The 128,899-nt window shown below is 38.0% G+C and overlaps 3 protein-coding genes across 6 annotated transcripts in view; 1 reads left to right on the top strand and 2 right to left on the bottom strand.

The window, feature by feature from the left end:
- TWNK (twinkle mtDNA helicase) overlaps positions 1-116 on the bottom strand; it is a 5,210-nt gene extending 5,094 nt beyond the window's left edge. The window contains 1 exon segment of the mRNA XM_026704672.2: positions 1-116. This exon segment is cut by the window's left edge and continues 1,175 nt beyond it. Within this exon segment, the coding sequence (XP_026560457.2) occupies positions 1-26 (26 nt within the window). The 5' untranslated portion in view covers positions 27-116.
- A 781-nt stretch (positions 117-897) lies between these two features.
- Positions 898-3,641, top strand: MRPL43 (mitochondrial ribosomal protein L43). Its single transcript, XM_026704673.2, has 3 exons — positions 898-1,053; positions 2,416-2,522; positions 3,186-3,641. The coding sequence occupies exons 1-3, from the start codon at positions 923-925 to the stop codon at positions 3,410-3,412; spliced, it is 465 nt and encodes a 154-aa protein (XP_026560458.1). The 5' UTR covers positions 898-922; the 3' UTR covers positions 3,413-3,641.
- Positions 3,642-7,649: 4,008 nt separating this feature from the next.
- SEMA4G (semaphorin 4G) lies at positions 7,650-119,428 on the bottom strand. 4 transcript variants are annotated; one of them, XM_026704675.2, is made up of 16 exons: positions 119,287-119,428; positions 63,470-63,633; positions 60,860-61,104; positions 34,615-34,772; positions 32,695-32,757; positions 32,478-32,576; positions 22,547-22,640; positions 21,004-21,117; positions 20,555-20,721; positions 20,206-20,375; positions 17,100-17,244; positions 16,404-16,626; positions 15,633-15,748; positions 11,385-11,539; positions 9,478-9,539; positions 7,650-8,777 (listed from the first exon to the last, which is right to left on the bottom strand). In XM_026704675.2, the coding sequence occupies exons 3-16, from the start codon at positions 60,978-60,980 to the stop codon at positions 7,930-7,932; spliced, it is 2,535 nt and encodes an 844-aa protein (XP_026560460.1). In that variant the 5' UTR covers positions 60,981-61,104; positions 63,470-63,633; positions 119,287-119,428; the 3' UTR covers positions 7,650-7,929. The 4 variants fall into 4 exon arrangements, with proteins under 4 accessions (XP_026560460.1, XP_026560461.1, XP_026560462.1 ...); XM_026704676.2 differs by having other exon boundaries at positions 63,470-63,630; positions 119,287-119,412; XM_026704677.2 differs by lacking the exon at positions 119,287-119,428 and adding an exon at positions 118,829-118,966.
- Positions 119,429-128,899: the final 9,471 nt, after the last annotated feature.

The following is a 128,899-nucleotide window of genomic DNA, read 5'->3' as shown; positions in this document are numbered from 1 at the left end:
AGGAGCCGCGACGTCACCGAGAACATTGTTGTCTACCTCCTCTCAGCAACCTCACAGGCTCTACGACCCTGCAGTAACGTTTCCTAAACTGGCCCGCGGGGAAGCACCTCTTCTTCTCCTCCCGAAGAAAAGCTCCCCCCGCCCCCTGCCTTTCCTACACTGCAAGACCCTCCCATGCCGCTGCCCTCCTCCTTCCAGCTTGCGGGGGAGCTGCACCCCCCATCCCGATTCCCGCCGCCCTCCGACCGAGGCTGCCTACAAAACCTCCCCTCCGGCCGCAACCTGACCGCACAGCTCGGCTCCCGCCTCTGGCTCCGGATCAGGGCATCGGCTCCCCACGTGCAGCAGTTGCATAAAGCGCGCCACGACCTTCCTTCAAAACCATCACTTCCGAGGCGGCTGCGCGAGAGGAACCAACCCGGATACAAACACCGGCCTGGCGGAACACACGGACTTCCCCCCATAGAGATAAATAACAAGAAAACGAAGCTTTCGGGCCCACAAGGCAGAAATTCGAGGGCGGCAGCCACGTGGGGAAGCTGTTGGTATCTGGCCATTTTTGCAGCTTTACGAAGACCGTCGTAACCTAACCTCAACCGTACATCCCAGCCCTTCCTGGAGATTTCTGTTGGTTGCATCACGCAAACTGGGTCTACGTTGCAATTTTTAAACAGATGCTGGCGCCCCAGTGGTTTGCCCCCTCCTCTCTTGCGAAGATAAACCGGAGGCAACTCCCGCGACGGAAAAGCCTGGAGTTTCTCTACGTTTCTTGCGAGTCACAGAAAAAGTGGGAGGGGGGCTTTAAAAGCAAAAGCATTCCACGGGCAGAGAGAGAGTGCACGCTAGAGCGGCGTCGACCCCTTGTTGCTGCCTGCTTCACTTCCGGTTCCGAGTTCCGGTGCGGGTCGCGTTGCCAACGACGATGACCGGCCGGGGGACCCCGAGCCGCTTCTTGGCCAGCGTCCTGCGGAACGGCGTAGGCCGCTACGTGTGTCAGCTGCAGCGCATCACCCTGACGGTCAGCCAGCACATGCCCAACTCGCTGGGCGCCAGGTGGGGAGACAGAGGCGTTGCAGCGGGCGGGCCCGTGTCTCTGCAGGTTTCGGGACCGTCCGAATTCATTGTTAAGCAGCGCAGGTGTTAAAAGCGAGACAAGGCAGATGATCAGGGGGCTCATATGAACAACGGTTGCAGGACTTGGGTATGTCTAAATCTAGTGAAAAGAAGGACTACGGGTGATAAGAGAGCAAGCACTGCTCCAATGTTTGAGCGGTTGCCACAAAGAAGGAGGGGCCCGATCTGTTCTTCACAGCAACAGAAGGCAGAACAAGAAGCAATGGGTCAGGGGTCCCCAAACCTGGCAACTTGAAGACTTGTGGACTTCAACTCCCAGAATTCCTCAACCAGCTCTGCTGGCTGAGGAATTCTGGGAGTTGAAGTCCACAAGTCTTCAAGATGCCAAGTTTGGAGACCTCTGCAATGGATGGAAACTGTCCAAGGAGAAAAGCAACCTAGAACTTAAGGAGAATTTTTCCTGACAGAACAACTTCAATCAGTGGAACAACTTGCCTCCAGAAGTTGTGGGTGCTTCCTCACTGAAGGTTTTTAAGAAGAGATGAGACCACCATTTGTTTGAAATGGTCTCGGGTTTCTTCCTTGAGCAGCTGGTGGGACTAGAAGACTTCCAAGGTCCCTTCCAACTCCATTATTTGCTTCTTCCTTCCTCCTTCCCGATGCTTTGACATTGACTCCTAGCTTCTTAGGAACAAGAAGGGGAAGCCTTGGCCTCCCTCCTGTGCCACAACAGCTGAGCCACGACTCCAGTTAATAGTATAAGCATTTCATATTGCAGCTCTTGCTTTTCTCCAATTTTTTTTTATTTAATGTTACCATCCAAAGTAATATCTTTGATCCCAAGGATGTATTAGAACTGGACAATATTTCTATATCCTCGACTCAATCTAAGCTATTTTCAGACAGCAATTAAAGGTACTTTCTGTAAAAGCAGAATTGAACAATTGTGGTTAAAATTCACAAATAAAGGCTAGACAGTCTAATATCCAGTAGATTATTTGCCCTGTTAAGTCTGTATGGGTTTGTGGAATGCTTACTCCCAACATAGGCACCCGGTACATGTTTTTTAACAAAATGAAGATATTTATATAATTTGGTTCATTTCCATGAGTTGTATAATATCACTGGCATCGAATGCAAAACATTTGGAAATGCCTACCTCCACCTATTTTGGAAAAGAAGTGCTGGGCTCGGTGGACTTTTGTCCTAAGAGGGTTCTTCAATCAAAATAATTTTATAGAAAAGTTCCATGTCCAAGTAGACTTCATTGATTCAGCAATGTAATCCCTCACTTGATTTAAGTGTATTTTTTAAACACCTCAATGCAAATATTTTTTGTAGAGAATATGTTGAAGAAAAGATAGTGGATTTTGCAAGGCAGAACCCTGGGATTGTGGTTTATGTAAACCCAAAGAAATGCAGGATCCCCACATTGGTTGCTGAATACTGTGAGTATGGAATGTAGTACTGAATAAAACCAAATAGAGAATAATCTGTTTTTTTAAACTGCCATTAACCAAGAAATCTGCTCCTAAGACTGAAAAGTCTTTTAGGAAATGTACTTAGCTGTCTCTTAAAACATAGTCAGGATGGTTTTCTTATTTAGCCAGATCACAGTTGGTGTGATCTAATTGTTTTAGTGAAAATTTGAGTGTTATGTTAAGCCAGTGTGGACAGAAAGATTATAAATATGGAAAACAAAATGAATCAATCATGAGTGTCCTTTTAACAAGGTTATATAAGCACAGGGACCTTCATTTTCTTGCAAAACAGCAGTCAAACTTGCTGTCTCTCTATAACTAACTAACCTATCTATAACTATCCCCAATGTGAGTTTCCAGATGTATTGAGGTTGGAACTCCCAGTATTCTAAGACAGCAGATATTTTGACTCTGCAAGGAAGCAATATTGTGAGTTGTATTCTCACTGTCTGTGAAGAGCGTCCTGATAGAATAAGTAGAAATGTCTGTATCTTCATTGGAAATCCTGAACAAGCTAGTTTGCTTCATTAAAATGTAAAATTACAGAGATTGAGGAATTTGAAACCCCAGCTAATCCAGACAAATGTGACTTCTAAGATGGAACAAGTTTTAAACATTTTTTCTTTCTAGTGAATGGAAATGTGAAGGAGGAGCCGTTAACCAGCAAGACTGCAGAAGAGATTGCAGATATTGTCCAAAAAATGGCCAACCAGTCTGGCCTAGAAATCATTCGTATCCGAAAACCTTTCCACACAGATAACCCCAGTATCCAAGGCCAGTGGCATCCTTTCACAAATAAGCCCAGCGTGCTCAATGTGCAAACCATAGGAGCCAGACTCCAGTCATTGGAAAAATAAAGCTATGCTATATGGCCTGTGACATTTATGAATGTGATATCTCTTGCACACAGGAAATATTTGCTACCTACGAAAGTGGGTACTGACTTGTGGGAAAGTGGGAAATGACTGACTTGTGGTTGCGAACTCTACTATTGGGTGGTTCTAGGCCTGTCTGGTTATGCCAGTAGCCTTCTTCCCATTGTACTTTGCAGTCTAATTCTTACTGAAAATAAAGGATGAAACTTAATTTACTCTGGCTCATCATTTCTTTAGACCAGACATGGGAAGCTTGCAGTCTTTCCTCCCTACATAAATTTTAAAACAATTAGTTTTAAAATACAGTGAAGCTTATTGTGAAGGGTTCGTGGTTCTAAAGAAGGAAATCATCCTGTTTTGAACACACTTTTCCTGGTTTCTTAGGTTGAAGCATGTCTTTTTATTAACTCCAGTTAACAGACCAACTGTGTCCTTTCCTGAAGAAAGTGACTGTAGTGTAAACACCATTAACTCCTAGGCTTGGTTTATGTAACACACTATACACGGGGCTGTCTTTTTGCATGGTTTAGAAAATAGTATCCAAAGCCTGGAAAGTCTAAAAAGATTCAAGGAATATTTGGGCTAAAAATTTTGCACTACCAATTTGTTTCCAGGTGAAATACACAGTGCTGCTTAGTAATTTTAAAACCAAATATAATTTGGACTAGGCTATTTGAAAGAAGGCTTGTGCAAAACATTTTGTACAGAAGCCTAAATAGACTTCACATGGGAAGAGGAGGGGTCATTGTGAGATGCAGTACATTTATATATGTATATCCCTTTTATATTTTTAGAAATAACTAAATGTTGTGATTGGAAGGATCGGTCCTGTTGGGAGTTTTGACTCTGATGACTGTTAGATCGTGGATTGATGTCAGAACCAGGAAACGTTAATCTGAAGGGCAAGCCAGTTAATTAGCACGTTGCCTTAATGGGTATAAAAGGACACAGCTGAGCTGGTGCCTTTCGCCAGAAACAAAATGACTATTTGAGTGAGGACGTTACAGCAAAGAGCTCTGAGGTTGAGGATTTATTGCCAGGACTGGTTTGCCGGACAGAGTAAAGATTTATGCTGTGGTTTCTGCCAGCCGTTATCTTGTAAGACTTCTTTCCGTTTGATTTAATTGTGAAACGGCTGCTTTATGTTTGTTCGTTTGAATTTCCAAGAGGAGACATAACAACTAAAGGTGATGAACATAACTAACATTCCTCCTCCCTTTTTCCTCCACACCACCCTGTGAAGTGGGTTGGGCTGAGTGATTGGCCCAGTCGCTCAACTGGCTTTCAGGGCTAAAGTGCAACTGAACTTGCACATTTGTGAGGGTTCAATATATATTTGCTTCAATATACTATATATCTTGTTGCAATTTATCTCCAATTTGAGTATAATAATCAGTTGGTGAAACAAATTTGCATTATATGTTGGCCTCAATTTATTCAGATTATATAGTGAATTTTCAATAGAAAAATTTTCCTTTAAGAAATTCCTCATTTTCAATATGTTTGCTAAGGAAAATATTAGAATGGGGTTTATGTTGGTCTATTTTTTTTTCTTAAAGGCTATCATATTATCAAATCTAAGCAGTTAAAACATTTTTATTAAAAAGTTTGAAAAATATCAGTGTAATTACAGAAACATGAAATGTACAGACTCATGTTTAATACATCTTCTAAGATGCCAGGTAACCCGTCATTTCTCTACCAGATCAAGTGATGGTCTGCTGTTGGCCCCAAATTATTGTGGCAAGCAGGATTGTGAATAATTCCAAAAGGATTTCTTGAAATGCTTATTGAGTAAATGCAGATTTCCCCCACCTCACCCCTTTTTATAAGGGGACAAAAAAATCCTCACTATCCACAGAGAACCTGAATAGATTATGGGTTGGAGAGAGGTGAACTTAAGGCTGCAGATAGAAGAATGAAAAAGTAATGAGGGTGTAGTGTGTATTAAAGTCATCAAAATACCAAAATGCTTACATAAATCTATGGCACAGTACCTTAAAATGCAATACAGAGCTGTGTGGGCTTATTTTGAAAGAATTATTGTCCGTTTGACAATATTTTTGAAGTTCTTGAAGAGAATTCAGAAGTCCGCTCATACAAGAAAGGAAGAAAGAAGAAAGGAGGTTTTTGTTTTTGTTTTTTTGTAAAAGAAAGATAGCAATACTTCCTGGTTAAGTTGCAGGATGGTGAAATATTCATTGCAGCTGCAACAGAAGTGAAAATATTTTGAAGCTTGCCATTTCTCCAACATGGAAACTACACTAAAAAACAGCAACTTTTGCTGTCAGCGTTTTGGATATGCTAAGATCTTGAAGCTGATTGTTAAGGTTTCATTCAGATGGTCTTTAACAAAGTTGCAGTACAAAAATATATTTGCATGGCCTTTAGCTGTGCACATTATCATTAACATAACAGAAAAGTTTAATATGGTCCACAAATACCTTAAGCAATTTTTGAGTGATCTAAACAAAACAAGTGCTATTAATGAGTTTCTTAGAGGTATTTTAAATATAGCTGGAGCAAGTAAATTACATCATATATTAAGTTGAAATGCTATGCAAAAAAGTATCAGATTTCCTAATGTTAAAGACCATCAAAAACAGGATTTTCATAATGCTCATATTGATGTTTTAGAAATTCTAACAATACTAAGGGCCCATGCACTACAATATTAAGGGCCCATGCCTATATACCATTAATTCCAGTGATCTAGAATGAGATTATTTCCAATTCAGATTAGATTTGATCAAAATTGAAAATAAAATGCTCCTTTCTACCATTGAATACACTTTTTCATTAGCAAATTCTTGTTTTCTCATTCCATAATGTAGATCCTTACTCATGTTAGAACAAACACAGCTCTAGATGACTTTTGGATAGTTTTCAGAAAGTCTTTCACATCCCTCCAGATGTGTTCAAATACAACCTCATATTTACAGCAAGTACACGGAATGGTTTCTTGAGGCTTACAGCCAATACATTTACATCGTACCATGTTGTGGTGTCTTAGGAACTCAAGATGGCTGGAGTATTGTGAAGACCCTTTGCTGTAGCACTTGATGTTTATTTCTTTGGCAAACATTTTATTGCAGTTGTTAATTCGTTGTCCCGTTGAGAATGAGATGGGTGGTACCTTAAATGTGATCAATCAATAAATAATAATCTTTTGTCAGTCTGGTGTAATTTTTTTTTACCATTTCACTGATGAGGATTTTGTAAACCACTTTGCATCTTCATCAAGCAGAGCAACATATTAACCCAAGGAGGTAAATAAAATAAACTTTGGTGTTCTCCTGCTCTATATTAGGCATAAGCAGCTTTATCTTATGAAGTTTGGCAGATGTCAACTCTTTCTCTCACTATACTAAATCCAATCGAGAAAATATTCTGTGTAGTAGTATGGCCTAATACCAAGATCTGAGCATCTATTCTTGCACCCGACTACATTCAAAATTTACACATTTTTCTATGCATGAGATCTATTATCAGAGAAAAAGAAACACAACACTTGGAAGAAAATGAAAGAGAGTTCATATAGATAAGTAAAAAAGTACTGTAACTCAAATTTATCTGGGTAGCTCTGAGACAAAATGATTGTTCATTTTTGACCTTTTATGCTGTCCCCGCAAGGTGGCATTCAAAACTTGTCAGTTACCTTTAATGGGCATAAGGTTTGTTTTAATGTACTTCATGGGCATTAAAATTTAAATGCCAGGGTTTGCAGCATAATTCACTAGTTGCTATTGGCTGGGAGCACCCTACAGTCCTAGACGTAGCTGAATTACCACACTCAGTACCTCTCTCCTGGCCTTGTTGGCTAGTCTACTGAGAGAAAGATCAGAGATGAGCTATCCATTCACTATGCTGACTCTGGTCAACAACTATGAATATAAACTCTGTGTGTAAAATAGAGATCAACAATAATGCCTAAAGTTATTCACGGTAAATCACATTTAAGGGGGATTCATCAATCACCATTCATGATCGCAATTTACCTTAAAAAAAATCAAATGCAATTCTCACATATTTAAAAAAGAAATACATAAATGTACTTTGACTGTAAATTGTGGTTTAGAGGGTTTTATCAAAGTTTAGCTATCAACTTCTTAAAATCATAGTTAAGCCTTCGTTTCTTATTTATGACCCGTAGCTGGCAGGATTCAGAGATGCCTCATGATGGAAGGAAGTAGGAGACAAACCAGACAAACCCAACACATCTCTGCGGCCCCCGTTTATTGATCAGCCTTTTATATAAATATAATTCCCATTTAAACAGATTTCTTTGTTTACAGCAATTGAAAAACAAAACGATCAACAGCAGCAACAACAAAAAAGACAACAGTAAAATAAAAGAAATGAGTGCGGAGTCTGTGGCGGCTCCGGAGGGCCACTCCGGAGGTAGTTGCTGAGTCCTAACACTGGTTCTTTTGTCCTTCAGAGGCGGAACTGTGCAGTGGCAAGAGAGAATAGTTCAGCACATAGACCCTCTCTCCCCCTTAAACAGAGCTCTCATCCAGTTTTTCTACCAACTGGGTATGTTTCCGCTTCTCCAGAATTTTGCTCAGTTCCTCAGTGAAAGAGTTGTACAGCGGTGAAGTACAGGGCTCCTCGTTCTGTCGCAGGAGCATGTAGCTGTTGCCATTCATTTTGCGCAGCATGTTGGGTAATGTTGAAATGCCATTGGTGAACTCAGCAGGGAGAGGGGGAGGGGGAGGGGGAAGGGCCAGAGGTGTCACTTTGGGTGACAGTGACAAGGTAGGGGCTTCTCCGGGGATGATCTGAAGGCAGCCATCCGGATAGGTGCTCAGCTCCTCTTCATCCTGCCTTCCTTTGCTCAGGCAATTTGAAGAAACAGTCTGCAGTTCTACACTTGATGGTTGGGGACCCCCTAGCTGATATTTGCCTCTATGCCTGTGCAAACAGCAGACATAGAAAAGCACAACAATGAGCACAAAGCATAATCCACTCAGGACTGTGATGATCACGATGTAGATAAAGTTCACGTTCCCAGCATCATTTCTGGCCAAATGCCAAGATGCGAGGGTTGGACTGCTGGGCGGTTGTGGCCCCAGTTCTTTGGACAGCACAGTTAGACCATAGGTGGCTACCAAGGTATGCAGGCCATTCTCCTCAGCGTAGCATTGGTATTCTCCACTATAATCAAGCTGTGTGTCTGTCACCAACAATCCATCTACGCCTAATCGGAAGTGTCCTTGCTCATCCTCAGCAAGCACTTTGGTGCCATTCACCATCCAAATCGCCCGTGCCAAGTTGGATGTCTGTTCACAAGGCAAGAGCACATCACCACCATGCAGTACTGTCCGGTTCTTCTGCACGAGCACAGCTGTAAGAGACACAATAACAGACAAGAGCTCTCACACTACACAACTTCGGTTGTAATAATTCAGTGTCAGCACCCAGTATCACTTTAATAGTAGGGAAGAGGGGTTTGGGACTCTCAATCTGAAGGAAGTAGGATTCCAAGAATGAAAACTTCAAAACTCTGAAAATATGGTTTAAAAACCAATTAACCAAGTGCCCTGCCTTTTTATGAAAGAAAAGACAATCTGGGAACAGAATTTGCAGAGATCCAGATATTTATGCTCAGGTCAAGAATTATCACAACTGCTTCATCCAAAAGCTCTTCCCATTGGCTGCGTCCTTCTATGCCCACGAGTCTCAGCTACTTGCCATTTCTATATTCTCCTATCCCATCACTGAACTTGCTTGCAGGATCCAGGAAATTATTTTCGAAACCAGAAGAAACTCATAAAGCTACGAATTATATGCAGATTGCCTTAACATGTAGCTATAATTTGTGCATGGATAATTGGGCTTTTTGTGTTTATTTTGTTATTGCACAAAAATTATACTGGTTATATTTGATTATCTAGTAACACTAAGTCTGCAAAAGGAGAAGAAAAGGAATCTGCTACTCTCTCTGTCCAAAAGAATTAGGAAGCAGTTGATCTCTTCTGCATAATCATTCTCTCAACTACTAAGGAGGAGAGGGGACCAAGGAGGGAAGGCACTGACAAACTTACCCTGCACAGAATCGTTCCAGCAGCCCATGTTGCCATGCAACACATCCTGAATCAGCAGAGATCTGGAGAAAATAAGCAGGACTCTGATCAGTTAGGAAGCACAGCAGCTAGAAGATTCTTAATCTCTGCAATATTCAGCAAACTTCATATAAAATTTCTTTGGCATATATGCAGATTCTTTAATACATACTTACATAAATATTCATTTGCTCAGCACTTCAATATGTATAATAAGAAAACTGTAGTTCTTACCAACATTTCTTATTTCAACTCACAGTGTAATTTGCAAGTCACTCAACAGAGACCTAAATACTCAGACACCACATAATAACAGCATAAAATGAAGAACTCTTATGAGTTTAGATGAAGCTAAGCTTTTGTACACGAGATACTGATTCTCAGGAATGCATTATTTGGGGAGACCTAAACCGATGCTAAAGTTTCACAGTATTTTTTGTAAAGAAATAGATGAGATATTTATTTAAAGAAATAAAGATATTTATATAAATCTGTTTAATTATGTTTAATGAATTGCCTTGCATTTTGGAGCTGTTAACTTTTGTAAGCTTTTAATATGCTTGTATTAAAAAATACAGAAATATTCTATAGCTGACATTGGGCTGGTATGCTCCAGGTTCCACTGATTAAACAATGCCCCTTATCAGAGTCCAGAAGAGTATCTTTTCTGTGGTAACATCTGGCCTCTAGAATGAGGTTCTCCCTCATTCCATACACCCAGCAAGTTCAAACTCCCATCCTATTGGTTTTTCAAAGTGGCTTTAAGGCCTGGCCTTTTGCCCAGATCTTTGGAGAAGACAACTAATGCTCCTTTCTGTTCTCCTCTGGGTCTGTTTTCTTTGCCACTGTTGTTCTTTAGTCTTGTGCAGTTTTTGCAGTGTTTTTGTATTGTTTGTATAAATTACTCAGAGTCACTGGGAGATGGGCAGCCTATAAATTTAATTAATACACCATCAAACAAAAACATTTACCTATCTCAGGTCCTTGGAAAGAACTTGATAGGTGCATAAAAATGCCAAATCAGTCTGAATATCTGACTGATTGTGTGATGAACCATAATAATAAATATGCTTTTGCTTTTTTTCAACTATGGCCTTCACTATTGTTGCTTGAAAACTACAACTGACTCTCAATATGATAAACCTAAGCCAGGTTTTAATAAATATCAAAGCAAGAGAATCCTACTGGATGCCCTCTTTTGAATGAAATGGACAGAAAAGGCATACTTCAGACCAGGGGTGGGATTCTACCAGTTTGCACCTATTCGCAAGAACCAGTTGTTAACATTCTAAGCAGTTCGGAGAACCGGTTGTTAGAAGAAATTACTGGTCTAATCCTGTAAAGAAGGCAGGAAGGAAACATTCTGGTGTTGCTTACAGAAACTGTCTCTCCATTAACCCTTATTACATTCTTGGCAGGACTAGACTTCCTATCTCAGGAACATCTCTGGAGTTTTTTTTCTTCCTTTGCTGGTACTTTGCTTGTGTGGAGTGACCATTCAAAGTTACAATGGCACTGAAAAAAGTGACTTATGACCATTTTTCACACGACTGATGCAGCATCCCCACAGTCATGAGAGGCCAAGCGAGGAGATGCGTGCCTCAATGTGAGTGATACTGGGTTGGCCACACCCAGCCAATAACATGATCACCAAGCCATGTCCACCCAGTCACATGACCACCAAGCCATGCCCACCAACTAAGCCACACCCACAGAACCGGTTGTTAAAAATTTTGAATCCCACCTCTGCTTCAGACCTAATGTGACTCTACTGATCTAACAAATAGGGTGTTTGCAGAAGCTGCACCTTTAAAAAAATAACCTGATCTCAGTTAAGAGATAGGAAGCCTGAACCCATATTTTCTTCTTCACAATCAGTATTTTCATACCTGTCCAGAACATCAGCTATATCTTGGCAGCTCTTGCCATCCCAGGCACAATATGGATCCCGGGCCAGGATGCAACTGAAGCAGGAGATGTATTGTGAACAAGTGGATAGTGGTAACTGCAAGACGCCACTCTGGGCTCCAACGTATAAACTCCTCTGCAAAAGAAACATGCTTAGTACCGATTCCATATACTATTCTTGATGCATGAATCTGTCATGTTTTCCTCATGCCTACCCTAAGGCAGGGTATTGATGTTGCCAAATCACAGATGAATGGCAGTTCAAGGTGCAGCTTTCCAAGGCCTGACTCAAGACATGGAAGAGTGGAAATGTTAAAACATGGACAGGACTCTTCACTGAAACCTTCACTGACACTCACTAGGATAACACAGAGAGGGCTTCCTGATGGAGCTTCTGTCATGCCAGACTCATTCACAAAAATGTACAAGGGGTTCTCTTTCCCGCCCCCCAATGCTCCAGCCTGTTTTTATTTCCACAAAACATTGTTTAAATGTTTAATGTTTAATTAGTTCAGTTAAAGAATCAGAAGCTGTTTTTTTCACCAGCTTGGTTGAGGTAGCACGTTTAAGTTTTTAATGAGCTAATTCAATAATCAGATTAAGCATGTGAATGGAAATCAACAGCTGCCCAACCATTTTTTTGTTCCCGGACTAGAACTACAATCGGGAACCACCCTTAATATCCTGACCATTTCTTCTTCCCATCTAGGTAGATAAAGGAATGGAGATGCATAGCAATTATTAGGTGATGGCAAGAGGAAACAGTAAAAGAAAACAAAGTGTGACCCTGTTTCTACAATACAAAGAGTCTACTTAGTCACTGACTTAGCTCTTTCTTACTGGCGCTTTTGGAAATAGTGATGCTATTTGAACTAAAAGTATCTACAGTATTTGGTGACAAAATACCTGCCGGAAAATCATCAGTTTTCCATCAGTCCTTGCAGCGGGAGAATTCTAGCATTGCTTTGCTATCTAACATGCCCTTCCCATCAGTCATGCAGAAGGCATTAGGTATAATTGGGTTGCTGAAATTTATCACTGTCTGACATAAAGTATTATGTGCTGCCAGGCCTTGGCAGTGGCACTATAATGGAGAGGCTTACTTTTTCAGCCACTCTTTCCTCTTCAGATCATGTCCCTGGAGAACCAGGGAAGCCAAACCGGGCAACTAACTTTTTTGTATATTCCCATGGTACAGCTGGGTGGAATTAGTTTTTGCAAGTTTTGGTTGGTTTGGTGATATATTTACCTCCCCTCCCTCAGATCAGGGGTTTCAAACTCAAGTCATCACAGCAGCGTCACATGATGTATCGGGACTTCCCCCCCCCCTTTCGCTAAACAGGACAGGGGTGTGGCCAGCACATGACGCATCCAGCTTGCGGGCCGGGAGTTTGTCAGCCCTGTCTTAGATGAATCAGTCAACTGACCCTTTGTTGTTTCCATAAGAAACATCCATGAATCTAGTTAAACATGTGGAAGCAAAACTACAGGACTGTGTTTATATTATACATAAGGCAAGCATTTTTGGTCTTAGCATATGATACAAAGTCAGCCTCTATGGATATTGTGTCATGTGAACCCATGCAATATGGGTTAATGAAATAAATCAAGGTTATTCTTGTGTAGGTGTGCTGCATGAACAAATGTAATGAACATTATCTACCAACAGTTGGTAAAAAGGTTCTTACTCTGATCTCTCTAACTACTTTATCCTTCTCTTTCATCAACAGAATACTTTTATCTCAGAATAATATTTTGTGTTTCTGCTGAGGAGGATTATGATCCAAAAAAGGTACTCTTTGTTGTCTTGGCTGCAACATCAAGAGTTTTCCACCAGATGGAAGCAATGAAACAGAACAAAATGTTGGCATTATCCATGCAGCCGTTTATTCCACATTTATTTATTATTTATTCAACATGGATCAAGAGTATTATTCTATCAACTCCCCATCCTAAGAAGAAGTGGGTCTCCAATAGCAACCTTCATATCAAACATCCAGGAACACATATTTTCTCCTTAATAGGAGACTGTGGGGGTGGGGTGGGGGACCAGTCTCCCTCCTTGCATCCTACTTGCATTTTCATTCTAGTAAGTAAAAAGATTACTAGTTAAATATTGTTTCTCAAAGTGATATGAGCAAAAGACACATGAGCAGGTCAATTAAAACTATAAATATTCTGTTGAAACTAATACCGTAGTAAGAGGGCACCGTGGGTATATCATACTTGGGCTGAAAAACTCCAAAGGAGCACTAGATCAGGGGTCTCCAACCGTGGCAACTTTAAGCCTGGTGGACTTCAACTTCAGCAAAGCTGGCTGGGGAATTCTGGGAGTTGAAGTCCACCAGGCTTAAAGTTGCCAAGGTTGGAGACCCCTGCACTAGATGATAGCAAAGACACAGAGAAAATTATGTTTCTTTGCTGCCATCTTCTTTCCCCTGGATTTTTGCAGCCCAGCTATGTTATGCTTACAAAAGTAATAACTAAAATTTTAACACAGCCTGTCCCATATCCTCCAGATGCAATGTACTCTTTATGCCCATGCTGAATGAAGATGAAGAATAATCCAGTTCATGGAGAAAGAACCAGAATGAAGAAAGCTATTACACAGATTAAACATTATTCCCTCCTGCAGCTTCTCACCATAAATATTTGGCCATAAATCAATTGTAGCATTTAGAGCAGGGGTGGGAAATCATGGCCCTTTTATGGCTGGTTCAGGAATTTTGGGAGCTGAAGTCCATAAGTCATAAAAGGGCCATAATTTCCTGCCCCTAATCTAGAATAAACTTGCAATAAAGCTGAAACAGAATCAGCACTTTTTTTGCCTGATAGGAACAGAGAAATGTTATGTGTTGACTTCCTAACTCAGGGGTGTCAAACTCCTGGATCTGGCCTGCAGGGCTGCCTGGGAAACAGCAAAGGACTGGCCCATGGTGCCTCTGCCAGGGAAAACAGAGCTCGGGAGGCCTGCGGCCAGCCCTCCTGAGCTGTTTCTATGGCAGAGGTTTGCAAAAGGCCATCACAGCCTAAAATGGAGCATGCAAGGGCCGTGGGTTCTCCCAAGCTCCATTTTTGTGGCAGATGGTTGCAGGAAGCCACTGCAGCCAAAGATGGAGCTTGGGAGCCAGATTTTGCTGGCAGAGCACTTGGGCCACCACTGGAGTGACATTGAGCTGGCCACGGCCATCCTGGCCCCCTAAGGACAAACACAACCCTGATGCGGCCCTCAATGAAATCGAGTTTGACACCTTTCTCCTAAGTAATACCCCTGTGTTGACTTCCTTTCCAACAATTATTAAAGCATCTAATGAAAATGTCAAGTAAAACAACAACAACAACCAGGTTTGAAAGATTTAGGGGACATTTGAGACCATGCAAAGTGGGAAGCAAATATCCTCACAAAGGAACTAGAATAGCAAGCTCCAAACAGTTGTCAAAGGACAGCCATATGATTAGTTCTTGGACAAGTGATAGTTACTAATAGAAAGGACAAATAAATAGCTTCAAGGCATGTTTTTTAACCTAGGAGTGGAGAACCACCACTAATAAAACCTTCATCCACACCATGTTTCCACTACTATAGTTGTATTTTTATTCCTTTATTCCTCTATTTTATGGTAGGCAAGAATTGAGGACAGCCTACTTTTGTTTCAAGCTTCAACAATATATTTTAATGCTAGTGGCAGACAGAAAATAAATCTGGATGCTAGGTGATTGGTTTTTATTTCTCAGTTATATAATGATAACAACATGGTGCTTTGTTTCATGCCTGAATTACAAAGGAAGTTCAAGGTTACTATGAGTGGACTGCTGGAAGGAATTCAATTAAGAAGCTCCTTTTTAAAATTCAGTACGTTTTGCTTTAGGGTCTAATTTCTGGGTCTTGGAATTCATTTAATAACAAAAAGCAAGCTAAACACATTTTTAAAAAATAAATTCAAAGTGTAATAAAATAAAGCATGTTAGAAAATAGTTCTTAACAATGAAAAGGTAAATATCTCTATCAATTATTTTTCTTCCAGCCTGTTGTGGACATGGAGACCAGCTAAAGAGAAACTAGGCAAAAATTGGTGATAAATTCAGATTGTCTTGGTTTGAGTCTTAAATTTGGATACAACTATTCAAATTAATGTGCTATTTTTGTAATGCACGTCTTTTCACTGGGAGAAGTGTAATTTAAAGAGCTGTACTTAACGGTATCGGGGAAGGTCTACAACTGCTTATACCTGTTGCTTGGAAATGACGATGTTCTCTACAGGTTGGGCTTTCTTGAAGGCCTGCATCTCCTCTGTGATATGGATCATGGAGCCAATGACGACAGCCTTGTGAATCCATCCATTACCTATTCAGAGGTAGTTAATTATTTAAAGAAGCAACAAGAATATCTTGGCATTGAAATTCTAAAAATTGAAGACTTCATTTATAGCCACCACTACAAATCAAAGATTTGCCTGGTCCACCCATTCCGACTACTGAGAATTATATTTCTGAATTAAGGGCATTCTAAATATTACCCAGAACTGTGCGTCCATAATGTCACCTATACCTTTCTAGAACAAAATTCCCATTCCTCTTTATGGGTTAAATCTGTGTCTCTTCTTAATCAAGAAGTATTAAGTTTAAGACATAGGGAAAACTTATCTGAGCAGGGGAAGTTGAAAACCAAAAAAAGGGGTGAATTCTTTGTTTGCGGGGAAGGGTGGATGAGCTCCCTCCAGAAGCAGAGGGAGGTACACTATAAAGTGCTATAAAGAAAAATACCGTATTTGTGTGTCAACCATAACTGAATGACACTGATACAGCTTAGTTTTAGGGAAGCCAAGTTCTATGTTATAAAGAATATAGAGGTTTGGAAAATTTATAAGAAAAAAAGCAAATTATGATTAGTCTTCCTTGCATATAGTTAAGAAAGGAGCTAACAATTTAAAGTCTCTTGAGTTGTTAGAGTGCACACAAACATACATACATGCATGCATGATGAATTTAACTGCAATTACCTGTTCCCAAAAAGAGGATGTCATACATATGCCCATCCAGGGCTTGGACTCTGTCTACTGCAACTTGGGTGTAGACCACATTTTTCTTTATTAGCAGAGGGACTCTGTCTGTAGGTTTCACCTTTTCATACATCAGTGGATGAAGCTTGATAAAATCCAGCACACCATTGGGCAGATCCTGGGAGGAGTTGTAGCCTCTTCTGCGAGCACGATTGGTAATGCACTGCAAAGAGTAAACAGCTATAATTGGCCTCACCAGATCAAAAGCTTGATGTTCCTTTCTTTAACTTCGTTCCTTCCAGATATGTTTTAGTTCAGTTCTCATCATTATCAATTAGAAATGTTGGGAGCATAATCCAAAACAACCAGAGGAATTAAGTTTTCAAAGGTTACATAAAGAGCTAAAGCATACAAATTAAAGCCTTCTGATGGACTTGCACACTTTTAAACTGCAGCAAAGATTTAAATGTATTCCCATATAATATCCCAATATACTCCACCTACCCCTTTGGATCATTTACTTACAGTTTCTTTTAAAAAAAGGCATAACTCCTCTGTAAAATATCACAGGGAGTTCCCATATCTACAGTATTTCACCCTGGATCTTTGGATCTCTTATGACAAGGGAGTACATGTAACTCCTGTATAGTTCATCTGGATAAAGATGAAGATGAGATACAGATGAATATAACTCACTGATCCTGGCCGTGGCTCTGGTACATTCCCAGTGTACTGGAACCACTTGTGGGAGGAATCTTGGTATTCCATGTATGGCCCTTCAAAAGCTTCACGCAACGCTGAGATGTTGTATCGGCAAACAGCAGACATCTCTATGCTCCTCCTGGAAAATATAGGAATATGGTGGGAAAGCCAAAATTCAAGGATCTAACCATCGGTCACAAACCAGGAGAAGGTAAATTTAATTTTTGTGAAGGATTACATTCCCTTAGGACTGACATGCAATCTTTTTGCAATCAAACAATTGGTCTTCATTTTTATATTTGTTCAGCTTCCAAGAAATTGTCATCAGCGTGGCAGTGAGATACAACGATACACTGAGGTTTTGAGGCAACTTGTCTGGCAGGAAGATGTCAGTAATCTGAAAATTTATCAACAGCACCAAACACAATCAGGCAACTGCCAGGGTCTTAAAATACCAACAAGAGTTTGTTACTACACTTTTGACAGCACTAAAACTCCCATGGTGTTTTTGACATAGGTTATCTTTTTACAATAGGCCAGATCACGGCTTACTTAACAATATTTAATAACCCAATGGACTTTCATACAACATGCTGAACTATATAAATAGTGATTTACAAACCACTATCACTAGTTGTTAATCTATCATTAGTTGTTGCTTTGATCACATCCAGCTACAATGTTACTATTTTAATATCGTATAACTTATAGCAAGATTCATTTTGCCAACCTGCCAGGAAGTAATTCATCATAGGGTCTCTGAAGCTTGCCATTGGTCTTGGTATGCTACCTTGATCTTAGGAATGTCTGGTTTTAGAACTAGATTGTACACCAAGTTCTTTAAGTGTACCATTCTTTGGAGCTGGCTCAGTCTCTTTCATGTAGCTAGTCTTTTCACTTAATAACTGAATCTGATGGCTTCTTGTCATAATCTAGGACAGGGATAGGGAAACTTGGCTCTTTTATCACTTATGGACTTCAACTCCCAGAATTCCTGAGTGAACCACAAAAGGTTCCCCGTCCCTGGCCTACTGGTTTTTCAGTTGTGAGGGAAATCAATTTTTGACTTGAATGGGACTGTTTAATATACAAATGTAGGACATATAAAGAATAAAGAATATAAAGAATATGTCCTACATTTATATATTTTAGAGTCCTATTCAAGTCAAAAATTGATTTCCCTCACAACTGAAAAACCAGTAGGCCAGGGACGGGGAACCTTTTATGGCTCACTCAGGAATTCTGGGAGTTGAAGTGCATAAGTGATAAAAGAGCCAAGTTTCCCTAACCCTGATCTAGGACATTATAAAGAATCTAAAGTTTCGACATTCCTCATCATGCTCTGAAGAACAAAGATACCATTTCTTCATATTCAAGTTGATCAATTTTTTGCTACCACTTCTTGGGTCAAAAGAATGAAACACATAGAGAAGTGGCAGTGAATCCAGTAGGCAGTGGGTGGAATAGAAGCCCATTAGTCTCCGCTAAGACCTAACTCTCATGAAAGGCAAGGGAACAGGGAAGGTGCACTAGCAGAGGATGGTGAAACCTTGGAATCTTAACATGGGAGTATCAGGCTCATTTCACCCAGCTATCTCTATCACACTGTAGGTAATTAGTTTCATTCACAAAACTCATAAATATGAACAGGAGTGTGATAACCACCTTTCACTCTTGCTCTCTAGAGGTAGAATTCTGCTTGCTGCCTGAAATTATGGAAGTAGCAAGCAATCGTTTCCAAATTCCTTGGGCCATCCTGATTTTTTAAACAGCAAATTTCACAATTCAATTGTACCGATTAATGGGGTGGGGGTGGGGGAACACAACTGAAGGTGCATAAGATTGATATGATTTATTTTTGACGATAAAAGGAAGTCTTAAACATTTGAAAGGATTACAGAAAAAACATCCTGTACATTCCAAATGCTTCTTTGAGATCAATGGCATGGGCTGATCATTAATAAATACATTTGATAATGCAGTCCCTTCACAATGGGGATTTAGCTTCGTAGGTGGCATTTGCTATAAATGCAGACTTCAAAGCTGACAAATAGTACAAAAGCACAAAGGTGCTAATTAACTGAGGAGAACTTGTAAAAATTCACAGTATCATTAAGAGAAACATGCAAAAAGCTGGCCTTGGCTTAGTTCAAAAATAAGAAGAAAAAGAAAGATGCAGCTATAGTAGTTACAGCCCATATGGTAAACTGCAGTCTTTGTCCCCCGATTGCAACAAAGGGATCTTGCCAAAATATTGGTGCGATTTTCTTTCCAATCACTATTGCCTTCTGCACATGTAGCTAGTATTAATCTATACCACAGCTAGTCACTCAGAAGAATTTCTTTCATAAAACGCCCACAGCAATTCTGGCTGGTTGTTGTACCAATTACAAACCAAAATATTTATAAGGACAGATGACTGTACTGGTAATTACAACCAACTCTATCCACCAACAACTGTTCATGGAATGAGGACTGTGTATAGTTAAAGAATCTGCTTGTCTTGGCCAATATAAAATGCCTAGGCCCTAGGGCGACCAGTGCTAGAAGAAGAAGGATCCTGCTGCTTTTTAAGAAAAGAAGGTTCAAGAAGTATCTGAAAGCAAAAGAAGTTCGCTCAAGAGCTCCTGAAAAGATTAGGAATTCAATTGCCAATTTTCCCCCTATCAACATCAGATTATTTTCTCAGTAGTTTAATGAATTTGTGAATAGTAAAATACATACAGCATATACTGTATCTATAATTCTTTCAAAAGTGGGCTGAGTCTGTATCTGTTGGCTTGGAACTTAGACTTAATTACTTTATACCAGTTTGTGCAAATATTTCCTAGAACATTCAGGCATATATGATCGACTTTTCTCGCTGGAGAACTTCTCTATATTATTTGCTATATGGTAAAGAATGCCAAGTTCTCCAGCACAATAGGTAGATTAAAATTGACCCAATAGTCAGCGTCCCATGGCATTTCCTATTTAGTTTCTGTCCTGTTCATCGTATTGCATCTCCCACATTCTCAACATTCCAAATTTTCCCCAACCCTTTAAATTATTTGATCCCAAAATTATACAGAATTCAACATTATAAAAATGCTTGGCTCACCATTGGGCTGATAAGATGAATGTTGCATAGAAAACAGTGCTCGTCCAGTTACCACCATCCAAACTGGCAACATCTTTCAGTACTTCATAGTAAGGGATGTAGCATTCTAGCTTTGCTTTCATAAAAGATGTCCATTTTCTCTGGAGAATCTTCTTGCCACCCAGATCATTCTAGAAAAAAGAGAGCCAGGTTAAACAAATCCTTTCCTCAGCTTAAATGTTTTTGACCAAATTATGGGGGTGACCAGAGGTGTCCATAGCCTCTATTTCATTTGCATAGTAGCCTGAACCAACCCTCTAATTGCATTCATTAGTGCAAGTATATATTCACAACAGACCATTTATTTTACCTTACACACTCGAGCTACTCGAGCTACTCGGGGCACCTGGGCCTTCTCAAATACTGATGTGCTCTCCTCTCCAGCACGTTCAGTGAAGAAATAGTAGATTTTGTCGTCATCTCCTACAGAGCTCCTTGTGCTCTCCCTGACCAACATAGAAGCCACAAACTCTGCATCTGCAAGAGAAGGAGAAAGGTTAGCATGGTCTTTCAAAGAAAAGTGTCTAAGGCTGCTGTGCTTACACAGGGCAGGTCCACAGTCATGAGCCTCAAGGTCTTTAAGGAAGTGAGGCAGGGTTTGTCTCTTCATACCTTGAATTTTCCAGAAGACAGCTCAAGTGACTGTCTGTCATTTTCTGGGGAATGGAAGTAGGCTATGATTCAGGCATACAAAGGCTAATTCACATAAATGCAAGATTGCTTTTACTATCCAGGAGGGTGAGGAATGAGAGGACGTACCATTCAGCCAATGCAAGGGGGATTCCTCAGTCCTCAGAACCCGCTGGTGCCAGTTGCGTCGGATGTCTGGTAGGCTGCGGAATTCATAGCGTGTTGCTGTATATAAACTGCCATCTTGGAAACAAATGCAGCAAAAGCAATAAGGACATGCTGATCCCAATATATGTGTTCGTTACAGTATATGATTGACCTTTTTTAAAAATAAACTCTCCTCTACTTTTTCCAGATCTGTTAGAAGAACCACTGGGGTATGCCAAAGACATGACAGTTTTAATATGGTTAGACACAGAAGGATTTTTCAAGAAATAACCCAAGCTTTACTCGCCCATGACATATGTATAATAAACAAGCAAGAAAATATATGTATACCTTGCCTCCCTCCAAGCAAGTTTGATCCATTTTCAAATTACTAAGAACATTTAAAAACAGAGGAACAATAACCAATCCCCCTCTACCCCAAGAATAAACATAGCACAAATGACAATACTGGGAACAAATTTTAAAAAGGGGTTTCAATCACCCTCGCCAAAGGGGGGTATTCTGTCCTTTGATACTATTCTATCCTTTGATTCAACTGTTGAATATAAAGACAGATAGACAACTCTACAAATTCTTCCATACAAAGCTTCTTTTATTGGATTATATTAGGTATCCTCAAGGTAACTCACAGTTATGTCGAGATGCTTCTAATGTCCAATTCTTTGCATAGTTGAAATCATAGTGTAAAATGACAGTAATCTTTCCCCTATTTCATCCCATAGTAGTAGAGCCAAGGAGACACGCCAGCATGAGGTTGGGGTCCGAGCAAGAGTGAAGAAACCTCCCTCAACCCACCAAGGGTCAATTCAGTGACCAATCAGCATTACAGATGTGGCCACATGAAACGAACTACATTTCCCAGGATACCTTAACTACGTTTACCATGATGCATTCCCCTAAGGGGATAGCTCCCAGTTCCTAACTAAATATACCAATTCCCATTAACTATAACTGGCTGGACAGCACAGGGGGAGATGTTTATATGATCGCTGCCTGAGGTGGGCACTGCATGGATGGCTGGGCTTTATTTTCTCATACCAGAAGAGACTGCAGCCAATACATCAGTGGACGTTTTCAAGAAGAGACCGGACAGTCGTTTGTCTAGAAAAGCATAGGACCTCCTGCTTGAGCAGGGGACTAGAAGATTTCCAAGGTTCCTTCCAACTGTTCATGCTTTCCATCCAGAATAAGAAAACCAAGTGCAGGGGACAGAGATACACTAGACCAGGGCTGTCAAACTTGCAGCCCATGGGGTGGATGCGTCACGTGCTGGTCACGCCCATGCCCAGTTTAGCAAAGGGGGAAAAGTCACGATGCATCACATGATGATGCAAGTTTGACACCCCTGCAATAAACTCCCCCCCAGCAATGATCACTGGTGATGCATTCCTTTGAAGCTTCATGCAAACACCCCACACACATTTCAGAGAGGAATTTCTCACATTGCCCACTCTGAATTTTAGCTGAAGCATGGGAAAGGATTGGTGAGAATGGAACTACATACCCACAATGAGGCCTGTATAACCATGAGCAGGATCATAAGGACATTTTTCTTTCCCTTCCTCAAAGTAAGAGGGTAACATGAACTTGTTGATATCCTGCAGAAGATGAACAGAAAACACAAACCATTCTTAAGACACAGAACTCTGCCTTAATGTTCTTGGAACTTCATTATCCCACTGCGGAAGCAAATTCATCATTTCATGTTCTGGAAGCAAGACAGAAGACAGGAAAGGATTCTTGCTAATCAATTGTATGCTCACTCTCCCAAAAAGCTCCTCGGTGCCCTTTGGAACAAAGATTCCCATTCTTCCACATACTCACTGCCCTTTTACAATATCCATACTTCCAGTTAATCAGAATCAGTAGGACTAGCTCACTATGTTTCTGATAGGCTATAAAGATCAGCATTTCCCAGAACTGAGATTACTTATCTCTCTGCAGAATATGCGCGGTTTGGTGGCAGTTTGGTTAGTGCATATAATTGTCATGGTAAAATGTGGTTTAGCACAGAACTGCAGTACCTGAGGTCCCTGGCCTCATGCGCTTCTCCCCCAAAAGCTTGGATATAACTTCACCCAAATAAATGGTTTGGATTCTGGTGGTATATCAAGGTGAGAAATCAACACATAATAAATATTGTTTCAAATGTTTATTTATTGGATTTTTATCTTGCCAAATCAATGTGGCAAACATACATAATACTCCTTCTTCCTACTATTTTCCCCCAATAACAACTTTGTGAGGTAGGTTAGGCTGAGAAAGGGTCCAAAGCCAACCAGCCAGTTAATGTGACACAAGAGAGAATTCATGTCGATCAGAATATAATTAGAATAAAACAAAACAGAATAAACAGAGTTGGAAGGGACCTTTGAGGTCTTCTAGTCCAACCCCATTTAGGCAGGAAAACCCTATAGCATTTCAGACAAATAGTTGTCTAATCTCTTCTTAAAAACTTCCAGTGCTGGAGCATTCACAACTTCTGGAGGCAAGTTGTTCCACTGATTAATTGTTCTACTGTCAGGAAATTTCTTCTTAGTTCTAGGTTGCTTCTCTCCTTGATTAGTTTCCACCCATTGCTTCTTGTCCTGCCCTCAGGTGCTTTGGAGAATAACTTGACTCCCTCTTCTTTGTGGCAGCCCCTGAGATATTGGAACATTGCTATCATGTCTCCCCTAATCCTTTTTTTCATTAAACTAGACATATCCAATTCTTCTTTCTTTATATGTTTAGCCTCTAGGCCTCCTATTGATTATACAGTATTTAATTTTGATTAAATGTTAATGAAACAAAAGCTTAAATTAGATCTGGTTCTACCTTTTGGAATATGCACCCAGCCCCACCCAAGCTCACACAAGGATGCCACACAAAGGTTCCTGGCTGTGAAATGGTTGCATGATTTTGGTTTACCATAATAGGTAAATCCAATGTGATTTCTACCAGTCAACAAATATGTTTTCCTGCTTCCATTAACATTTTTCACAAGAGGCAAACACTTTCACCCAGTTTTTCCACACATTTATTTATCAAATGTATATCCTGCCACAGTCACACAAAGACACCTAGTAGTTCACAATAACAAAATTATAACATCAGAAGCAAATAAATCGCAATGACTAAAATTTTCCAGGATAATGTAGCAGATAAGATCCCCGAAGGCCCTCTGGAAAAACTTGTTTTTAGCATTTTGCAGAAGGCAGGTAACTTTGGAAACTGAATCTCCAACACAAATATATTCTGGGAGGGGGGACAACCCCCAATGCTCCCAAGGTTTGGTCTGACTCTAGTGGGGAGACACAGTCCTACAGGTAGTCAAGCTGTGAAGAGCTTTATTGGTTAAAAACAGCTTTTTAAATTGTGACCAGAAAAAAATAGAGAGCCAGTCCAGAATTTGTAGAAAAAGTTTAATGTGCACTTAGTGGCAAGTTCCCATGAGCATTTTGCACCAAGCAAAAAAAAATTTTAAGGGTAGCCCCATGTAGGATATCTTGCAGTAGTCTAATCAGGTGGTAAGCCTCATGTCCTAAGTAAGACTCCATCTACTTATCCAGCAGGAGACATGAATCCAGGAGGATCCTCAAATGTTGGACCTGCTCTTTTATTCCTCTCTCCTGCCCAAACCTAATATCAAAATTGTTTTTAAAAGTAATGGCAATTGGATCAATTACAAAAATATAATTGGAAATTGAATGATTTCCTATTTCCTACTCCAGGGGTTTAGAATCATCCTGCTGATTTTGAGCAAAAGCACTAATGTTCGCCCTATGAACCAGATGGTTGGCCTCAATTAGTATTAAGCATTAACTAATCAGCATTAGCTACTTGGCCTGAGGAGCTGCACTCAGTATATGTGGATTGAAAGTGACCTAGCTCTGATGCAGAGCACCAAATGCCTATACCAGTCTCAACAGATCTAAATCTTATGTTGTGGCAGATTTACTACCTTTATCATGACCTACTAACTTAACATACTTTATACCACACTACCGAATGACATTTTTTTAAATCATGGAATATATCAACCACTATTTTAAAATAAAACACTGTAAAGCAGAAAAACAGAGTCCAAAGAACCAGGTCACATACGCTGCTCCCACCTCCTTTTCAAAAGTTAGTGTGTGTGAGAGAGAGAAAGAGAGAGGGAGGGAGGGGGGAGGAATAATGAAATATGGGGGGTGGGGGTGGAAATCATACTAATACTTAATTTACGTTTATGTCCTGGCCATCTCTTAATACTGTCCTGTCATTTTGAGGGATTGTGCCTTTCAACTGCAACTTGGAAATGAAAGACCAGCTCTCGGGTCCAAAAAAGACTGACTATCCCTTTAGTTTTAAACTAAAGTAACAATTTAGAGTACAATAGTTACTAATAGAAACACTTCCAGAAATTTCTGGTAAATAAAAACAGAAAATAAATGAAAACACAAAAATTAAAAGATCTGGAAAAACAAATCCAACAGGCATACAGGAGAAAATATTTGTACTCCGAGACATAAGCACTGATGGAAAACAATCTTAGCTTTAAGATTTAGCTTAGCTTCCTTTTCCTTCTCTCCCCACTCCACTTCAACCCCATTCCACCTCACCCTACCTTACCCTACCACAGATAAGCCAACTAAGCAATTGGAGGTGCTTGTCAATCATATCAGGCATTAGGATATTTTATAAAACAATGGCTGGCCTGCATTTTTTCCCCAGCGCCACATAATTCAGTGCGATTTGGATGGGCTGAGGTTGATTTCTTAAAAGAGGTGAAGAAGAATGATGTGAATTATTCCAAGATTGCCTATGAAGACAGTGCAATGGCCTAAAAGAATAAAAATGCTAGTGGTATGGAAGTTCCTTTTAATTATAGACAGCTTTAAAAAAAATAAATGTATGGAACTGACACAATGCATGGAATTAAATATAACAAGAAAGAAGCACTGTTGTTAGTATAGCATGAGACAAGAAAGTAAAATAGATGCAAATGGTAATAAAAATAAAAGTTGCAGTTGTTCTGATTCCCCAAGGATAACAGGTAATCTAACCAAATGATTTATAAAAGCAACATATTTCACATTAACGGAGGAATAAAAGGAATAAAAAAATTACAATAGATCTCTGTTCAGTAAATTTGGAGATATGCACTTCAAACCTTAAATGTAATATTCAAACAACAGGAAGAATTTTAATCCTAAATGTAATTACTTAGAGACCGAAGCAGTTATTCTCTCATTTTTGTTTCTCAAACTCTAATAGTTTTTATTTTTCAAAAATAATCTTCTGACGTCTTTTGACAATTGTGTCAACTATACCTTGTAAGTTATAGGGTCTAAATTTATGTTAAATTTATGTTCACTAATCAAAATGAAATACAAACCTGCATGCCATCCTATCTTGCAGCACTCAAATCTGCCACTTACTGTAGAGGTTTCATAAGGATTATTGTGGAAGGATGATGTTAAAAAGACTAGGCCATCCCTCCTCCTTCTTGTATTATACCTTAAAACAGATTTTATAGTTCAATAGGAATACAAAAGATGGAAAAGGATAAAACTCACCTCAGTTTTAAGGGATTATGATTTTTCTTTCTTTTATTTTTGTGAGACCTACCAAGATCAATTTGACAGTATCTATTAAATCTGCTTCTGAAACTGGGTAGTCAAAAATAGAGGCAGAGAGAGGTGTAAAAAGCTTTATCAATTCTTATCAGTAATCAGGCTTCCGGTTTGTTCATTGTCAGAGAGGAATCCGTGATCATGCATAGTTTCACCCTGAGCTCACTTGCTGAGGGTCCTGATTGAGATCAGAACCAACCTGGAGGGGTGATGAAGAAAGGGGGAATCACCTGGAGGGTTGAGGGGAGCCACAATCCACCTCCCTGACAGGAAAAAACGCTTCCAAAGGTAAGCTGCAGCAGTGGTTTAAAATGGCCACCATGAAGACGAAGAGCAGTCTGGGAAACTAAGACTGTGTTGGAATGGAGAAGCAGCAAGCGGAGTGTGAATCAGGCATAATGCATGGACTTTAAGGTACCCTGGGATTAAAAAATAAAGGGTTATTTTGGAGGAAAGTGTGTAGAAGCAGCCACCAGAAAAAGTGAGAAGGAAATTGGAACTTATAAAATCGGCTCGAATTATTTTATTGGATGAACTTGGAGAAGAAAATTTAAAGGAAATATTTTAACACAACAAAGGCTTGGAAATTAAATCTGATAACTATTGGATTATTGGCACTTAAAGGGCATAACTAAATCCTGGAATTGAGTGTGTGGAAAGGAAATAATAGCTAATAACTGAAATTAGTGAACTTGATAAAAGTACTATATTTAACAAAGAAAGTAAAAGTAAAGAAAGGAGTGGATTGTGGACAAGACTCAAGAGTGCCACCTGATGGTACAGGAAAAATTTCAGTGACTCTTTAAAAAGTTCTTGGTCTTTCTAAGAAATTGGACTTTGGAATCTAGAAGAAAGTTAAAGAAACTCCATTATAATAAAATAAAAACTCTGGAAAGTGACATTAGAATATTACAAAGGCGAAGCTACTTGATAGTATTGTTATAGAAAGGATTACTGCTACATGAAACTTAATGAAAATGAATATAGAAATGGGAATTAATAACAAGAATATTATATATTAATTGACGATTAGTGATGCATAAGAAAGGAAGAAATGATGATGAAAAAAGAATTATTGTGGAAAGGTTCATATCAGTTGCTATAATTAATTGAATAGATTAATATCTTTGTAATGTATGACTTATAAGGTGATTGAGAAAATGTAATGCAGAATCTGACAAATATATATATATATCTTAAATAGGGAGATTGTTAATAAGGAGGAATGAAGGTGGCTAGCTCGAATTACTAACCAAAGGGGACAAATTTGAATTAATAGAATAAGGACTGTTAAAATTGCAAATGTGACAGAAAAAGGTAATATGGGAAATGAACATAGAAATGAGATAAGAATTTTAGATAACACTGTAAAATAAGATATGAGAATACCCCTAAGAAAAATGAATTAAGTTATAATATGAACTGGAATTGGATAAAATAAATTTAACATTTAATATTAATAAGGATAATGTGATACAAAATTGAATAAATAAAATGAATAGGTAACCATGGTCATGTTTGCATTGAGATGTGAAACCTGGAACCACACTGCTTGCCAAATGAGATTTTTTTTATTTAAAAAATAAAATTGGAGAGGAAATTGAATAATGAAACTATAAGGTATGTTTAACTGATATGGTGGATGACATTAGGAGAGAATATTGAAATGTTGAAAATAAGCAATGAAGTTGTGACTTAATGTGAATATGTGTATTAAGATATATTATTAACTCTGCTTATACTAAAATATATGATACATTGATAACACACTGTTAATGTATTGTTGTGTGTAGATTGAAATAAAAAACTTGATTAAAAAATTTCTTATCAGTAACCTTTCTTGTTCTTTGAAATGCAGTATCAAAGGAGATTTGCCTAATCCGGACCCTATCTCTTTGGGGTCTCATAAAACTTTGGATTTAGAAAGCGTTCAATTTATTTTCTACATTTGAGAAGTCAAGAGCCATTCCTTTTTAATTTTCATAATAAATCAATCTGTTGTATTGTTTTTAATGAAACTAATTGTTCAGTACATTCTTGGAGTCCTTTGTTTGCAATATTGTAGATATTTTGAATCCATATATTGAATACAGAGATCTGTATCAATAACGTAGACGTTAAAGTTAAACCATTATATATGGCATTAAATAATCCTTTAAAAAAGCAAAGGTTGCTATATTTTCCTTCACACAATGGAATGTGAAATTATATACAATCAACCAATAGTAGAAATTGGTTGTTTATATTGTTCCCACAATACAAACAAGAAATCATATCACTAGTGACATCTTATTACATGACCTATTTCAACTGGTACAATAGTTAGAGAGAAAATATAGAGTATTTTCCCAACTATAGCCGATTGTAATTTGAATGTAGAGAAAGTATCATTTATTTGCAACAGATGCATCAGCTTGAAGAACAATGGATCCAGCATAACAAGAAGCAGCTGAACAGGCCTTCATCCCCACTTTGCTCTCCATTGCATAAAAAAGCTATTGAACCATTATTTTTACCAACAAAATCTCCTTTATTCGAGTACTAGCAAGTATATATCTAAAATTACAGATGTTGATCCCTGTTGTTCCTCGAAAAATCCAAGAATATATGTAATACAGTTAGTAACATTTTGAGATAAATTAGACTGGAATATTATGCTATGTCCAAGATAAGCTTCAGTGAGATCTGGACCAAAGTCTCCTAGATCCTATCTCAGTTTTTTTTTCTGGTCTCCAAATAACAAGATGCATTCCAATATTAAAGAAATTAATGTAAACATGAATTTACAGAGACTTTATAAAGGCATATTTATCTTTATTTTCCTGTATTGTTTAGGGAAAATCACTAGTCTTCACCATCTTGGTGACTTTCATGGAAAACTGGATGAGAATTATTGCAATTGTAATGTAACACACAGACAGCTTGAGTTTGGCAAAAGTTGGTTTTATATGAACAAAATAAAAGAATGCTCCTCAAAATATTAGTCTAAAGTCAACTGTTTCCTGAAAATCAACAAAAAACGTGCAGGAAAAAATTGGCACATTCTGCCTTCATCATGGCAAACCAAAAAAATAGATTCTCATTCTCTAGATCTTTTCATTCCTTGGCAAGAATTAGCAGTAGAAGAGCCAGGGCTGCAGACTGAATTATTATGCAAGATATATAATTATTATGCCAGTCTATAAACAGAATATACCTACATCCAATTCTGTAAATTCTATATCAAAAAGTTGCTGATGGGAATAATGACTGGGAATGTCAGAAACCAGTTATAGTAATAGTTATTTCTTCGAATTCCTTAATAATCTATCTCCCCTTAATAACGGTTACTCCTCATTTAGGCAGGAAACTGAAGTTTGGGCTGCTTCTTTTCTTCAAGCGCACAACTTGTCAAGAGCCTTGTCTCTATGGTGCTCGTCCCGCTCAGCTGCCTTGGAGCTCTTTTAAGCTCCTGCAACCTTGTCCTTTGACTTGGGCTATAAGAGGAAGACATCTGGTCTGTGGCTGCTAGGCTTAGAGAGAGTGATGGCCTGCGAGCCGTCTCAATTCTCCTGACAGCGTGGCTAGCATTCTGCCATTTTTAATTCCGATGCCGATATTCTGGAGTTTCCACAAGTTATTCTGCAGCCTTCCTATCATACGTTATCTAAAGGTTACTCTCCCTACCTGACTTGTCAATGTGTGAGGAGATTTCTGCCTTCGCTGCAGTCTTCTGCCCCTTCAATGCTGCCATGGTAAAACAGGCATCCACATGGCCACATTTAAGCCATTGAGAGCCTTGCCAAGCCAAAGTGTAGGGATGTGGTGTGGATGGTGTTTCTATACACCTCCCGCAAAATAACGATGCCCTTAGCCGATCCATTGTCCATTGAAATACACTGCTCAAAAAAATAAAGGGAACACTTAAACAACACAATGTAACTCCAAGTCAATCACACTTCTGTGAAATCAAACTGTACACTTAGGTAGCAACACTGATTGACAATCAATTTCACATGCTGTTGTGCAAATGGAATAGACAACAGGTGGAAAGCATAGGCAGTTAGCAAGACATCCCCAATAAAGGAGTGGTGCTGCAGGTGGTGACCACAGACCACTTCTCAGTTCCTATGCTTTCTGGCTGATGGTTTGGTCACTTTTGAATGCTGGCAGTGCTTTCACTCTAGTGGTAGCATGAGACGGAGTCTACAAACCACACAAGTGGCTCAGGTAGTGCAGCTCATCCAGGATGGCACATCAATGTGAGCTGTGGCAAGAAGGTTTGCTGTGTCTGTTGGCATAGTGTCCAGAGCATGGAGGCACTACCAGGAGACAGGCCAGTACATCAGGAGACAAGAAGGAGGCCGTAGGAGGGCAACAACCCGGCATCAGGACCGCTACCTCCACCTTTGTGCAAGGAGGAACAGGAGGAGCACTGCCAGAGCCCTGCAAAATGACCTCCAGCGGGCCACAAATGTGCATGTGGCTGCTCAAACAGTCAGAAACAGACTCCTTGAGGGTGGTATGAGGGCTGATGTCCACAGGTGGGGGTTGTGCTTACAGCCCAACACCATGTAGTATGTTTGGCATTTGCCAGAGAACACCAAGATTGGCAAATTTGCCACTGGCACCCTGTGCTCTTCACAGATGAAAGCAGGTTCACACTGAGCACATGTGACAGACAGGACAGGCTCTGGAGATGCCATGGAGAACGTTCTGCTGCCTGCAACATCCTCCAGCATGACCGGTTTGGCAGTGAGTCAGTAATGGTGTGGGGTGGCATTTCTTTAGAGGGCCGCACAGCCCTCTATGTGCTCGCCAGAGGTAGCCTGACTGCCATTAGGTACCGAGATGAGATCCTCAGACCCCTTGTGAGACCATATGCTGGTGCGGTTGGCCCTGGGTTCCTCCTAATGCACAACAATGTTAGACCTCATGTGGCTGGAGTGTGTCAGCAGTTCCTGCAAGACGAAGACATTGATGCTATGGACTGGCCCGCCCATTCCCCAGACCTAATCCAATTAAGCACATCTGGGACATCATGTCTCGCTACATCCACCAACACCACATTGCACCACAGACTGTACAGGAGCTGGGGGATGCTTTAGTCCAGGTGTGGGAGGAGATCCCTCAGGAGACCGTCTGCCACCTCATCAGGAGCATGCCCAGGCGTTGTAGGGAGGTCATACAGGCACGTGGAGGCCACACACACTACTGAGCCTCATTTTGACTTGTTTTAAGGACATTACATCAAAGTTGGATCAGCCTGTAGTGTTTTTTTCCACTTTAATTTTGAGTGTAACTCCAAATCCAGACCTCCATGGGTTGCTAAATTTGATTTCCATTGATAATTTTTGTGTGATTTCGTTGTCAGCACATTCAACTATGTAATGAACAAAGTATTTAATGAGAATATTTCATTCATTCAGATCTACTGGTAGGATGTCTTATTTTTGTGTTCCCTTTATTTTTTTGAGCAGTGTAGTATTCAGTATTGGTGATTTTTTTTTAATTAAATTACTTCCAATTTTGATTCTTTAGGAGAAGAAATTAACACATTGTCCAGCTAGCTGACTGAGTCAGTTTCTGGGAGATCCCTAGCAACAGAAGGAGCGTCCTCAAAGATTTGACAGACTCAGTTCAATCAGCAAACAGAGACTGATCACTCAATCCTGAATGCTGTCTCCACCACAATGGAGAATGTCAGAAACCAGTTATGGTAATAGTTATTTCTTCAAATTTGTTGGAGTTAATTATTTAATTATGATCTTAATATCACCCTCACCTCACCGCCGATAAATAAAATGAAAGCCCAAAGCAGTGGTGAAAACCACCCTCACCCCCACTTCTACTTACGATGTAAGCACAGAGTGGGTGGAAGGCATATGTACCACAGGCATACAGATGTGTTGAATTTAGCCTCTGCAAAAGCTTGATGTGATTGTAACACTCTGTCTGCAAAAAGGAAGCAAGAGCATAATTTTCTTAAGATTTCTCATACATTTTTCTCATTCATTAAAGGTTCAAACAATCTGGCAGAACACCTAGAAAGAGGCAAAGGCAATGCACTCACCTTGTTGTTTTTGCCTTTTTTCAAGCATTCTGCTTGCTTCTCAGGAGATGCTTCCCAATTTAACTGCAAAGTAACAGAAAATGACTCTGTTATTCTTTCGGCCAACCCAGCACAAGAAACAGGGGTTAATTATGATATTAAAAAGAAAATTCCATGAAGTTCAAGCTAAGCCCATCTAAAGTTCATATTTAGTCTTGTTCAAAGTAAGTAGATTTAACTAAATATAAAGCAGGAAAGTACAAGAGGGTTTTGTAGCCCATTTATTTTTTAAAGGCCCTTGACTGAAATGAGAGTTTTACCTTTTGCTACATTAAGGGAACAGCCAAGTGAAGGAACAGAAAAAATAGCTTATTATCATTTTATTATTATTATTATTTTATTTTTCTTATATGTATCCATTTCATGTATTAATAACTATGTTTATACATATACCTGTTATCTTATAATTGCTTGACAAATTAATTTAACAAAAAATATAAAGATGGAAGATCAAAAACATTTGATGGCAAAACTTGCTTTCAGATTGAGAAAAATGCAAAGTATCTGTTATTACTATCTCTAATATGAATTGTATGTTATTTCAAAAAAGTATGTTAAAGTATGGAATGAAATTAAAAAAGATTTGTTAAGAACTGAAAAACTGCAGTTATTACTATTTGCAAGAATTTATGTAATAAAAATGAATGTACTAACCAGATTGATATTATTTCAAACAACACCTGTTAAACCATTGCAAAAAATACATCTAGATTCATATGATGGGGAAGAAACCAAGGTTTAATTATAAAATATTTTATATTTAAATAAAATACTTTATTTAAAGGAAAAAGGATTAGGGCTACATGATTTTAAATAGTAGTTTTTAGCCAGCTATCTGGTTTGGATGAAGAGTGGGTGCTGTTTAGAAATAAGAAAATATTAGAATTTGAAGAACACAACCTGAGACTTCGGTGGCATGGCTTTCTATAGTATGATAGTTAAAATTAATGTAGGTTTCAATATTAAGATATGAAATAGATATAATCCCTAACTGTGCTGAAAATACCTTTACAGAATTGGTTTCAACGTTAGAAACATTTTATAGAAAAAAAACAGGCAAAGGTGGATGGTTAACTCATCAGGATTTGTTAGTACTGAAAAATGCAAAACTTAACATGAAATAAAGGAAAACAACTTACCTACAAGGGTTTAATTTCCAATGGTTTCCATGCTCACAATTCAGAGACAGATTTAATATAGATAACAGGCTAATTGGTATTGAACTACATAATAATTTGAAATTGAATTATGTACAAATGATGAATATCTTATTGCTAAAATTTGCTAAGATTTGAAATAGATGGCCAAGTTAAAGAGTGCATGGTAAAATGGGCTAAGAACTTTGGTTATAACATACAGATATAGGCCAATGGGAGGAAATGTAGATAAAAAGGACTAAAATTCAAATTGTGTTGCAACTTAAAAAATAACTTTTATAAAATGATCTGTCATTGATATACGACTCCAAAGACAACCTCAAAGATGTCTAAAGGTAATCAATGCGGGGAAAAATATGAAAGGACATTTTATCATGCATGACAAACAATGGATGATTTATGGATTTGCTGATTAAAAAGAGTTGACTATGGGAAGAAGAGAACTTTAAAGAGGGAGGAGATATAATGAATTTATTTGCAAATGCCATAAAGAATATTGGAAGCCACCTCTTTAGATCTTTTCTTTTTCCTACCTGTATTGCCTTTTCTGCTTATTTATCTTAATTCTGTTTTAATTTCACTCTCTATAAAATCATGTTTATCTTTTACTTACATGAAAATCTTTAATAATTATTTTTTTTAAAAAAACTACACACACACACATACACACAACGTATATTTACCAAGGGAAAAGACAGCAGATAAAGATAAGATAAAGACTTACTTTCTGATAGGAGCCATCAGTGGTATCAGAGATATTATTGGCACTTAAGGAGAAGATTGCCCCCCTGGCTCCCACATACAGAATTCCCTTCTCCTCTTCCAGCAAGAAGGTGGTGTAATTCTGGGCACTGCTGCTAAAATGCCTTGCATATTTCAAAGCTAGAGGAGGAAAGAAAAAACTTCTATAAACAAGAACATAGAGACATTTGAGACCTTATCCTGGGTATTATATTGCTGGACTGAAGTAATAAACCAATGAGGAATGAATTACTATGGAGCAAGCAAATTAATTCTTACATTGCTATTCCAAATATGCATAACATCTTTCAAGAAGATTTTTAAATATGATGTTAACAAATCGAGATTAGTTGCCGGTTTACTTCCAGGAGTGATTCAAGGTGCTAGTTATGACCTAAGCTAAAGGTCAACCTAGCATAGAGCTGGTAATTTGAGTGAACATTTATCTCCCGTAGGGTCTACCTGTCAGATTGAAGTTGGTGCACCACAGGTTTATTCAATTTAAAAAATATCAAAATCCAGGAAGCAGAATTTCTCTGTGTTCTGGACAGCCATAATGACCCGATATTTTTCCTGATGAAATTCTGAACAATTATCTTAAGCACTGAATACAAGATACAAGACATCACAAGCAATTACTGATTTTTAAAGTACAGGTACCATTGGAGCCATTCCTCCAAATAAGCTTTTCCAAGAACCTCAGATCATTCAGCAAGTACCCAACATCTCAATACAATCAAAAAAAGGTTCTGATGACTTATTTTACATAGACAGTCACTAGACTCAAGAATTATTGCTCACAAACATTTCGATTCATGTATTTTTTTAAGCAATTTTATTGATTTTGTATGTTTCTTTTTCTTAACAATGGTTCCTCTCCATTTTATGTCTGTGCCATTGAAAGGAAAAAGCTTTCAAGTCTTCAAGTGAATAAATGCTTTACAATAAAGCTTCAAAGAGATATTGACTGGTTAACCTGTTAAATTTTTGCAGCAAAAAAAGCTTGTGGTACCACAGCAATTAATACATTTATTACTCCTTAAGGTTTTGCAGATCACTGAACTGAGTCCTAAGAAAGCAGCGTTATAGACACAGACAGCCAAAAATACACAAATATACTTAAACAAGAGCTGCTGGGGTGGGGGTAGGGGAATAGAATGAAAGGAAGGGGAATGTTGGAAAGAGAAGTGAGAGACAAAATAGACCATGGCTGTTAACAATGTGATACTGTAGTTAGGTGCGACACAAACATCCTTGTATTAATGAGCTGGCTAACTGTGTGATTAAAGACTGCTGTTTAATCTGTAAGAAATGGTGCTAAATATCCTCATAAATTGTAAATCAACAGTTTTGTAATCTAAATTGATCTTTCTCATTCCTCTGCTCTATTAGTGATAGCACGTTCAGAGGAGCTTTCCTTTTGGTCTTTGAATGTTCCCATTTCTGCATATATCATCCTGAAGGAAGAGTAAGTGCCTGTTCCCTGATGTGGGAGTGTTCTTGGGTTTGATGATAAAACTGCCAGAAGAGATGAGGGAGCTGGCATCTAGATCTGAAACAGGATTTGAGTCCCATGTCTTGGATGTGATCTGTTATGGATTAATAATTGTTCCAGGCTGGGTGAATGTCTGCAAGCAAGTATAAGCTTACCACCTAAAGTCTTTGAAAGGAAAACATCATCATCCAGGATGGGCTGTTGATCACAGTTATTTGAGTTATTTCAGCCTCCCCATAAATATGTTGTTTCCTCAATCACTAAAAGTGCCCATCTTATACACGTCTATTATACAGTATTGTGCCTGCTGCTAAGAATTTGGTTACATGGTTGCAGCATAAAGAAACCATGCAGGTTTTCATATGCTTCACTGTTTTCTAAAGAAACACTTTACAATGATTGAAAAAAATCTGAATATGTGATTATACATAACAAAGGAATGGAGGTCACTTGTTATTTTGCTGCATAATTTACTTCACAGGATTGTTGCAAGGATTATAATAGAGGAGGCTAATATGTGTGCCGCCTTGAACTCCAAGTAGGATATGTGAAATAATATATGTAAATTCTAAGCCAAAAATTAAGAAAAATTGTGATTTAAAAAATCAAATGCACAGACTTTAAAATGATTCGTTTTCACACAAAATCAAATCCCGTACGTTTGATATTGATATGCTGCAGAAGCATTGCAGTTTGGCTACCTTTAATAGTTACTCTATATATCCTTAATCAGGAGTTAATTTTGTTAGAACTTATAGAACTCAATTTTAAGCAGATTCACCCATTATTAACCATGATTTGATGTCTAATCCATGATGGCTAGCTTGAAAATAATACAGGTAGTCCTCAACTTATAACAATTCATTTAGTGACTGCTGGAAGTTACAATGGCACTGACAAAAATGAGATATGAGCATTTTTCACACTTATAACTATTGTAGCATCCCCATGGTCAAAATTCAGATGATTGGCAACTGGCTCATATTTATGATGAGCCAGTTATCCTGGGGTCATGTGATCATCTTTTGTGGCCTTCTGACAAGCAGTTACTTCTGACAAGCAGTCACAAGACAGAGCCATTTAACAACCATGTTACTAACTTAACAGCTACACCGATTCACTTAACAACTGTGGCACGAAATGTTGTAAAATGGGGCAAAATTCACTTAACAACTGTTTCACTTAGCAACAGAAATTTTGCACTCAATTGGGGTCGTAGGTCAAGGACTACCTGTACAAAACTTCAAACCATCTATATTATTGGCTTAGTATGAGACCAATTTGAAAAATGACATGACCTGGATTATGACATCAATTTAAATAAACACCTCATTTATTTATTCATTACAAAAAGAGTGGGTCTTGCAGTAGGATTCATAAAATTGATAAAAAATTAAACTTCACCTGCTCACAACCTTCCAATTCAATAGGAAAAAGGAATATGGTACCCCCAAAAAACCACAGGTAAAACTAGTAATTGCTGTAAAGTTATTAGTATTTAGACTGTTGCAATTTGTCTGCAAAACTATCACTAGATGACCACTAGATAGAAGCAAAGAGTTTTCCATTTCTCTTGGTTGCTATACAGTAATAATCTGGATGTTTGTAGCCTCAATATGGTAGTTCTAATAATATTGTTATCTTTTATTAGATGGAACAGAAACTGTTAAAAATGAAAAGGAGCTGATAACTAATGACAGGCAAAAGGCATGGTTTTTTACCACTTTCTGGAGAGAAGAATATGATTCTCTTACCAAAGCTTTATTTAACATTAAGCTATCAAAACTTGCATTGATATTGATATTCCAAGTGCAATGATCCCAATTTTACCCATTGCTAAAAACTTAACTGATTGGTCATTTTTAATCTTTCCCACCAAAATAGTGTTGAGGAGAAACTATGTGAAAAGGCTGAATTCTTCACCTGCCAGTCAGTTACCGTAATGAATATTTAAACTGAACTGAATAGGACGAGATTTATTGTGGAGGGGAGAAGTCAATAAAAATAGATTAAATATAGAAAAAAGCAAAAATCTTGAAAAATTCCTCCACTAGGCAGTATGCCAGAAAATTGTTGATTGCTCATTTCAAACTCCTCCCAGGTACTGACCTAGAATTAGTTGCTATTAAGAACTTGGAAAGAAGTCCAGAAGTCGTGCTTGATTTGGTCTTTTTTGGTTATCTAATTTTAATAGTTAAAACTCTAACCCTCAATATTTTTAGCTGATTCACTAATTGATCTCCATCAGTTCTGTGAATTTTGTTCTGCCATCAGTTGTATCATGTAACCATAGCAACCTCTGCCCAAGACAGATTAACATTTTTCCTAGTAGAATGATGTCAATCTTTAGTAGATCCTGATTCTTTTAACATTTCTTTTTTTCCTACCTACACTGCTTTTTTTCTAATATGCTCTGTGAATTCACCTAATAATGGCATGCAAACTATGGTTTATGGCTTAGCTCATACACCACTTAACTATAGTTTACTAATTAGTGTAAATTGTGAAGCCAGCTATTATGAAGCAGCTTCACTTAATCCAATGAGGTGTTTCTGACTTCTGAAGATAAGCTATGAATTATAAATCAACGCTAACCATGTAGCAACTGTTCATCTTGAGACATTTCTCCTTTCTTCAGAATCAACAAAAAAAAATTCCATAAGATAGAAATCTAAGAAATCTATCCAGTACTAATGTAGGGACAATACTTAGATTAGAATTACTTAAACAAGAATGTGATTTAGATTATCGGGTTCTGAGTGCCAGACAGCCTGGGATTCTTCCGCAGGTACTCATAAAATAGGTGAAGTTTCAGAGGAACAAATAAAAATGAGAGATAAAAAGTTAATATGTAAAGTTAAAATCTAGAATAAAAACCACTGAGGCCACCAAACTTAGATCAATATTCAAGACAATAGGTAGAAAAGAGAAACAAGGACTAAGCAACTTTCTAGAATATGTTCTAGAAATAATTTCCCTCAAGTTGAAGTCATTTTGAAACTTAAAGTGTTAGGAGAAGTCCTTGGAGTCAACCACCTTGATGTCTACCAGAGTCACAATATGAACAGAATACCAGAAGCAAACCATGAATTTCTCTGAGTACAAACACATATATGGTCATGACATTCTACATTTCAGTTTTCCCAATTGAACTCTTGCTAATGGCTTAGAGTATAAATCCATTATCTGCAGTCATAATTGGGTAGCATATCCACTTAATTTTAGTTTAGCCCCTCAAGGGTTATGTTTTATGGCACCCTTTCAAAACTTGGGATTTTTCAGGTGGAGCTACAATTCCCATGCCATATTCAGTCAGCATGTTACTATGTTGACTGCAATGATGGAGTTATCCTTCTATGCATCTTCAGGATGTTAGGTTAAGAATGTTGTTCTCTACAATATGAATTAAAACTAATCAAGAGATGGTTCTTCTTATCAAGAGTGTTTTTCAATTGGAAATTTGAGTTTCAGAAATTTTCAGTGGGTAGGTAGGTGAATGAAAGGTAGAAAACTGAATTAGTATATGATTGCCTTAGAAAATAAATCTCTATTTCCTAGGACAGCATCAGAAGAAATATTAAGCAATATAAAATATACTAAGGTACCTCTAACTTGCAAACCAAAATAGATTTAACTTCTTCTAGTTATATTATACTGCTTTCAACAAAAGCACTTCTTTTTGACAGGAAACAGTAAGGTATCTGCATACCATCTGCTTTTATAGAAGAACTGAAAACATATGTTAGAACTACAGGCACAAATTTTGTTTGTCTTATAACTGAACTATTTTGTTCAATTCTACATGTGTAAAGCTATATCCAGTAATACCTTTCAACAATCATCTTGGCCTCCTCTTCTAAGAAAGGAAAGAAAAATCCCTTGAGATAAATAAGAAAGAAACAATCATCTTGATTGGAACACAAAAACCTTTGGGAGTCAGCTACCTGCATAATGTGCTATTTATATCATCTAATGTAACCTCCTTCTCAGGCTCTTGTCAGAAAGCAGCTCATACCAGCACTGGCAGTCTAGGAAATAGTTTGAAATCAGAGGGGGTTAGATTAAAAACAAAAAAACAATTCTCCAGACTAGCTTCCATCTGTGAGCTTTCCAAGTAATTCCAAAAATTCATTTCACAATCACCTTTCATAAATGTAAACAGTATTTATTGGAAAGGAAGAACTTTTCCATTGCTCACCAATATATAACTTCTGATACTTATACTGTAATGAGGAACATAAGAAATTATTTGGGCAAGCAAGATAACCCTGCACAAAATATTGGAAGTTAGTTATTGGATGCCATGTATTTAGTTCACCAGCATTAATAGTACAGTGTTGGTAGAAATTTTCTAATATCTAGAATATGGAATTCAGACCACTTTGAATAGTTTCCCTGATATAAAAACTAGAGATATCTAATTCAGAAATTAGGACTGCAGCCAAAGTATCCAGTGCTGGCAGTAATAGTGGCTAGAGTTCAGGAACATCTGCAAGATCATAGTTTCCCATCATTAATTTACAGAACAGAACAACAGAGCAGAAAGAGATCCTGGAAGTCTTCTAATCCAACTACCTGCTCAGCCAAAAAACCCCATACCATCTACATCAGGGGTGTCAAACTGGTGGCTCATGGGCCTCATGCGTTACACACAGGCCACGCCCACCCCAGCTCTGTGAAGGGGAAAAAATGTCACGATACGTCATGTGACATCAATGTGATGCGGCGAGTTTGATTCCCATGATCTAGATGCAGCCTTTATAGAAAACCATGTTCTAAGATTCTGCACGCTTTCCAATCTGACGCCTTTCAGATATATTCAATCATAGGTTAACAATTCCAAGTTGACATGGCCTTTGATCATTTTGCATAGAAATTCTAAACATTTGTCTAACATATGAGAAAGGTAGTAATTTAAGAAAGTGCTCCAAACAACATACTTCTGCTTATGTGCATGTACTATTAAGGCAAATGCAAATGACACATAAATAGTCTTAATGCACCAAATGGCTACATAATACATTTTTGTACCTTGATGATGTCATCCACCTTCCTAGAACAAATACATTTCCTGAACAAAGCTCAAACACTGGAGAGAGACACCTTGTTGTGCTGCAGCCCTAACAAAGAGGGATCAGATCAGTAACAGATGGCAGATACCTGCCTTTGAAATACCATTGCTGAACAACAACGCAGAGCTTTAGGATGAGTCTCAGCAGAGAGAATTGTAGTACTAACGTTCCTTTCACCCAAGAGAATGTTAGTTCTAATTGTGAAAGAGAACATGATTCAAGGCCAGCAATTAACCTCATTGGTCTCTTGAGATACCATGAAGAAAGGTGACATTCACATTGGATGGCTTTCTGCTAGACGCCATTTCCTGGCTGCTTTCTCACTCGTTTGATACCATTCTTCTCAAGGTTGCCAAGCTTACTAAATCTATTGATCAGGTGTATCATTCCATTACCAAGTGTTCTGCAACACGTTTCATTTGTTTTAAAAACAAACTTGGAGAAATTTGCATGTGTGCATAAAACTGTTTCTTGGAACTCAGGGCCATTTAATGACTACTGGATATTAATTATAAAATATGCCATTATGAATGTCAGTAACCACAACACAGATAATGCTGGGGAATCAAGATTGAAATTAAGGCTAATATTTTTGCGATTTGCAGGTGTCCCCTCATGACAGCTTTATCAGTGGTGCGTTTCAAAAGTTTACCACCAGTTTGGTGGGTGTGGTTTGGTGGGTGCAAGCAGGCGTGCCAAACTTGCACTTTGCGCAGGCACAGAGGCTTTCTGACTCACCTCCTGCAATCCTGCACTCTCCCTGTCGCTTCAGCAGCTGTGCCGCACAAAGCAGCTGTGCTTCAAAAGCAGGGAATAAGGGTCAGTATAGGCGCCCAGGTTTGTGGGTGGCCCAACAGGAAAGCGTTGGAGAGAACTGGTTCAGTACGCCAGAACCAGGCCAAACCGGTAGAATACCACCACTAATCTTCATTCTGCCACATCCCTAAAAGACTGCCTTCATCTCATCTTCAGCCATGTGGAATATATCCTTAGATTGTGGTTGGCCATGATGGTACTGTTTTCCACTTAAACCAATAGCAACCACCAACACTTTCAGAATACATTTAGAATGTATTGCATTTTCATTACCTATGCTGACAGCCCAATTCTTTGCCTTAAGCTGGAAGGAGGAGGCAGGGGGAGAGAGCACAGCTAGTTGACAGCTGCTAGCAATTCCCTGTAGCTGCTGAATAGCTTGATTGAGGAACAGTGGGGTGAAGTGGGTTTGAGCTTAACTGGGCAGCTTCGCTACTTCCCAAACTGGTAGAGACAGAAAGTTAACTTCCTCAAAACCAGCAAGAAAGCCAGCTGTCTCTCTTTACCACACAGCTCCTAGATCCACTCATCACTTACAAAGTTCTGTCTTTCACCTGAACCACCACTTTTCCAGAAATCTATTTACCTGCTTCCCCTGCCTCAGTTAAATTCAGAGGGAAGGGGCGTTGGTTCTTACCTGATACGCTTCTTTTCGTAGAGCTGCAGAGAGTGTCCAGGTTGGGAGGTGCTCCAGTCTCGGCTCTCACAGGCTGAGCTTGAAATTGAGGAACGCCTCTCACCATCACGTGGTCCTCTGGGCGCTCCCCAGTTTTGCGAAGATGAGAAGGAAGGCCCTGTTCTCATCCTAACTAAAGATTATTAGTTTGCTTGGTCGAACAGCGAGGTTCCCCACCAGACGGACTAATGGGTGGGGCTGGACACTCTCTGCAGCTCTACGAAAAGAAGCGTATCAGGTAAGAACCAACGCCCCTTTTCCATAGAGCTGCTCCGAGTGTCCAGGTTGTGACATACCAAAGCTTGGCGAGTCCTGCGGGCGGGCTCCCGTCTGGGGCAGAACCTCCCCTGGAATCTCGAGGACCCGCTGAAGGACCCGCCTGTCAAAGGAAGCCTCGGCGGATGCAAAAACATCAATCTTATAATGCTCGACGAAGGAAGATGGAGATGCCCAGGTGACAGCCCTATAGATGTCGAGTATAGAGGCTTGCGTGGCCCATGCGGCAGAAGTAGCCGCACTTCTAGTGGAGTGGACGGTGATGCCCATGGAAACGGGGAGGGGTTGTGCCTGGTAGGCTTTGGCGATGGCGGCCCTAATCCAGCGGCCCACGGTTGTGGGCGTCACCTTGTGACCGAGAGAAACAGGTTGGACGGACACAAAGAAGGCCTCTGACCTGCGAAGAGGCTGGGTGCGTTTGATATACACTCTCAAGGCACGCCTTACATCAAGGGAATGCCAATGTCTCTCCCTCTCTTGGGGCCGAAGTTAGGTAGTATGAGCTCCTGAGCTCTGGGAAAACTGAATTTATTTTAGGAAAGGAGGTGGGGTCGGGGCGGAGGACGACTCTATCAGAGTGAAAAACGCAAGATCCTGCTTAATGGAAAAAAGGCTGCCATCACTGCGCTGCTGAGGTAGGGTCCAATTTAAATGAAAGAATTCCGAAGAGAAAAACTGCTGAAATGTGCTGAACGACCAGAGTGAGAGAAACAAACAGCCTGACTGCCACGAGGCTGAGCTAAAAACTGGGGAGCGCCCAGAGGACCACGTGATGGTGAGAGGCGTTCCTCAATTTCAAGCTCAGCCTGTGAGAGCCGAGACTGGAGCACCTCCCAACCTGGACACTCGGAGCAGCTCTATGGAAAAGATACAGGTGCTATTCTTTTAACATACCTAACCAAGTCAAGTACGTATTCCTGCGAGCAGTTTTGACAAACCAGAATCAAACTGGGTCAAAAACCATACTTTGGGGCAAACAGAACCCCCCATGTTTTATTGGTCTCCCAAGATTTCTTGGAGAAGGAGAATATTAGCAAGGTTTCATGACATCACTAGACCCTTTTCTATTGAGCAGGTAGACAGCAGTAGATGCAGAGTGGGTATTGCATTCCATTAGTGCTTGGGAGGTTGTTATATAGTGCCAGGCTTTGGTAGTGAGTTCTGTAACGGAGACGCTTGTTTTTTCAACTGTTACTTTTCTCCAACAATTTTTCTTGAAAGACTCTATGTGCAAAATATGAGTAACTTGATTCGACATTCTCCCAACCCAGCTGACTCAAGGGAATTTAATCCTGCACTAGAGCAAATCTATTTTGGGGCTACTTTTAACTCCCTTGTGGTTAGTTGATTGGATTAATTGACTCATTTTCAATGCTCCTGACCCAAATATGCCCATTTTTGGATCAAGGTCAATATAAGAGAACAGTTCTCATGAGGTTATTTCAGCAAAGCTAGCCAGGAAGCCTCCAAAGTTAGAAAAATCTGCAGTAGATGTATTAACATTTGTCACCTCACTACAATGGTTGAAAAGGATTAACAAGAATTTTAGGGTACCTTGAGAATGAGGGTTGGTTGGTTTCCAACATCCTTAGAACTGGTAGCACAACTGCAATTTTGAAAACCTGTTGGCCCTCTCAAAAAAGAAAACCCAGCTTCTGCAGTCTTCCCAATCACTAAATGACTGCCACAGGAGGCATAACCACCTTCACAGTACCTATGGAACAGTAAGCAACCTGTCATCCCCTTTATCTGTTGCAAGTGGGATGGTTGCTACTAGAGTGGTGAAATCTTTCAAAAGGAGGATGTTTCAGTATGAAGGGGGGCACCTCTAGCTTCTTTTTTCTTTATATTTAAGCAGTGGGGCCTTTTGCCAGGCTTTTCCATTGGCTTCTTAAGTGCTCTTGGCTATCTTCACCTACTGTATGTCTGCATGCACAGCCAGTTTTGCTCTTTTTTCAGACACAGATGCAGCCAGGTGGCCTAAAAAGCTGCTTTAATAATTCAAAAAAATATATATTTGGTGTTTGCTCAGGGGTGGGATTCAACTGGTGTTACTAGCGGTTCGGTGATTACATTTTGCGCACGTGTGCAATACAACTAAAGCTGTGCTGCCCGCACAGCTGATATGCGCTGGGCATGAGTGCATAGTGTTTGAAAAAGCTGCTTTTTAACTGCTTTTTCAACCTCAGTTGTGCTGTGCAAAGCAGCTGAGGTTGAAAAAGCAGGAAATAAAGGTCAGGTAAGAGCCCAGGTGGGCAGGTGGGCTGAACAGCAGCCCACCTCTGTTCTTCAGAGCTACCGGTTCTATAGAGCCAGGCAGAACCGATAGTGCTCCTAGGCATCATAAATATATATTTCAACAAATGTGTACTTCCCTATCTCTTGTGTTTGTAAGTTTAATACTTTTATATATAAGAGACCAGCAAGAGGTACAGTTCTCTTTTTTCCTAAATAGGCCATACTCTAACCCTTGGGCACAGCCATTAAGATTCCAATAATCTGAGTGGTATCTTCTTGGTGTGCTGGAAAGCAGGCACAAGGTATTTTCCATTTCTACAGCTGGTAATATGGAACAGATAATAATAATAATAATAATAATAATAATAATAATAATAATAATAATACCGCCTATTCACCATGGCAACTCAAGGCGGCTTACAGAATAGAAAACCACATTTAAATAAAAACTAAAAAAGAATCAAATAAATTAATATAGTACAATATAACAAAATTACCCCCAACTCCCACCCGCCCCACCCCGGCAACAGCAGATCACACGAGCCATTTAATGGGCTCCATCCTGCTCTGGGTTCCCCAGGCCCGCTGGCAGAACTAGATCTTCAGCGCTTTCCGGAAGAGTATTAGAGTGGGGGCCGTTAGATGCAAAGGGCCACAAGGATTCCCCTTTGCAAATAAAGCCCCAAGACGCAGCTGCTCTCTATGAAAAATATGTCTTGAATAAACAGTTCAGTTGGAAGCTGGATAAAATCCTAGTTTAGCTCAGGACTAAAGTAGCTTTTCTTCTATTTGTACAAAGCAGAAATTATATGTTTTCTTGTAAGAGAGTTTTGCAGACATAAGGGATAAAAACAGTTACTTATATTTTTATAAGCTATCCTAGTGCTCACAAAACCCTGACCTGAAAAAAAGCTGACCAATCTAAACTGAATTAATTTCCAGTGAAAGTGTATAGGACCAAAGTGAAATTATAGTACAAATTATAGACATCGTTTGATTACCATGTTTTATTTCACTTTCAGAAATGGCAAGTGGCTTAGCCTCAGGTGATATTAGCTGTATACTGTCTCAGGCAAAAATTAAACCCAGATGGCATTTCAGCAAGATGAAAAAATAGATAGCGATTAAGCAATGTTGCTAATCAACTTCACTCTCTATAAATGCCCCACTGCTCTGAACATCCCTCCGTCATCTGTGTGATCTGATGTAAAGTGAAATATCTTTATATATATTTTTAATGCTAGTAAAGCTTCCCTAAAGCTTAATCAACCTTACAGATAGCACCCAATTAGCAAAGGCAGTTCTGCAGAAGAAAAGTCAAAATATGTTAATTCAGAGTGTGAGGTGAGAGGGAAGGATATATGCCTGTATGTCCACCACCATTTAAAAGGGGTTTTCTTTTATCATTAATAATAGCAAGGATAACAAAGGAAAATGAAAAAAATAAATAAATTTAATTGTCTATTTTCTGAATAACTAATATGACTGCTTCCACATACAGGTAGTCCTCATTTAGCAACCTCAATTGGGGCTGGCAAATTGGTTAATAAGCAGAGCAGTCACTAAGTCAAACCGTAACAGCACTTATGAGTTTATTTCAGCTTTTCTTCCCTTTAGACCTGCAAAGGTCACAAATGCAAGGATTGGTCAGTTACCTTTCCATCATTACAAATTACACATCCAAACGTTTTAGATTTTGATAATATTGCAAGATATAAAGATCTATTACATGAAACCGGAGAGTTCAAGGGTAGGAATCGAATACAAATTCAAGGAAAAGAGATAGCATGGTGGCCCTATGAGCAGATACAAACGCATTACAAAAAAGATAAAGAACAATTTGGTTTTAATATGACCTACAAAGAATTAGATAAGATTTGGCATGGAGAGGAAAGGAAATTTATTAGTAAAATATATAAATATCTATTGAATTATAAATTAAAAGAAGAAACAGTCAAGGAGTGTATGATAATTTGGGCAAAAAATGTGGGCCACAGTATTGAAATTAGACAAGTGGAAACTTATTTGGGAAATAAATTACAAAGTATGTCAGCCTCATACAAAGAGAATCTCTATAAAATGGTGTATTGTTGGCACTTGCCACCCGCGAGACTGGCTAAAATGTTCTCAAGCCTCCCCCCAAACTGTTGGAAGTGTAACTGCATCCAGGGAACATACTTTCATATGTGGTAGACATGTCCATATGCCCAGAAGGTTTGGAAAAATATCAAAAATTGGATTCTAAATATAACTAAACAAGATGTAAAACTTGAACCCGAAACCTTTTTGCTGGGTATGATAGACTCAAAAATAGAAAAAAAAATCAATATTTAATCTTGCACATTATAACGGCAGCCAGAATAAGTTACGCTCAAAATTGGAAACTGTCTATTGTCCCTTCAGAGGAGATGGTCATTAAAAAAATTCACAAGTGTGCAGAGATGGACAGCCTAACCAAATTACTAAAAAACAACAGATAGCGAATACTACAAAGTTTGGAACCGTTGGTATGAATGGTTAAAGAAAAAGCAACATTTGACAACTGAATAAGTTATGAAACTATGAAGGATGTGCGTTTAATCAGAAAGTATTCTGTGAAAATAAAACATTAAAAGAAGGAGGAAGGTATTGTAATAAGGTAGACCACATCAGTGTTATGGGGTAAAAGAAAAGTGTAACCAATGCTCAATACCTTCGGGCATTTTCCCACGTCATTACAGTTGTGCTTTTAAAGTTGTAGCAACGTTTCGGCAGAATCTCATTTGCCATCATCAGGCTTCTGTATTGTGTTTGTCTGTGAGTCAGACTTTTACTGACTTTTACACAGACGAACACAATACAGAAGCCTGATGATGGCAGATGAGATTCTGCCGAAACGTTGCTACAACTTTAAAAGCACAACTATAATGATGTGGGAAAATACCCGAACAAACAAACAAAGCTGAATACCATACATGTAAGTACCCGCGAAAACTTAAGAAAACAAATATATATATGTTTTTAAATGTTTTAAATATATGAAACTTAAATAAACTTTATTAAAATAAAAAATAAAAAAGTTACCTTTCCATCACTGTTGTAACTTCTAAGCATCACTACCAAGGCAGTCTATCTTGCACCGCCTGTATTTAATGTATTTACTGGTTGTGGTCTCTTTCAAAAACTATTCTTTTTTATAATTTAGAACACCCACAAAAATAACTATTTCTTAACCTATTACTAACAAACTATTCAATGCACCGATGAACATTTTCCTAGGAAATACTTTTACTGCCATCTTTCTTATGAGTATCTTATGAGTATCTGAAGAAGAGCTCTGTGCAGTTCCTAAGCATGCACACTCTTGGCACAAGCAAGTGGAACAGAAGGAATAGATTGTTTTCTTGTATTCTTGCAAGGATGGCACTGAGCTGCAGCAGGCATGACTCAATGTCATTCTGCTAATCTTTTCACTCAGCCTTTTGAAAAAGCAGCATAGGCACACATCCTTTTGAGCCTCAGGGGAACTGGATGGTTTCCTTAATGTAAAGGCAAGTATACCTCCTATGAAAAGACAAATACAGTATCTCTGCCCTCTGCCTACAGCAAAAGATGGCTACAGGGCAAGTTAAAAGCTTCTAGTGTATCAGTTAACCAGAACAAAGAGATTCATAAATCACCCAGGGCATGCAATGCAGTTGGCAGTGTTAGGGTTTTTTTTAGAACAATCCCACAACATGAAAGGAATTGAAAAGAGGTTGCTTTCTTTTCTAAAATAGAGCAGAGGTGGAGGCCTTCACTGAGCAGAGCTACCTTTTGAGGAAATGTTATAGCCAATGTATTGCTTTATATAATATTTTGCATCTACAAATTGTCTTAGAAAATATCATGGAATGGGGCACAACTTTACCCTATCAAAAAACCCCACCCCCACCAAGGACTTTTTCTTACCTGCACTTAACTATGGTGAGTTCTTTTTTCTACCATGTTCCAATGATGCTGCCATCCCTTCATTATAAGCTCATGAGAAACAAGCTTAAGTCATCCAAAGATGCACCAGTGTTAAAATTGCATTTCTCCCCCTTATTCAAGAATAGCCTCCTGATGAATAAATTCAGCCTTAATTTATCACCTGCTACTATTTTGGAAGGAATTCAGGTGAATTAAAACACAGGCAGCAAAGGCAGGATAAGGATCAGTCATGAGGAGAGCAGATTTCATGGCAGAACAGTTTTTCTGCCAGTTTGAGGGCAGATGGGGAACATGTCAACCCAGCCATGGAGAAAGGCCTTTTTTTTTTTATTAGAATTCCTAACCAATCCAAACTTAAGTGAGGAGTAATAGCTTTCCTGTTTTAACATAATTTCTGGAGGTAGCACATTATTTTTTATCTCTACATGCTAGGAATACCATTAACATTTACTGTCCACAACTATCTAGTATATTCCCTCTACAGGATAACAGCCCAGGGGTTACTCAACTGACTATACTGGGTTTTTTTTTCTTTCTGATTTTTATCTTGGGACCTGAAAACTTGCAAACTTATTTTTTATCAGTTGAATTGACAGCAAGAGCAATACCACTTCACAGTGCCTTTACAGCATTCTCTAAGCAGTTTACAGAGTCAGCATATTGCCCCCAACAATCTGGGTCCTCATTTTACCCACTTCGGAAGGATGGAAGGCTGAGTCAACCTTGAGCCTGGTGAGATTTGAACTGCCAAACTGCAGTCAGCCAGCAGTCAGCAGAAGTAGCCTGCAGTACTGCATTCTAACCACTGCTCCACCGTGGCTTGTAAACTTGATAGAAACTTTACTGTGGGTTTCAGGGTTTTTTGCCTTGAACCAGCATCAGCTATTATTGTAGGGTTTTTTTTTTCAGAAGCAAAGGGTGTGTGTTCCATTTGGACAGAATAATTAATACATGGCAGATTTATTTCTGGAGATCCTTATATCTATCCTCATAAATTGGAAGTAATTTCTGCCATCACTTCAATTACCATTAGGAAAATAATCTCTGACAGGTGCCAAAGATGTGGGAGACTTTTTGATGGAATCTTGATTATAACAAGAACAGTTAAAAAATATCTCTAGAATTAAACTGTTTTTTAAAAAACACTGACATACCCAACATAGCAATATCTTACTGTAACACATTGAATCACAAGAACTGTGGCTACTAAGCTACAAAAATCCAGACAATTATTAGATACTGAAAATTCTATATTTTTGTTACACTTTAATCTAGTGATTGGTAAGTCATATGGTATCCCCAAATTAATCACCAAAGATAGGTTCATACAGTATCCTAGCCTAAATTGTGGTTGATTAATTAGTAATTTAGTGTGTCCTATGAATAAAGCACCAATGATTAAAAGTTTATCTAGTCCAATAGGGCAGGAGTTTATTATCACCTTTTATCACAATCCATCAACTCTCTTTTTCCTCTTCTGTTAAACATAATTTCCACACAAGGCTTTTCACTATGGAACTATGTTCAACACTTACAGTGTTCAGGCAAACTTTTCCCAGGACTTCCTCATATTTGTATAGTGTGAGGTAGGGGTGATTAAGGTTCAGAGGAATCTCTTGTCAAACTGGTTTTACAATCTCTCAGTTGCTCTGAATCACAGCATGGAAAAGAAAATTTCCCTCTGTGGAAGTTTTCACTCTGATCACCTTTACTATGCATCCTTTCCCTTTGTACTGGTTGAATATCTGACTTCTTTTGCATAACTTAGAGCACTCAAGGGTTCATCAATTTGTTCTGTCTAGCCTCTTTCATCTTAACATCTGAATAACCTTACATTGGGGAAGGTCAGAAGATTATGGCACCCTGGTCAGTATACTGCTGGGTTGAAGAAATGTACTACCCAGGAGACACCTGAGTCATAATAGAGTGTTATTCTTCACAGGAGAAGCTCCTTCTACCCATGGCTTGGTTCTGGTCTCTACTTCAATTTAGCAAACCTGCCTTTCTGTTCTAAGCAGGATTAAAAGTATTTCATTTTATTTGAGGTACATTGAATATTTGTTCTGCTTTTCACCCATTACTAATAGCAGGAAATAGGTACTACTGAATACATAGTCTACATTTCAGAGAATTAGATTGTTAAAATCTAATTCTTATTTCAAAGGGACTTTGTAGATTTCTAGAAAAAGATTGTAATCCCAAAAGTTAAACAATTGCTTTACTTGATCTCTATTGTGTATGAATTCCCTTACCAATTCTTCTGCTGCAATTTTATTTTTTAACCAATATATCACAACAAGTTCTCACAACAATTCATGTCAGCAATTATATATACTTAGTAAGTCAGTTTATTACAATATAGTGAGAACTGTTCATAGCACAAGTTAAATGCTATATATTATTTGCCAGTCTTACAGGAAAGCTTATTTAATAAATCTACAAACTTAAGCATTCTTCAGCTCAAATGTTTTGCTGCCTCATGTTGATTTAACAATTGTCAATGCCAAATGTAGCAATTTCACTTTTTCCATTCCTAATGTTCTACAACTATGAATTATTTTCAATTAGAATTGTTCCAGTATTGTATGACTAACTGTGACTTGAAACTTATTTCATATCAATTCCTTGTTAGTTGTAACTAATTTATTATATTGAGGACATCCAAGATTTCCTTCCCAAAGAGCAACCACAAGAACCACATTTGGCTTTGCAATTCAAAATGGAGATTATCTCCAGAAAATTCCCCACATAGCTCCCATTATCAGCAAAAAGCACTGATGGATTTTCCCTCCTCTGCTACTACAACATCAATAGTTTGGGAAGACTATCGATGATATAGATGATGCATAAATAAGGATTAAATGAGTCATCTGCATGTCCCTGCAGGATATACCCGAGTGAAACTAAGGCTCGCTGTATCATTTTTGTTTTACCCATAGCCTACTTCATGTGAATGTCACTGCAAGTTAGAACATATTGAATCTTTCTTTATATAAGCTGAGAGATGGAAGTTAAAGCAAAACCTATAGTCTTCAATTGAATACAGGCAACATTAGTCCAAACTCAGCTAGCAATTATCAGGGATAAATTTAGCTACTATAGGGAGCTTATGGAGAACAAATCTGCCTATCCCAAAATAAAGTATAAGAAATTCATCTAGATTAATTGATTATTTCTTTCTTGTGGATTTGCCCTAGAGTCCTAGACTATATCTGCAGTGTTGAAATGTTTCCTGGATTTGTACTGTCTTTAGCCAAAGGTATTGTCCCATAATTAATCAAGTATTACTTTTGGGATGCTCTTTAATGGAAAATTGGAAAGATAACTTTCACTGAAAATGTTTGGAAAAATTGGATTAGAAACAATAATGCAAGATGGTAGATAAAACTTCTATAAAGAAAATGGGTTGTAAGTGGGTAACACATTATTTCAACAACAAAGTTGGCTCCACATCTAGTCACTTCCATAAGAAAAAAGAAATCAAGAAAAAAGTTAGAATGATCAACTCAGTGCTACTCCCTTTTAGAATGCATGCATGCAAATGATGGATTTTATGTAACAGCAAAAGGAAAATCAACTCCTTTTAGCTATAGCACTGGAGAAGGTTGTTTCAGATTCCTTGGACAACTAGGAGAACCAACTGTTTGATATTAGAGGAATTCAAAACAAAGTGCTTACTGGCAACAAAGATCATGAAATAAAAGCTGCAATATTTTGGATATATATTATGGGGGATGATGCATCTATGGAAAAGATAATAATGCTGGCCAAGATCACCAGAAGGAGAAGAAGCCAAAGGCTATAAAGTAGGCAAATGGGAGGAGGGACACCTGTACGCCACATAAATACTCTGGTAAGAAACAGGACAATTTGGATTACATTTACTGATAATTCTAAAAAGCGACTAGCAAGAATTGTATGCAATGATACATTTTTTAAAAACTTGGATAAAAGCAAAATGTCATAATTTCCATAGTCATTGGTTTAAACTGTAGGAAGTCAGCTTCATCAAAGGGTCTAATAATAATAATAAAAGAAGCAGAGCATTCCAAAAGCTTCTTCAAATCTGTCAATTAATACCTGGATTTTATCACAGCAGCTTTATTAGCCTTTAAGTTTTAGCTTCAGGTTTGAAGAAGCCACACTGTTGTGCAGTTCATCTGGACATAGAACCTGGAAGCACAGAATCCAGCATAAGGAAGGAACTGAAAATCCATTGCAGTACATGTGGGTGTTATTTTGTAACACCACTCACTATTTTTTAAGTTTTGAGATGTATTTATTTTCAAAGACAGGGGAGGTTTTGTAGCACAGGTTTCGCCAACAGGTTCTGCCAGCAGTTTCAGCTTGTAATTCCCTTGACTGGATATCATAATAGTATAAGACTTCTTTCATAGTTCTTTATAATGGTTGGGTGGTGGACCTTAAGGTCTGTTCCCAGACCCCAGTACACTGTACAGCAACCGGTGAGGCATATGGCAGTCATCCAGCCATCCTTCACATCTTGGCTCTGATAATTAGGGATTCAATGCTGGTGGGCTCTCTACAACCCAAGACCTCCAGGCTGGAGACATGGTCTTGCCAATGAATGCCAAGCATGGAGTGGAGAGCACACATGTGAAATTTCTCCAGATGTTTTATTTGTTCAGAGTCCAGGACTCATCCATATAGGAAAGAAGGAATAACAGCTCTACAGATTTTGTGGCATGACAGATGTGTTGAATGAAGTGTAGTATGCAGCTGCCCCAAAATATAAGCAACAGCCAAAGGCTCAGCAGCTGTTTCTTACTTGATTGCCAGCAAAGATGCAAATTTTTACATTTCAATAACCACACTGAAGAGATTTAAAACAGCTCAATAGTCATACAAATAAGCTGAATGCAGAGAAACATAATCCAAGTACCACTAATCAAATCACTATGTCAGGAACCAATATTGTGTTAACCCTATTTTGCTGTTTCAAGAAGCACTAACTAGGCCTTTTACTACAAAGAAAAAAAAACAGTTATTAATTTCAGTCACTCTAAGTCTAAGATAATATAGCGAATTGTTTTCCCAACCTTTATAAAGACATTTGTGGGCTGCACTGGGTCAATGAATTTTCCTAATATTTGAGACAACAATGATTCTTTAATTTATCCTGCCTAACAAATTCCTTCCGGTTGTGACCATCCTAAATCCAGTGGTAATTAGCCAAGGCTTAAAACAACATCTTAAAAAATCCCCAGCTGCTGTGTGTTTAGTGGCCTTCCTAGGATTCTCATTCTTAAGATATTATCACAGGAATCAACAGCTGTTTACCCAGCTAAGCTACAAAATAGTTTTAAACCTTATCATTTCATATATTTTCTTGCAATCTTCTCCTCACTTTAACTCTGCTACAATTTGACAGAAATTTCATATGTGTTGTCTCTGCAGAATGCCTCCTATTTGAATTTAACATCAAAAATAATCTTATTTGGGTCTTTAAAAAATGTTGGCTTTTTTTTTTAATGTGAAGGTGTTGGAAATATAGAACTGAGAAATAAAACCCCATAAATCCCAACTTCCACGTTGGCTAAGAGATTGTGATAGTTTCAGTCCAACTAATATGCAGGTATACGAGGTGGAGAAAGTTGCCATCTCCCAAAGTAACGTTCGCCACTGTGGTCTTAACTGCACATATTCAGCAAAAGAATGCTATGGTATTACTCCAGTATGAACAGCCATTCCAAAATCAAGGCAAGCAACATAATTTAATGACCTGGACTTAGACCATCCATTGTCACTTATTATGGAGAATTACGGCTGAGTGGATGTCTTATTTCTTCACACTTTAAAAGAATTTCAGTGTTGTAGATGAAAAAACCCTGGGGTAAGAAACTGGCTCTGAAACTGAAGAACAGGTTATTGTTGATGTTCAAGATCTTAAAAACTTCATCCAAAAGAGAAGCTGCTAGCACAAACTGCTTGCCAGGAAGAATTTTATGTTAGCCTTGTATACTTGAACTAGAGCAGCTATAAACATGTTGACATGTTTTATTGCTATCATTTCAGTCTCTTCCTTCAGGTCAGCTACATTAAACTTTGAAGGACACGACATTTTAAAACTTCCTTCTTCTTATAATAAACACTAAACAGAGGTTTCAACATAGTTCTTGAGCAGTACCAATATAACAAATGAAATTCTGATATTTTGGCAATGTACGGCATTAAATAAATTCAGTGGTAAATCACAATATATTTAATAATATATTCTTCATGCACACAATACCTTTAGCCAAAATGTGTTTTGCTTGTTAGTGGCTTAAAGTGATGGTAAATCTATAGTGAACTATGGTTTGCAGTTCAGTGTGTTGCATGAACCCAGCAGCAGACTTTATGAACTAAACCATGATCGCATAAACCATGGGTAAATCCTAAAATAGACAACATGTGGACTCTGTACACCTGCCACAGAATCCTGAGACCACTATGGCAAAATTTAGCAACAAAATATCACAATTTTTGGTCTGTTTTTTGAATCTCAGGCAGGAGTTGTTTGTTTCCAGGAAGCTTATTGTTCCCATCCCTATTCTTAAACCCACTCTAGAAATTTGGTCTATTATCTTTTGTGCTAAAACCGTACACTCATCATATGGCCCTTCTTGGCCTCTAGAACAGTTTCTCAACCTTAGCAACTTTAAGATGTATGAACTCCAACTTCTAAAATTCCCCAGCAAACACTTTTGGAGTTCTATTTGTTTTTTGCCAGTTTGGGTATTTCATTAAAAGCAATTCATCTGTTTATAGCATTCTACCCAAAGTACTCTTTTATCATAAATCCTATTGGAAGACAGTCCTTCTGTTTGAGTGTGCTTCTGAAAACAAGGACAACACCTTGTTATTGGAATGCACAATATTGATGAAATAATGCATTGCAATAATTTGCTTGTGTCTTGATGGATACCTGTGCCAAAAAATCCTCCGAAATGTGTTTCAAAATCTGCAACTTATTAAACAAGCCTTTGCTACTTTGGGGAGCAATTATACAATGTTTGTTTCTCCCAAGCATCCAGTAATGGTCCATATAAAGGAAAAGACTGGGAACTAATATGCCAGATGACTTTAACAGAGCGAGAAGCAGCAGGAAATCTACATGAGTTACCAATGGGTGCTTCAAGGAACTTGATTCCATAAGCAACACAGTTCCAACTCCTAATACTCTTATCAATATCACTACTATTTATAATGCCTTATTGCAATTTTGAACTCAGATTGTGTCCCTGCATGGTCTTTCCTGTAATAGGCATTCTTGTGCCTGGGCAGTTGCTTTGCACTGCCTTACTTTCATCTTGCCTAATTCTTTTGCTTTCTCTGTTGTTCTTTCAAGGTAGCACTACAAAGAATGACCATCTTGTATTTACCTCCCCCCCAAAAGTTCAAAACCTGGTAAGCATTGCCATAGGTAAATATGTTAAGGAAAAAATACCATGGCTGATAGTCAAGAGCACAATCAATTTCAATGTAGATGCATATATTAGAGGAACATTACTTCTACAAGAATTAATTCTATGCCACTGCCGCATGATTGAAGCATGCTGAACACCTGTGAGTCAGAAGCATCTTTCATACCAATCATTTTTCTTACAAAGGAAAGAGTGGATACTGGATGTAAGTTGTGCAGATTTCAGTGGAACAACTTGCCTTCAGAAGTTGTGGGTGCTCCAACATTGGAGGTTTTTAAGAAGAAATTGGACAACCATTTGTCTGAAATAGTATAAGGTTTCCTGCTTGAGTAAGTGGTTGGACTAAAAGACCATCATTTTCTTTTTCAAGATGGTGGGCACAATCTTTTAAAGAACAATTTACACACACATATATTAAATTTATCACTGCTTTATCTCCACAATTAGAAATTGGAATGTTTGTATTTGCTATCAGGATGATACTTTCCATAAATTCACTGGAATATTCTGGATGTGAGCTGATATACCATACTTAGTGGCCATAGTGGACATCTGACAGATAGTACAGGATAATAAAAAACAAGGACAAGCAGGCTGAAAAACAGCTTCTATCCCAGGGCAGTAGCTCTATTGAATTCTACTGTATAGTGCAATATTAATGCAATATCAGAGGTTTTCAATTCAATTGTACAGAATGTGAAGGATGTGTGTTTGTGTTTATTTTCATAGTCATAATGTACACTGAAGATGGTATTTAATTTTGTTGTATGAGGTGCAATGACAATAAAGTAAACTAAGCTTATATGATAGCATGATAAAAATCTTTTTCACTACCTTAGCATATGTCAAAAAAATTTCAAAAAGCCCACATTTTTCCTATCTTCTCAGAAAATTCATTGTTCCCCACTTGCTGTTTCTTTAACACTAGAATGAAAAATGCTTCCCTGGTACCTATTTGATAATATAAGTCTGCATGCCAGCTCCATCTTGGAAGTTGAATGCCCAGACAAACACAATTGCAATTAATTGCCCATACTGAAAATCCTGCATTCAGCAGCTTCAGCAAAACAAGCACCAAATGGTAGTATCATTTTTATTGGTGTCATACATTCCTTGGAGGAATTATCTATAATGAGATAGAGTTCAAAGGACCATAAAGCCCAGGACCTGCACTTGAGATTGTGCCTGACCCACCCTCTGTGATGCTTTACCCAGAGTAGCAGATCCTTCTGAACCTTCAAGAATGCAGGCAGCTCAGGAGTGAAGGACATAGACAGAGAGCTGCATGAGATTTTGGCTTCAAGGAAGGGCTCCCCAAGAGCAAGTCCTTGAGCCTGCACACCTTGTCTGGCTGAATAGTCTTGATGGCAATGAATGAAGCCTTGGGGGGCACAGTCTTCATTTCAAAGCAAATCTTGGATGAAATTATGGTTGCGTTCACACATGACATGCAACTTAGATCAACATAAATCCATGAATCCTTTGCTCCTATAGCAAATGGCTGTGGCTTAATTTTATTGCCTGAATAATACAATACAATGAGACTGTAACTACAATATGCTAGATCATCAATTACTCAAACCCATTTTAGCCTAGTTGAACAATAGCAATAGCATTTAGACTTATATACCGCTTTATAGTGCTTTGCAGCCCTCTCTAAATGGTTTAGAGTCTAAGCACATTGCCCCCAACAATCTGGGTCCTCATTTTACTGACTTCAGAAGGATGGACGGCTGAGTCAACCTTGAGCCGGTAAGAATCAAACTCTTGGCAGTGAGAATGCAGATTTAGCCTGCAAAATTGCATTCTAACCACTATGCCATCATGGCTCTTGGGATACCCAGCCAGTATATCAGTATGTGTTGTAACAGAAATAGTGGAAGAAAGCAATCTTGTGGTTGAAGCATGCACTTAACATTTTTGGGGTATAGTGGGATATGGCAGTAAAGCAAAATGAAGCCGTGTCCACCATTTTTTTCTGAATATCTTTTAAGGGAGAGATTGGCTGCTTGGTTTTAAAACTTAAGTTTTTTTCTAAAGCTGGTACTATATATAGCATTTTTTCCTGTGCTTCTTGCCTCAAACTCTTAGAAACTCTTTCTAATCTTTCCTAGTTACCCAAAAATGTTTTAGCAAATGTAGAATCCATTTGCAAGTCCATGAAGCTCTGAGGCTACTTATTCTGTATTGCATCACTCTGGTTTTTCACTGCTTGAACCTAGTCTTCTCTTTGGGTTTTTGAACAAGCATTTATGAACAAGGCCAGTAGCTTATACTGCTGTTAAACTTGTGTCCTGGCTTAATTGCTGAACTCTGAAGTAGCTATTGGTTTAGTCTGTGCTCTTGTCCTTTGGACTCATTGCTTTTTGCTTGTGACCTGATCTGTGGACTGTTGATTGGCCTCATTTTGCTATTTGTTCTCTTAAACAGGAAAGAACAGAATGTATTCAAAGTTAGCGTTACTAAATAATTTGTGTGGTTGGAATTGACAAATGCAGTCTTCTAAGCCAGGTAACTACCCAGAAACAGCCTACACGAAACATAGCTGTGGGCAAAACAGCACATGCAAACCCAATAGAATTCTTCCCCCTTTCCCTTGCCATCATGAAGGAACTTCGGATCGTGCGTTTCTAATACATGCAGATTCCCAGGAAAGTACAGCCTGGGGATTTGCACCAAGATGCTGATATAATCAGACATGCATGTTGAGGCAAAAGATAGCAGTGCTGACAGCTTCAACCTGGCATGTAATCATCAGTGGCAGCTCTCACACAACTCTTAAAGCAGGATTTCCTCTCCTTTTCTGTTCCATAGTAAAAAAAAAAAAAAAGAACAATTAACAAACCTAACCGGGGCCTCTCAAAAGGGAGTCTTTCTTTTGTTATAAGCTCTCTGTAAGATAATCCACGAATGGTTAAACAAGCCAGGATCCATGGTTTATTTAGGAAAGAGTTTCTGGTATCCTTTGGTTGAGCAGAAGTGAGGTCCTTGACAATAAATCACCTCCTTTCGGCTGCATAGATTGGAGCCTTTCCAAAGTATGATTAATTATTTCAAGATGGAACAATACATTTCAGTGAAGGTAATAAAGCTGATAGTTTTAATACTTTGGGTTTTCCTACAGTCCAGTTTACAGCACCATTAAGTATAATAGATGAAAGGAATCAGCACACTGCCATTATTATATCATTCATTCACATCATAGTGCACTATCTCCACATTAATATTAATGGCTTATCTAACTTATTCAAATCACCAGTGTACAACAGTCCCTCGTTGTTTCCAGCCTCACAAAACCAACTATGATATCTCTTTAGTATTATCTCAGAAATCCATTAAGTTACAGTATCACAGAATTGTGAATGTTCTGGAATCCACAGTAGCAAATCACAATTCTACCACCAAAGAATCAAGCGAGGACTCCATAATTGGCATCAGAAATCAGAAACTACACAGCTAGTGCAATATTGGATGCAACTATTATCACTTTAGCATTAAAATCATAAACAAAGCAGATACCTGTAAATAGCTCTATTAGCTCTAGTCTATCAGTAAAATTCAAGAAACTATGGAATAAAACGCTTATCAATTCATTTATTATATTCACTCTATACATGGATCTGATTGGTAAATAGAAATAAGAGTTAATTTGGTTAACTTCCTATAATCAAACCAATATCTTTAGAGGAGGCAAGATTTGGATCTTGGAAGAAGTAAATTTTTGCCAATTCTTTCAAAAGATTTCAAAATAGTCATAATTGTATGTTTCAAGGTGTTAGAATATTTATCACAAAAATGTTTGGAACATGGCTTACAGAGATTCCCCTGTAAAATTTGTTTCACATTAGAATGTATTTACTGTAGAATAATCTGAACTAAAGGGTCCCCATCAATACTCCTGCCCAACTTCAAGAAAGCAGGCTATGAAAAGAACATAGAGGTCAATAATTCAAGTACAATGAATTCCACGAGCTTCATAATTCATAGCAAGCAATCACTTTTTTCTCTCTTGTTTTAAATACACTCACCAAATAGGCTTTTACAACATGTCTACAAAATTAAATATGTTAGCCTTGAAAATGTCACACAAAATGCAAAAGATAAAGAATCCAGAAATCTGCTTATACAAAACATGGAGTAGGTTTGCATTTTAAATATTCATTCACACACACACACACACACACACACACACACCACACACACCCTATGCATTATTCTTCACATGCATCCAAATTAGCATGTCATATTAATTCCAGAAAATCGGAGATTTCCTTTACCGTTATAGACAATTGTTATACGGGGGGTGGCATCCAAATCTGTGGAAGACAACCTGGAAGGATATCCCATTACTGTGGCCACAGAGAGACCCATCAGATAAAACAGCACATTCTCTTTCATTTTCCTGGTCAACCAAGGCTGCTGCTCACAGGGCAAGACAGCCCTTTTCTACAAGTTTGCCTTCGATTGTTGGAAAAGTTTCCTGTTGATTCTACATGTGGCATCACAGGTTGCAAAGAAAATCCTGAAATAAACAAAAAATAAAAGCTTTTTTAAAAAATGCAATATTCCAGCACTAATATAATTGTCTAACCTAGACTATCTTTCAAGTCAGACATCTGCTGTGAATTTAACCCGCACCTTTTGAAAGATGAACTTCATTCAGCCTAGATCTGTGGAGCTGCACGGCAAATTGAATATGTCCTTCAAGTTCTCCCCAAAATGGAAAGTTACAAAATACAGTCTGAGTACTTTGCATGACTTATCCTTGGCTTCCATATGACTGTAAACAGTGACCATATTTTCATGGAAAAAATAAAGGACAAACCTGAAAAGGGGGCAAATCTGAAAGTGTTTCATAAGGATAAGAAAATTGTTTAGGTTTATAATTTTCCTTTACAAAGGAAAATTCAAGGGCAAAACCAAAAATAGATAGACAGACAGATCTAAAGGAAACGAAGGGCTGTCCTTTATAATTAAGGACATATGGTCACTGTTCCTGTAGATCAAGCAACTTCTACATCCCTATTGAACTGTTCCTCATCCCTGCCTCATCTTATATCCTGTATCAGTTTTGTCGCACATTCCCCCCCCCCCCGCATCATTTCAGGCAATCATTCTTGTGTTGTCAACCATTCTGTCATGTGTGGAAAGCTGACTTGCCGCTCTGAAAAGCCACTGACATCATAGCTCTAGCAAGGCATTTTCAAAACTATTTTACTTTCCTAGATCTGAAAATTGCCCTCATTAAATCCTAATGCCACAAATAAATAGATCAAATGCATTAGTTCCTCTGGGGGTCAGCTCTTGAATGTTATGGAAATTGTTGTTCTACTGCAGTGAGATTATAATAGTTTCAGTTAGGAAATATTGCTGAATTATTAAATAACCAATATTATATAAATTACAAAATTTAGAGGAAAAACAAGCTAGTTGTAAACAACTCTTTTAAGCATTTTATGCATGACAAAAATGTCTAAACACAAACATGGAAATTGCTCAGGCAAAAATACTGAGAAGATACATTTGAATTTTTGAATGTTTATGCTTTATATCATTTGTCCTTTAATACAAACCCACAAAAGTAGTAATTGCTTATCTAATTTCAGATTTATTTCTAGAAAATGAATACAATTCTGATGTAGCTCTGCATTTTAATTAGTTGCCATTAATACTTGGTATTTTTAGTATCAAAATTGATTTAAGAAATACATTTTTTATGACCTTCTAAGACAAGTTGCTATTATTGCTTCCATATTGCGGTGGGAAAAAGATTGAAAACATTTTGGAAGTAATTATCAGGTATTAAAAAACACGGGAAACCATCAGTGAACTCTGAAGTCTTTGTTTCTTTAGATATTCATTCAGTTTTTATAAGAGGTTAAAATAATCTCTAGTAAAAGCTTTACTTGTATCTCAAACCATTTTTAAATTGGTGCCTTTACCTAAAGCAGGGGTGTCAAACTCAGGGATGCTTAAATATGGCCCATAGGGCCAGACTGGAAATAGCAAAGGTCCAAACTGTGGTGCCTCTGCCAGCTAAAACAGGCCGTGGGGCAAGGGGCAGCCTCCATTACTTCTTTCTGTAACATTTCATGTAGTCTCCATGTGAATGAATTTTCTTTTATAAATCAATATATTTTCTTTTATATGCCAAACTCACAGGATTATAATCTAAAACATCTGATAGTATCTCTAATTTAGAAACCTTACTATCCATGTTCTTTGAAATAGAGATAATTTCTATTCTTGACAAGGAGCAATGTCTTTCTGAATAATAGGTACATTCTCTAGAATATCATTTTGCTCCTTCCATATATTAAACAGTCCTACATTGTCAATCCAAACAAAAGCAAAAAAACAAAACCTTTTGGTAAACTACCGTGAGTTATTTTAATGCTTTTTCTTAGAAGTTCTATCCAATTATGCAGATATTGTGTAATTCCAATTCCCTATCAAAGACCAATTTTTATAAGAAAAACATATTAATCTTTCCATACATCATTTACAGAACAGTACATCATTCTCATTTGTGGCATGAATTTCAAAGTCTCCCAAAGTCTTAGCCCGATGCAAATTAACTTCCACTATAGCATATCTACCATGCTCATCAGTCAATACAAGTTCTATTTTTAGTTGGGGATTAATATACAAAACAACTCTATTTGTTTTCTTTTGTTGCTGCTGAAAAAAAATTCTGCACCCAAATTTTCATAAACCAAATATTTTATGTCCTTTCTTCTAACAAATTCTTTAAGCAAGTTGTTTTGTGTTTAAATGTTTTTCAAGTAATCTTTTTTTCTCTTTTGAGGAGCACTTTCTCAATTTATATTCCACATTAAGCATTTGTAATCCATAATCAAGCCAAACATTTAGAAAAAAATCAATACCTGTAGAAGTGTAGATTTAATTCAGTACTATTCCTTTCAGTTTCCTGTTGGATCTGTTGAATTTTTTATGTAGTTTCCTCTGACACCTCCATTTGAATCTTCTCTTCCTTGAATTTTTCTAGAAATTATCTCCTCTTCTGAACAGAATTTAGTCAAAATCTCTGCTGTATAAAAATAAAAGTTACATTTTTCACTTTGTCCCACCAAAATGAGCTCTTTCATTTTAAAAAATACAATTTTTATTATTTTTGATCAGTAAAATTTTGATAGGAATTTCTTTAAACACGTTTCTTTATATCAGGTTATTGATCTTCAGTTTTGCATTAAAATCCTGCTGCAAAACTTTATCCATTTGTCTTCTTATTGATAAAGTACACCCCTTACTTAGAACATTTCTTATTCTTAGAAATCTTCAATTTTTTTCAATAAACTTTATCAATTGCTGCCTCTGTATTTACAACTTCCCAATTCCCCCATACCCAAAATGCTAAGATTCTAATATTCTCATCAGAAGCCTCAAACAAAAGTCCTCCTCTCTCAATTTCAACGGAGCCAGGTTATCTAATTCTTTTTCCATTTTTTTGTTTATAACCTCTATCTTATTCTCCAAAATCTCCACTTTGTTCTTAATTTGTTTTACATCTCTAGACACTCATTTCACAGGGTTTTCCATCTTCTTAACATTCTCTTTCATCTCCACTTTCATCATTAAAAATATTTCAGCCATTCTTTTTTCCACAGATACCAGTATCAATTTAGTTATCAATGGTTCAGCTAATATACTGGAAAGTTGTTTAATTTTTTTCTGAAGAAAATATGGTGCAATTCTTCACTTCAGATTGCTCTAACACAATCCTCCCTCACCCAACTTTGCTACTTTTTGAGTTCCTGCCATTATATTATAATCCAAATGAAAACATGTTGCAAATGGGAAAAGGAAAAAGCAAGCTTCCCCACTTTTTTCCTCTTTTGTCTTTTAATACTTTAGTCTCTAATGCCACTCTGTAATTAATCAACATATAATCCACATCTCTATAGTTACAGTCAACAATACAGTAGGTTCTGGCAGTTCAACTTCTGCTCCTGCTTCTCCATCAACTGGAGGACGACTATCAATAATGGCGAAGCAAGATAAAGTACAAATGGATCTAGCAACGATTATACAAGGAATACAAGAACTCAAAATAAGCATTGACCAAAGAACAGAGAGTATTGAACAAAGAATTGCAAAGACTGATGAAAAAATTGAAAACTTTCAACAGATGATGGCAAAACAGGAGGAGAGACTCCAAAAAATCGAGGAGAAAGATAAACAAAGAGATGAGACAATTGGAAATATTGTTAGCAAATTAACAACGGTGCAACAAGATATAAATGGGATGTTGAAGTGGGAGATGGATAGGTCAGAATTTTATCTCAGATTTCAAAATATTGAGGAAGAAAAAGGACAGGATTTGGTGGCTGTAATGATAGAAATTCTGGCTGGAGCCTTGGAGATAACAGAGGAAAAGATGATGGACGGAGTAGATGAGATATATCGTGTTTTTACAAGATATGCAATGAGGAATAAGCTACCAAGGGAGATTCATGTCAGATTTACTAAGAAGACTATTAAAACACAAATATTACAAGTCGCAAGAGATAAGGGGCTGAAATATAAAGGTAAAGAGATTATGGTTTTAAAACAAGTCCCCAGAAGAGTGAGAGAGATGAGAAGAGAATATCGATTTTTGACCAAAAATTATTGGAAAAAGACGTGAATTATAGATGGTTGATCCCAGAAGGATTAATGTTTATATGGCAAGAACAGAGACACAGAATCGACTCAATTGAGAAAGCAGAAATATTCCACAACAAATTTTTTGGAAGAAGAGAAATAGAGACAGAAAAAGAAACCTTTGCAATTGAGCCTCAAGAAGACCAGATGAGATCGGGAAGGAAGAAGGTGCGGTAGGTGGACAAATGGAGACCAAAGAACAACGTGAAGTAAGATCCACAAGAACTGTTAGACCTAAATATAAAACATAACCATGGAGGAAAAAAAATTGATTTCTATGAATATAAATGGATTGAATTCAGCTATTAAAAGAAGAAAAATCTTTCATAAATTAGAGAAGTTAAAATTTGAGATAATTTGCCTACAAGAAGTACATATTAAAAAACAACATCAACGATTATTGGTAAGACCAAAACTGGGGAAAATTTTTACTTCCTTGACTAACTGTAAGAAAAGAGGAGTGGTCCTGTATATTAAAGAAACTATTGTAGCAAAATTGGTTTATACTGATGAAGATGGAAGAGTATTAATGGTTGAAATAGTGGATAACAATATAAAAATATTACTTGTTGCAATCTATGCTCGAACGATAAACAAGAAGAATTTTATAAAAAGTTACATATGAAATTAATTGGACTGGACCATGTCAATATAATTATGATGGGAGATCTTAATGGAATTGTAGATAATAAATTGGACTATACAGCGACAGCATTAAAACAAAATAGAAAGACTCTCCTAAATCCTTTTTTAAAATGGTAGATGAATTAAATTTAAAAGATATATGGAGAGAAAGAAATGGTAAAACGCAGCAATATACTTTTTATTCAAATAGACATTTATCATGGTCCAGAATAGATATGATTTGGACCTCATCAGAACTAATATCTAACATTCAAGAAATAAATATAGAAACGGGTATATGGGCAGACCATAACCCTATGACAATTAAATGGAAAGGACAAAGAAGAAGATCTAGATGGACATTAAATAACGCTATCTTAAAGGAAAAAGACTTTACACAATGGATGGACAAAGAATTGGCCTTCTTTTTCATTAAAAATAAAAAGAAGATACTTCAATGCAGAATGTTTGGGATACAATGAAGGCATATGCGAGAGGATTAATAATGGACTATACAAAGAAAAAAAATATTAGGAAGAGGCAAACTATTAAAGCTTTAGAAGATGATTATAAAAAACTGGAAAAAGAATTGCAGAATATGCCACAGAAAAAAGATATTAAATTCAAAATGGATATAATTAAACATAAGATGAGTCAGGCGGAGAAAGAGGAGTTGGCACAAAAAATTAGAAGTGCCAAACAGAACTATTTTGAAGATGCAAATAAACCAGGTAGGTGGCTAGCATACAAATTGAGAAAGGAGAAAGAATCTAGGAGAATAGTACAGTTAATAGATGATAAAGGTCAAATTTGTTATGGTAACAAGGAGAAAAAGATAATTATCCAAGACTTTTATGGACAATTATATAAACAGGAGGATTTTGATGAGGAAAGAATTAAGCGTTATCTACAAAATGCTAACCTACCCAAGATACCTGAAGAGACTGAAAAAATGTTAGAAAGTACCATAACAATGATGGAACTAACGGAAGCACTTAATAGGCAGAATAATGGAAAAGCACCAGGCCCAGATGGGCTCCCGCAGAATTTTATAAAACATTACAAGAATCATTGAGCATTCCATTGTTAGAAGTTATGAATGAAGCCATGTTAAATAAGAAAATACCTAAAACATGGTCAGAAGCTTATATCACACTTATTCCAAAAGAAGGGGCTGATCCATCACAAATTAAGAACTATAGACCTATTTCTTTACTGAATGCAGATTACAAAATCTTTGCTTCCATCTTGGCAGAAAGGCTCAAAAGATATCTAAATAACTTTATTCATCCTGACCAGAATGGATTCCTGCCAAGGAGACAAATTAGGGATAATATGAGGGTAATTCTGGACACTTTGGAATATTACGAGGCACACCCTGAAAAACAAATGGCTTTGGTATTTTTAGATGCCCAAAAAGCATTTGATAATGTGAATTGGAGATTCATGTTTTTGTTATTGGAACAGATGGGCTTTGCTAGAAAATTTATTCAAGCAATAGAAGCCATATATGACAAACAAACGAAGAGAGTGATGATAGAGGGAGATTTTACAGATTCTATTAATATAAGAAAAGGCACAAGACAAGGTTGCCCATTATCACCTTTGTTATTTGTATTGACTTTGGAAGTGCTGAATAGAAACATTAGAGAGGATCCAAATATAAAAGGAATAAAAATTAAGAAGGAGGAATTTAAATTACAAGCCTTTGCGGATGATTTGGTTTTATTTTGGAAGATCCTCTAGGAACAGCTTTAAAGCTACTGGAAAAGATAGAGATTTATGGTGAGATGGCCGGTTTGAAAATAAACAAAGATAAAACAAAGATCTTGACAAAGAATATGTTATTAAAACAAAGAGATGAACTGGCAGATTTATTGAAAATTCAAGTTACGAATAAGGTCAAATATTTGGGGATATATTTGACGTCAAGATGTACTACATTGAAAGAGAATAACTATATCAAACTTAAACAACAGATAGCATCTGATTTGAAAAAATGGGAAAATCTACAATTGTCATTGATAGGTAGAATATCAACAATCAAGATGAATATTTTACCCAGAATTTTATATTTATTCCAAACCATACCAATCAGGCTTGGTAAAGATTACTTTGAAGAATTAAATAAAATTGTGTTGAAGTTCATATGGCAAGGTAAGAAAGCCAGAATAAAATTAAAACTCCTGCAAGATGCTAGAATTAGAGGAGGTTTTGGCCTCCCGAATTGGGAGTTGTATTACCAAGCTGCAAATTTAATGTGGGTTAAGGATTGGATAACATTAAGAAAGACTAGATTGTTGACTCTAGAGGGGCATGATTTATTACTGGGATGGCATGCTTTTCTGTGGTATAAGGGAACCAAATCACAGGGCTATTTTAGAAGGCATTATATAAGGGAGTCTTTATGGTTGAATTGGGAGAAAATTAAGAGAAAATGTTATTTGAAAATCCCAGTCTGGTTATCAACTATTGAAGCTTTTTCGTATCCTATAATATATGAGAAGGAACAAACAGTTAGATATGGGGAAATATTGGATGAAAAGAGTGAACTTAAAACAATGCAAAAACTAGAAGAACAAGGCATAAAGATGAATTGGTTTTCATATGCGCAAATACATTCAAGGTATCTTATAGATTCTAAAGTGGAGGGTTTTTATGATAAATTGACTGATCTAGATAGGATCTTGACAGGTACTGATGAAAAATGATTAAAAAATTATACACTTATTTGTTGGAAATTTTATTAGAGGAGGAACAAGTTAAAGAAACGATGATTGTTTGGGGAAGAATTTTGGATATGGGATTGATTTGGAGAATTGGGAAAAATTGTGGTCTCAAAATTATAAAATGACAATGTCAACAGCTTATAAAGAAAACTTGTATAAGATGTTTTACAGGTGGCATTTTCCCGACAAGAATTGCAAGAATGTTTAAGAACAAATCTGAAAAATGTTGGAAATGTCATCAGATACCTGGCTCATACTACCATATGTGGTGGACTTGTGAGGACGCTAGAAAATATTGGACTAAAATACGCATATGGTTGGAAAAAATGACAAAGACACATATAGACTTGAAACCAGAGATTTTTTTATTGGGAATCTTACCGGATATATATAATAAAAATTTGAAGTATCTGATTGTAAATATATTAACAGCGGCTAGGATTGTATTTGCTAAGAACTGGAAGAGTGAGAAAATTCCATCAGAAGAAGAAATTATTAAGAAAATATTGGATTGTGCTGAAATGAGCAAATTGACATTTGAAATCAGAGAACAAGAAGATAAACAAGTTTATGAAGTTTGGGATCTTTTTTATCAATGGTTAGATAATAAAACATAATGATAGAATATTCAGATTTAGCATAAAAAAAATTTTTTTTTCTTAATATTATCTTTATAAAACATTATTAAGGTAGATTTGGTATGATCTTATGATTTATTGTAAAATAAATTAAGCAAACTATAGTTATCTCGTTAAAATATGAATTAACAAAATTAAAAATGATTTTTTTTTTTTTTTAGTGATGATATTAGGTTATACAATTGTTGATTGATAATATGAGCTATTATGTAATATAATTATACTGGTGACTAGGAAATGGATGCACAAAAAAAAGTGGTAAACCAATCGATGCACTGTATGTAAATTTATGAAGAAGGATCTTTTTATGTTTTTTGTGGTATGTTTATGTTTATTTTGTTATGTATGTTTATGTTTATTTTGTTATTAAAAAATAAAAAAAAATTATTAAAAAAAAAACAATACAGTAGGTTCATATTATGCTTATCTTTATTTTTATTTTGACCAATAGCCTGCAATTTTTAATAATAAACAGAACACACTCACACTCACATTAAAGCCCAGGTTATTTATCTAATTTAATTCCAATCTATTCAAAAGCAACCTTTCAGAATAACTGTCCCCTTTATCTCTTTTAAACTTTTTTACATCATCTCCTTGCTAAGCTTAAGACATTCTTAAGTCTTTGAAATCTTTTTTTTTTCCCATTGATTTGTGATTCAGAAAAAAACCCTCCTTATCCTACCACAAATAAAATATCTCTTTAACTCTTCAGATCCAAAATGAGTAATAAAAGAGGTTCAACTTTATATCTGTATAGGCTATATTGTGGCTATGAGCTTAGGTGGAATCTTTGATTCCCAGCTGCTCAACTCATGAATCAATTACAAAAACTTCAGGTTCTGTAGTTTACTTACAAGGAGCAGCTATCTGAGTGCAAATACGCAAGCTCACAATCAGAAAGATTTTGCAACCTAACATTAATCCTCTGGTCACCATTCTCCACTGCAATATTATCCCTACACCTTCAAAAATATTTACAGTAATTCACGATGAATCTCAGTGGAAGCTGCTCAAAAATACTTCCTGAAATGGAATGTGTGGATGACCTTGGGGAACAAGGGGAAGAGATGCTGCCTAAGAAACAATCAGACAACAATCAAACAAGAGAGACAGAAGCTCCCAGTTGCTTAAGAATCAGAGAAAGAAACTTAGGAAGCACCCGCCCTAATCGATTATGCAGTTAAAAGTGGCAGCAGGAAGTTAGCACTTTTAGACTTGCAAGATTTTGTAAATGTAGCCTTACAATAAAGAATTAGATCAAATTGTGATTTCGGTCTGGTTTACCTGAGAGGGCTGATACTTCCCTTCTAATCCCCTATCTTCTGATTCTACTCATTTTTTTATTTTTATTTATTTAATTGATTTGTCAATTGCTTACAAGATAATAGGTATAAGTATATACAGAGTTATGAATACATGAAATGGGTACATACAAGAAAAATAAAAGAAACAATAGGACAGGGATGGTAGGCACATTGGTGCACTTATGCACGCCCCCTACAGACCTCTTAGGAAAGGGGTGAGGTCAATAGTAGACAGTCTAAGGTTAAAGTTTTTTGGGTTTGGAGAAGAAACTACATAGTCAGGTAGAGTATTCCAGACATTGACTACTCTGATGCTGAAGTCGTATTTCCTGCAATCAAGTTTGGTGTGGTTAACCTTGAGTTTGTATCTATTGTGTCCTCTTGTGTTGTTATGGTTGAAGCTGAAGTATTCATTGACAGGTAGGACATTGCATATATGATTTTATATACCATATTTAGATCAGACCGAAGACGGCGTAATTCAAGGTTTTCTAGGTCTAGAATTTCAAGTCTGATGGCATAAGGTATTCTACAATGAGTAGAGGAGTGGAGAACTCTTCTTGTGAAATATTTCTGGACTTTCTCAACTGTGCTAATATCAGATACGTAATGTGGGTTCCAGACTGATGAGCTGTATTCGAGTATTGGTCTAGCAAATGTTTTGTATGCTCCAGTTAGTAGTGTGATATTACCAGAGAAAAAGCTATGGAGGATTAGGTTAACAACTCTTAATGCCTTTTTGGCTATGTAGTTACAGTGGGCTCTAGCACTTAGATCATTAGAGATGAGTATTCCAAGGTCCTTTACAGAGCTTGGATCATCAACAAGATCTTGACTATTCAGCTTGTATTTTATTTTCTGATTTTTTTTGCCAATATGTAAGACAGAGCATTTATTTGTTGAGATTTGAAGTTGCCATTTGTTTGACCATTCTGATACATAGTTAAGATCTTTTTGAAGGGTAGCAGTATTGTCTGTGGTATTGAACAGCTTTACATCATCAGCGAAAAGAATGCAGTTGCTCTTAATATGATCACAGAGGTCATTTATGTAGAGTATGAAGAGAGTTGGTCCTAGAACACTGCCTTGGGGGACACCACTATTGACAGGTATAGAATTTGATAGGACACTCCCAATTTTGACCATTTGTTGTCTGTTTGACAGGAATGCTTCTATCCACTTACGCAGTTGTCCAGAGATTCCATAAGATTTTAGTTTTAGGAGTAGTTTGTCGTGTACCACTGATAAAAAGGCTTTACAGAAGTCTATGTAGATTGCGTCTATTGCTTTGCCCTGATCGAGTTGTGTAGTCCATGTTTTTTTGCAGTGTAAGAGTTGCAGATTGCATGATAGTTTTTTCCTGAAACCAAATTGTTTATTGGAGAGTAGGTTTTTTGTCTCTAAATGGAGGATAATGGATTGGTTAATAATTGATTCCATGACTTTACAGGTGACGCAGCATAAGGAGATTGGTCTGCAATTTTCAATTAGGCTGGGGTCTCCCTTTTTGAAGATGGGGATGACCGTGGCTGGTGACCATACATTAGGCAAGGAGCTGGTCCTGAAAGATTTTTCAAAGATTATGCTTAGAGGTTTAGCTATGGCAGTGGATAGCTTTTTTAAGAAGTAGGCACATATTCCATTTGGTCCAATAGATAGAAATGGTTTTAGATTGCATAGTGCTTTTTCAACATTGTCTTCTGTAAAATTGATATGTATTAGATCATTGTAGTTGTCTGTGGCTCAGCTAGGAAATACTGGGCATGACCCATTGCTGTTTACAAATACTGAGCCGAAGAATGTGTTAAAGATGTTGGCTTTAATGGTGTCATCATTACAGTCTTTACCATTGGGTCCTATCAGGGGTGGGATGGACCTTGAGTCTTTTAGTTTGTTGTTTACAAAATTGTAAAAACCGCGGGTGGAATTGGTGCATAGAAGGTTTTCCTCTTGTTTAATGTGATAATTGGTACATACAGTCTTTATCTGGTGGCATAAATTTTTGTATCGGCTTTTGAAATTGGCAATGTGACCAGATTTGTTTTTCCGCCAGAGTGATCTCTTTTTGGATTGAAGTTTCCTTATTGTTATGGGTAATGTTTTTTTTTGGGGGGAGTTGTTGTTTACAACAACAAGTAAAAATACGTTGTAATGGTCTTCAACAGTATTGCATGCAGTGAATAGAGATTGACAATCAAGGGATGAGAGATCGTTGTCTATAAGATCATAGTTGCTGTTTTTGAAGTTATAATTGGGGATTATGTCATTGTGATGATTTTTGTGTGGACGTATGTTGAGACAAAAGTCAATCATATTGTGGTCACTGCTGGAAAAGGGTTCTTTAGTTTGTATTCTGTAAATTAAATTCAAACTATTGCAGAAGATGAGATCGAGGCAGTTGTTTAGTCTAGTGTTGTTGGTTACTAGTTGTTCCAGTCCCAGATTTGTAACAGCATTGTAAAAGGTTGCGTGTATGGGTTCAACTGTACATTCGTTTAGGGTCCAGTCAGTATGAGATAGATTGAAGGTAGATTTTCTCCACATAATTGTTAGGAGCAAAGGAAATCTGGTGATTCACTTTCAACACCCAAGGAAAGAGAACTAAATTTAGACACTAAGATTCCCCCCCACCCTTAAATTTTGGCAATTCTTTGATATATAGATTATTGGAAAAGTACTACACCAGTGTTTCTCAACCTTGGCTGTTTCAAGATGTGTGGATTTCATAGCATACTGGCTGGAGAATTCTAGGATATTAAGTCCACATATCTTAAAGTACTCAAGGTTGACTACACTATAAAAGGATTCTAGCACGCAAACAGATGCATCAGAATCTTGCCAAATGAACAGAAGCACTTGACAATATTATCATATCCACAAGAAAAATACTGACTGTACAAAATAAGAGTGTATACTATAAGTAGTTTCTTAGCAGACTGCCTCAGGGTACTACTCCTCTTAATAAGAGAACTACAATGCAGGAGGATACAGAGAGAAATGTGATGCATTGTTACCATTGTTACCATGTTATTATTATATGCACTAGTTGTAGATGTTTGCTTCTTGTAGATACACCTCCACACCTTATGTCATGTACTGTATTTATGTGATGCTGTGAATTAAAAAAAATAGAATATACAATATAAGTCTCCCCCAAAAAAGCTATAGAAAAAAACTTTGTTCTGAAAGAATATAATATACACAATGTGGAAAACCATACAATGAAGGTTTGTGAGAAATAAGCAGATATGGTTCTGAAAAACATGAAGAAATTTCTCAAAGAGGTAATTTCCCAAACAATGATATAATGTATATAAAGTAACATCTACTCACATCTGAGAAGTTCCTAAAAGGACAACATTAGTCACACAATGCCTCCTACTGGTCAATGTAACTGAGACATCAGACAATATGCACCTTGTGTTTAAAAAGAAAAGTGGGGGGTGCTGTCTTTTCCAAGATGGTTGTAGTGGAAGTAATCAAAAGCTCTATACTATGGCATAGACATAATAAAACATGGTATTTCTCTGCTCTGAGGGCTTAAAGGAAAGTGGACTCTGATAACTCTCAAAACAAGAGAACTAAATGAAGCACTGGCACTTGAATGGAAAGGCACCAGGAGATGATAGAAGACTGCCTTTCTGGAATTATAAATCAGTAGGAACTGTAGCATCTTAGAGATCAGACAGAAGGAGATACAGTGCATGATACACACTCTGCCTCAATTTATTCTGCGATGTGGACCTAATATCTGGACAGTTAAATATGCAGATGTAAGTGTGTGTGTGTGTGGTGCTTTTAGCTGTGAAGTGGAAAATAAAACGTGTTTGGTTCTATATGTCCTGAGTTCCTGGTTAAATAAGCACAAGACATAACACTGGAATCATAGAAAGACCCTGTTTGGCCTTCCACATGGCAGAACTAGAAATACGACTGTTTGCAAAAATGCTAAAATTTCATCAAAAAAACACTGCTAGTCCAAGCAAGCAAACTTAAATGGCAAAGAGACTTTTTTCTTCAATATTAAAGCAATTCTAATTAACAAGCTAAAAGCTGAGAAGTTATTCATAGCTTAAAAGCTAGAAAACTTTGCTGAAGCTTTTGATTACATAATGGTGTGATATAGCAGTCATGAACAAACTTATTAGTGTTATATATACCACTAGAGAATTCTAGTTAAAAATTTGCTAAAGCTTCACTCTCTTTCTATGTATTCCAGAAACCAAAGGCAAAAGACCCCAACCCCCACTGTCTTTAAATAAGAAGCAGGTTGTACTAGACTAAAACTTCTATTTGGGTGCCTTCCAGATGTGTTGCCAAGACAACTTTCAGAATTCCTGGCTAGCATGACCAAAGGAATTCTGGACACTGTACAGCCAATGCATCTGAAAGGTAACAGACTAATTATCATTTAGCTAAAGTTCTTGTCATGAAAATATAACTATTACAATATGGTGATTCTCCAAACTAACTTGTGAAAAGTGATAAACTAGTTGATATGCAAAGGAATTAGATAGAGTGATCTATGCAAATCCTAACACTAATGATTAAGAAGTTATGTAATTCAAGTCTGGATTCATGCAATTTAATTTGTATACAGAATCAAGTAAGACTTCACTATTGCTCTCATCTAATGGCATAGATAGCACAATAAATAAAAGGGGAAGAGTGTTATGTCTCCTCTTGGAAATTCAAACGAACAAACATAAAGCAGCCGTTTCACAATCAAATCAAACTGAAGGGAGTAACAAGATAACGGCTGGCAGAAACTGTTAGGACTCCCCTTCGAAATTCAAACAAACAGAGAGCTCTTTGCAGTAACGTCCTCATTCAAAATAGTCATTTTGTTCCTGGCGAAAAGCACCAGCTCAGCTGTGTCCTTTTATACCCATTAAGGCAACGTGCTAATTAACTGGCTTGCCCTTCAGATTAACGTTTCCTGGTTCTGACATCAATCCACAATCTAACAGTCATCAGAGTCAAAACTCCCAACAGGACCGATCCTTCCAATCACAACAGAAGAGTATGAAAAAAGCTTACTTTTGAGCTTGGCTCTCTAGTCTAAGGCAACACAAAATACAACTTGCAATCCAAGGCTTGACTCACAGACTACTATATTTTTTCAGACAATTTCAATATTTGAGCCTAAGATAAATGAACTATGGAAAATAACACAAGCTACAGTATTATAAAAAATGATTGCAGTCACCAATGAACAATTAAAAGCCTGGCAAAAGGAAAGAGTAGGAGTCAAATGCAATTACTGAGGAGTAGTTTTCACAGCCTGGGAGTAATCTAGGATAAGACCTTTTCCTGTAGATATACAAGATATACAAGTTTCTGACAGTGGGGCATCTTCAGAAAACCTCAGAACCAAAAGGATTAATACAAAAGGCTAGGTCCTAAAGAGGCTCAGAGGTGGTATTGAGCAGGTTCTGACCAGTTCTGGAGAACTGGTAGTGGAAATTTGAGTAGTTCGGAATACCACCTCTGACTGGCCCCACCCCCATCTATTTGATGCCTCCCGAGTCCCAGCTGATCGCCTGGGTCTTCTTTTGTTGCCCTGCACAGGAGAACAGAGCTGGAAATCAGGTTAGTGGGGTGGGAAGAGAATGGGCATTTTCCAATATCCATCCCCTGCTACGGCCACCATGCCCACCTAGCCACACCACGCCCACAAAGCCACCCCCACAGAACCAGTAATAAATTTTTTTGAATCCCACCACTGCGCAGGTTGGTCATGCTTGCTGTAAACCATTAAACCCTTTAGCAGTCCATAACATTTTAAACTGTGCCTAGTAAGTAATACGCAACTAATGTTCAACACTGGTATTCTCAAATCTTGCACCAGCTAGCAGCCTATCTTTCTAGCTCTTGACAGTTTTAAAGTATCAACAAGGTATATGATCAAGAATGGAATGTATTTCAAAGCTAACAAGGAAGAATAGAAGCTGGCACGGTACTGGGACTTAGGGTTAGGGTTAACTCTAACCTGAACCCACCAGTGACAACTAAGGATAATTATCCCTGACTGTAAACCTGCTCTTTTAAGGGTAATACAGTCCCTACCTGAAAAGTCTAAACCTCCATCCTAAAGTCCAGTTTCTTATTGATCATCAGTAGCTTTACCTGATCTTAATTTACTTTGTTTTTCCTCTTCTAGCCCTTCAACATTATCTGAACTTTACAAATCTTTACTAATTACTTCCTTGGAGTTAGATGGTATGATGCAGAAGACTGCATCAGCATATTGATGACATCCTCTTAAAAATTTCAAATGATTTCCAATAGTACCTTCATTTAGATATTCAACAGCATGGGGACAAAATAGAACCTAGTTCATTATGAAATAGCAATGTCTCAATACCACTTTCTGGAGATAGCTCTACAGAAGATTGCAACTACTGCAAAACATTAATTGTATCAGATGATTTAAAAGGATAGTATAATTGATAGCACCAAATGTTATCAAAAGCTGCTAATCCCAAAAGTTTATAGTGTAGGGGAAAACAGGAAACACATCAGAAACAAAAGAGAAAGTAAAGTGGTAAGGTATCAGTTGGATGATTTACCCACCACTGGCATGCAGCCCTAGCAGATTACTCAGTGGGTAATCTGCTAGGGCTGCATGCTAGTGGTGATCTTGATAGAAGAAAAATATTGCCTGTCTTGGTCAAAATAGATAGATGACGATTGCTACTCCAAAGTGGACCATGATAAAGAAGATGGACGAAAAGGTGAAGGTTTTATTATTTGTTTCAATATTTAGTTCTTTACATCAATTTCGGACTTTAAAAAATGACTGTGTCCAGAAAGTCATTATAGCACTGTTGGCCTAAGCAAGGACCATCTCATAAATAATTGCAATATAAAGCAAAAGTATCATCAATTTTTGATTTCCTATCAACAAAGAATGAATTCCTTGCTGTGGCCAAATGAGGCTTTGTACTTGAGAAGAGTAGCCTCTGGAGAAGAAGCCCAGTTATGTTTTTTGATTGTTCAGATGGGTAGAAATAGGCTATAAGCATTATGTAGAACCAAGGCAGGGGCCTAGAGTTCTTCCAGATGTTATCAGAGTATAACTTCTGGCATCCATCATTATTAGCCATGTTAATCATGGGGCTGCTTGGAACTGAAGTTCAATGATATTCTACTGTTGAAAATACAGACCGTTAAAGAGATGGGTTTATATACTGTGCTAAACCACAACACGTTTTGTTTTTTTAGTTGGTGTACAGCTACTGTATTCTGTAGGTTTTGCCTGCAAACACAATTCAGGGAACCTGCTGGTAGAAGCAGCTAACCTATTACATAATAATAGAAAGGGAAAGGATTTTGAGACTGAGAAGTTGAATGAATTCTTTGCTTTTGTTTTCACTGCAGGAAAAAAAAAGAAAAGACTCTGTTCCCTAAATAGACATTTTTAGAAATAGAATCTGAGCTGCTGAGTGAAAGAATGGTGTCAAGAGAAGGAATTCCATTTAAAGCTAATTGACAAGCTGAAAACAAACAAGCCGCCCATTCCCTATGCTGCCCATCAAAGAATTCTTAAAACTGCTCAGATGTGAAATTGTTTTGATGATGTACCTCATTTAAAAAGACATCAGCAAACAAAGTAGCCATGGAATAAGAGACGGTTCATCTTCTGAATCAATAATTTATGAAGAATAGGATGCCGAGAACAAGAATAAATTGAAAATTCTCATAATGGAGAATGTAAACAGTGTCCCTCCCTTTCATGAGCTTTTACTGAAGCCAGTGTTTTTTTACCGGTTCACAAGTGTTATGGAATTAGATGTGAGCCGGGAGATTGTAAAATTTGCTAATGACAACAAAGAACTCTAAAAGCATATTCCCATACAGAAGAATAAATTACTGTTAAAATTAAAAATTTATATAACCAATTATTGTCATGTTGCAGAAGGCAAAAATGCTAACTATAGATTCATTGAGGGGCTGGTGCTGATATTGTCAGATAGGAATCTTGGAATTAAAAAAAAAAATCAACTCAATGTGTAGTTGCTTTAGAAAGCTAAAGTTCCACATTGAGGGTAATTAAGAATGAAATCCAAACTAAAACTTCCAGTATCATAATGCCTGTGTATCTATTTACAACATAATCACTCTTGGACTATACCAACCTGAGAAAGAATGCTGAAAAAATATGGCATAACAAGACAACCAAAATGATTGACAGACTACAGAAATTCTGCAAAGTCTTGAGATTTCTTAGTTTTTTAAAAAAAGCAAGTTAAGGGATCATGAGGAAAATATGTGAATCATAATTAAATTATATATGATGTGGGGGAAATAATTAAAACAAAGGACATTCCTGTCCCCCTCCCCAACATTTCGATACTAGACAGACTTTTTAATTAAACTAATAAATGAATTGAGATTCAGGATGCAGTCTCAACTTTCACTAACAGGAACTGCATGTTGTGTGATTATTCATGGATCTCATATGTGAGTCATTTTCAGTTGTGCTTTCAGATAAATCTTTCAGGGTTGAGTTGTTGTTTTTTTGCATTTCTTTCAAACCTCCCTTTTCCTCTCTCTCCCTTCCTTTTCCACAGAATCTACTATTGCTGTTCCTTTACCTCACTTGTGTAGTCAAGCCATTTATATCAAAAATACTCCTCTGGATTGGAATACTCCCTATCTTAGATTTGTGCTATGTGCCTCCCCCCACTGACCATGAAGATCTGCGACTCTGAGGGAAGAGGGGGAGAGAGAAGTCTGGTTAGAAGGCTAGAAAGAGGGTTGGGAAGTGCCTCTTCTCGCCTATTAGAGGCAAAGCAGGCCTTCTTTCATGTTCCATTCAGTCTCAGGGCAGGACTCGGCAGCTCTTCTTTAGCTTTCATTCTCTATTGGTGCTATTTACTTGTGCTGGAGAAGGGGCTTTCAATTGAAGGGTTACAAGAATTCTTCTCTAACAAAATGGCAAACACTGTTCGTTATTTTCTTCCACCAGCTCTCCACCTCCACCTTGTTTTAAACTGTCTTCTACTACTACAGTATTTGAATAGACTCCTGTCTCAGAGAAAGCATTCTAAAAACTGGGCAGGGCTCTTCTTACATTATCTTTCTTGGCTGATCCCTTTCCTGCCTGCCACCTACACTTTCATCTGTTTCTCTGTCTTGTTTTATCTGACTGGGGAATTGTTCTTTAACTGCTGACAATTTTCAAGACTCTTGAAGTATAATTTTCTTTGTCCTTTGTTGAAGCAACGCTCTCTGACACCTTCTTTGTGTTCAAATTATCAATTTGCATTTGCTTCCTTTTTATAACCAGATCCATACCAATTAGGGTTTCAAGCAGGTACAGTAGCTCAAGAAAGCACAATCTTGAGTTCTGAATGATGGTGGTTAAAATCTCAGTGCTTTACTTCTGTCCTGTTCTTACACAATTATTCACAATGAGAGTACCGTATCTCTGATGTACTTCACCACCAATTACTGCTGTTTGGATAGTGGTTCTTGAGCATTACTGTCATAGTCGGCTCACCACGCAACCTCACTCACAACCAGACAGCAGCAACAGGAGTGGGGAGGGAAGGCATTGGAATGCAGCAAGAGGTATCGAGGAGGGCAAAGGAATGCAAGTGTGTTGACTTGAAGCCTGAGACAAATCCAGCACCCCCAGGTGGGAAATCGGCTGGGAAAGTCTGAGGTGGAAAGACCATTCCCAAAACAAAACGAGTATACTGATTGGCTAAACAAATGGGCAGTGGGAAGATGGGGGGGGAGGGAGGAAGGAAAGTTTTCCCATGCTGTTTACGGGGAAAACCATTAGAATTGTCTTTTCTCATTCTGTACCCATATGGAATTTTCAGTAAAGTTATACTCTTGGTAAAAAGATGTCCCAGGAGTTTGCTGGTTTAGCCTGTAAGATGGTTGACATTTACTGACTATGCACTTGGTGGTGAAAGTCTTATAATGCCAGGAATTTCCTATTACAGGGAATTCCCTTGGGGATTAATTATGGGTTACATTTACTCTCTTCCCCTTAGTGCCATCATTCCTGATCAGTCCTTCGATATAACTGTTATGCTGAAAATATCAGATTTTCTGATTCTTGAGGGAAATACATGGTAAACTATCAAAATATCTTATTAATACTTGAATGTCCTCCATTGCCTCAAGCTGAGTATGGATAAGATGAAGATGGCTATGTTAGTCTGATTGTTCTTCCTGTTCTTTATGGTGTTCCACCCCGTTTGTCTCCATGTTTTTGGATTCGCTCAGGTTTTTCTTGAAGGCTCAATGTTTTTAACAATGATGATTAGCTCTGCATCTGTTTATTGATGTTAGCAAGTATTTCCCATTTTCATTTCATTGGAATTCTAAAAGTTTCTGGTGGGGGAGATGGTTGCTTTATTGGTTAATGCCAGTTGCACTATTGCAATGATACTCTGATGGCAGGTTTTCCTACTTCCTAGTTTCATCTGCTCATTTTTCTTCAATGCTGCTTGGATTGTTCTGGAACTTCCAAGTCATTTTCTTGTTTTATTATACTATACAGTTGTTCATCAGCTTCCTATTTGACCCAGAACCTAGTTGAAACCAGTAGTGTTTATATTTATATTTAGGGGCCGTGCATAAGTGCACCAACATGCCTACCGTCCCTGTCCTATTGTTTCTCTTATTTTTATTTTTTATTTTTCTTATATGTATCCATGTATTCATAACTATGTTTTTACTTATACCTATTATCTTGTAAGCAATCGACAAAAATAAATAAATAAATAAATAAAATATTTTGAAGGCTTCCCCCCGTCACACAAACACACACACACACAGAGGTTTCTATTGCCCTTATTTCTCCCTCCTGTTCATTCTTTACATTACTCTAGGCAGAGTGCATGTAATTACAATACTTATTGCTGAGAAAGAGAAAGTAGACTGTTCCATCTCAATCCTGCTTAAGGGCTTCTCAGAGGGAAGTGGTGGCTCATTGGGAAAACAGAATGCTGAACAGAGGGGCCTTCAGTCTGATCAAAGTTTTTCCTTATAAAATATGTTCATGGTGATATCATACCTGAAACGAATATACCTGACTAATATTTCTCAGATAAACTGTAAAAGCTGCCCAAATTATCATCTGAAATTATCATTTGAAAAGTTAAACAGGAAACTGCTGAAGGGGAAAGGAGAGATTTATAGGAATAGCCTCTCCTGGCTCACAGGTTGCTCCACTGCAGGTTAATTAACACACAATACTTTGGACTAAATTTGGCTTCAGAAAAGAAAGGAAGCTGCAGGTGGCAGCTTTGAAAGAAAGTCATTTCTTAGATTTAGCTTTTTTTTCCTTTGGAATACAAAGCCAAATCTCTCTTGGATATTCTTGCAACTCATTACTACTAGTTGCAAACTATGCAAATTTAGTCATGAATTATGTAACATTCAACAGATTCTAGGACAACATTTCATAACAAAGAAATAACAGATGTCTCTATTTGACAACTCAAGTATTTTTAATCAGATAAAGATAATATTTTCTTCAATTTGATCAGCTTTAAAATCTCTCCCATATGGTAGTTAAACAATTACCTCTTCTCATTCATGAAAATTAGGTTTGCCTCCTAGGTTATCATTAATCAACAGAATATTCTTTTATAATTCATACTAATCCGGCTTAAAGATATGAACATTTCTGTTTTCTTAAAAGCTGAAGGGATCTTTGGTTTAAGCCATTCTGCAACTAAACTAAGTCTGCATTATGCGGCACAGCAACATCTGCATCCAAGAGACTCCCAATCTTTAATTCCAAATTGCTTATCATGTGAGTTTCTACCAAACCCTCCCGTTAGTATTACTTAAATGATGCAAATCTGCAAACACTTTTATTTTTGAGTTAATCTATCCACAGGAGGAAATAAATCACATGTACAAAGTATACATACTATTCTTTATATGAACTAGAATAGTGATCAAATAGAATCTTGGCCCACATTGACCCAACATAAATAAGCACATTGTACGTGTAAAGATTTTCGCCATAAGGCATTTATGTTTGATACACGTTACTTAGTGACATCAACAGGGAGTGGGATGTATCCGGAGCCTTCATAAATAAAATTTGTTATGAATCCAAGGGGAAAATGAGAAGTAGTGTACTGCAGAATGTGAAAATTCATAAATATGAAAGCTACAATAGCAATTCTAGAAAGTTGCTGAAATTCTTTCTGTAAAGCACTGTTTATAAAACTTAATAAAAGAAGTGGGAAATTCACTTGAGGGAGGGAAGGAGAGGTTGGATGCTTGATGTATTTTGTCCTGCTGCAGCAATACCAAGTTATCTTTCTAGGCCTGAAATTCACATTGTCAAAAAGTAATGCTTGAATCTATGTATTACTTTTGGGTAACTGAACCTGCAGACAATGATTAAAAATTTCTCTATTGCTCCATCATCTGAATCCAAAATAGCTGTTCTGGTTTAATTTTTTAAAATAGTACCCACTAACTGTAGCTGCTCTAAATTTCCTTTCATAAGAATTATTTCATAAAAAGAAGTTATGAAATGTCATAGCTAACCTTGCCTGATTAAAAAAATGAACAGGCTTTTTCAAGACCAGTCTGGTTAATACTTGAAGAGGAAGTGATCAAGGAATCCTAACACTGTAGGCTAAACTAAAAATTTGAAAAAATATCTTCGAAGAATACAATGCAAATATTTTGCCAAAGGTCTCTTTCAAATTAGAATTGCATTAATATAAATTAACCCATTTCCAGAGGTATCTCCAGATAATGTGTATATTTTCCTTCCCATTCCCAATGATATTAGAGAAAGACAGAAGAGAGATAATTCTAAATTAAGACCATAAACTAAACTATGGATTTAGTTTAAGATTTAAGATGATAAATTTACAATGTAAAAATGAATATGCTTGCACAATATTTATATATCATCCATCTAGAAAACATTTCTGGATGAAGGTGCTGTATTTCCACACATTTGAGCAGTGATATGTCGATATCATATTTTTCAAGGAAAATGCTATTCTGTTGCAAGCTAATTGGAAGTATAATTCCCATGGGCCATCTGGAACAACGTTGCACAAGCATGGGTATTTCGGAATATAGGCAGTATACAGCATAGTAAAAAACACGTAGTAAAAACATAAGGAAAAATATACATTTAAAAAAGTCCCCAAATGGCCATCATAAACTTTGATTTTGAATAACAATATGATAGAATAGGGTTGTTTTGATGGCTTTCTAAGATGCTAAAAGGGAAAGAGCTACAGAGAGATTAGGAGCAAGGAGTTGTACAATCCGATGCTAAGATATATAAGGTTTCATAGGGAATAACTCATTTTGTATTGGCCTAAGAAGTCTATTGGTAGCCAACATAGTGATTTAATAGTGACTTTACAGTAACTGCAGCTTCAGGACCATCTCCCAAGGCTACTCCACATAGATTGCATTATACAGTAATCCAACTAATTGATAACCAAAACATGAATTACTTTTGCCAAGACAACAGGCTCACAAGACAAAGTTGGGCAAAGTAGCTGTGACATCTATCTGCTATTTAAACCGTGAAAGTTCAGGAGAACTCCCAAATTAAAAAAAAAAAACTATTAGGAAGAGTACAGCACTATTCATAATAATTATTGAACAGTAATTACTGAATAACTCCTGCATGTTTATTGATGACAAGTCTTGCAGAAATTTGCTTTGACATCCTACAGCTTGGGTAACAAACTCGATCATGTCATGTGACATACCATGATGTATTGTGATGTTTTTTGCCTTTGCGGAACTGGGGTGGGTATGGCCTGTACCTGATGCATCCGGCCCGCGGGCTGCCAGTTTGACAGGCCTGTCCTACATTATCCCTACTTCAATCTGAAGTGGTGATATATAGGTGAGGTCATCAGCAAATTAGTGACACCTCATTTCAAATTAACAGGTGACCTCTACCAGAAGCTTTACACAGGTGTTATATAAATTCTATTGTGAAAGGATTGACAAATAAAACTACTGTTTTTCATGCCATAAAGCAATGTCTTAACACCTGCAAAGAAAGAACTTGCTAGAAAAACTAAAACTGGCCATATCAAGGAATAGCCCTATCATGTTGCCCTTTCTCTCTGAGACATATCTTTGACATTTTAGGTGAACAAAATGATAGGATTTGCTGTTCTTTGCCTTGAACCAGACAATTTTCAATAAAGGGAATACTGTTGAAAGTCATTTGCGCAGTATCTTGGAATGGTTCCCGGATGGATCAGGCTCCTTCAAAGGAGAGTGTATGATGATGATGTAATATCTCCCTCCCCTTGCAAGAACTACATGATCTTCTCTGTGTAAGTCAGCTATCTTATATTTGACTGACTATCTAATCAGAAATCTCTACTCTATTTTGAACTCGTTTCTAGATTTTTAAACATATATTTTTCTGAATTTAAGTATATCTTCAATGTGTACCTGGGGATTCCAGGAATTAAATAAGTTCTGAATGACAATTCTAGGTTCTATACTTGAACTATGATTGCTCCACTATATTATGTATATAGCAGGTACCATACATTGTCTCTGCATCTGTTTTAAGGCTGCCTGCAAATAAGACTTTCACCTAACCATTTTTTTCTATCTCACCTAAATTTCTGAAATAGGTAGCGGTGAAACTTTCCATCCCCCACCAATACTTGCTAATACCAGGCATTAAGGATAGGACTTATTTTATGACCTAGCATCAAGGTCATAACATTAAGAAGCCAGAAACCTGTATCTTAAGGAAGTATTTTAAAATAGCCATTGAATTTAAAAGTAAAGTTACTGTTCTTGACTCTTCAATGCTTGGCAGCAGAAAGCCAATCTGAAATAAAGCTAAACATTATGGACAATATCTACTCAGAATTCAAGTCTTTTTTCTTTTCTTCATAGAAATCAATGGGAGAAATAAGAAAATATTGAAGTTATTTCACCTGAAAATCAGTGGGACACAAAATAAGATTGGCTTCATTACACACTATTTATTTTAAATACTATTCAAAGAACAAATGCACAAATGGCCTCCATCAATGGCTAATACTTTTTAATAAGTGAGTCTATTTTCTTCTATCTCAACATATTAATAAATGTATAAATATATTTTTAGTATCCTAAGTTGCTGATGTCCAAAGTGATCTATAGAACATTTCTGAAACACATGAGTCAAGGGACAGGAACCAAGTAAAATAAAACTAACCAGATTTTACAAAAAAGGGAAAGTGCTTTAAGTTAAACTCTTCTAAAATAAGGTAGCTTATAAAATATGCCAGCATTTTATTTACTAGTAAATGAAAACAAAATACAGTGAAAAGGCTGCACAAGATCACTGCTGACTCTTTGTACCTAAGCAAGACCTCCAATACATTATGCTGCCTAATACACAGTTGAAATGGTGCTTCACCTCCTGGGAGCAGCATTACTCTTCCTAACCCAATTTAATGCCACACATCTCACCCGACCATTGTTTTCACTTGAGGCAGATGGCAACATCTGTCTTGTTGCCAGTTTTGGCCTTCTCAATAGCTGTACAACCAGATGAGCTTAAATTTATACTTACCATCCCTGTCCTATTGTTTCTTTTATTTTTCTTATATATATGTAATTCAGTAGGACTTACAATAGGGAATTGATAGGCAATGCACCAAAACTAAATCTGATTATCAGCCTCTCTTAACCAAGCAGTTAATCCTATTGCCACAGGCACCTTTTCATCAGCTTTGCCTGCTTAGCTCAAAGGACAAGTACTAAAACACAACGGGAGTAAGCAAATCAAGCCTTGTTCAACATCTACTCTCGTTAGGAAGTGATGTGCCAAAAAATGTTTTAGAACATGAAGAAAGGACAGAGGTGGATGCTATCCAATGGAGAAAAACTACATCCATGTATTCCACAGGAGGAGGAAGAAAAAAAATCTACTGAACATAAACACACAGCTCTCCATGTTATATGGGGAGCAATTCTAAAGGAATAAAATACACACAACTGCTTCTGCTTGCTGATTTAAGGAACAAGGACATCCAGGAGGTTTATTCCATCTGTTATCACCTAACAATTGAGGGTTTGGCATATTGTTAACAATATGTCTATAGGTCAGTCTCTTTTACCAGCTCCCTGAATCATGCTGGTTTATAACACAAGACAGCAGCAAAGCCATATATCTTTAGGCAACAACATTACACAACTGCATCATGCAAAGGAAACATTAAGAATGAAAAGATGGATTGTGAAATGCTAATTAATATATCAACTTCCATTCCATTCTATTTTGTTGAAAAATCTTTTTCTTCTGACACCATCAATTCATCTTGCTCAATTCATTTTGAACAAAGCAATATAAAACATTCCTAAAGGGAAAATTGGAAGAGTTATTATCCAATAGATCATTACAGAAGACTATACTTAGTCCTCGAGGTACGATCACAATTGAGCCCAGAATTTATGTTGCTAAGTGAGAAATTTAAGGGAATTTTGTCCCATTTTATGACTTTTCTTGCCATATTTGTTAAGTGAATCATTGCAGTTGTTAAATTAGTAACACGGTTGTTAAGTGAATCTGGTTTACCCATTGACTTTCTCAGAAGGTCACAAAAGTAGGTCACCTGACCCTGGGACCCTGCAAACGTCATAAATAAGAACCAGTTATTAAGTGTCCTGATGTAAATCATGTGACTGTGGGGATGCTGCAACGGTTATAAGTGTGAAAAATGGTCATAAGTTACTTTTTTCAGGGCCATTGTAATTTCTAACAATCACTAAACAAACTGTTGTAAGTTGAGGATTACATGTATCTCTTAGGTTCTGGGAGCATATGTTAAAAATTTCAGCCAAACTCATCTTTGTAGACAAAGCAGGGAAGCCCTCCAAAGGAAAAATCATCCTACCTCCTTTTGGATAAGTTGTATGACCTTAATAGAAACCCCAGATAGGTAAACAGCTTTAAAAGTCAAGGGCTGATCAAAAGCATTTTGGGAAACCATGCACACATATATACTTCTGTTACTACTGTAGCTGCCAATTTTATTTAACCTGAAACAAACATTTTGTTAAAGACATCAAAGCAAATTAAAAAGCATATTTAAAGTACTATTTGGGTTCTACCTCATGACTCATTCTATTACCACTATTTTTTTAAATAAAAAATGCACATAAAAAGTAAGACTTCAATTAACATTTGGCAGCTCTCTCAGAGTGCCTCGTCTTGTTCCCACATAGGAGAAACTGCCCCAACCAAAGAGCATATTATCTGTAATTAGGGCTCTAATAGGTACACAGTTCTTCATGTGGAACATATTTTTATTTATTTATTTGTAGGACATGTAGAGCCATCTATCTCATATGAGGATTCTTGATGGCTCACAACACTCCAAAAGAAATTAGCCAAAAAGAAAAATACCTTTCCTGCCAGGCACCAGACCAATGATACTTGCAGTTCAACCTCCACCGTAGACCAATGCTTAGGGGAAGAGCTGGGTGTTTACTACACTCTGGAGGGCTAAAAGGGAAGGGAATCTCAGATGGAAGGCTGTTCCAAAGGGCTGGGGTACAGAGGTGGTATTCAGCAGGTTCTGACCAGTTCTGGAAAACCGGTAGCGGAAATTTTGAGAAGTTCAGAGAACCGGCAAATACCACCTCTGACTGGAGATTTTACAATATCCTTCCCCTGCCATGCACACCAAGCCATGCCAGCAGAACCGGTAGTAAAAAAAAATTGAATCCCACCACTGCTGGGGTGGCCATTCAAAAGGGGCACCCCCAAGTCTCATCAGAGATAACATTTAAAGGCAGGAACCTGGAGCATGCCCACCCATCTAACTTTGGTAGGCCTGACAGATATTCTCAGGGAGAGGCGATCCAGCAAGTAACCTGACTATGTGCCATGTTGCAGAGCTTTAAAAGTGATAATCTGCATTTTCAATTGCATTAGAGAAAGCAACTGGAAACCAGTGCAGTTAATAGTGTTGCTAGGGTGAACCACAGGCAACTTAAAATGGACCAGTTGCAGCTTCTGGATGGCCTTTAAAAGCAACCCCACGTAGAGTGTTGCAGTAATCCAAACAGGAGGTGTCTAAGAAATGGTGATTGGGTGCAATTGGCACACGAGACACTAGGACTGAGTTGCAGCCAGTTTCTTCCCATCCAGGCTCTTACACCTTCCAAGCACTAAATCAGCACTTGAACAGCATCACCTGTCTCACATGGTATAAAGATGTATAATTGGCACACTGATAATACTGAATCCTATGCCAGTGGATGACCTCTCCCAGAAGCTTAATATACCTATTAAATAGGAGGCAAGAGAGATCCAAGTCCTAAGACATCCCACATAGTAGGGGCCTAGGGCTGAACCTTTCTTCTCTTACTAGCACTGACTGATGCTGGTCATGAGAAAGAAGTGCTACCACAAGATAAGGCCCCCAGTCTGCAAAGAGGACCCAGCAAGATACCATGCTTGATGGAGTCAGGATTCCCATCACTGTGACCACCCTCATCCACAAGCACAACTAATGCTGTACTTGTGTGCACTCAGTGCTATAGCCCAGTGTGCAACCTGACTGTTAATGACTTTATTTGACAGATGCCTATAGTAGTCCTCACAGCCATCCTGCAAGGGCTCACTTTGCCCCTTACCCTTACCCAGGAGAACCCTGGTCAGCCAATAAAGGGCTGCTGGCTAGTGATCTGTGGACTCAAAAAAAAACAAAGAAATAAACATGTTTGCCATGCTTACTGCTACAAACTAAGTCCCAGTAAAGTGTCAACTAGTGCTTGGTTGGCTTTTTCCCTTTTCTTCCTTTAGACGTATTCTAGGCATCTCTTGTGTCTTTTTATTTCCATGTCCTGTTGTAAACCAAGGGGCCCTATTGGACCCACAATCACAGGCAGTCCACAGAGGCACAGTCCAATCAAAGGTCCTTGTCGCATTTTCATTCCAGAGCGCAACTAAGACCATAGCTGAATTGTGTGCCAGGTGGCACCACTCTCCGAGGCAAGAGCTAGAAAGTCAAGTGAAATGCTACAGTACATATACATGTAAGTAGCATAGTAGATTATCTTTGGGAACAGTGGACCCACTAGAAATTTTTGAGAGCATGTTCCCATGAAATTATAGCAGCAGGAGAAGCAGATGTATATTCACAAAATGATGGTCTTATTGGGAACAGCCACCAAAACAAAACAAAACAAAAAAAATCAGATATCTAACTGATCATTAATACCTTAACATCTCAGTTTATTTTTGTTTGTTTTTTCTGGTTAGGTAGACATTCTTCCAAATAAATTTGTTTTTCAAGAAGGCCTCGGTAGGTGATATGGGATCTAGAAAAAAAAATCTTAAAAATAAAAAGGATGGTAAAAGTTCAAGCTTGACTTTCTAGCATGATATATATTATACACCTCTCTATCATCATCTTATCTACCTAAAGTGGGGGAGGGAGGTGAGGAATTCTATATTGCCAAACAAACAGAGAGCAATGTTGCTGAACACCCTGATACTGTGTCATACAAGAGTCCTTCAGTCTTGTCATGTTCTGAATGTCTATAAATAGCCTATCAACCAACTCTTCCTAGTTGCAGATTCTCTGGAAGTTTTGAAGCACTATATGGGATTTCACATAATAATTTAGATTAATTGCAACCCTACAATAATTACACTAGCCAGCACCTGACTCAAAACAGAGCAGCCTTAATGTTGGTATGACAGATTTTAAATACCATGAACTGATCTTTTAAAAATAATAAATAATTTGGATCCCCCCAAGGTTTTAATTTCACGGTCTTCCAAAGAACACCTGGCATATGATATTTCTCTTCTTCTCCCAGATATTCTCTTTGAACACTCAACTTTTAAACATACAGTATAAAATAAACACAACTACTTCAAGGAATGGGAAGAGAGATGATTGTATACTGAAAAACTTGTAAATGGTAAACATAGCTGAAGAATAATTCCAGTTCCATTTCAAATGAGAGAACTGCAATATTTTCTTCTTAGACTCATGAGAATCAAGAAACATAAACAATATTCAAAAAAACAGCATACTGTATATCCATATCACTGAAAAAAATTGAAATGCTATATAAAACTCTATATGGAATATAACTGGTTCTCTTGAAAAAAATTTAAAAGCTGTGGAAAATTTCATCAAATTTAAACTTGATGAGTAGCCCTAGAACTCCCTTTATGATAATAAATTACTTAAATCTATTTTAGTCTTTAAAAAATTAAGAATTAGCAATAGAAACAATCCATGCACTTAAACTATATTAATCAAAATCTTTTGAACTGTGATGGCAGGGTTGTAATAAAATTGGTGTATATCTGTGACTATTGACTTATTATTTGACTTATTATTATTTGATTTATAGTTTTTCAGAAAAAAAATATACAGCAGCTTTTATAATTAATTTTAACCCAGGTTTATTCTTTTCCTCCAGGATATAGAATGGTGCAACACAAGTAATTAAATCAATATTTGTTGTTAGCTGCCACATTGATAAAACTAAAGTACATCTGTCTTTGGCTCTATGATATTTACAATTGAAAAAAATAACACTGATGAAAAATTAACAAATCATCAGAATGTCTTGAAGAATCTTTCAATCAAATATACCATTATTCACATTTTGTCTTCATTTTTACACATTTTCAACAAACAATACCTAATAATGTATCCAACAGTTATTATATAATGAGATATAAATATACAATATGGAAGCTAAAATACTATCTTTCCTCAGGATCACAAATGAATCTAAGGCAAGACACATACTTTAAGCATGACTGGCCCAAAGTCACCCAGCTGTGCCTAAGGGGGAAACAGAGCTCACAGTCTCCTGGTTCCTCAGTGCCTCAGCCACTACTGCAATTTCAGACAAAAGAAATGTGGCCAGTGAAGAAACTGACAAAAGAGATGGGACAGTAATTCTGATAGTGGTATCATAAATCTCTTCTCCACTTACAGTAAACCCTTACCTGGTATTTTTGACAAGGCTGAAGACCTTCCATTGACTGAACTATAACTATCATTAAACAAGCAGTACAGTCAATGGTGAAAAATACTTAGTTCAGTAACAACTGGAAGCCCACTGATTCCCTGTCTCTATTACATAAGGTAACTGAGCATGGTCAGATTCAGTATAAAGGAATCATGTCAACCAAAAGCAGTAGATAAAGATTAAACCTGTATTGCACAAGCATTGTCATATTTCTGTCTCATATTGATTCAAATGTTTCTGCATTTCCAGATTTTCTTCAGAATTCAAAATATGGTATTTCCTTTTGGTGTCTCTTTTCCAAACAGATTGGATGCCTAAGTATCTAGTGTAAGATTCAGATGATTTTTATTTTTAAAAAATGTGACTATATGTTCACTACATAGAGCTTCCATCACATATAAGAAAATAAGGAACAAAGAGATCCTAAGGACAGGGAAACCAACATTACCTATGGAAGAGTGGAATAAAATGCAAGTTTGATATGATGTGCTGCCTATCTTTAAAAGAGCAAACAACAGGAAGTGAATTTACAACTTTTGAAAAGAGTACAAGAACCGTGATTTATACTGTGCCCAAAATTGTGTGAAAAGTATGAGTCAATTGTGAAATGCAACAGGAAAGACAAGAATGATCTGAAATCTGATCTCATTTGTTAATAGTTAACCTTTGGTTGCAAAAATATATGCACAGTTAAACTTTGGCATGTGCAATTCTTTATGAGACATAAAGGACATTCCTTCAACTCATAAGGAAAAACAAAGGTTAATCTGTACCCAAGTGTTGCTGTTATCAGAACTCATGGAGTTTTCAATAACTTGCAACATATGAAAAAACTGTCTTTGGCCTGCCCAGAATCTATTCACAACCTAGGGTAATATGGAAAAAAAACCTTAACAAGAAACCCTATATAACATAATGCAATCTACTGTTACTCAGACTGACCAAAGGACAAATTGCAGAAGATGTCAAAGGAAACTAGATGAGGTATTCAAGCACTATTTAACAAAGATATCAGGATTTTGTTTTTTCTCTTTGAGACCTTGTTGTGTCATACAGTAAAATATTTAATATTAAAGGAAAGCATGATATTCAACAGAACGGAATAAAAATTAGAGCATATATGTTGAGTTAAAGGAAAAAAGAATGCATTAGTTTTATTTTGGAGACAAAACTGGATTTCCAAGAAACAGTACCATTGCTATAGTCTGTTTACCCCTTAGTCCACATCTGACATTAGGTAAGAAATATGTATGTATATATGTATGTGGTATTCAGCTTTGTTCGGGTATTTTCCCACGTCATTATAGTTGTGCTTTTAAAGTTGTAGCAACGTTTCGGCAGAATCTCATCTGCCACCATCAGGCTTCTGTATTGTGTTCGTCTGTGAGTCAGGCTTTCACAGCCATTTCATTTGCCACGTACCTTGCATATCTAGACTGATGCATGGGTGTGGTACACATATACACCCCTTTCCGTTAAAAATCACCCAGTGTTACTAGGCCTCTAAAATGAAAACAGGCTTTGAACTTTGCTACTGTACCTGTTTGTTCCTATAGAAAGTGATTGGCTGATGATAAAACACTTAGCTAGCTCTGACTTCCAAAGGAACCAGGCCAGGGCACTCCCTTATCAAAAAGCAAACACTGACTAAAGTTTAACCAAAAAGCACAACAGCATTGGTGCAAGCTCCTTTTCTCTGCCATTTAAAACAGAACAGAGGGCAAAATCAACAATGGGCCAGCAGGGCAGCTCTTGGGCTTCTCATTCTTGATCAGGGGGACTGTGAAGATACAATGTCTAGTCTTGGACACTCTTGCAATTGTACCAGCTTCCCAAATTCTCCTCTGCTGGTGATCAATCTGAGTAGCCTTTTGCCTCTGAGAACAAATTTTTTTTTAAAAAAATTGTAAATGAAACAGTGGGCTAATGTTGGCTAGCAACATGAACACAGAGAATTGAAATGGCAGGAAATAAGCTCTTCATCTTGGTTTAGACTGGAAAGTCCCTATTTTACTTGGTAAAGGAGTAGAGAAGAAAACCTCAGCTTATGTTTCTAGTTATATTACTACAAAGTGCAGTGATACTTAGTGTCACTGCCCATTACTTCCCCTCTCCATAAGATATGACACAATTACTGGAAATTGGAATTACCCTGAAGGTTACATCTAGGTTAGTTGCTGGGAAGAGCTAAGGGCAGGAAGGGAATTATATTCTTGAAATAATTAACCTAAAACACACACCCTTCTCATATTCCAAGCAATTATTCCTGCTAACGCCAGCTGTAGTCTATGAGCATCAGAAATTCATACGCACATACAACAACTAACTCCCTCCATAAATGCTTCAGGTTATTCTCCTGTCCTATTATTCTGCCTCCTTTTGAAGAATGAATTATTTCTTTTAAGAGCATTTATTAGGGCTCAAAGAATCCACTTACCTAACACAACTCTTCCCAAAAGAAAACTCAACAATTCTTTTTATCTGGACAAAGCTACTTTTCCAGTTCTTATGTTTTAACTCTATCCTGGCAAGCAAATTAACAAAACCTGTGTCAGCAGAGACCCAAAACAGAATCTGGCAGCTATAGTCATAAAATATAGTCTTTCTTTTGATATCCCTGTTGAAGAGGTAAACCATGACTGAACAGATTATTCATTAGATAAGCATAGTGTTTCTAATGTACTGTATTATTTTACCCTATGCATTGTTAACTGTATTTTTGTTTAACTGTAAGGCACATTGGACTTTTGACAGAAAAACAGCATAGTGCCGATAGACAGAGAGATGACTGATTGCTATATATACTGTATATAGCATGGTGCTTAAAAATAAATAAGGGAGTGTAAGGACAAATAAAATGCCAAGGAATAGCCACAATGTAAATTTTCAATCATAGTAATGACTTATATTTCTTAATTTCAGAACAATCAAGAAATTCCAGGAGACCTTTCCACACTGTGGGTACTAGCATTATCAATCAAAAAACACTGGCTAATTAATTTGTCTTTCTTTCCTTTACACAACCTTTAATAAGATAAAAAGTTAGAAACAGGAAAATATGAGAAACCGATACTGGACCAAAGGCCAAGTGACTACGTAACTTTCATTATGTCTTAAGGGTTATGTAAAGATTACTGAAACATTTGTGTCATTTTAAAAGTAAATATGTCTTTTGAAGCAAACTGATCAACTAGACAGAGAACAATCCTGATCAGTATTAATTCTAAAGCAGTATCAGTGCTAAAAACTATATAGTCTTTCTCTTTTTTTGGCCAAATTGCATATTAACGTATTTTGCGCTCCACTGAAACAGAAGTAGTACAATGTGAATGTTAATGATGCAGATCAGCTATCAGCCAAACAACATTAGCCAAAACTTTGAGCTAGCAAAGCATGCAAAAATCCAAGTTATAAAGTTCAAAGGTCTTGCTTACATGTCTCTTTAAACTGAATACATATTGGAGATATGCTTGACCAGGTTGGAAGCTGGGAGTGTAATGGACCATCCAATAAAATCCACAGCTCTGGGAAAAACACATCCAGGAAACCAACTCAATAGAAAGTTAACAAGAATATGCCTGAGATGTTCCCGAACAGACTGAAAGATTCTGAATAGCCATTTCCTTCTTTACATTTTATTTCAAGTTAGAGGTTTCTGTCTGAACTGACAAGTTTGCTAACTGCACTATGGTGGCTATTTAAAGTGTGAAGAAGGAAAGAATATCTTGAAAGGGCTCCATATCAGGCTTCTTTACAGTGAAAGACATTGGGTGCAGTGTCCCCAGAGTCCCATCATCCATTTAAAGACAGTATCAGGTTTCTAGAAACTAGCACAATAGTGTTTGGAGAAATCACTTAACCGAAGCAGGCCTTTTGCATCTTTACCAGCTGTTATGGGACAAGATACTAATGGTTTACATAGTTTTCCCCCTTTACGAGCAATTGAATTATGCAAAAATGGGAAGCATCAAAAGGTTCAATGACACAGAGTTCTGTTGATAAAATATATGGAAGAACAAGTCCTTAGGGCAAACACACAATAGCACTTTCTGTCTCTTGGCCTCAGGCAGCCTTTTCTCGACATGTTACTGCACACCAACACGCCTGTTCTTTATGCGTTAGCAAATAAGCTGGCATTACAGCCCTAGTTTAGGCGTTGGGGACCTATTCTAAATGTTAAGCACATATTTACTTGGAAACAATACCCAATTATTTAAAGGAGTTTATTTCCATATTACACCAAACAAGAAGACATTTCATGCCATATATTTAGCCAGCAGTCCATGTCGCCTACCTTATGGTCATTTTTGCAACCCATTCATTATCTATGATGAAGCCGGAAAAGGTAAAATTGTCCATTTTATTATTATAAGAATCCTCTAAGTAGGAGAGATAGAAATAATAACAAGACAAAAACCACGACTCAGGAAAATGCGCTACAGATGAAGCTCAGAAAATGAAATCCATGAAAGAAAGAAAAGTTCTCTCCTGGAGCAATGAATACCCCAGCCAAATTTCAATACTACGTGTAAGATTTCTGTGTCTTTTTAATTTTTTAACCAGAAGATTAATAATTAATTTTAGTTTAAAATGAGTAAAATCTAGTATTGCTGAAAAACCATATGCTGTATAGAATTTCAATCTCCAGAAATCTAGGGATTTAGATGAAACATTTGTCCTACCAGTCTAGCATGTAATAATGAAGTATTAAACATAAAAGGAGCACATCAAGGTAAAGTTAGTTTAATAATATATATCACTGAGTCTTAGGAAGTAGAACCTGCCCGAGCACAGTGACAGAGACATCAGAAAGTAGGTCAAATTCTGGCAGCATGCTGACAGCTAAAGCAAAAGCAACCTTCCATCTCTATATCAGTTTAACCTCTAGCATCAAAATTAGAATTAACAATCTTCTTCATCCTGGTGCCCTCCAAATGTACTAAACTACTTCTATAGTCATTAGCCACAACGGGCACGCTGGGTGGCTGCAGCACCGTAGGGCAAAACAATTGGATGGTATCAGGTTGAATAAGGCTGCACTGGGGCATATGAAGCACTGAAGGTAAAGTGCTACCTTTTCCAGGGGTAGCTGATGCCAATAATGGCTGGTGAATCAGAGCGGAGATAATGGTAGGAGAATCTAGGGATTGCATCACTGTATACTAGTCAAAACAACGAGAGCCTGATATTTCCCCAGCTTATCATTTTGAAATCTCCTAAAAATACTCTAAAAAATGCATTGCAACCGAACAGAATCTCACTAAACATAGGAGATGTGTTTTCTTAAAGTTGTTACAATATTAAATTCTGCACTGAAAGAAATGTGAAGTTTTCATCCTCTCATACCATTTCTTGAATAAAGAATCTCTGTCAGAACATTATGGAGCTTAGTTTATAAGGATATTGAAACAAAGCTTATTATTGAAACTAGCTGTTTCTCATGTATGTTTGTATGGCATATAATTTAAACCCAAACCCACCCTTTTTGTGTTTAATGATGTGTTTTCTGCTGGAGATATTACATTTTATAAGATCAAACAAAATTCACAGTGGAGCACTTCCAAAGTTTTTAATGTTTGAAATATGCAGTTTCTTACATAATGAAATAAAAAACATTCTTTGCGAGGCTTAGTAAAATCTCTTTTATTTAAATAAAACATTCAATTGCTTCTCCATCCATACTTTGCTGTAAGCAACTTATTGATTACAAGGTGTCACACTAGGAATATATAAAATTACAGCCAGTTTTATGAACTGTTTTCAAAGTATTATTTCAGTGAATCTCATAATTGGGAATGGGCGTTGGTAAATTTACCTGAGAACGCCCTTTCTATCTATGCTGCTAGAGAGCCCAGGATGGGTATGACTCCTCCTGATGATGTCATCAAGCTGAATCCACCTAGTATAAAAGTAGCAGCCTGTGAGAGAAACCCCCCAGCTTTGGTGAAGATACTTGACAGACTTTAGTGTCTTTGAAAGCCAAACAGAATCGTGAACCATAACATACCTTACCACAATCCAGATGCAACAAGGGAGGGGCTGGGCTCTCTAGCAGCATCGCTGCAAAGGGCGTTCTCAGGTAAATTTACCAACGCCCATTCTCCTCCATGCTGCTGCAAGCGCCCAGGATGGGACATACCAAAGCCTTCATGTCCTCGGGAGATTCCTCATCCGGTCTCTCACTCCAAAGTAAGCACCACTCGCTGAAGAACCCGTCTGCCAAAGCCGTGCTTTTGGAGGTATAGGAATCCAGGCGGTAGTGTCTGATTAATGGAGATGGGGATGTCCATGTAGCTGCTCTGCAAATCTCCTCTAGGGGTGCCTGGGTAGCTCAGGCAGCCGAAGTTGCAACACTTCTAGTGGAGTGTGCTGTCAAGCCATGTAGTACTGGCAGAGCTTTGGCTTTGTAGGCCTATGCGATGCAAGCCCTGATCCACCTGCTTAAGGTGGCAGGAGAGGCCTTGTTCCCCCAGTGGGAAGTGGAAAAGGATACAAACATAGCCTCTGTCTTCCTAAACGTTGAAGTGTGTTTGATATATATTCTAAGAACCCTTCTAACATCTAAGGTGTGCCACTTGAGCTCTAGGATGTGGTGTGGATAGGAACAAAAATCAGAAACGACTATATCTTGGGATCTGTGGAATACATAATTTATTTTGGGTACAAGGGTAGGGTCTAAACGAAGAACAACTCTATTGTCGTGAAAGGTGCAGAGGTCCTGCCATACAGATAGAGCAGTCAACTCTGACACCCTTCTAGGTGAAGTCATAGCTATTAAGAAAACCACTTTCAGGGTCAAGAATTGAAGGGACACCTTTCTGAGGGGTTTGAAGGGAGGTTCTGTTAGGGCCTGGAGGACCTTGTGAAGGTCCCAGGATGGGAACCTGTGAACCACAGGAGGGTGGAGATTGGAAGCCCCTTTTAAGAATCTCTGAACTGAAGGTTGATGGGACAAGGAAGGAAAGGAATCCCAGGAGATGACTGAAGCAAGAGCTGCTACTTGACAGCATAAAGTGCTAGGACCCAGACCTTTGTCTAGGCCATCCTGGAGGAAACGGAGGACCTGTGGTGCCCCCACTACTGTAGGAGAGAGGACTTCCCTGTGACACCAATGACAAAAAAAACCTCCAGGTGGCATTGTACGTACACGTAGAAGATTTACAAGACGCCTGGATAGTAAGGATGACCTGGTCTGGGGGATTGGCTTCTCTTAACAGTTGCCACTCAAGCACCACACATTTAATTTGAACCACTGGAGATCTGGGTAGAGCAGTGCCTCCTGATGTAGTGAGATCATGTGGTCTGGAATCCTCCAGGGAGTGGCTACAGACAGGTTCACCAGATCCGCAAACCAGGGTCTCCTGGGCCAATGGGGGGCTAGGAGAATCAGCTCTGCCCATTCCTCCAACATCTTCCAAATGACCACCGGAATGATGGGAAGAGGGGGAAAGGTGTAGAGGTGACCGGTGGGTTATCTGCTCCAAAATGCATTGGTCCCCTCCGCTCCCTGACAAGGAAACCTGGTAAAAAACCTGTTTACTTGAGCGTTTTGGGGAGAGGCGAAGAAGTCTACCTCTGGGGTCCCGAACCTGAGGGAGAGATCCCTGAAAATGGACTGGGGAAGGGACCATTCTGCATGGTCAACTGGACTCCTGCTCAGCCAATTGGCCTGGGAGTTGTTGACTCCCGAGATGTGGTCTGCTGTGATAAGACAGCAGATGTCTCTCTGCCCACATCCCCAACCTTTTGGATTCCCTCATGAGGGCCCTGGACCTTGTGCCCCCCTGCCGGTTGATGTGAGCCTTTGCAGCCATGTTGTTTATCACATGGGACCCCACTATCCTCTCCCTGAAACGTTTTAGGGCTAGATAAATGGCTCTGAGTTCTAGCCAGTTTATGGGCCTGGGCCTGTTTAACCAGGACCAGATCCTTTGAGCCATGAGACCCTCCATGTGGGCTCCCCAACCCAGGAGACTTGCATCGGTGGTGATGATCAGTCTGTCTGGTTCCTTGAACTGAAGACCCTTTGAAAGGGCTGGAGAAAGCCGCCACTTGAAGGAACGGTGGACCTCTGGAGAGAGCAGGACCTTGGCAGATGTATGGCTGGTTCCTGCTCATTGAAAGGGAAGCAGGAACCATTGTAGAGCCTGTGAGTGTAGCCGTGCCCATGGAACGATGCCTATGCATGAGATCATTTTGCCCAAAAGTTTGGACAACAGGGACAAGGAGACAGTGTGTTGACATTGGATCTGTCAAATGATCTCGATAAGGCTCTGTCCTCGGGCTGGAGACAGAAAAACTTGGCACAGAGTTGTGTCAATGATGGCTTCCAGATGGAGCAATCTGGTTGTTGGGAAGAAATGGCTTTTCTTGGAGCTGATGTAAAAACCATGGTACTGGAGGCAATGGAGCGTGGTTTGAATATCTTGATGGGCAGAGTGGGTGGAGGACGACAGGATCAAGATGTCATCCAAGTAGCATTGGATCCTCACTGGAACATACTGGAGCAAAGCCACCAATGCTGCTAGTATCTTTGTGAAGATTCTTGGAGTAGATGAGAGCCCAAAAGGAAGGGCCTGATACTGGAAGTGGGAATTCTGGTAACAGAAACAGAGAAACTGGCAATGATGAGGCCAGATGGGAATGTGGAGGTAAGCCTCCATGAGATCAGTGGAAGACAGGACACCGCCCCGAACGCTCTCCAGAATAGAATGCAGAGCCTGCATTTTGAAGCACCTATATGGGATAAACTCATTCAGAAATTTTAGGTCGAGAATGGCTTGCCACCCCCCCACCCCGAGGCCTTAGGGACCATGAAAAGCCAAGAATAAAGCCCATGTCCACATTGTAATTCGGGGACTGGTTGAATGGCCCTTATATCGACCAGGTGACTAATGGCTGATTCCATAAGGGCCCTCAGTGAACTGTCCCGGGAAACGGGGCAGAGTAGAAATTTTTCTGGGGGTGGTAATAGAAATTCTAATTGTAACCCCGACCTTACTGTATTGAGTACCCAGGCATTCTATCATTGACTCCTCCCATCTGGAAGCAAAGGAGGCCAAACAACCTCTGATGGGAGGGGAGAATGAGAGATTATTTAGAATGATGGAAGGAGCAACCCCCTCCCCCACGAAAGGGCCGTTTACCCGCAGCTTGTTGTCTGCCAATAGCCTCATGGCATTGATCTTGACGCTGAGAATACACTCTCTGTGGTCTGGAGAAGTGAGAAGTGTTTTCGGGCCTGAATGAGGGAGGCCAGTATAGAGTAGGGCGGAAGTCTGCCCTCTTTCCTGTTGATGAAAGGACTTTCCTTTTGTCTTTTGTTTCAACAACAATTGGGTCAAGAGCATCACCAAACAGCTTCTCACTGGTACATGGGGCAGAAGCTAGTTTTTACTTCCGTCAAGGCTCCGCTTGCCAATTTCGTAGCCATAGCAGTCTCCTAGCTGCCACTGATGAAGCCATGGCCCTGGAAGAGAACTTGGCGGCATTGAGGATGGCATCCACCGAGAACTCTGGTGCAGCTATGATCTTATTGAGGTCTTGATGTGACCTACAGTCTGATGGAGGTATGCGGCCTTGAAGTTGGTGTAACCAGCAGATGGAAAACCTTGTAAAAAATGATGCAGCAGCCGAGGCCCGGATGGCCCAAGCCAAGGCTTGATGGTTACACTTCAATGTTTGTTCGGAGCATTTGTCCTCTGCCTTTAGCATGTCCTCAGGTTCAGTTGGAGTGCTTGAGGAGGAGGAGGCCACAACTGGGGGCGTCTACTGGGGGAACTGCCAGAGCCATAGCTAAGGAAGAACCCACACTGTAGAACCGCCTATCTTGGGACGATGGGAGGGGGCCTGCAGTGGGGAAGGGAAATTGTTCCTTGACTAAGCCAAGAAAGATGATGGGGGAAGGAAGGACCTCCAAATGAACAATGGGTTTGGAGAAGAGGGAATCCCCATGCCCCGATTGTACCACTTGAGGCTCGGGGGCAATATCCTCCACTGACAACTGGGCTGTGACCAATGCCTTGTGTAGGAGACGTCTGAAGAAAGCGAATTTGAATACAGACGCCAAAGGAGGTTGATCAGGCCTGAGATCTTCCTCTTCCTCCGAGAGGTTGGGGCCCCAGATTTCTCCCTCTTCCAGATCAGAATCAGGGGAGGGGCTGCGCTCAGATGATTCCGCATAATCTGAGTGAGGTCCATTCCTTCCAGCATGCCTTGTCAGTCCCATCTGTAATGAAATGTGTGAATGACCTTGGAAAAAGAGGGAAAGAGATGCTGTCTAGGAAACAATAAGACAAGAGAAGCAGGAACTCAGTACCTTAATGATCAGAGAAAGAAATTTAGGAAGGACCCACCAACATTGATCAAGCAGTTAAAAGGCAGTGGGAAGTTTATGCCTGCAGACTTGCAAGATTGTGTTAATGTAATCTTACAATGAAGTAGAATTAGTTCATCTAGTCCTGTTTCCTGTCTGGTTTAACTGGGAGGGCTGGCATATACAACAAACACCTTTGCTTCCTGAGCCACACTAGTTATCAATAAGTTTCTGGGTGCAATTCAAGGTGCAGGCTATTAATTTTAAGTGGTACAAGTCCTAATTATCTAAAAGACCATCTGTTTTTCGTGAGTTTTGACTATATAATTTTTTCTCAGTTTTTGGCTGTATAATTGGGCAGAGTTGGCATGTCCCAGGTCTCGTCCATAAACAATGACATCTGATGGGACCTAGAAAGCATATCTTCACTGTTGTAGCTCTGGTCTCTGGAGCACTATCCCCCTGAGATATGTCTAACCCCTCATGGCTATATTTAAAAGAACCCTAAAAAAACAACTCTTTTCCCAGGCTTTATGTTAGAATGTATGTGCGTGCACATTTTTGAATATTTCACTTTCTTACCAGACTTCTAGGTTTTAATTGTATTTTATTATTGTTTTTTACTATTTGTTGCCCAGAGACATTGTAAAGTTGGGAAGCCTTATCATTTTAATTAATTAAATTAATACAAGTAAAGCAGCTTTTGGAGCTGGCAGGATTCATAGAGGAAAAATGGGTCTTTGAGATCTCCTGGACCCACAATTATACACCATTACAAGTAATTATCAATAACCAAGCACCACTGGGTATATATTTCTCCTTTTCAAATTTTATTTCTAGTTACTAATCCAAAATTTTCAAGAGAAGAGAATCTTTCTTGACAGGGAAATGCAAAAGATTAAATTGGCCAAGATGGGACCTGCACTATAATTAAAAAAAAACTTAATAAAAGCCTCTGTCTTGAGACTAATTCTTCCATCTCAAAAGCAGCTGTAATGAAAACTATACAGTATAAGAGATCTACTTTTGCCTTAGGAGTGCTGTGGAATTACAAGCCATTCTCAACTGTACTATCATTAAAAAGATAGAAGTCTGACAACTGCAAACACTTTTAGAAGATGCTCAATACCTGTACCCATTGTAATTTATTTATGTTTTGGGTGTACTGCTACTTTGACACTACTTGCTTCATTCAAACACATCTAAGTGTGATTGATGGACCCTATTGGGTCCCAGAGGGAGCTTGGAATTTTATAGCATTTTGGCTGAGACCTTGGCTGGAGCATGGAATTGGCATGTGGTGGAAGACCTGGACTGGATTGCCCCGATGCAGTCTCTCTCTCTCTGTGCTAAACTCAGAGTGTTCCTTGGTTTTCTTAAGAATTCCAAGAGATGAAAAACCAAGAGTGATGCAAAGAGTATAAATGAAAAAAGTCAAAAAATTAATCTGATCAAACATGAGTAAGAGCACACATGAAGGCTTACACTGTGATAAGGGTGGCAAAAGTTTCTATTTCTCCACACTTGCCACTTCCTTCTGGCCCTGTTTAGAGTGACCTGCTATCTCTGATGGGGAGGGGGGGGGGCTGTGCCTCAGGACCATTTCTAGGGCTGTGGTGAGGAATTCTCATGCCATCTGGCAGACAAAGTCACTCAAATTCACTCGGAGGTGGACTCTGACTGGAAAAGTTCTAATGAGTTGCCCACAGAACAGTCTTTTGATATTACCTCAACTCAGTTTGATTCTGTTATGAGGAAGTAGACAATGTCCTTTTGTTTGTTAATTCAGCCACCTCTTTGTTAGATCCTGGCCCTTCTGGATTATTAAAGCAGCCTGAGAGGTGGTCACAGAATGGGTTTAGATGATGTTTCAACTTCTTTGCCATCTTGTGGAACCAAGGAAACACACCTCTCTGTTGCATTACCTCAGACATAAGAATGGTGCCTCCTATCCTAGCAGTGCAGAACACTTTGAAAACCAGCCTTCGATAATTTAAATTGACAATTTTTAATCCAAAAATTTATAATATGAATTTAGGCACCAAATTTGAAAATATTATAACAACCATTTATGATACACAACAGGCTAATATTATAATAAACAGAGAATATACCCATCCAATAAAAATAGAAAAAGGAGTCAGACAGGGCTGCCCACTTTCACCCCTGCTCTTCATATTATCATTAGAAGCATTACTAATGCGAATTAGACAGAACCCAGACACAAAAAGATTAAAGGTTAAGAAAGAAGAATATAAGTTGCAAGCGTTTGCGGATGATATGATTTTTTTCATTGAGGAACCAATAGAAAGAGGACAAAAATTGATGAATGAATTAGAACAATTTGGAGCAGGACTTAAAATTAATAGGAAGAAAACAAAATTAATGACTAAAAATTTAACAGAAAAACAGAAAATAGAACTAGAAGAAGTTATGGGAATACAAGTGATAAAGAAAGTTAAATACTTAGGAATATGGTTGACAGCACATTGTAAGACACTTAGGGAAAATAATTATGATAAATTGATGCAACAGGTAAAGAAGGATTTAGAAACATGGGGCAAGCTGCAACTTTCATTATTAGGCAGGATTGCTGGTATTAAAATGAATATTCTTCCAAAATTCCTATATATATTTCAGACGATCCCAATCAAAGTACACAATTTCTTTTTTGAAGAACTTAATAAAATAACTGTAAAATTTATCTGGCAAGGGAAAAAACCTAAAATAAATTTAAAGGCAATGCAGGATATGAAGAGCAGGGGAGGGCTGGCACTTCCAAATTGGGAGTTGTATTATAGTGCAGCCTCTTTAGTAAGGTTGAAGGAATGGGTGAATTTAACCAATAAGAGAATATTATTCTTAGAAGGCCATGACTTGCAGAGGGGGTGGCATGCTTTTTTATGGGATGTAGGGAAAACTAGCTAGAAATATTTTCACAGACACCTAATCAGAGACTTATTATTAACTAATTGGAAGAAAATACGGAAAAAACACTATTTAAAAATACCAATTTGGATTTCAACAATGGAGGCGATGATTCACCCAAATAATCTGGATATCACTAAAATGATTAAATATAAGGACCTATTGGATACACAAGGAAATTTGAAATCACGGCAAGAACTTCAAGAGTGGGCACTAAAAATTGATCAGTGGGCATATCTTCAAATTCAAAGTAGATATAAACAGGACAAGAAAAAAATTGGAATTAACAATAAACTCCAGCAATTAGATAAAATTTTATTAGGATCAGGCAAAAAAAAAACAACAGAATTTTATAATTATTTATTAGAAGTATAATTAGAAGAAGAAATTGTAAAAGGGAACATGATAGCCTAGAGTAGGAATATAGGATGTAGCATCACCATAACAGAATGGGAAAAGGTCTGGGGTAGAAATAATAAAATTACAAAATCGGTAGCATACAAAGAAAACGCCTGTAAAATGTTTTATAGATGGCACTTTCCTCCTTCAAGATTAGTGAAGATGCACCCTAATACGAGTCCGAACTGCTGGAAATGCAAAAAAAAGAGGGAACTTTTTTCTATATGTGGTGGTCCTGTACAGAAGCTCAAAAATATTGGCAGAAAATTAGAAATTGGCTTGAAGAAATGACAAGAGAACAGATCGAATTCAAGCCAGAGTCCTTTCTGTTAGGGATAAACAAATATCAAAAAAAAGTGAAATATATAATAATACACATTTTGGCAGTGGCCAGATTGGAAGCAGCCTCATGTTCCATCAGAGGATCAGATGATCATTCAAAAAATTTCAAGTTGTACAGAAATGGACAAATTAACTTAGGCATTAAAAAATAAAGATACTTCAATATACTACAACAGCTGGAACTGCTGGTACAAATGGATAGACTAAAGATAGACTTCACACTAAAAGGCAGAGGATAGGATAAATCCATAGTAGTGATACACAGATATATGTAAGGATTAGGTGTGTGTATATGGCATAAAATAAGGATAAAAAAGAGGTCTTACAAACTGTTGAAGATGGGAATGTTTTTAATTGTTTTCTATTTTTTCTTTCTATTTTCTTCTCCCTTTCTTCTTTTTCTCTCTTTCATTTATGTATGTGTTGTTCATTTGTTTTAATTGTAAAATCAATAAAAAAAAATTTTAAAAAGAAAATCTGGCTTTGGTCCCAGATTGAGGCTGATGTTTATTATTTGTTAAATGGCTCCTGTTTTGTTTTGTGGCTTTCATTATTAGGACGTTTTAGTCCATGCTGCTTGTTGATTTAATGTTTTTAGTTGTTTCTTATGTCCTTTTTTAGTTTTGTGCTCTACTCCATAGCCCACTGGTGTTAGATGGCCAATAAATTTAAATAAATAACTTACAAGTCTATGATACATCATCACCATTATAGAACTCAACAACAACACCTATTAGTGAATATAAAAGCAAGACAGGAAAAAATATACAAAGACAAAATCCTTCACTTCACCATCTTCATCCACACCTTTCGCCTTCCATCACTCCACTCTCATGCAGATGTAATGGTTGGACAACTGGGCACATTTTCTACTTCCGTTCCCTGGTTGCCTCCAAGAAACTTCTAAACTCTGAAAGTTCATCTCTTTCAAGCTATAAACTTTTATCATTCAACAAAAGTAATTTAGTACTTTTACTGCAGAAAACATACATTCTTAAGATCATTGTCCCAAACATTATGGTAACAAATCACATTCAGTTCATGAAATATTTTGAACAGAGACCCAGAGGATTGGACAGTTCATTTTCATAACCTCTGCTGAACAAGGTGAGACTGTTTTAGCAAAAGCAATCCTGAATACATCCTGTGCATGAGCCCCGTCCCCATGCACGTGCAGCAGACCCAAAGACCAGCTGGCCGGTGGGAGGTGTGTGTGCATGCACAGAGAAGCTGAGCTGGGGCGACAGCTCGTGGGCTCACAGAGAGGCCTCTGTGTGCCACCTGTGGCATGCGTGCCATAGGTTTGCCATCATGGAGCTAGGCCACCTTATTACCTAGGTACATGGGGTCTCAGTAAGGCATTTCTACAAGTAATTAATATTTTGTACTGAGGCAGCCAAAACATATATCTCAATTAAAGTATCTAGAATTGCTACATTAGGGTAATCTAGTTAAATTTAATTGTAATAATATATAGGGATGACCTTGGGAGACAAGGCAAAAAGATGCCTAGGATGGGAATGATCAGATAAGAGGGATCATAACCCACATCTGCATCGTTGATAGAGCAAGAGGCTCAGAAGGTACCTTTCCTAAATTATTGGGCTGTAAGGGAGATGGTAGGAGAATTGTACTTTCAGACTTATAAAATTCTGTTAATGTGGCTTCACAATAAAGCAGAATTAGCTTATCTGGTCATGTTTCTAGTCTTATGATTTACCTAGTAAGGCAAACATTAGTTGAACATTTTCTTATATTTGTGGTCAATAGTTACTAGGACACGAAATGATTTTTGCTGATGGGGCACATGGACTATATTATATTCATTTCCCTTCTAATTTTAAGAACTTTCAGGAGGCATGCAACTGTTAAACTGATTTAATTAGTGAATCTAGCATTTATTGCTGTCGATTTATGTCCCTATATTTTTAAATTGCAGAAGAATTTTGAATCACTGTAAATGAAAACGAAGACTACAATTTTTAGAAAGTGTATTAATTCCAATAGGTTCACTTTTTTTCATAGTCATATATTTAATAATTTCCCCCACCTTTCATATTAAAAGACAATCTGGTAAAAAAAAACATTTTGGTATCTCAGTAGAGAGGGAACCCAATGTTTTCAGCAGATGAAATGGCACTGGATTATCCCACTCTGTTATAAATAACATCTCTTCTGAAGAAAGAGTAAAAGTGGACAACCCATTATAGATTACAGACAGAATATTAATCAATTAAAATTATTTAACCAGTTTACATCCTTGATGCTATGGTAATCATTATCCAGCCCTTCCTGTTAAGTGTAGTTCTTTTTCCATTCAAAGCCACCTGAACGCATTGCTGCTGACACATCCCAGAAACAAAACTTCTAAAACCTATAATTTAAGACCTCACTTGAAGTCGGGTTGGAAAGACTATTTTCAGTGATTCAAAACTAATCCCTTAGAACAAGTTTCCACAGAAAAGCTGGTTCAAAGACCAGCAGTACGAAGAAGGTGGGTTTTACCTTTAACTTTTCTACACTGCCACACGTGGGGTGCTCCCTGTAACCCCCACACATCAGATGCTGCAGCACTCTGAATAAATTCAAAACCATAAGACAGTCCTGAAGGGAACCTGGCTAGACATTCCTTTTACAAGTTGTGACATAGGGATAACAGTGTCCTGAATTGTAACTTTTCCTTCCCTTGTCCTGTTCACCAAATAATATCCCCATTATTTAAAACAGTTATGAAATGCCTATCATTCTGTTCATAGGTACAAAAAAATAAAATATTTGAACCTGATCCTAGAACTTATTCATAAGAAAGTAGTTGTATTCCTCCAAATTACAGGGACAAAAATTCATGAAATGTAAAGTAGGACTGTTTGAACAGGAGACAACTTTCTGCTTTATGGATCTTCTGCAGTGTTAATATCTAAGCTATTGTTTCTTTGGGTTAAACTATGGAATTTGCTGGGTTATGATAGGGTGAAAACCACCAATTGAGTTTTAAGACTAGACAAACGGGTGAGAGATTAATATACTGATGGCTGTTAGCATTGATAGCTGCATGTCCTACATATCAAAAGTAGCTTCTGTCCATACATGTTACTATACCAAATACACCAAACTTTTACCGTGTAATTCTGTGTTATAAAATACTACATTAGATAAACTTTTGTCTGATCCAGCAGGGGTGTTTTGATGCTGCTGATGATCTCACAGGATTTGCATGACAATCTATTCCATGGATTTCTCAGCCCCAAAAGGAGCATATGGTCCAACCATCTGGATGTCTTTTACCATTTGATGGTGTTTCTTTTCAATATCTGCTAGCTATTTAAGGATTGTTGTTTTATCAATGGATTCCGCCTCCCTATTTTAATGAATGTGTCTTATTATGTAATGTTTTTACAATGTTATGAGCCATTCTCAGTGATGCAGGGTCAGGATAAAACATCTGCATGCATAAATAAATAACCAACAAATAAAGCTTTTGTCCAAATTCATGGAGAGGGGGAACTACCATTCTTTCATTATTAAGAACAATTTCTCATTTTTGTGTGTTTTTTTAAAATGACAATTGATACTTAAAAATTCAACTCCATTTCTTTTCTTCCACTAAAACTTCCATTAGGCTGATGCTGCAACTGAATACCAAATAGTTCTGTTACAGTGTTTGTAGACAAAACTTGCTAACCTACCAGCAGTACAATTTGGGAAGGCAACGCACTCAATAAGACCAAGTTGTCTCAGAGGACAATAAACTTATCTCCAGGTTGGAAAAAAAAGGCAAGCAAAACAATTGCTAGTAAGAACATTTTGTTTTTCAGATTAAAATATGACACCCTTGATATTTATATAACCTAAAATAAGCATGAACAAGCTTTTACTCCCAAGAGCAATACTAGGTCAAGGGCCCCCAGCTACATATCAATGTGAATGTAGTCCAAGACTGTACTTGGCATGACCAGGGTGAGTTTTCCTCTTGCCCCTTCCAGGAATCTTGGGGGCATCAGGAATGCTTACCTCCTCTAGCACTGCTAACATATCCAAACTTTCTGATTTCATGCAGCTCAGATAATGGTTTATCAGTGGGGGAAAGTAGACTTTCAGAGGCTGACCAAAAACCATAGATCAGTGTTTCTCAACCTTGGAAACTGAGGGTGGACTTCAACTCTCAGAATTTCTTGAGGAATGCTGGAAGTTAAAGTCCACACAACCCAAAGGTGCCAAGGTTGAGAAACACTGTCCCAAACAACCACTTAAAAGGGACCAAGATAATTTTGAACTTGACACTTTTTTAAACATAGTAGCCAGGCTGAAGTTAGGTCCACATATCATATTAAATTGTTTCAAGCTATTGTGCCCTGAACTAACACTAAAGTATAAACTGGGCAACAGATACCCCTAAGCTCTTTTTTCCCCCAGTTCTGGCCTTTCTCCCATTGAACCACCACATTGTTTGGTGCCATTTTGAAGTGAGGAACTAATGAAAACTGTAATGTGGATTTACTATAACTGAGCATAACCAAAAAGCAAATCTCCTACCTGCCAAAAGAAGAGAAAGTAGAAAATCCTAGGCCTACCTTCAAGCCCGTCCACTTTGTATTATCACTATGCCACCCTAGTCCTCAGCCTATTCAAATTCAGCCTCAGCTATGGAAATTCCCTGGGTGAATTTGGATCTATAATTTTGTCCCTTATTCCAACCTAATTCACAGAGTATTTTTTTCTGGGAATAAACTGAAGGAAATTTCTCATTCTCAAAACATTGTTCCTGGGGAAAATCGAACAGTTAAATAAAATAAACCAATAAAACAAAATATGCAAATATTAAGCACAGTCCCTGTTTTAAAAAACGGCACATGTTCTTGACATAAACTAAGTTCACACATGACTTCAATGTAACACTTTTAGGTAAGAGGTGTAAGTTCAATGTGATAGTCATATCCTTCTTTTGAATTTCCATTTTGGAAAAGTTTCCTCCTGACATTATTAACAGTAAGCTCTACAAATCCATATTCCTAACTAAACTGTAGTTTTTATGGTATGTAACATATTTCTACTTGCAAAAATCAGCATTTATATTTGAATTCTTTCAGAACTCGTGGATGGATAAATCTGGAATTTGTTTACTTGTTTTTGATTTATAAGTAACAGTTAAGCTTTTAGATACGTAGACTAACTATTAGAATTCGGAGTAATGGAGATACTGGCTATGAAATCATAGGAGCTAATGTCCACCTCTATGGAGAGTACTCAGTCTGGATGGCACAGGTTGCTTCTTTTAATAAAGGCCCATCCTTCTAATACTGAACATGACTGCCTAAATCTCACCTGTTATTAAAAATAACAGTTCAGATATTCTTACCTGAGTAGAGTTATAAAAATAGAACACCAAGGTGCATTCGTAACTGTTCACACTGCTAAATTCTGCACCAGCTGTAGCTTCCAAATGCTCCTCAAGAACAGCACCATGGGCAGTGCAGTGTGGTAATCAACTTAGCAAATAACTAAAGTGTGAGTCACAGTGAACACAGTTTCCCAATCCAAGAAAGGTGCAACTGGCACACAAGACAAATAGTGCAAAAGTCATGATTGTCACTTGTTCCTCAAAAAAGGGCTGCAAGTCCAGGAGGACCCTAGACTCACATAGGTGTGGCCATTGCAACATCCCTACAGCCACGTGATTGCAATTTGGGTAATTGACAACCAGCTTGCAATTACATTGCAGCATCTTGTGGTCACCATTTGTAACCTTCACTGCTGCCTTCCATCAAGCAGTCAATGTGGAAGTCAGTAGGAGGCCAGAAAAGGCAATTACATGACCGTATGGTGCTGCAACCATGTGGGATTCACTTAACAGCAACTGAGACTGCTAGAACTGCCATTGTAAATTGTTGCTGTCAGACATAAACAACCAGATCCAGACGTGAAGAGTTCAATGAGTTACTTTATTGCTCATGCTAATTAAATAGAAATCTTCCAGACTAGCAGTCTGAATCTGGGCCAGATTAAATAAGGTTCCACAGCATTCAAAGGGGGTGAGGGATGTCAGACCATGCCCTCTTATGCCTACATAATGACTCCAGATGAATTCCTCACTTGACTCTCTTCTCTGGCTTGGGCTCTCTCCAACAATGTAGTCATTTGATGTCGCATCTTATGATTGTATAACTTAGGGGAGTTCCTGCTCCCAATTATGTTGGTAAGGGAGACCACCCCGTATTACTTCCTCCCTCTCCCACCAGAATTAATCCACAACCACAGGTGATACTAGTCCTATAACCTTGTCTGAAACCAGACTGAAAAGGGTCCAGATAATGGTAGCCATTTCTTCTCAATTGTAATCAAAATGGGTATTTATCCAGTCTTTGCATGGTTAAATGTAGTTGCCATTAAGACAACAGTTTTTTAATGCTTGATTTTATTCTTAGAAGAACACATGAAAAACCTTGGTCTGGAGAAGAGCAGCAGATTTTCTATACTCGTTATTGTTTGATTCTTCCACTGTTATCACAGTTGAATCTTCCTCTACAAAAGTTTCTAATTAAGTTCATACAATGTTCTTTCAGAATGCAGAGAAGCTCCTTTCCTTTCTATAGTGCATGGTCATACAATTTTTTTTAATTGAAGTCCACTCTTGACCTTTCAATAGCATACTGCTGGGGGATTCAGTATCTCAAGGGGGTAGGATTTAGAGATAAATTATATTTCATTACTTATACATAATTATCCTTCAGTGTTTCTCTTTGGTCAAAATTCAGCAGAAATGGCATACCTCAAAGGACAAGAGCACATCTTGGTTTAACCTGGAACAGTATCTGGCAGAGGCATGATGGGTTGGCGTGGTGGCTCAGTAGTTAAGTCTCTGGGCTTGTTGGACAGAAAACTGGCAGCCCCAGGTTCAATACCCAAGCACTACATGATGGGGTGAGCTCTCATTCCTGTCTTAACTCCTACCAATTTAGCAGTTTGAAAGCATGCAAATACAAGTAGATAAATAGGTACTACTTTGATGGGGAGGTAACAATGCTCCATGATGTCGTGCTGGCTACATATCCATGGAAACGTCTTCAGACAATGCTGGTACAACAGCCTTGAAATAGAGATGAGCACTGTCCCTAATAGTCAGTAATGGCTAGTGGAGTGAAATCCACACAGACTCCTTTATCCTTTACTGTTTTTTAAGTATGTGATTCAATGATTTCCAGATACTCTCCTGCTGGTGTTTATATATGGTTGTATGTGGCTCCTAAAAGGAAAATATTTCCAGCTCAGGTGGAAATGAGGGGTCCTTGCTCCTCTTTGAGCTTCGTTCAGGTTTTTTTTCCCGTCATTTCATTACCCAAACTAGGCAACATTATCAATGCTGGTAGGGAATAAGTTTGCTCTCAATGTATAGTCTAGTGCCTTGCCCTTTCATTCTTGGTGGGAATGGTCTTGGTGGTTCTTTGATTGGACTGTATATGTTTTTTTCAGTAGTTCTTTCTTAAGCTAGAGACTGATTTTTTGGAAAAATCAAAAGGTACTGGGTGCAGTTATTTTGCAAGTGGGAAGAAATGATATGACAAAAGTGTTGTGGCAGAAGTGTTAAAAAGCTAATGTGATAATGAGAACTTGCAAATGCCCAGCATTTTGTATATTTATACTTTGCCTTAAAGTTTTCAAAAAGAGAAGTACTGTAAATAATTTAGCACTGAGCTTAATCTGGTTCTTAAAATGCACTTGAGAAAGTGATATAATTGAAGCACTTTCAACACCCAATTGGATGAAAAGTCTGGGTGCAGGGGAAATGAAACACTAAAGGAATTATGAAGACCAAAGCAATGCCAATAGTTAAGCCCACTTAGATATTTCATATCGTTAAGCTATGTTGGACTACTTACTCTCATCAACTTCAGGATCAGGGCCAAATGCTATAGACTGTGCCAGGTTGACTAGTCCATATTATATCGTAACAGATTTCAGTCTACTTTTAGAAGTAACTTGCAAACCTGTTGGTTTATGTTACTATTACAATTGGTAGAAGAGCTAATAGGATTATAAGAAGGTGGCCTCAAGATAGTTATTAATAGGTATAGAGAAGAACAAAATTATGGACAAATAAACTATTTTTTATATTCATTAGTTTTCAAAAGGTTGGCTAATCTACAGTACTTTGTGTCAAAATGTATCGTTACTGATCTTCTTTAAAAATTAATGCCTATATGTAGGCTTTTTTAAAATAGATTTTTAGATTTACAGTATTACTAATAAGGATTTCTCAGAAACAGCATCTAGGCTGGATTAGGTAACATGATGGAGAGATATAATTAAATCTCCCATCTATATTTTAGCAAATATTAACCACAGGGAAGCCTATCCAGACTAGAACCCTTTGATGGGTTACCAATTAAAATCTGAATGGTTGGACAGAGGCTATGGGCAAGAAGACTTGTAGACATACAGATAGCAGAGCAAGTTATGAGGTAACAGCATTCAGAAGCTCAATTCAGATCCTAACATTTCCACTCACTACCAGAAAAGATACTGCCTGAATCCTGAATAGCCCTGCTAGTCAGGATGATAAATAAGCCAAGAATCTTGCTTTTGGCAGAAACACCATGATAAAAAAAAACCACTGAAGCATGCTAAACTTGAGATCAGACCCCTTTCTCTGGCCTAGAGCATCACGACGCCCTATCTTTGTCTCCCCCTTCATCTCTTATCAGATCTTGCAGTTAACAGGTGCAGTTTGAACCCCAGGCTCCAAGCATTTTTGGCAAACCACAAAGAGCCAAAAAGAAGTGAAAGTGTGCTGTCACAGTTTACCAAAGGACTTGCAGGCTAAGAAAACTTCAATTTGTCATTGGTTCAGACAGATGGAAAGTCAAGAAAACAGGGCATCAAATAGTCTTGTCCATATATGAAAAAATAGGGTAAAAGCCAATTGAAAGAGAAACTGCCAAACAGCTCCAAGAAGTATTGAATTTTAAAACAAAGAGAAGAAACTGCAAAAAGGAGAAAGTCTTTCCAGCTTCTTGGAGATAAACCAGCGGTGTAGGTTTAGAATAGAATAGAATAGAATAGAATAGAATAGAATAGAATAGAATAGAATAGAATAGAATAGAATAGAATAGAATAGAATAGAATAACAGAGTTGGAAGGGACCTTGGAGGTCTTCTAGTCCAACCACCTGGCTATGGTAACCAGCATCCTATCTTCACCCAGTCCTGCCCTCAAAAATCAACTGCCATGGAAGATGAGGGCCAATGAAACAGTTTCTTAGGAAGATCTTATCTAAGAGCCTCTCCCTTTTCTTTCACACTTCGTCTTTAGATTAGAATTCATTGTAAGCTTTCATTTAAGATAGTACAATGAACCAATGAGTGATTGGTTCTTGATTCTCATATTGCAATTCACTTAAGAAGTTAAAGGGGTGCAGGCTGAGTGGATTGCCTGTGAGCAAGTAGAATGTAACAGATTTGACTGAACTGTGTTATCTTGGGGGTGAACCAGAAGGCATGTTGGGCTATATTGGGGGTTAGGATTCTACATTACTTTTATCTTTGAGCAAAATTGTAGGAATGTCATGGTGATTATTCTGGAGCCTGTTTTGGAAGGTCATCTTGGGGTCAACCTTCCTAGCAGGAATAACCCATGGTGTTTGGGTTCTGGAACTGATAGAGCACTTCCAGCTTTCTACGGCTGATTCTGGGAGAGACATGCCTGGAAGGTGAAGTTGCCTTACAGACTCAAGATGCTAAATTTGGGGAGTCCACAAAGATATTCCCGTCTGTAGGACTATCGGATACCCCAATATGGACACTCAGATCTGGGGGAATGTTAAGCATGCCTGGATACCCCAAAAGACCAATTTGGAGATATCATCAACACTGGGTTAGATGGGTCAATAGTCTTATTCAGTAGTAATCAAGTTCCTTTCTTTCTAAAGCAACAATACTATTGAGAACAGTGCTAATTTTTGCATATCTTTTGAGAAATAAGTTTTACTGTCTTAAATGAAATTTACTCCCTGGTAACAGGGGAGTAAGATTGCAACATATATATTCTACCTTTAGAGGAAGAAAGTTGTTTCAAAGGAAATACCTGGATAGATAGTGCTTTTGTCCCTGCGTTATTGATATACAATTAAAATATGATGTTCATAGAATATTAATGCTAGTAGATGCCTCTATCAAATTCAGATTTATATAAAATGTAAGAAAGGAATAAGAGTTGCAACAATCTCTCTTAGGGATATACCTTGGAATCCATTTGTTCAAGCATTCAATTAACTACTAAGAAAGAAGCTGCTCTCCCTTAGCTATTGAGGGAAAATTATCTAATTTCCTTGTTTCATAAGATAGTTGTAACAATTCCCCAAGGTGAAAGATTTGTCATTCTCCGATTCTGTAGTATTGCCCTAAATGCAAACACAGGAGGTGTTCAATATGGCAAGTCAGCATATCTCATACTTTGTTATTATAAAGCAGGAATGCCCTCCTTCTTGCATACTGCCAAAAATGAGTGCTCTTCTACAAATATCTAGTATGTTTATATCCATCCACCCTTAATTTGGCAAAAAAACCCACCTACGCTAGCATTAAAATTGCTTTCTCTATTGGCTGTTTCTTATCCTGCCCCCAATATTTCTGTTCCTAGTCACTGCTAGCTAACTAATGATTCCAAGATAATGGAAAATTTTGGGGCTGCCCCTGGATGGCGCTGGAATAAGGGGGAAATACTATTTTAAATTGTACAACAAGGGCAAGTCAACTGCACTCATGAGCTGCGGATAAGATGATTTTACTGGCAGACAACTGAAAAAAGAAATTGCCAAGGCAAGTCTGTGCTACAGTTAGGTCAAATAAGGAAAAGCACTATGTATTCCTATCCTATAATATAATGAATTTACACAAGAACTCATGAACAATTTAGTTCCAGTTCAAAGGATATGCCTGGAGTAACTTGAATATCATATTTATGCCAGTTTGTATAGCAGCATCAGTCATAAACTGCCAAGCTGGTAGAACATTTTTGCTGTACAATGCTCCAAAATAAGATGCTAGGGCTTATGCAACTATACACTACTAAATGTTCAAAGATGAGCATACCAATTATTTTGATTGCTTCTGGTGATTTCTTCTTACAATAGTCAGCCTGCCAAAAAAACCCTAAATAAATCATTCCATTACAAGAACCCATCACATTTATAAAGGGAAAAGGTTCATATGGATTTGTAAGGGAAGGAGGATAACATTGCACAAGAACCCAGCACTGCAAGTTTTGACAAAAAGATGTGAGGGAAAATGAGATGTTTTTCTCTTTCTTTTACACAAATGGAAGATAAAAGATCCATTACATCATAAACTTGTTTAATACACAGCCAACAGGAAGGAGGAGGACCTGAGGCAAAACTGGCAACAAAGGGGATGTTTGGTAAGACACAGGCAAAATATTTAGCATATCATTTGAGACAGTCCTTAAAAAGGAAAGACAAAGAGAGAATCAACAATAACAGAAGTAAATAATCTGTCTTTTCCATAGCTGGCCGTAACAGATTAGTTTCATTAGTAGTAATTTTATGCATTTCTTCCTTTGTCCTGGACTCCTATTTGTGTCTTGCAAGCTTCCTGCTCATATTAGTGAAAGGATTGCAGTAGTATGAAGTTTTCTAGTTCATTGTCCTCAAAAACAAACAAATAGACCATCAAGTAAACCCAACAAACTAACTTTAGAAACCTTTCTGACAGAAAGAAATGTGCCAATTCAGGATCCTACATCACAGGCATAGACAGAAATTTTAGTGACTGGGATCAGTCACTATGTGGAAGTAAATTCAACAGTAATCAGTTTTGAAAAAAAATCATAAAAAGCCACCTTCATTGTAAGCACAGAAGCTTACATAGTTCAAAGGAATGGTGGGTTCATTACTAATTTTAATATCATCTTATGCCCTCAGAAAACAGTTTGTCCTATTCTTAAAGTATCTGAAGGTCATTTCACATAAGATGTTTTCCTCGTTAGGTTATGTAACAGTGCAGGTTTCTTTTTAAATGAGGAGCAATATATAAATGCTTTAAATAGATAAGTACAAATGTACCATGTGCTTATGACAGTATTGCAAGTCTTATTATATTAGGTGGGTACACTGACTACAGCTCCCAATGAGAAAACATCCCAATTATCAGATCCATAGAACCATAATTGGAAGAAACCATTTAGGCTTTGGTGCAGAACTCCCATGAAAGCATCCACTGACAGGCTGTCATTGTTTAGGCTATATCTGAACATATGCATGCACACCTGTGTAGGGAAAGTAAAGTGACATTTCTCTGGTGACCCATATAAACACATCCCTACCAATTTCCTCTAATTATGTCAGTAAAAATCATAACCCTTTCTTAATAAAGTTTGTTTTAAAGAAGCAACTCATTTTACTAAAATGCAACACATTTATTTTTACAAGTTTCAAAAAACAAAACACCTGGGGCAATCTCTAAATTAGGATGAAGCAAAACCTGACAAAAAAGCATATAACTCTTTTGCCACTTTTTGGCAGGCCTTAATGAATTAGTAATAGTGAACTTAGGTTAACCTTTCCTTCTGATCTTCATTTATTTTTTATTTTTTTAAAAAAACCTTATTTCAGAAAAGTGCAACTTCACATCCTTGGTTTCAAAGTAGTATTTCAAAACAAATACCTTCCACAAGGCATAGGCTTTTTAATATTTGGGTAATTCGGTCAGCCTACTGACCACTGCTCTCTCTGTAGCTCCATCAAGCTCTCCGGTGTACAAGCATCCATTCTAGGACAAACTCCTTCTATAGATTCAGTTATCCCCATGCATTGGCTGGATTTCCATGCAATCCGTACCTCAACTTTATTCAAAGTCCGCCCTATCCGTATGCTGTTTTTCCCTTTTCTTGAGCTGTAACGCTAAGAGCTGCCATGTCTGGGACAAGTCCATCCCTCAAGTAATCCGTGTCACTCTTGCTTTACCCAATGCCATAACCAACCAACCCCACCCCCCATCTAGCATCTGAGTCCCACATTCTGCCTCTCCAGTGGCTCAGCCCCAGCTTATTCCCTTGCCCCTCACCTACTGCCAGCTTAGCCTGCCACCCCTTTCCCAAGAAGTCTTGTCAATGTTGTGCCTTCTCATGGGGGGGTGGGGGAGGTGGGAGGACCCTTAGCCACATATTATAGTCCAACTCTCAAGTGCTCCAGTATTGCTGGAGTACTACGGTATTTCCCTTCCCATTCTTATCTTCAGCAAGGAGACAGCAACCTCGAGGCTCTCCAGGTACAGTATAGCATAGCCCTCCTTACCTCTGACAATGCCAGGGCTGGCTGGCGCTTACAGGAATTGCAGTCCAAAGAGCCTGGGCTCTGGAGAATAGCAGGCTGCTTATCCCTGGTCTTAAACGCACATTCCATACTTTCAGTCTTCTCCGACTAGCACCATAGACGTTCCGACGTACACCCCCCAATCTAGTCGTGACACGTGACCAGCCCGGACACCCCCCCCTCCCAAATCTATTACTCGGCTTCCCCCCCCCGCCCCCGACCTTTTCTTGCATCCAGGTAAAAAGCCGCCCACCTCCACATCGCAGACCTCAGCGCCCCCCCGCCCCGCCGACACACAAGCGCATATCGTGGGGACTCTCCGCATCCACCGCCTCTTACTCCGAAATCCCTCCAACTGTACACCCACCCACGCGCAACACACAACGGCCGAGCTTCACCACTCCGCCCCACCTGCCAAGAAGGTAGCCCCCTTGTCTCACCTGAGCTCCGGCCGTAGCTGGAGGTCTGCCTCTCGGCCCACACGCCGCCCGACCCAGATCCGCTCCTCCGACACTCACAACCCGAGCCGGTGAGGAGTGAGCGGCGGCCCGTCAAGGCGAAGCCGCAGCTGGGCAACCGGTACGAAAACCCGTGAGGACTCTGGGGCGCCATCTAGCGGACTCCCGTGGCAACGGCGGCCGCCCTCCGAAGGCGAGCGGCGAACCTTAAAGGAGGTCCCGAACTTCCGGGTCGCTGATTCGGAGGAGACTTCATTAGGCATTTCTCTCTGCTTTGTTTTATTCCAACAATTTTTACGCCGCCCAATAGAAAGAGTTTGGGCGGCGTACAATGTCAAAGGAGCACCACTATCTCCTCCATCAAATTCGATCATTAATGCATCTTAAAACAAACCACGCAATTCCCCCCCAGTATAGGCAACAAAACTGTTTTAAAAGGAAGAGTTTTAGCACTTGCTTCGATGCTAGGAGACAGGAGCAATGTGTTTCTGGGACCAGCATATTCCCATACTGTACAGGTAACCACTGAGAAGATCTGCTCTTCTCACCTCATCGAAATGGGCCTTGAACACCTCCTCTGGATGTCCACATAGATCGGGGAGATTCATACTACAACCCACAATCTGTTACCTGATAGAGAGCTGTGCCATATACGGCTCTAAAGGTAATCTTTAGTGGGTAAGGATGTTCTATAGTTGTGGTTTCCCCCTGTTAATAGTCTGGTCACTTTTATTTATTTGAATTTATTGGCTGCCCATCACTACATTCTAAGTTGGAGTTACGGTTTCAGTTGTCCAGTTGTGTGGTGATCAGGGCATGGATGAATACACCCCTATCTTCTAATTTAGATAAGGCCATAACTGATTAACCTCTTTCTAGTGCCACGATGGACTTTGGGAGGAATTACTTTTGATTACTTTTGAATACGTTAAGAGCTCACAATCCGCAAAAAAGATTCTCAAAGTCAGTTGAGCTCTAAGTGATTCTATAAAATACTTTAAACACTTTAGGAGTGTTGGAGGAGAGCACTGCCAGCATATGATTTGTGTGATATGATTAATTCCCCCATTTACCAGATGTTAATGATTTCATGTTCAGAAGGGGGTTGTCCATCCACCCACACATTTGCAATACAATAGAAGGTAAGGTGAAAGTCCAGGTCATCATAAAATGCAGGCAGGCATTTTTGAATACAGGTAGTCCTTGATTTACGAAAGTTTATTTAGTGGCTGTTCAAAGTTACAACGACACTGAAAAAAGTGACTTAAGACTATTTTTCACACTTATGAATATTGCAACATCCCTATGATCAAGTGATCAAAATTCAGATGCTTGGCAACTGACCATTTATGACCGTTGCAGTGTCCCGGGGTCACATGATTCCCTTTTGAGACCTTCTGACAAGCAAAGTCAATGCGGAAGCCAGATTCACTTAACAACTGTGCTACTAACTCAGCAACTGCAATGATACCATTAACAAGTGTGTCAAGAAACATTGTAAAAATGAAGAAAAATTCACTTAACAACTATTTCCCTTAGCAACAGAAATTTTGGGCTTAATTTGGTGATAAGCTGAGGACTACCTGTAGGACCTACCCTTTCTCATCTGTAATGAGAAAAAGATTCTATCAATTTTTTTTTCTGGATCTAGGTTTCTTTAGGCATATCAGAGTACATTACCCTCTTATAATAGGTAGTCACATACAGTATGGGAACACTAGGCCACAGAAAGATATTTGGCAGGGGTAGGAGTGGAGGTCACAGGAGGCCTGGGTCACACTCATGGTTAATTTAGCTTCTGAAGATTGAATTATAAAAGGCAGCTCTGAGCAAGCAGCAAGTGACGTTTTTATCAGGAAGTTGAAAAGAAAGAAAGCATTAAAGCTCTCGCTCCCTTCCGCACAAAATTAAAGTACTTGGAAGCCTAGGATTCACATACTGTACTTGACTTATTTATGTGCGGAAAGGAAGTGGGTGAGTTTTGGCAAAGGCAAAACTGCTACCTACGCATATTACAGTACCTGGAAAACCAGAAATCACACCATCAGCTTTTAGATGCATTCTTTAAGAAATTAACTCTTTGATGTATATGAAGCTGTATATTCTTGTTCAGAACTTTATAATTATATTTTACCCTCAAGAGAAACGGTGCTAATTTGTCAACTGTACCACCCCCCAAATTAAACCAATGGTTTTTGCAAACAGAAGGCTACATCTTCTACAATAGTTTGAATTCAATTACAGAATACAAATTAAAGAACCCTTTTCCAACAGTGACCACAACATGATTGACTTTTGTCTCAACATACGTCCACACAAAAATCATCACAACAACGGAATCCCCAATTATAACTTCAAAAAAGGCAACTATGATCTTATAAACAACGATCTCTCATCCCTTGATTGGCAATTTCTATTCTCTGGATGCAATACTGTTGAAGACCATTACAACATATTTTTACTTAAAGTCAAAAGAGTCATCAAACTATATGTACCATTAACAACTCCCAAAACCAGGAAAAAAAAATTACCCAAAACAATAAGGAAGCTTCAATCCAAAAAGAAATCACTTTGGCGGAAAAACAAATCTAGTCACGTTGCCAACTTCAAAAGCCGATACAAAAATTTATGCCACCAGATAAAAACTGAATGCACCAATTATCACATTAAACAAGAAGAAAACCTTCTACAAACCAATTCTACCTGTGCTTTCTACAGTTTTGTAAACAACAAACTAAAAGACTCCAGGTCCATCCCACCCCTGAAAGGACCTAATGGTAAAGACTGCAACGACGACACTATTAAAGCCAACCTCTTTAACACATTCTTTGGCTCAGTATTTGTAAACAGCAATGGATCATGCCCAGTATTTCCTAGTCAAACCACAGACAACTACAATGATCTAATACATATGATTTTACAGAAGACATTGTTGAAAAAGCACTGCACAATCTAAAACCATCTCTATCTATTGAGGCGGACAGAATATGTGCCTACTTCTTAAAAAAGCTACCCACTGCCATAGCCAAACCTCTAAGCATAATCTTTGAAAAATCATTCAAGACCAGCTCCTTGCCAAAACTATGGTCACAAGCCATGGTCATCCCCATCTTCAAAAAGGGAGACCCCAGTCTAGTTGAAAATTACAGACTACTCTCTTTATGCTGTGTCACCTGTAAAGTCACGGAATCAATTATTAACCAATCTATCATCCCCAATTTAGAAACAAACAACCTACTCTCTAATAAACAATTTGGTTTTAGGAAAAAACTATCATGCAATCTGCAACTCTTACACTGCAAAAACATATGGACTACACAACTTGATCAGGGCAAAGCAATAGACACAATCTACATAGACTTCTGTAAAGCCTTTTTATCAGTGGTACACGACAAACGACTTCTAAAACTAAAATCTTACGGTATCTCTGGACAACTGCATAACTGGATAGAAGCATTCCTGTCAAACAGACAACAAATGGTCAAAATTGGGAGTGTCCTATCAAATTCTGTACCTGTCAACAGTGGTGTCCCTCAAGGCAGTGTTCTAGGACCAACTCTCTTCACACTCTACATAAATCACCTCTGTGATCACATTAAGAGCAACTGCATTCTCTTTGTTGATGATGTAAAGCTATTCAACACCACAGACAATACTGCTAACCCTTCAAAAAGACCTTGACTATGTATCAGAATGGTCAAACAAATGGCAACTTCAAATCTCAAAAAATAAATGCTCTGTCCTACATATTGGCAAAAAAATCAGAAAATAAAATACAGGCTGAATAGTCAAGACATTGTTGATGATCCAAACTCTGTCAAGGATCTTGGAGTACTCATTTCAAATGGCCTAAGTGCTAGAGCCCACTGTAACTACATAGCCAAAAAGGTGTTAGGAGTTGTTAACCTAATCTTACGTGGCTTTTTCTCTGGTAATATTACACTAATAACTAGAGCATACAAAACATTTTCTAGACCAATACTCAAATACAGCTCATCAGTCTGGAACCCACATTACGTATCTGATATTAACACAGTTGAGAAAGTCCAGAAATATTTCACAAGATGCGTTCTCCACTCCTCTACTCGTTGCAGAATACCTTATGCCACTAGACTCGAAATTCTAGACCTAGAAAATCTAGAACTACACCGCCTTAGTATAGTATAGTATACTATAGTATATAGTATACTATATAAGTATAGTATATAAAATCATACATTGCAATGTCCTACCTGTCAATGAATACTTCAGCTTCAACCATAACAACACAAGAGCAAACAATAGATACAAACTCAAGATTAATCGCACCAAACTTGATTGGAGGAAATACAACTTCAGCAACAGAGTGGTCAATGTCTGGAATATTCTACCTGACTCTGGTTTCTTCCCCAAACCCCAAAAACTTTAACCTTAGACTGTCTACTATTGACCTCACCCCTTTCCTAAGAGGTCTGTAGGGGGTGTGTATAAGAGCACCAATATGCCTACTGTCCTTGTCCTATTGTTTCTTTTCTTTTCTTTTTTATTTTTCTTATATGTATCCATGTATTCATAACTATATTTTTACTTATACCTATTATCAGGCAATTGACAAATAAAAATAAATAAAAATAAATAAATGTCACTCCCTTTGTCTTCAGCAATGATTTACGACAAAATTTTGGCAGGGGAGAGGCAGTGTTCTGCATCTGGAAGGAGTCTTAGGATTTTCTGATTCACCTTCTTGACTGTTCTGCAGAATATGAAGTCAGTGGCTGTATTGTGCAATACAATGAACTAGCCAACTACATTTTACTCAGGTGATGATAGTTGGGGTGTGTGTGTGTTAATTTAATTTATATTCAAACATTCTGCCCCAGGGGCACTTAAAGTAGTGAACAATTGAAATGTTAAATGTAAACAATAAACTGCCAGTTGACAGTTCTCTCCAGCAAGGAGGGAGGTCTGCTGTAACCACCATATTTTTCAGTTTTCTCCACGCAGCAGCAGGTTCATTGACTGAGAAGTGAGTTCTCAGCTTTTCAGAGTAGTTTCTCTTTGCTACCCGGATCTCTCTTGTTAACGGCCTGATTGTACAAGATCCTATCTCTTTTCCTATAAGTCTCCTGTTTGGCATGATGAAGCTGGTTGAGCTTTGCTGTAAACCAAGGGTGTCAAACTCGCATCATCATGTTGTTGTCACGTGATGTCACGCAACTTTCTCCCCCTTTGCTAGAACAGAGATGGGCATGGCCAGCATGTGACGCATCCGGCCCACGGGCCGTGAGTTTGACACTCCTGGTGTAAACCAAGGCTTATTGTTGTCATATATATTGGCAAGTGTTTGAGAAGCAGTTTCCATTGCCTACTTTCTAGCGCTGAAAAAGAGGAACCGGACCAAGGTCACCCAACTGGTTTGATACTTAAGATTGAAGTAGCGGGCAACTTTATAATCTCCTGGTTTCTACCCTGGTGCCTATAACCACTATAGCAAACTGGTTTCTAGCCAAACTTAGTCTGCTATACAGTAACAGAGAGATAAAATATCTGTCTTAAGTTTCTTCACTCCTGTGTTATGTGGAATGGAAAGCAGCAGATTTGGGCTCAGAGCTATCTGCATGGTGGGGAACAGAGGCAAAGGACAGCAAAGATAACTATTGCATCATGATGTCACATGTAAGTTATGTACTTGTGTCAGACGTTTTAACACAATTACCTACTTGCATCATTTGTACAATGATTTCATTACATGTATGATATAAATCATTGCATGTATGACATAAATGTGGTTTGTAACAAACACTGCGAGCAAATCATGCTCTCTGATGAGACAAGACCAGTATTGTAGAACAGGAGGTCCCACCATTAGACTAATATGGCAAAAATAACTAAAGAAGTTAATCTCTGCCTCAGAAGTTCTGCATCACAGACTCCAATGCTTGATGTAGTCAGGCACGTAAATTAATTGTGCATGAAAATCCCTTTTTGTAAAAACCAGTTTGTTTTCTTGAACTAAAAAAAATCCTCCTGTAGACCAATAGATAGATAGCTGTATAGAAGCCAGCTAATAACAAAATTACCTGGCTGCCTTCCTGAAGCTGGGTAGGTTTCCCCGCCTTCCATCTGTGAGTGTTACACATCAGAATTTATTCTACTGGAAAAAAACCACTGTGGATGTTCTAAAGCAATCATACAAATAAATAGCATGTGACACAGAATGATCTTCACAGTACACCCCCAAAATAAATAGCAATGTTTCCCAAGGCAGGGGATTTCACAGTTTGTGTACTGTCCTCAGATCACAGCCAGCTAGAATTCTGATAGTCGCAGAATTGCAAATTCTCAGGGGAAAGACACCCTGCAAAGGAGGCCCTTTCATGAATTCAGTGAAATCCATGGTGATTTTGATATGGTTGCTTCAGTGTCTCTAGTTATTTCCAGATATTTTTATCCTGCTAAAATTACAGTACTCATATTGACTAAGTTAATCTATATACTGTATATGAAAATGTATGCAAAATTTAATTTAGTAGTCCTAACTGGCTTCAGAAGGATTCACATTTAGGTGTTGTGGATAAATTGCAGGGAAAATATTGTTGCATAATGGAAATAAATTTTTGCTGTCATGTCAGAGTTTTGTCAATTTATTCCAATGAGGTTTTTTTTTAAATGCCTTACACTAGTTAATTGGCAACAGTGATTGCAAGCAATTTAAAAAGTAAATGGAAAAAGACATATTACTAGATATTTCCAAATTCCAACTCCCTAGCTCAATAGCTAGGTGGGGTTTATCAGATGAGATCAAAAGATGCCATTTTTTTTATCATTGCGGTGAGGGGAATGAACATCTAGTTACACAGAGCAAACCTCACCAATACAGAGGAGATTAAACATGCTTGGAGCTTCAAGATCCAGATCTTTGACATCTTTAGTCCTAGATGTGATTGCATTTTAAATCCAATTTGCAACTTAGGCCTCTCCTTAACTTGCAACCAGTTTTCAAAGAGAAGGTGGCAGGCATGACTAGGAGACAGATGCACTTCAATTTGTGTGCCACCTGTGGCCTTTTCTTGATCAGGACTCCTTGCATTCAGTCACTAGTCTGAGTCACCTCTTATCTGGACTACTGCAAGGCACTCTACATAGGGTTACCCTGAAATACATTCAGAAGCTTCAGCTAGTGCAGGCTGAGGTAGTTGCAAGCAGTCTTTGGGACCCCTTAAATGGCCCATGTTACTGTTGCTCTGCAAGTTGCACTGGCTTCCAGTTTGCTTCCGAGTGTAGTTCAAGGTGTTGGTTATGACATCCATGGCATAGGCCGAGGTAACTTGATGAGCCGTCTCATCTTACTAGGACAGGCCTATCCCATTCATGCTGGCAGAGGGGGCCTGCTGCAGAGCCTGTCAATTAAGGAGCCCTAGCAGGTAGGATCCAAGCAAAGAGTCTTTTCTGCTGTGCCTCCCCTTTGGAACATCCAGACCCCGAAATGAAATCAGCCCGCACAGTCCTGTCCTTTCGAAAGAGCCTAAAGACTTGGCTCTGCTGGTTGGCCTGGGGACCCAATGGGGGAGTACCACAGTGGAGGTGGCTATTAGACTAATAGCAGATCCCACCTTCCCCCTTGCACATTCTATTCCCGGCCCACCCATCTTTTAATTCATCTTTAATTCATAATTCATAAAAATGCATGATTTATTTTGTTCCTTTGTTTTACTATTGTCATAGTTACATTTTCATAATTTTACATTCTACTGTTGCAAGCTGCTTAGAGTAGCCCATGTCGAGATGGCAAATAAATTTAATATTTAATAAATAAGTTAGAAAGAACTGAAAAAACAATCTTATACAAGCCTATTCAAAAGTATCATTATTTAAATCATCTGACTGTAGAACATGTTGATTCCTGGTTCAGACAACTATGGTTTATTGAATAAAGCTCATTTGGCTGGACTTGCACATGTAAGTCATAAATCAGATTTTGTAAACCAGAGTGGTTTATAAGCCACTGAACAAACCTCAATTTGACTTTGCATGATATGAAAAAAAAATCAACATTTTTTTGAGGGTAAATACATAGGATTGCACTGTTAGAGTTTCATTTCCCTTAATAACCAGGGTACATTTCCTCAGGAAGATGGTATTGCATCTTTCAAGAATCCAAGGAGTACAATGCTGTTATCTACTGTAATTATATTTCCTAAATCTCTTATAGAAGACAAGCTAGTAGCATTATTTCTTGTGTTGCAGATGAAGTTGTTTTCTAAGAATCCTTAGCAAGTTGATGGCAGAAGAAATGGCTTACTGATTCTTAAATTTGTGCATCAGTCCAATAGGTTTCTCAAACTTTGGAGATTACTGGCATGGAGACAGAGAGAAGAGGCAGCCCCATCCCTGAGTTGGATGCAAATTCCAGAAGTACTTTAGGAGATATTTCAGAAGGAATTTTCATTTCAGAAAATAAGGTGGGTATTTACAAAGAAGTGTAGATTTCTTATTGCAAACATTAATTGCATTACATCTATCAACCCAGGAGCATAACAACTATCCTAAATCAGGCAAAATGCTTATACATGATTTTAGAGAACACGCTAAGCTAACTGTACATGAATTAATAAATTTATATATTGTTTCAACCATAAATTATAGCAAACAATACAAAGCCTAGGTAATGCAGCAGTCAACTATAATTAAAATCAATGTATTTGAGTGTGGTGATATAGCTAATACAGTGATTGTATAAATAATAGTTAATTGACAAAACATAATATAACATTTATCTGACTAACGGTCTACAATGTCTCCTTAGATATTCAATCTTATGCAAATAACACCAGAAGGGTTCCCCCCTTAAAAGGCACTCAAAAATGGTCATGGGCAAAAGCAGAAGAAATGTGGTGTTTCGTGGAATCAAGCATTTCTGAGAAGTGATAAAATTGAAGTTTTCTGAGTGCCTCTTGAGAAGATGGCTTATTGTACATATAAAACAATATTCACATTGAACCTTAGGTTTGTTAAGTGTATCCAAGGGAGAATGTTATTTTGTGTGATTTTAGAAGGACTCCTTTGAAAAATATCCCAAACTGTATTCTAAAAAAAAACCAATGTAGTATGAGAGAATTTTCTGGAAGACATTACTACTTGAAGATCTAGTAGGGATCATGACCGCACCATTCAGAATTAAAAGTTCACCAGGAAAGAAATCTAAAACTAATTATAGGAGGGGGGGAGGATGGCTGATAGGGATTAATCTAATAAGTGAAAACAACAGTCCTCTTTTACTGAGAGACTGGAAATGAACGATTGGTTTTCATAAGTCTGTCCTCTGGAAATAGCAGATAGCATTGCTATTTGAGGTTGCTAATAGTTTTAGCCACCTTGAATTGATCTGATGCTCTTTTAAAGTCATCTCAACTTATGCCCATTATCATATCCCTGTACAGAGGACCGCACAGTTCAACTATGTGCAGCATACAGAGAAAGGATTCTTCTTTTTTTTCTGCCTTGAATTTCCAGCTATTTCGAATCAGTGGGTGACCTTGCTGCTGGGTATTACTTGAAACAGAGAGAAATGTTTCTCCAGGCACTTTATATGCATGATTATATTCACCTCTATCTT

The sequence above is a fragment of the Pseudonaja textilis genome, chromosome 4 (genome assembly GCF_049901715.1).
Source record: "Pseudonaja textilis isolate UNSWEBS1 chromosome 4, rPseTex1.2, whole genome shotgun sequence".
In the NCBI taxonomy this organism is placed as follows: Eukaryota; Metazoa; Chordata; class Lepidosauria; order Squamata; family Elapidae; genus Pseudonaja; species Pseudonaja textilis.
The sequence above is the reverse complement of the archived record's forward strand: the minus strand, read 5'-3'. Positions and strand labels throughout refer to the sequence as shown.

What these genes read in the sequence shown, in the direction of transcription:
- MRPL43 (XM_026704673.2), top strand. Translation starts at nt 923, where the DNA reads ATGACCGGCCGGGGGACCCCGAGCCGCTTCTTGGCCAGCGTCCTGCGG. An exon ending in CCCAACTCGCTGGGCGCCAG is followed by an intron (nt 1,054 to 2,415) that starts GTGGGGAGACAG and finishes TATTTTTTGTAG; the next exon opens with AGAATATGTTGAAGAAAAGA. An exon ending in CACATTGGTTGCTGAATACT is followed by an intron (nt 2,523 to 3,185) that starts GTGAGTATGGAA and finishes TTTTCTTTCTAG; the next exon opens with TGAATGGAAATGTGAAGGAG.
- SEMA4G (XM_026704675.2), bottom strand. Translation starts at nt 60,980, where the DNA reads ATGAAAGAGAATGTGCTGTTTTATCTGATGGGTCTCTCTGTGGCCACA. An exon ending in CCCCTTGCATTGGCTGAATG is followed by an intron (nt 20,722 to 21,003) that starts GTACGTCCTCTC and finishes CTTCTCTTGCAG; the next exon opens with ATGCAGAGTTTGTGGCTTCT. An exon ending in TTCATCTTATCAGCCCAATG is followed by an intron (nt 17,245 to 20,205) that starts GTGAGCCAAGCA and finishes TATATTTTCCAG; the next exon opens with GAGGAGCATAGAGATGTCTG.